Here is a 140992-nt window from a genome sequence, read left to right on the forward strand (position 1 = left end):
ATATTATTGGTTGTTTTGTACGTACAACGAAATTCTTCTATCCAATAATTCATGGACGCCTGCTATCACCCCACATTCTTCTTCAAACTGATTTTATTCTTATCCTAATATCTTATCTCTCCATCCGCTTTTTAATGAAAATTTTAATTCCAAGGTTACCTATTTTTAAAATGACCGATAAAGACCTTAAAAGATAATAATAATTTCACGGCCACACCTGTACCACTAGCAACACGTAAAGGACTTTTGCTTCTTGCTCAACTCAAAGATTTTTGTAAGTTTATTCATAATATCAAATTTTGGTTTGTTCGAATGGTTTCAAGTTTATTATCTTCCAAACTCGCGCGTCACTCAGTGACTACACTATTACGGCTGGGATGGCAATCGTGAAACTCGTCCTGCGGAGGAAGAGAGAAAGTTTTAGTGTAGGAATAATTAAGCTTCCTGAACATCATCTTTGGTTAGTTTTATAACCATTCCCTAGATGTCCCAGGCTTTGGGACAGTCAATAGAAGAAAGGAGTACTGTATGCCTAATTCTATGATGGAAGAAAGCAAGCAGATAATTATAGCCAATAACCAGTCTTCTTGCCCCGATTATCTTACTGCATTTACAACTGTTCCCTATGCTTATGCAAGCATGTTAGATGATGGCCATCCAGTTAGAATTGAGAAAGCCTACTGCTTGAATGCCAATGATGTGATTAAAATTTATTAAGTGCGGTGACGGAATCTAACTGTGGCGGGACTTTTGTGTTTGTTAGTGACATAATCTTCATGGCACGCTCAGTTCAGTTAACTGCACATCGACCTCGCTGGGCATTTCCTTTGAGTACATATCTTCCAAATGTACTAGAGAGGATTTTGATATGCACATTCCAAGTCTCACTAACACTTGCTTGATGAATAGTGAGTGAGGGGGCATCAAACCATCGGCTATCCCTGGTATTCGACTTCTAGAGCTGATAGTTGGACTTGCTGTTCCATAAAATCCATAACTTATGAGTTTAGAAGATAGATCAACGTTACTCAGATGATTTAATTAAGGGAACTTTAACGAAAAACTCATGTTACTGTTCACTTTAACGAAAAACCACATTTTTACACTAAAAAGTCAATATCGATACTATTCACTTTACCCTTTATTTTGTCTTTATCGTTAAAACTCAAAGTTTTCAAACCTTTTTCATCAGTTTTCCTTTTAATTAACTTAATTTTGTATGATCAGTTACTTTTAAACTTATTTTATAAGTTAATAACTCGATGGTTTACGCAACAATACTAAACCAATTAACCCTATCATGTTTGTGTAATGTACTTGCAGGCTACTAAATAAATCATGTTTTTCCATATTTTCTTGAATTTTCCCTTAAGTATTCGAGTACAAGTTCTCACATAGAAAGCAAACATCATGACTTTGGTGATATTTTGGAAGAAGTATACTGTCAGTGTCGGCAATTTGTTTTCAAAAAAAATTAATATTGGAACAAAGCCTTTGAACCGTCAACACTTAGTGCGGAGAATTGGAGGTTGAAATAAGTGGAAAACATCCCAATCAAAGACTCTGGTGACCAAAACTTAGAGCACTCATGAAATTTGGAATTTAGGAGGCATGAGCTGAATTATAAATTAGACTATTGTGCTCAGAACTTCAGAAGCTATCTCCACCAAAGCAAAGAGAAGTTTGTACAACGATGGTTAGCTTTGCAACTTACTTACTCAACACTTCTTATCACCTCAAAATAGCTCACTATTTGCTCCTCTTGTTTTTGGCCTCTTCATATCTACACACTTGTGTGAATTCATGCGTCAATGAAGAGAGACGTGCGCTTCTCGCCTTCAAAGAAGGTGTTACTGATCCTTCCAGGAGGCTTTCTTCGTGGGTTGGACTTGATTGCTGTCAGTGGAAGGGAATTTCATGCAACAACGGCACAGGTCGTGTTGAAATGATGAATCTCCGGAATGCGTACACGTATACACTTTCTGCTTTTGATGGAGAGTGGGACGAGATGGAGTACTCTTCTTTGGGTGGTAAGATAAATCCTTCTTTGCTTAGCTTGAAACATTTGAATCACCTAGACCTAAGCCAGAATGATTTTCGGGGGATTTCCATTCCCGAATTCTTTGGTCAGATTAAAAGTTTGAGGTATCTCAATCTCTCATCTGCTTCATTTGGAGGAGAGATTCCACCTCATCTTGGTAATTTGTCAAACTTGAACTATCTTGACCTCAGCCAAGAATCTGACGACTCTTTGCTTGAACTCCCTTCCGAAAACTTGAATTGGCTTTCTCGTCTCTCTTCATTAAAGCACCTCAATCTCAAAGGACTGGACCTCAGTGACATCAGGGTAAGTTGGCTAAATGTTGTCAACATGCTACCTTTCCTAGTAGAGTTGCACTTGTCATCATGCCAAATTCAAAGCCTTCCACCACTTTCACCAGCAAATTTTAGCCTTGCATCACTTTTGATCCTTGATGTGTCATACAACGATTTGAAGTTTCCGTTTCCTGAATGGTTTTTCAATCTAACTAACCTCAGAAAACTTGATTTAAGTGGAAATTCTTTGAGTGGTCCCTTGCCAAGTGAATTTGAAAGCTTCAAATCACTTGAACACCTTGACTTATCTTTCAATAGCCTCGAGAGTCAAATTCCGAAACTTGTTGGGAGTTTTTGCAATCTAAAGATCTTAAATCTTGCACAGAACCAATTTGATGGGGGGATTCAAGAGCTTTTGGGTGGTTTATCAAGTTGTCCCAATAGTGTTTTAGAGTTACTAGATTTGTCTTCGAATATGTTGCAAAGCAAATTGCCTGCCTCTTTAGGGATGCTACACAATTTGAAGTTTCTTACCCTCTACGATAATAATATGAATGGGTCTATTCCTGAAAGTTTAGGTCAACTCTCTCAGCTAGTTCACCTCGATCTATCATTCAACCCGTGGGAAGGCTTTTTAACTGAATCCCATTTCATAAATCTCACAAGATTAAAATACCTTGCATTAGGCAGAGTAGACCCAAAGCCAATTCTACCTATTCCCCTCACTTTTAAAGTGTCTTATGATTGGGTTCCTCCTTTCATGCTTCACAAAATTAACATTGGCTACTGTAAAGTAGGTCCTGCCTTTGGGGTATGGCTTCAGTCTCAAACTGAACTCCTTTTTGTCAAACTTCATGGTACTGAAATCTCGGATTCCATACCCGAGGACTGGTTCTTGAAGATATCTTCCCGTGTTCAGTACTTGGATTTATCTCACAATCAAATCCATGGAAAACTTCCACTCCAATTGAAATTCCCGAATGCGGTGATTTTCGACTTGAGTCACAACCAATTTCATGGGCCATTACCACTTTGGTCAGGCGACAATGTGGTTAAATTTAAGCTGGAAACCAATTCATTTTCAGGGCCAATCCCATTGAATTTGGACCAAAAGTTTCCCAAATTGGAATCACTCTATCTTGCAGAAAATCATTTGAACGGTACCATTCCGCCCTCCATTGGCAACTTGAAAAACTTGTTACTCCTTTCTCTGAGAAGCAATCAGTTATCTGGAGAATTCCCACAAGAATGGAGTTTATTGACTGACATAATGATTTTAGATGCTGCATACAACAATCTGTCAGGCAAGCTTCCTAGTTCAATGGGTGCCCTGGGTTCTCTTTACATGTTGAAGATGAACAACAATAATCTCGAAGGTGAAATTCCTCATTCCTTGGAAAATTGCACTTGTTTGAGGAATATTGATCTTGGGGACAATAAATTTACTGGGAAAATACCTTCATGGATAGGATTGAACGTGCCGTTCGTGTCAATCCTAAGAATGAGGTCAAATTTTCTAAGTGGACATATCCCTCAACAGTTGTGCAATCTCGAGAACCTCCACATCTTAGACCTTGCTCTCAACAGCTTTACAGGGACTATTCCCAAGTGCTTGAATAATATCACTGCTCTGAAAGTTGCTCATTACAGTGCTTATAATATATATCTGGAGTACGCTCAACAAACAGGAGTGATGAAAGGAAGAGAACTCCAGTATAACACATCTCTGATGTATGTAAAAAGCATTGATCTTTCAGCGAACAGCCTTGAAGGTGAAATCCCTGAAGAAATATGCAGCCTCGTTCTGCTGCACAACTTGAACTTATCGATGAATCAATTAAGCGGAGACATCCCCTTGGAGATTGGAAATTTGGTGCAGCTCGAAAATCTTGATCTCTCACTCAACCAACTTTCGGGACAGATTCCTCAAAGTCTTTCATCCTTGACCTTCTTGTCTTACATGAATGTATCGTATAACAAATTGAGTGGCAGAATTCCTTTGGGCAACCAGCTCCAAACACTGATCGATTCATCCATTTACGAGGGCAACCCGTTACTTTGCGGGTTTCCTCTTTCTACTGCGTGCTCAGAAGATGGCAATCCTACTGCCAAGGATCCAAAAGACAATGACAATGAAGATGGACATGATGAGTTGTGGTTCTTTGTTAGCTTGGTACTTGGCTTTATCGTAGGTTTTTGGAGCGTTTGTGGCACATTGGTTTTGAAGAAGTCATGGAGGTATGCTTATTTTCGGTGGTTTGATACCATCAAGGATAAGACAAAGTTAGCAATTGCAGGGAAAGTACTCCGTCGTTTTTAAAGGAACTTTTGATTATAGCAGTAAATAGTACTTTTTGAAATCAAAGTACTTGAGTAATATGTATGTAATAAGTTACCATGCATTTTAACCGTATTGTGTGTAATAAGTTACCAATAAATTATGAATGGAGTATATATACTATTGTTTGTTTTGCAAGGGTTTCGACCTAATACAACAACCAAAAGAGATTCATGTTCATTGGTTTTTTATTTTGACAAAAAAAAAAAAAAAAAAAAAAAAAAAACCTCAGCAAGAGGCTTTTAAATTAAAAAGAAAGTTACACCTGGCAACATGTTTAATTGGTACTGAATAAATAGAATCCTAATATTATTTCTTTGTTGGCAATCAACGTCAAAACACTTTGAAAAATAAAAATAGTTATCAAACGAGCCATTAAAACACGAAGGTATATTATGCATTTATTTTAGGCTAAATTGGATTAATCATCTCCATGATCATTGATTACTTGCATAGTGACACATGTAGAAAAAAAGAAATTAGGAATTAAATCTTTGTGGTCAAAGACCGTTGGCAAACTTACCCCGTAAAGAAGATTTCCGTTAAAAGTCGGTTAAAAGCATAGATAAGATGTATTATAATCCAAATCTGGCCTTATTAACTCCTTTCTCTTTCATCTTTGAGAAACCCACCAACCCACTAAAGACTTTAATGCCAAAACATTACATGGTCTTATCTATTTCAATCCCTATTTGCTAATCAAATTCAGTAGACTTGCAAGTGGCAAACATGGAAAATGGATTGAACACTTGGAATCTGGCGGGTAATTAATTCAAATATTGATTTTAACTTGCCGACCTCCATAAAATTCGGTTATTATGCTCAGTACGCCAAACCCACTATGTTTTGCCCGTTGGCCATCCCAATTTCTACTTGTCAATCATGAAAAATTCGTAGAAAATGTCTTGTATTTCCCATTGAGGAATGACTATGCAACGACCGTGACAACCCCATCGCACAGCGGTCTTGCAATTTAAATTACAATCTTCACCATGTTCATTGGAATTTTGACAAACACCTAGGCGCTTAGAATTTTGACGAACACCTAGGCGCTTAGAATTTTGACGAACACCTAGGCATTTAGGCATGTCTAGACGTCTTTTTAGTTTTTAAATATCTAGTGATTAATCGTGACGGTGGTCAACCACTTAGCGTTTAAACAGGCCCTAACCAGCCTTAGGCGGCGCTTTTTAGAACAATGATAAAAGGACAAAAAAATAGATATATCAAAGTCAAGAAATACTTTGACTGTCACTTAGTACTACGGTCTAGTGGTATTCTTTTACACTGGTAAGTTCGAGGTCTTCAATTCAATTCTCGCCAAATGCAAATTTCAGTCATATTATTGTTAGCTCGTTGTGAGGTTTAGCCCACTCTCCCACCTCTTAGTGTAGATAATATCATTTGTTTAAGAGAAAAGAAAAAGACTTTGACTAGTTGAGAGTCGGCATTATTGCTTCTCTATTATCTACGAGCAATTCATTTGACGAATTCTTTCTTGGGGTCCGGTATGAGCATTTCCCGGACATTATCAAAAAGTGACATCCTGCATTGGCACACGGGAAATTTGTATAAATAACCAAAAGGAAATTTTATTTAAACCCATTTAACCTCTTTCTACACCCAACTTAAATTTTAAATGTTAATTGTCTATTTTACCCTATTGCATAATTACTATTCAGTACAAAATGAAATTAATAATAAAAATCAAATTTATCAATAGAACCACATACTATAATTAAACTCTAGCATCACCCTTTGTTTATCCTACGTTCATTCCGACTAAAACCACAATAGCTCTAATAGAGAAAAACAAGCTTTTCTATTGATAGATGGTGATTTTGAAGTTTTTAATTCTCCAACTAAGGTATGACTCAATTTATGGATATTTTGTTTGTTTGCTTCTTCTTTAGATTAAATTTCATACTTTTTATATTATATTGTATTTGTTTTTCTCTACCATCTATATGCCCCCCAAAACACCAATGCAAGGACTTTTGATTAGTATTGCAAAGACATAAAACTTAAGTCTTGGTGCAAATAAAGATTGTTCAACCTTAACCACGAACTAGTGGGTGGCATGTCTTGCACCTTTTTATTCGAAATAGCACCAATGTGTTTATTTGTTTATTAACATAGCAGCAAAACACTCAACCCTATGTCACTTCAAAGTTTCTTAAAAAGTACATGACAATGCTCGATTTAAAAAGGACTTAACTGGAGACTGCATAACATTCTCTTGGCAAATTCAAGTCTATGGAATGATCTCTTGGATCCCAAGTCCATGGATGGGTTGTAGTAGCAGAAAGAAAAAAAAACAGCCATTGAAATGCTAGTCCTATACCGCATATGCAATTATAAAGGGGCAAAGGATACCTCTTTGAAAGAAAAAAAAATCAATTAGAGATGTTATTTTATAAAAAAAAAAAAAAAAAATGGGTGTAAAGATACTTTTACATTTTGAATTGGGTTTGAGAGGGTAGTTTAGGTAATAAATTTAGGTTTAAAGAGATATTAATTCTTTAATAAAAAAAACAATATGGGTGAATAGAGCAAGTTGTGTGTAGAAAAATGTTAGATGGGTTCAAATAAAATTTTCCTAACCAAAATTTGAACCCTATATAGAATTATAGCCACAATTTCAAAATTATGATAATTATAACCAAAAATTAATGTGAAGGTACTAATATACCCTATTTAATCATATGGGTTTGCGATGTCTCGAGCTTTTCTTTTCATGCCAAGTGTTGTCGTTGCGTTGCTCTGCACTCGCACTGCAATGGAGACACAAGCTTCTTTCTTTTTAAGGAAAAATAATGAAAATGGCTTGAAAACTTTGAGTTTTAATCAAAATGACAAAAAGATGTTGCAAGTGAATAATATCATGAGTGACTTTTTAGAGTAAAAATATCTTTAACGTTAAAAGTGAATAGTATCATGTGTGTTTCGTTAAAACTTCCTTCTTTTTATTCATCAAACACAAGGACAAGTTGCAGTAGCAACAGTAGCACCTTCTTGCCTATAATTTCCTCTTCAACCAACAATGATGCCATTTCATCCCCAAACCACCGCAGGTACCCTCTCTCTTGAATTTTCCCCAAAATCTGACTGCATTTTGTTTAATTAATGGTTTTCTGGGATTGAAATGGTAGTTGGGTTATGATCCTTCCAAAGACTCATTCGTGCTCGAGGCCAATTAAAAGCCAAGGTTTGTAAATTTGTAAAATTTCCAACTCTTAAGCTTTCATTTGTTTATAGTATCTCACTGGCTGTTATGGCGCTTCAGGCGCTCGTACGATGGCGATACAGAGTAGGAGGAGTTGGTCAGGGCTTCTTGTAGAAGCCTCTTGTTCCTAAAATCAGAGCCCACGATTTGCTCCACAGCTGCCACGGATTGCTGCGTTTTTTGCAATGGTTGGACCTTACGATCCATGATAGAAATCATCATTTGCGGATTTTTTTTGTAGTACTTTTTATGTCACATCCCGATGACGTACGTCCAGGATCGACACGTGACGTCACCAAATATTCGTACATCTAACATACCCTGCCTCTAGAATATGGACATACACCACTCAAGATCCGAATCGCGAAGTAATTTTTGTATACTTTATGGCTACATCTAACCTCCTTGTTAGACTAGACTGCCTATGTACCCTAAATAGGGATCAAGTCATTCGTAGTTCACCTTTCGTCAAACTCTAAGCTTTCCCTAAAATACTTCTAGCAGAAATCATAGAGTACCACACTACACGTCAACCTTACACCAAACAATAATTATCACCTTATCATGCACGCAGTTAAGCCATTCTCACACATATGCTTTCTAATTCATACATCATATAAATCACTATGTTTCACATAGTACCGCAATTCATAGTATGCAACATCTCAAAGAACAGTCAATGAAGCACAAAGTTATTCTCTAGCCACATCGGTTAACAAATCTAATCATAATGACAACAATCACAACCAACATCATTCCACAATCACATCAATCAATAACACATATCATAGAAATCAATCAATAACACATATCATAGACCGAAAATGCAGGGTTAGAGTGACATAGTTCAGCCAAAGCCTACATCTCTGAAGCTAAAATCAAATCCAAGGAACCAAGACGTCACATGATGCGATTTTGGACCACACAATGAAATCCAAACCAGGATATGATTCCAGACCATCACTTAATGAAATCGCGAAGTAAAAGGGATTCCGGACCATCAATCAACGAAATCCATGTGGATACGATTTCGGACCATCACTCAACGGAATCCATGTGGATACGATTCCGGACCATCACTCAACGGAATCGCGGAGTATAAGGGATTCTGAACCATCACTCAACGGAATCCATGTGGATACAATTCCAGACCATCACTCAACCGAATCACGGAGTACAATGCATAACAACCACTCAATGAAACAAGACATGGATCAAGTTACTCAAGTTACAAAGGCTCAATGAAACGAGAAATGAAATAATGAAACGAGGGGTGAAACAAAGGGTTAACGGTCCACTATTGGCCTTCACATTTCATCACATCAAGCCAATCAAACAAAACAAACCATATTTCCAATATGCACGTCAAATCCCACTTCATAAAACTACATTGATGGCTAAATATAAAAATTAACAATTTTATAGGAAACATAATTATAAAACCATCTCATATCCACACAGGATAATAGTTACGAAAACAGGGTAATCATGTATATCACATATATTAAAGTCACTCACATTTCACAAATAATTCAATATGCATTTCAAATCACATGTCACAAACATTTCCAATACATAAGTCAAATCACCCTTCGTAATAATAGATCGATGGCTAATTATTATAATCACATTTCACCACATCATACCAATCACTTTGCTCTCAACATGATAGCTCAATCGATAGCTTGTAACATATCAAGAATCACGAAGCACAAGATTAACATTTAACTATGTTAATCAATAAGTGACATAGCACGATTTTAATTAAAGAACTCTACATAATTCCCTACAAGGATTATGATTAATAACATGGCAAATCTAATTTATATTCACAAGATCTATTGTGGGTAATTCCCATTCACTCGAATCTAGGGTTCCAGACTAACCTTATGGAAATGAGCAAGAGTAAGGATTCTAGGATCACATTGTCATAACAGTTAACATACATATCATTCGTATTATTAAGAAGATAAATAAATACACACATAACGCAATATGACGTCCCATTCACGTAAACCGATATATATACCATCTGGGATAACTCACTAACCAATATAGGCGCACTAAACCCCACAGTCTCTAGTAATAGTGTTTTTAATATTTAAGATCAATTCGTAGCATATTGACCAAAAGTCAAGTCTCTGTCAACGGTGGAGTCCCCAACCCTATACAAGTCAATCTAGAACATACGTCAATGGATTTCCGATCCATAACTCCCCAAGGGTCTCATTTATCTTCTAGAACAATATTCTAAAATTTCGGAACAATCCAACGGTCGAATTTCCGCCAATTGCTAGAATTAGGTTACTACCAAAGTTTGGTATTAAAAACTTAGAAATCCAATTTGGGAAGATCTATACGTCGGATTCCCAATCCGTTAATTCCTATGGTCCTCAAATATTATGTACTATAATGCATTAAGGTTTGGTAATGATTTAACAGTCGGATCATCATTTGCTACACTATTCAAGTGGCGGACCTTAATGGAACTAGGTTCAAACGACCGAATTTCGTCAATTGGATGTCACAGATGGATTCCGCGTATCGAATTTAGCCTAGAAAGGGTAGGTGAGGTCTCCGCCCACGCGCCGCCGCATGTGGCGGCCAGTCGCCCCGACTCTCCGGATAATTTAACTATTTTCAAAAATTACCAAATCTCACATAAATGTATATCTTGATGAGTGGAGCAAGTTTCATAACTGTGACTAAGCCCAATTTGGCCGGGAAAAGCTCCAATTTCCCTCGAACGCGCTAGAAAACCTAGAAATGGGTGTTCCTTGATTCATCGCCAAAACGAACTCCAACGCCTCATCCAATGCTTGGGTCTTGCTCCAGGGGTTGAGGGGAGGCTATTGGTGGTGGTGATCGATAGTAATCGTTGTCGAAATCACCATAACATGAGAAAACTCTCCGGAAAACCCTCGGCACTTTGTGGCTTTGACCTAGAAAAATGGAAAAGAAAAATTGGAAATATAACACTACAAGGATGTAGGACTCGTCAAGAGCTTTTCATGGACACCAAGATCACCTAAAACGGAAGTCGGATGAAGGAGACAAGGCCGGGTCAAAAATGGTGGTTCGCGGGTCAAAATGACCCATTCCTGGTCTCTCCTTTCCCCTCCTTTCCTTCTTTCTGATTGGCCTCACACTTCCTCCTTCTTTCTGATTGGTTCTCTCTATCCTTTATATGATTGGTCCCTTGCCTTCCACTATCTTCTCTTGATTGGGCCCCCTTCCCACAAAGTGGGAGTTTGATTAATTTCAAATCTACAGTTTAGTAAAACAACTTCAAATATTTGTAATTATACCGTTATAATCCGGATTCACAAACGGTTTGCTTATGCGCTCGTGGTTTCGAGATTTATTCAAAAACATTAATTGTGACCTCGAAAGGTCAACGAATTTTAAAGATTAATTACGAAAATTCAAACCCGATAACTATTCAATTTAATTCCTAAAATTAACGGAATTAAAATTAACTGATAAAGATAACGTAAACGTGAAATACGAATTTAAATAACGAGATACATAATCAATAGTAAAATTCCGGGAACAGGATTTCACATTTTAAATTTTTAATATCTATGGGTTTTTGTTGGGTTTGATGACTGGAACTTTGAGACTAGTATGAACTTGGTTTTGAGTTTGAAGCACCCGTTGTCTTTTTGGACCTTTTGGAAACCTTATTTTCAGGGTATATTAGTACTTTCATCTCAATTTTTTATTATAATTATCATAAACTATGTGCTTTTAAAGTGATTTTTTGGTTATAAACTATGTACTTTCATCTCAACTTTTGGTTATATTAGTACTTTCATCTCAACTTTTGGTTCTAATTATCATAAACTATGTGCTTTTAAAGTGATTTCATCTCAACTTTTGGTTATAAAAAATTGGCATAGGCAATTGAAGTGATTTTTTGTTTTTTTGTCAAACTATAAGTGATTGGGGCTGGGGATTTGGTGAGTAACTCGTTTGGATGTGCTTTTAAAATGACTCAAAGCGCTTTTAGAAAAAATGTTTCAAAAGCACTTAAAGTGTTTTTTTTGCAAGAAGCACCAATTATGTGCTTCTTCTAAGAAGCACCTTATGTGCTTTTTCAAGATTTACTTGTATTTTTACTAATGATTGGTTTTAAAATATTTTCACTAAAAGCGCTTTCAATAATTTTAAAAGCACATCTAAACGAGTTATTGGGGTGATGAGAAGTGGGGATGAACGAGTTTGGGAAAGAGGGGGGGTGTGAAGGTGGGGGAGGTGGCTTGGGGTTTCCATATTGTATTTCTTTTAATTTTACAGTTAAAATGATTTTAAATTCCGACATCAGTTGGAACCATGGCGCCACCGGTAGCGATTCGGTGGTCCGCCGTTGTTTGGTACAGTGCGAAAGAATGTGGGAAGATGGAGAAGAGAGAGCAGCACGGATCAGTCTCTTTTTCTTTTCTTTTTTCTTTTTTTCTATTTTCTTTTTCTTTTTCTTTTTCAATTATCATTCTTACTCATAATAAGTTGCAGTAAAATAAAAAAGAAATTTAATTGCACACGTAAAGCGTGTTACTGATTGCTAGTGGTAATAAAACCATCACATTTTTTTTTGTCGAAAACAAAGCAAGAAATTTCATTGAAAGAAGAATGCTCAGTACAAGTACATCAAATTAGCCCAAGAAGTGGGGATAGCCGAAGGCAAACTAGCAAAAATGCAGAAAATAAAAAAACCCTAATCCACAACCCGCACGGCCCGACCTCCACCGCGCCACCACCTCGCCAGACACTGGTAGTCAACAGAAGAAAACCAACTCCGCGTTGAACTCGACGAAGGGATCATAGTGCAAAACAAATCAACCTGCAACAATGAAAAAGTCCCAACCAATTTTTGCCACCAAAATTGCAACACCGGAGAAGAGCCAATAAATCTGAACCCTGAACAGAAGCACCTTCAAGTAGAACCTAAAACCAAGACAAAAAGAAGGGGATGGGGCTAAGGGGCATCTTAAAACCATCACACTAAGGTAGCATTATTTAATAGACCATCACATTCTCTTCCCGAAGAAAAAGTTCATATTTCCAGTTTAAGATCATATACTTATCAAACCTGCAAGAAGTTGCAAGAACAATGTCTATAGAGTCCTTGAATCTCATAGGGAACACTACCGTCACTTTGTCTGCCTGCAAAAAACATCGTTTTGTCGGACTAAGTTTCTACCGCGGTCCCCCTAAGTAGCTAAAGGTTTTACACCAATGGACCTAGCAGTCCAAGAAGGATTCTATACCAATGAACCAAGCAGTCCAAGAAGCTAAACTTGATCTTTAAGTTAATAACTTGACAGGTTTACTCAACAAAACTAAGTCAAATAAACCTAACAGTGATGAGTGACATGTAATCTTAGTTAATGTTACTCATATAATCTCGCCTATAAAGAGCAGTAAATAAGATGATAAGTTGTGATTCATATAATGGACGCTGAAGACCCTTAATTCAAAGTCCCTCCTGCATGTTTCTACAACCCGACACATAAATACTAGCCTCACATTCATCAACCACGGCGATTGAATTAAAATAACAATATGCATTGTTCTTCCAACAACCTTGGCGATGACCAAATAAATCGATGATAGGTCGCGCACACCAGAGCAACTGCCCCCGTATCATGTCGCGAAGAGTCCCCGATTTTTGACATTTACAAATAGAAATAAACTCAATGTGCTAACTGCAATCCCACCAGCTTGCTCGTCTTTAGTTGGTTCAGTACTAATTAAAACTTGTGCAGACGGTTCAGAAGTTCCATTGTTCAACAAATTGATTTTAGTCACCTTGTTATCTGCAACCAGATATACCTGCCAAGACAACCGCACAAATAAACAACTTTTTCAAAAAGTGCTTTCAAAACTTGGACCACACTTCAGATGTCAAATTCAGGGCTGGTTTGGTATTGCTGTGCTTTGAAAAAAAACTGCTTCTGCTGTGCTGTGAGAATAAGCAGCTGTGAAATAAAGCAGCAGAGTGTTTGGTAAACTTTTTTGTAAAAGTGCTTTTGAAAAAAAAAAGTAGTATTAGAGTGTTTGGTAAACTTTTATGTAAAACAGATGTGAAAAAAAGCCAGTTTTTCAAAGCTGGGTTTTGTAGCTTCTTGTTTTTGGCTTTTTTTCATCCAAAACTGTGAAAAAAAGCTGAAGCTGAGTGTTTACCAAACACAAAAACAGCTCCCAGCTTTTTTTGATAGCAGCTTTTTTCAGAATCACCTCAGTACCAAACCAAGTCTCAATCAGATTTACTCCGTAGCTCTACAATCTACATATTACACATGACCAAACGCGCTTTTGAATAACCAAAAGCATTTCCATAAAATAATATAATTGAGTAATGTCAAATTTAAAATATCGATGATATTTGATGGCTTATATGACAATTTTATTTTTTTTATGTTTTATGCTCCGTTTCATATGTTAAATAATAATGTTATTTAATTTTTTTCATCTATTTGCGAGCTCCAATTATTAAAACAACCAATCAAATACTTAAAACACACAACCACATTTATTATATATTGCATCACATCTATTAAAAAATTATTAAATAAAGCCTTCAATTTGCTCAACGCCACGTAAAAAATTAAAGGTTCTATTGAATAAAGTTTGTTGTCATTTATTATTATTGTATGTCTATATGACAATTTTGATATCTTATTTAAAGATGCTTTCACGAAGTCAGGTGTTCCAATGTCAGTTTATTTGGCTTTTACCTTTTTTTTTTCTTTTTTTTCTTTTTTTAATAACTTTTGCCTCTTTTTTTCGCTATCTGCTCATTTTGGAATTTGGATCCCGGATGGTTCCAATTTGGAATTTTATTATTATTAACTTGGGTACCCTAGCTCTTTCCTATATTCCAAATTTGCACCCTCTCTTCTTCTCGTTATGCCACTTTGTGTAGTTGCTCTTGGCTTCTGAGGTCTTTGAGACATCAAACATATTGTTTCCATGGCAGCCTCATTAAGGAGAATGTCAAAGAAAACATTAGGTAGATTCATGGTTATCATAACTAGGGAATGAGTAAATGAGAGAATTTCATTTACAAATCCAATTATGAATTCACTATAATTTCTACTAAATTTGAATGTTTGATAGATCAAATAATCAGATATTTATAATTCAAACATTTACGAGAACAAAATAGTTTTACATTATATTATAAATAAACTTGTAACATTTCAACATGTATTTATCAATGAAGTTGTTGCTTCAATAATAGATCTTAAAATGAAGTAAACAGCGAATTTTTCCGCAACTAGTTAATCGTCTAGTGATATTACTCTTCTCAATGTTGAAAAAATTTCAATTTCAAAACCTCTACCCTATTAATTTAAGTTATATAGTCTAGAAGATATATAGATCAAGGTTGCTCAGAGGATTTAACTTGTTTAATCTTCTGTGGGATCCTCAATAGAACGAAGAAATGCTTGTGCTTTTGTCATTTTATCTGGGAACAAACCCAGCTCAATTTTGGCGGCTTACGTTCAATTTTGTGCAAGCTGTGATTGTAAAACGATTCAAGTTGTGAACTTTTTTTTTTATATTCTGGAACAGTATAGAGGGAAGAACCTTGACTGTACAAATGTGTCAACCAAATGGTTTTGCTTCTGGTTTCAGCTCCCCCCACAGAAAGCCTAGGTTTTATTTGATACATTTGGAGGCAAAGCCCATATTTTTATGTGCGCTTTGCTTTTATGGATGCAGATGTGCATTCAGAATTTATCAAGGGCCTTGAAAGTAGGGTTAGATCCATTTCTAAATTGATTTGGGTTTTTGGTGTCAACAATCACAGCTCTTTTCTTTTTCCTCTGTTTTCTCTCTTTTTACTAATGAGGGACATAGGATTAAAACTGAGAATCCTTCAAACATCGAGAACAGAATTAGCACTAGACTAAGAGCTACTTGATACATTCACAGTTTGTCCAAAAATTCTTGAATGAGAAGAGAATTACCGATAGACTAAGAGCTAGTTTTTGTGTATGGTGTTATTTTGCCAAAAGGGAAGTAAAATTAAGAATATAAAGAAAGGCCCAAAAGAACATGCCTTTCTTATCATAACTATGATAACAGGTATTGGGTTTCAGCCCACCAATGGATCCAGCCAGGCAAAAGCAGATGGTAGGAGAAGTAGTAGTGGTTGCAAAATGTGGGAATCAAATGAACCTCTTGAAATATATAAAAAGGTTGTCAAATTTTTCGAATCATATAAATGTTTAATTATTCCTGAAAAGAAGTAAAGATTGTTGTGCTTTCTTGTTCTTAAACCTCAATCTTGGAAACAATCAAAAGTTGCAGTGGTCAAGAATCCCATTAGGTCATCAAGCATGAAAGCAGCAAGCCTGGGTTGGAGGATGCAGCATGCCACCACCTACCTTGGATTTCAACTGTAAACGATGCTGATAGAATAAAACAAAAAATCATTACTAAAAAGGAGATTAAAAAAAAAGTGATAATTTTTAATTAAAACGATATTTTAATCTAATTTAAACCATTAGAATGAAGATTCGAAATGATTACCACAATCTTTAACCAACACCAATATGTAAGAACAATTGATTAATGATCAAAATAAACCATATACAAAAAGAAATAATTTCTACAGACCCATATTGTTCATCTTATGCACATCTTTTTTCTTTCTAGCTATTGTGTTGAATAATTAAAAGAGAACCAAGGGTCAAAATTAAGACAGGATGCAGAAAATGAAAAACATCAGCAGTAATCATTCCCTAATACAAAAACAGCATGTGGATTCATTGTAAGGATGCTGCGAGCGTGTTTTCACCCCCATTGGACCTAAGACTACTTGTTCACTAAGCATCCTAAGAGCAAGTCTACCAGGAGTGGATAGCCCCGCACTGAGCCAATTCTCTCCAGCCCAATCCAATTGGCCAACTGACAGCCCAAGCAGTCCCATAGGCTGACCCAGAATGTGCTAAATCAAGGCTCGATCTATGTGACTTCATGCTGACGCCAACGTGATGTCACAGCCCGTTTTAAATTTTTTTGTGCCAAGTTCGTGGAAAACACATACGCATGGTTGCAAGTGGCCGACAGCGTCGCAGAGGCGAGGCCCACTGTGCAGGCGCATTATGGGGTTTTGGCATGGAGACACATGGCTCCTCTCTGTCCCTTGGATTTCCAACGGTTAGTTTTCTGGGCCATTGGATTTCCAATGGTAAAAAAAAATGAAATTTAAAATTAATGGCTACTGACGTGGCACAATGAGGACCGTTCGATTTTCAGATTAATGATCCAGATTTTTTAGCAAAAAAAATTTTAAAAATAAATAAAACGTCAGAAATTAATAATATTTTTTTTATAAAGTCAGAAATAAAAAATAATAATATTTTAATAAAATTGACTAGGCTATTTATTTTTAGGAGTGGAGATACATTTGACCTAAGTGCTGATGCCTTTTTTTAGAGGTAGACTTGCTCTAAGGATCTCCCCCAAGTTGATTAATATAGGTATGCATTCCGGATAAGGTTTTTTTCATTTGCTGCACTCATGTGTCCCTCTTTACATGTGAAGGGGTTTCGATTCAATAGGCGCAAAGGGGATTTCCATTCTTCCCCCTTCTATTTCTATTCGACCCCAATAATTATATAAACATTGAAAAAATCACCTAACCTTACTGCCAACTTTATAGTTTTTTTGCAACTACAATATTTCGTTCAGTTCACATATGCGTATTTCATGCACCCAACACAGAGCCAGATGGAAGCAAGGAGGATCTATCTGGTAAGAACTTTTAATGGTATTGTGGTCCAGTACTTAATCATGCTGAATGATATTCAGCTACTTATTAGACATCCCCTAAGATCAAAGGACAATTGATTCAAATCTTTTGTATGATCAGTTAGCTTTTAACTTATTTTATAAGTTAGTAACTTGACGGTTTATGCAACAATACTAAATCAATTAGACAATCAAACATGTTGTGTAACATCTCACATCGACCAATGAAGAGGGGATGATGTACCTTATATGTACATGCTCCCCTCCCTATAGCACGAGGCATTTTGGTATCGTTTGGTATGCAGACGGGACAGGACGGAACGGAATGGGACAGGACGGAACGGAATGGGACGGGACGGGACGGGACAGGACAGAACGGAACGGAGCTGAAGCAAAGATGCCCTCGGATGGAAAAAAGGAGGAAGAAGAAAGAGACGGAGAGGTTATAATTTTGTGTTCCACGGATGTGGAACGAGTCGTTCCAGGGGGGTGAGGTGGAAGGAAAATTCACCCAAAACTCGTCCCGTGGAACAGCTCGTTCCACCCGTTTTAGGCGCACCAAACGTGGGACGGAATGCCTTGTCCCACTCTGTTCCGTCCCGTCCCACGTACCAAACGATACCTTTGGGAACTCACTGGCTTCGGATTCCATCGGAACTCCGAAGTTAAGCGAGTTTGGGCTAGAGCAATCCCAGGATGGGTGACCCATTGAGAAGTTGCTCGTGAGTTCCCAGAAACAAAACCGTGAGGGCGTGGTCGGGGCCCAGAGCGGAGAATATCGTGCTACAGCGGAGTCGAGACTGGAATGTAACAATTTGGTATCAGAGCCACTCAGTCATTCGGTATAGATGTGCCGGCAAGGACGCCAGGTTCCCTTTAAGTGGAGTGGATTGTGAGATCCCACATCGATCGATGGAGAGGGGATGATGTGCCTTATATGTACATACTCCCTTCCCTATAGCACGAGGCCTTTTGAGAACTCACTGGCTTCGAATTCAATTGAAACTCAAAAGTTAAGCAAGTTTGGGCGAAAGCAACTTCAGGATGGGTGACCTACTGAAAAATTGCTCGTGAGTTCCTAAAAACAAAATTATGAGGGAATGGTAAGCCCAAAACGAATAATATCGTATTACGACGGAGCAGATCTAGGATGTGACACGTTGTGTTGTTAAACGATTGAATTGATAGTGTCACTTAGTTTGACAAACTAACAAAGACGTATAGAACGAGTCGATAATCTCGGAAAATTTAAGCTAACAGATAATGAGTTGAGCAGTGTGTATGTCAGACTTGCGGAAAAATGACAATTAGCCATCAATCACGCGTAAGATGGACAAAGTTTCAAAGTTTCGTGCTTACGTCAAGCATCCTAGAAAATACATGTCCGGATTCAGTTGGCGGGAAGGCATTGCGTTTGCCTTTAACATGACATGTTTTGGCGCTTTATTCCATAACTACCGTAGCTTCCCCATCAACCATCACATGCAACTGCCATCCTTTATCTGTTGGCGTCTTTGAGATTTGACTCCTCTCTCTCAAATGTCTCTCACACCCCCTACGCACACGGTATTTCACTGAATCAACCATGTTGGAGAGAGGAGAGGCCCCATATATCATCCACCAGATCTGTTTTTATTATTTTGTAAAAGATCATTGTCGGTTAGGTGCTTACTTCTGTTTTACCTAATCACATTTCTTTTATGTGTGTGTATAAAGCTCATGTATATAATCACAATTCCTTGAAAAAAAATCACAATTCAGTAAATTTTCAGTTATGTTATTACGCCAATAGGCACTTAGACGCTCGAAATAGACGCCGTTGAGCATATAGTATTTAGTTAAAGATCATGTAAACATTGTTGTAGTTAGGTGAAATTTAACGACTGCTAAATAATAGGCAATTGGTAATGCTTATTTAAGCGTTCAAGTGATGAATTCTTTTAATAGGTCATTTAATTACAATAATCTTAAACCCACTTTAAATATGCATTGAATTTGTTTATAGATATACCGATAATATTATATATAACTCCTCTCATTTGTAGGTTATGATATCAATATCGATGAAACGACCAGCTAGTATTATTGAATCCGAGGGCTTCGGTGAATCAATGACACATACATTGTCGGCATTTTACCCATTCGACGAGGCAGCAGATATGACACTCACATGGCCCTTCATATGGAGCTAAATATACATAGTTATGTAAGCAGTAGTACTCCATCACCATCATTCATACCTGCCTTTTGGAATTTCTGTAAGATGATCTCTCTCTCTCTCTCTCATGTGTTCCTCTATGTTATTACAAGAATCCTATCACTTTTGTTTTGGTTTCACAATCACAATTAAAATTAGGGTTTCATGATTCCCCAACTATTCGATCGATTTGAAAATGTGAAGGCATATATCATTCTTGGCCTGCATCATCATTTTTTCGCTTCCACGTACTTTTGATTCTTAAATTTCCTATTATGCATCATATCATGAACCAAACAAGTTAGTACTCACTACAACAATTTATAACATATATTTATATATATATATATAAATATATATATATATATAATATCTTTGTGTATTGAACATTTTACTAAACTTTATTCTGAAACAAGTTGTCTGCCATCATGTGAAATTTTTCTACTTATATTACAAAGAAAAAAACGAAATCATGTGAGCTTTTTCTTCAAAGAACAATGCTTCTTGCATAACATGATAACAAGCAAACAAACAAAAAGGGTATGTAATTCACATGTTGATGTAGGTCAAGAAGGAGGTCCTTTTTTACGAAGAAAATTTAGGAAATGAATTCGACTCAAGATTAAAATTGTAGTTGTTAACTACATTGCAAAATATAAAGTTGGTACAGAGGAAAAGGAAGATGATAGAGAGAAAACCAGAGAGATTGTATTAATTGAATGAATAAAATGTATACAAATGAACTTAAGGAAATGATAGCTGTACAATCCCTTATATAGCCATATAACCTACTTACAATAATACCTCTCTAACTATATTTCTGTTATATCAGTTATTATTCCCCCCTCAAACTAAACTTGGAGGATCCAAGTGAAGTTTGAGCTAGCTAGGTATTTGAGACTGATCTGGAACTACGAAACGAAGATGTCTGCACTGCTTCAACCCCTGTCTCTTGCAGTTTGGAGCAGTGTATGATAGTCTAGAGTTGTTGACATTAAGGCACTGTGTGACTGGACCCTTTTTTGGAACCTCTGATTTGCTGCAAACTGGTGACGTGCTTCTTGAATTTCCCACAGATAACTAGCGGAAGCAGTAAAGATCACACCACCAATAGTCATAATCTCAATCCGAAAAAAAATGAAGAAGAAAGAAAGAAAAAGAAACTAATGAAAAGCAAAAGGGAAAAGGAATCGACCATCAGGATCCATGGCATGAGCCTGGTGGCTCTGATACCATGTTAACTACATTGCAAAATATAAAGTTGGTACAGAGGAAAAGGAAGATGATAGAGAGAAAACCAGAGAGATTGTATTGATTGAATGGATAAAATGTATACAAATGAACTTAAGGAAATGATAGTTGTATAATCCCTTATATAGCCATATAACCTACTTACAATAATACCCCTCTAACTATATTTCTGTTATATCAGTTATTAGTAGTCAAGGTTCATCGTTTTTGTTAGAGATTCTACATCGAGAGTTTGACAAAATAAATTACGATGTATTAACAAATGACTTCATTATTGCACCGAGCATTTTAAGATAAAATCATATATATTCATGTTGGACGAGCAGATGGTTAAGTTGGAGACAATATTTGTGATGGACCATTTGGCCCGTCTCTTTGAATCTTAACATGGTGTCAAAGCAACTACTAGGTTTATCTTAAACTTAAATGACCAATGTAGAATTGGTAGCATGTGTAGAATTGGTTGTATGTGTGGCCCACTAAATAGTGATCTCACGTGAGAGGGCGTGGTTAATGCATCTATATTATTTGTAGTCAAAGTTCATCATTTTTGTTAGAAATTCTACATCGAGTGTTTGACAAAATAAATTACTATGTTTAACACAAATGATTTCATTATTACACCGAGGCATTTTAAGAGAAAATCATATATATTCATGTTGGACGAGCATATGGTTAAGTTGGAGATAGTATTTGTGTTGGACCATTTGGCCCGTCTCTTTGAATCTTAACATGGTGTCAAAGCAACTAATAGGCTTACCTTAAACTTAAATGACCAATGCAGAATTGGTTGCATGTGTAGAATTAATTGTATGTGTGGCCCACTAAATAGTAATCTCACGTGAGGAGGCGTGGTTAATGCATCTATATTATTTGTAGTCCAGGTTCATTGTTTTTGTTAGAAATTCTACCTCGAGAGTTTGACAAAATAAATTACGATGTATTAACAAATGATTTCATTATTACATCGGTGCATTTTAAGATAAAATCATATATATTCATGTTGGATGAGCAGATGGTTAAGTTATTTGGCCCGTCTCTTTGAATCTTAACATGGTGTCAAAGCAACTACTAGGTTTACCTTTAAACTTAAATGACCAATATAAAATTGGTTGCATGTGTAGAATTGGTTGTATATGTGGCCCACTAAATAATGATCTCACGTGAGGAGGCGTGATGAGTAAACCATTACAACTTAAGTTAAATGATTCGATTTTTAATTGCACCTAGAGGTGTTTAAATTGTGTGTAATATGATATGATTAATGATGGACCCATGGCCAATCTATAAAATCTTAGAGTTTCAGCTTAGGTTCATCATTCGTGTTAAATAAAGTACATGCATTGTAGGAGGCAGATTCTCTGCACTTCCACTTTTCGTGCTTTTCTGTTTTGTGTGGTTATGGTTAAGTCACGTCAATATTTTATATTGTTTTTTTATAAAGATAATAAGACAAAAAAAAAAGTAATATAAAATATTAACGTGACTTAATCATGACCACACAAATAAAAGGGTACGGAAGAGTACGGAAAGTAGGAGGACAAAGAATCTGCTTTCTGCATGGTATCTCAGTACATGTATGCATTTATATATCTAGGATCGATGTATGTAGCATACGCATGTATCATCTAGCTTTATTAGGGTAGCTTGTACTCTTAGTTTCTCATTTCTCATCTATCAATCAACAATATATCTAATTTGTCTTATTTGTTCTTTCCCATGTGGATTCAAGGATCTCCTAGTTGAATACGTATAGTTATTCTTCTAGTTTGGCTTTTATCTTGCGTAACATATGTAATCTGATTTTTTGTTTTTGTTTTCTTTTTTTAAAACATCTACGATACAAGGAGAATTTATTGATATCGAAAAAAAAATACACTCAGACATAACGGATATAAATCTAACCTCTCATAATACAAGAAAAAAAGGATTAAAAAAATACATGAAAAAAATTGGAATTGAATCATTAATTTGATGGACAATAATAAACCGCAAATATGAATTTCTGTGCATAGTTTACCTAAATAGGTTGCAACATATTTCCAATGGTCCTTTTCAAAACCTAGCAGTTAATTTGGTCTCAACATAAACTACAACAAACATTCGGTGTTCAGGCTATCTTTTTCTCTGTTTCTTTTCCAACTTATTGTGTGGTGTTTGATGAGAAGTGAAAGAGGATAGCAGCAGATATTGATCATTCACATACACTTGTGAGTTCTGAGACAGTACTGACTACTGAGACGGGAAAATAACCAGAAACAAGGTACACATGGGGTATCAAATATCACTACCCACATGGCTTTGCCTACAGAAGGCATCTTCAACCCAGAGATAGTGTTAGGTACGCGGTTGTTGCAAAGTCCAATTCCCTCTATCACTTGGTCTTGGATATAATATATGTACTAGTATAATATAATTGTTTTCCCTATAGTTTCAAAATTGATTGCTTTTAAAATGCAGATATGTCATTTTTGATAGTTGTTAATGAATTTAATCTGCATATTTTTTTCTCTATCTGATTGATTCATTTTACATTGACGTTAGGTTAGATTCCTTAAACGTGATGAGACTGATGAAACTCACTTGATCAGGAGGAGTCAAAGCTCGGCATTGATTAATTATATATGTCGATAGTTTTGTTGATTAAAGCACGCGCATGCAATTAAGCAGCGTAGAATGATCCTTAATCTGCGTTGTCTCTGACAAAGCACATCTCGAAGAAACAAAGAAGGAAAAAAAAAAGACTAGCTAGAAGATATGACTAATTTTTATTTTGATATATCTCTTTAAAATTATTCAAGGTTGTATTCAGAAAAGAAGCACGATGATATGTGTGTGTGTGTGTGTGTGTGTGTGTGTTTACATTTTCAATCTCGTTGCATGTTCAACTTTTTTACTTGATTGAGAATTGTTTTGCTTTTGGAGACGTATCTAAGTAGAGCCAGTATGTTCTAGTGCTTCCAATGTTTTATTTTGTCTATATTATATTAAAGACTTGCTATGCATGGTATTTGGTGTCAATAAAATAAATGTATTTGTATATGCTTTTGTCCACATATCTATTTTATTGACACGAGACATAATTCGTAATATGTAAGTTGTTTTTATATTATATCTACAGGACCATGGTTATGCACAGGAGATGTTTAGATCTTCTTGGTAAGATTATGGATCAAGAAGAAAATTAAATCATTTTATTATCCATCTTTTGCTTATGTGTACACTTGGTTTGTGCTCCTGCAGGCAGCAGGATCCAATTTTTTTGCTAATGCCCTCATGTAACAGTTAATGTATATGTTAATTCTTTTATACATGGATCCTTTTATCTTGTTATCTTGTTTTTCATGATCTAAACCAAAACAAGAGACAAGAAAACAGCTACGTACGTAAATGCAAGAAATCTGGATCCATCAATATTAATTAATTTTTTAAATCCTTGACCCCCAAAAGAATATTCTGTAAGATACAAATTATATAATGACTGGTGAAATTGCTCATTCAGATCGTTTATAGAATTGACATGCATCAACGAGGTGGCTTGCCCGATCGCAATCTGAGTTCAAAATATTGCTCTATAGTCAAAAGCTAACTGCTCTCCTCCAAAAGGCTTAATTAGCTTAATCTTCGTCTCCCTACTCATTGACTTATTTCTAGGGCCACTAGTTGACTTGGTCAGCTACTTCTCTGAAAAGATTCATGTCATATTGTAAAACTATTCATTAGCGTTTGTTTAATGATTTTGATTGACGATTGAACAAAGTAATATATGTGAGAGTACGTGTTGTATATATGAATAAGATCATATTCTAATTATGTTTTATCTCTCGCTTCACTCGTTGATTCTTTTTTATGGGATAAATAATTGACCCGACATCTTCTTTTTTTCCTACAATATTCGATGTTGTGAGCCTGGAAAATCAAACATTGTAAGAGACTAAAGACATAGGTTAAAATCAGTCACGCCCAAAGGCCAATGGTCGCAACTTATTCATGTGATTAAAATTCTATATCATTTCATTCTAAGCTGTAAAGTAGAAACTTCACTACTTGAATCAGGGTACAAAATGTTTGCCTTGGATAGCATATATAAACGAACACTTCCAAAATATTTCTCGACCGTGACAATAACTAAACGAAATGTTCAAATTCAGTTAGATGGCAATCAAAGAACGAATTGTCCTTTTTGTTTAATTTCAGCCTATATATATGCATTGACAAACTTGCAGGTGCATTCCTAACGTAAGTCATTAATCATGCCGGACAAATTGGGATTCTTCGATCCTTGGATTAAGGGCAGACTCCATCTGTGCACTGTGTCTCAGTGCACAACGACATGAATGGTCGCCAAATAGGACAAGTCAAAAGAAGCAGCTGATCATGTGGTGAAGTTGATCGGAATCAGTTTTCTGGCGTTTTCTGGGACATATATACCAAGTTTTTTTTTTTTTTTTTTGACTAGAGGTTTGCATATTAATTGTTCTTAGGAATTATTTGAAATCATATAATATCTTTCTACACCCAATTTAAATTTTAAATATGAGACATCCTTTTAAACCTATTACATAATTACTATAAAGTACAAGATGTTATTAACAATAAAACTAAATTTTATCGATAACCCACACCTAATAGTCAAACTCTTACTATCACCAATCTTTCTTCTACGAAACTTAGAAAGAGACAAATAAATTAGATTTGTGACTGAATGCCTCACATAAAAATCACAAGTCCATGAAGGCATATACCACTTCCCAGTCCATCCTATAGAAAACTGAGTCAATCACTCCAACGTCAAGGCAAACAAGACAGAAGATGGAGATTATGTACTAGTTTTCTTTTTTTTTTTTTTTTTTTTGGGTGTGAAAGGAAGCGATAGTAGATTCATTGATTGAGGAACTTCATTACATATGAGATACCATAAGCCATATCAAGGCAACGCACATTCTTCCAAGAGTAAATCAGAAATAAATAAAGGAGGAGAAACATCCCATTCACACTCCTGACTCAAGGTGAGACCAAAACGTGCTAGCCTATGGGCAATAGAGTTGGCTTGGCGGCAGGTATGGGTAAAAATAGCTTTAGTGATTGATGGAATTAACGCCTTGATATCTTCTATAATCTGTCCAGTTGGGGATAATTAATAGACTACACCTTAGACGCTTCCACAATCTAAAGCGAATCACTTTCACAATTGTTAAGTTTTGAAAACCCCTATTCGCCGTCCATCTCAAGCCTTCTCTAACCGCTATTGCTTCCGCTTGAAGTAGAGAAAACACGTCCACAAAGCACCTACTTCTTGCTGCCACAAAATTGCCAGTGTCCCCACGAATAATAATACCAAAACCGGCCAACTTCTTTTCTACATTCCAAGAACCGTCAATGTTCATCTTGGGCCTCCCCGTTGGTGGTGCAGTCCACTTTGCTTGAAGTGGAGACTATGTACTAGTGAAAATTGGTAAGCACAAAACCAGGTTGATGATATTTATGTAAATATTCATAAAATTAAATTCAAATGGCAAAGAGCATAGGCACCTACAGAAAAATTATGGGTTATTGCTATAAAGTGGTAACAAGTTAAAGGAAAAAAACATAAACTTTTGGATAGCGACTTTGACACTCATCTTTAAGTGTTTTGCACTCAAAAGGAGGAGTGCAAGAGATTCGATCGACTATAAAAATCACCGGCCAAGTTTTTTCCGAACATTGTAACAAAGATTTAAAGCCGAATGTCAATAGAAAAGCTGTAATCACCATAAAGGATACAATGAAGAGAGTAAAATTGCTGATGGAATTGGCAACAATATGACCGCAAAGGGTGGTGAGGCAGACATCAAACTCAGTAAAAACCAAAATTAGGGATACATAAATCAAATCTAAATTATATTGATTTGGTTATTCTACGAGAGAAGTAGTTATCCACAAATTCAACAAGAAAGAAGACAAATTCAACAAGTTAGTAGTATGGGTGTAAAGATAAGTTTACATATTGAATTAAGTTTGTGAGGGTATTTTAGGTAGTAAATTTGGATTTCAAAAAATATTGGTAGTTTAATTAAAAATATTATGGACATAGAAAATAAATTAGGTGTAAAGAAAGATTATATGGGTTCAAATAAAATTTTCCATTACTTTATTTTTTTCTCAGCCATAACAATTGTGTGTATGAAAAAAAATCACATAATTGTAAATAATCAGTAACTTAAAGTAAGATGATGAACGTAGGACGAGTTTAATTACCTTTTAGCTTTTCATCTTCAATTCTACTTCCGATGACCAAATTGTATATACTTTAGCATTACCCTGTTACTAATATACTTTAAAAATCATATATATTAATTATATTGTCAACTCATATTATAGCATATAAAATAAAATGTTATATACTAAGTGTTTTTGGTACACGTAGAATTTTCTTCGTTATAGAATCGACCTCGGTAAAGTGTCAGTCCGCTGCTTGTGCTTGACCAAAATCCACGTCCTTTTTTATATATGAATATGATGTATGATATCTTCTAGATTAAACAACACATTTAGCTAAAAATTAATGTTTATCCATTTTTGTAAAAAAATAAAAAATTAAAGTATCGAACCATACTCATTTTATCCTTATATTATTAACTAGATGATCATGCATATGTCATGAGATGCGTATGCAATGACGATAATATAAAGATTGTGCTATTTTTTATTTTTATTTTTTATACATTCATCCGTTAATTTATGTCATTTAATTCTCTTCAATTTATTAAATAGATGGTCAAAATTAAGAGATGTGTAGAAAATAAAAAGCAATGTTTGGATAATACCACCTTAATATAATCGGAGGATTGAGAGAACAAAAATTCAGCACTTATTTCATAATTGTTGTAATTGAAGTCTCATGTTGAACAACTACGCATGAATTTATAAGACTGAAAACAGAAACGAGTAAGACTAATGACAGCCTGCCTTTTTCGCGATACTTCACTTCTTTCAACCCTACAAACAGACCCCTTTCCCTGCTTCAGCGGCAGCCCACCCCATTTCTCATAGATTTCATCAACTGATCCCGTTATTTCACACCAATTGCATGGATTGCCTATATTATATTTATTATACATATTTTTATTATAATAAGACAAGGCATGGAAAGGTTTATGCCTCTCAACGCTACGCCTCGTATTTTGAGACAAAAATACCTCGACTTACATTTTCACCTCCGAAAATATTCGTATCAACTCATATAACTTCAAAATAAAATTGACGATAGGGATCAACTTTTCTGATTTAACTAGGTTTAGCTACATGTAAACAAGAGATACACCATATCCAAATTTACAACTATTTATCTTAACAAACTCCGACCTTGAACGTCTAACAAATATGTTGACTAATTCAATGTTTGTGATTGATTAAATATTCTTCGGGCTCACAACCCTCATCGTCAATTAGTTTTTGAATGAAGTCTCAATTTTTTTTTACGATATCATAGTAGGTTTGTCCACATGTGATGAAGCCTTCGCCAAGCTTAAATTGTCCACAAGATTCACGTAAAAAAATGTTATCATGAAAAAAAGGGAATCCAATTTTATAGTAGTATCAAATGAGATTTAAACGATTAGCTCACTGTAAAATTTAGCCCACTCCGTTACTTTTCAAAGTGGATAATATTGAAGACCTTAAAAAAATGAGAATCAAATCAGATATCTTTTACATTAAAAAATAAACAAACAACAAACTTTCTATGGGCTAATAAGGAGTTAGATTACTCAACCTAGATTTAATTAGTTTTAAAAGTGAACTCTTAACTTACTTTAATTGTGAACTAAAATAAATTAAGTGAACCGAAAAAACAAAAATATCTGGTTGGCCCCAAGTAAAGAAAAATTTGACATATCATTCGTCTGCTAATATCTTTTTTATGTAGTAGGTTAAGGTACTAAATAAAATACTTACCTTTTTGTATTTATAAACGGTATTAGGGACATGAATTCAAACACAAAGCTTTTGTGTCTAGTAATGCTCTTAATTACTTGGGTAATAAATATATTTTGCCTGATGAAATACCTTAAAACGTTGAGAAAGATAGCTGGTTGTGTTTTTCTGCTCACCAAGAAAAATTGATCATTTTAGCATATCAACATGTTGCTAGATTAATGTTACGCAAATTTATACGAGAATCAAGTGGGATACTAGTTGGAGAGATGATCAAAATACAACTATTTCTGTTAAGTTTGGAGAGATATGGTTAAAGATATGTTGTCCAACCAAAAAAAAAAAAAAGCAAACGTTGTCGGCAGCGGTTGGGATTGGTAGGGCCAAGCTGCCGTACAGAGGAACGGTCAACCGTCGATCACTGGCGGGTCCAGCTAACTAACACCAGAATATACCACCACGTCTCCCTAACGTGGCAACTGCCATACCCGACAGTTACCGTGACTTCGTCGTCTCTATCTCGGTTCACGTGTAGGTCTGCAAACCACATTCAACAAGCTTTCTTTTCAGTCAAAAAGCTTTCATTTTCAGCGCCAAAAAAGCTAGAAAACAGAAATTAAAAAGAAATTCATTATATCAGTTTTTCAAATTAAAAAAATGATACTTTTATTGCGTTTATATCATCATTCTAATAAAGATGAAATTCATCTATATTGGTGAATTTTATCTTTGTTAATAAGATACTATAAATATGGTATGAAAAATGTAATAAGTGTAATTACTCTTTTTCAACGCTTGGCCGACTCATAGAAAGAAGGAAGAAAAAGATAAATTTGATGGGTGAGAGATTGGTTTGAAAAGGTTTTGAATACATCGTTTTTGTATCACGTATCTTTAATTGTGATAAGTTATGCATACATGTTGATTAGTAACTCTATCTCATTTGATATGAGTCATATGTTTTACTTATCACTAGCATCTTGCCATACGTATACGCGTGACAATTGACTTTTTTATATATTTTTATTTAAATAATTAATTTACATATTTTTAAAAAATTATTAAAAAAGAAGAAATGAATTAAAGATGTGAAACCATCCACTAACATGGGAGTTTTTGTTTTTATTTTTTTTTTCTATAATTTTAAATATTAAATTCATTCAAAATAAAAATATGGTTAAATACTTTAGTTTCTTTTGGTTCAATTGTAATTTATGAAATTCCTGAAGGGCAATTTATAATATTTTGAATGTTTCACCAATTTAGAGTGCTCACATTATATATATAGATATCACATTGCACACCAATGTAATTTAAATAAGTTACCTCTCCTAGCATTACTTGTTGGTTTATAATATTCTTTTGTTTTGAGAATTGTTATCGACACTCCAAAAATCTCATTTTCCATTTCAAACTTTTTATAATTAGAAAGAAAAATACACTTGTAAGGAGTGTAGAATGATATTTTTGAAGTGCTAATAACAGTTTCTGTCACATCCTCGCCCAGGCCCCCACCACATCCTAGGCTCAACTTCACCGTAGCACAATATTGTCTGCTATGAGCCTCTACCACACCCTCACGATTTTGTTTTTGGGAACTCAGATGAGAACTTCCTAGTGGGTCACCCATCCTGGAATTACTCTCACGTGAACTTGCTTAACTTCAGAGTTCCTATGGAACTCGAAGAAATGAATTAAAAACGCAAAACCATCCACTAACATGGGAGTTTTTGTTTTTATTTTTTTCCTATAATTTTAAATATTAAATTCATTCAAAATAAAAATATGGTTAAACACTTTAGTTTCTTTTGGTTCAATTGTAATTTATGAAATTCCTAAAGGGCAATTTATAATATTTTGAATGTTTCACCATTTTAGAGTGCTCACTTTATATATATATATATATATATATATATATATATATATATATATATATATATATCACATAGCACACCAATGTAATTTAAAGAAGTTACCTCTCCTAGCATTACTTGTTGGTTTATAATATTCTTTTGTTTTGAGAATTGTTATTGACACTCCAAAATCTCATTTTCCATTCCAAACTTTTTATAATTAGAAAGAAAAATACACTTGTAAGGAGTGTAGAATGATATTTTTGAAGTGCTAATAACAGTTTCTTTCACATCCCCGCCCAGGCCCCCACCATATCTCGGACTCGACTTCATCGTAGCACGATATTGTCCGCTATGGGCCCCTACCACACCCTCACAGTTTTGTTTCTGGGAATTTAGATGAGAACTTCCTAGTGGGTCACCTATCCTGGGATTACTCTCGCGTGAACTTGCTTAACTTCGGAGTTCTTACGGAACTCAAAGCCAGTGAGCTCCCAAAATGTCTCGTGCTAGGTAAAGATGAGAATATACATATAAAGGTTACAGGATCCTCACCCCTGGGCGATGTGGAATGTTACAATCCACCCCTCTTAGGGGCCCGACATCCTCGTCGGCACACATACGGCCAGGGATTGGCTCTAATACCAAATTGTCACATCACGGCCCAGGCCCCCGCAACATCCTGGGCTCAACTCTACCGTAACACGATATTGTCCGCTTTGGGCCCCGACCACGCACTCACGATTTTGTTTCTGGAAACTCACACGAGAACTTCCCAGTGGGTCACCCATCATGGGATTGCTCTCGCGCGCTACTCGCATAACTTCGAAGTTCCGATGAACTCCGAAGCCAGTGAGTTCCCAAAAGTTCTCGTGCTAGGTAGAGATTGGAATATACATATAAGGCTTACAGGATCCATTCCCCTGTGCGATGTGGGATGTTACAATTTCCTTTGTTTTTTGTTTTAATATTGTGGGGTTATAAAGACAAAACTACAGAAAAGTGAAGTAATTTTTGTACCATTTATGTTGGTGGGCCCTATTTTTAATAAAGATATGATGCAAATATAGTCTAAAAGGGTAATGTTTGGAAAAAATAAATTTAAAGATAAAATTTACAAATTAAATAATATATCATCAATAGGAATTAGCACATTTATTAACGGTTAAGTAATAAACCAATCATCAACTTCCATGTCATTTAATTTACAAAATTTTGTCACTAAATTTAGTTTCTTTAGCATTACCACTGTAAAAATGTGATAAAAGTAAAAAGACATTAAAAAAACAAGACCAAGAAGAAATTTATCCCCACCTTTCTTCTTCCCAACTAAAATCCATCCCTAATTAATCGTTCATCTGTTAACCCTCATAACAAAAAATATTGATGAGATTATGACAAGTCATAGAGTTAGTTAAGCAAGGCTGTTAGATTGTTTAAGTTTTGAGTACTGTAGCACTATCAACGACTCCATGATTTTCAGAAAACTTGGTCAATGAAATTCAATCTTCTCTCTCTCATTTCTTCAATCTTAACATGGTACCATTTCCGTAATTAAATTGCTTTTGTAGGATAGGTATTTGTTACCGAAAATCTGATAGTTTGCTGGTGTTCGATGAACATTTTCCGGTTTAGTGATGATGCTGATAGCTTAAAGTTTTTGGGATTTTGTCCAAGATGGTATCAAACAGCTCCGACTATAATTACATGAGATTATCAGTTCCAAACCTCCAAAGTCCAGACTCTATCCGTCACTTATCACTTATCACATTTGTCTCTCTACGTACATTGTAGACCGTATGATTAGCTGGTTCAAGGCGCAGTAGTTTATCAACAAACATGACAAGAAGCTGTATGTAATAGACTACGTCTCCTTGTTTCGTGGAGCAGTTCTCCAATAATTAAGGTCCGTAATGACTTTAGGGTAAGACCATTGTACGTACGTAGTTTCAAGTTGGTTGCTTTAAGTTTCTAACCACCTTTCACTGTCAGCAGCACCTGATGGAGCCACTTCAGACACATATATTAATTTATACAGAAAACCCTAGGGTTTCTTTTACTCCTTTGGGCCACAATGTACCATTCGCCAATTGGTGGGTTTGACTTCGCATCCCTAAGGTCACGGAATTGTGACTACCATGCCTCTACGTCTCCTACCAAAAAACCCCGTGCCTCAAATGGTAAGCTCTGATTAATTTCACATTTTTTTTACGTGGACAAGAATACTAATATATATAGTCCGGTGGATAGAAATTCTAATAGCCCTCAAGAAAAAACAAATAATAGGCAAATAGTCCTCACTGGCTCCAACCATTTGTCCGCCACTGCTAACGAGAACAAGGCAAATGCTCAAATGGTTGGTGCCAGTGAAAGTGATTCTCCTTGATGCCTTTCTACAAACAAATTATCGCAATTTTCACTACTAGAATTTTGGCCCTTTTCATTGGTGTCTATTATAAAGAATGGGCACTGATATTGGTGGCAAACCCCAATTACTACCAAACAGCCACTAAATAGAAGTCCATGTCCTATATAGAAGTCTCTATTGCTACAATCACCACCAATTAGATAATGGTGGCACAATGAATAATTACACCTTTGAAATATTATATAATTTTTATACATCGGTGTTCATATTGTAATATTTTTTTTTTTTAAAGGGCCCATTAATCTGGGCACCCATACAGTTAATAGACTACACAAAATTGCATGTTTGCTGTAGTCTTCCATAACTAATCACATATTAAAAAAAATCAGGTCTAAAACCAATGAACTATACTAAAAAATATGAAACTATCCGTCAAAGTATGAAACAGACACCAAATTTGAAGGAAATTGCCACGTAAAAGACTTCACATTTTCTTGAACACCTCCAAACATGTTTTTTAAGAGTGACATGCTCTTGGTAATGCTTGAGCCTTAGTAATTGCTATCTCTACCTGCAAACACATAAGCACATGGATCAAATGACTAAAATATACACAAAAGTATGCCTTTACAGTTTTATTGTTTCCTACAACTTGCATAAAAAGCATATACTTGCACGTACAACTCTCTAACTTTCCACACGAAAAATTGAAGTGGCAAGTAGATCAATTTTTCAGCAGATAAATTTAAGAGTCTCAACATTTCACAAGCGATATACTTGCGAGTAGATAAATTTTCGATCAAAGGATATGGTTATCAATTATGACATCACAAAAACATTCTAAAGGTAAGACCCACTGTTTTGAACTAGTGGCTTGATGTTATCAATTTACATCAAAGTGAACCATTTATCTAATTTTTGGGTCTTAATATATATATATATATATATATATATATATATATATATTACAAATTCAACATCAACACAAGCACCATCAAATTTCAATTTGTTTTCATTTCTTTTTATTCCTTTTTGTTCAACCCAATCAACTTCCTTGAGAAATAAAACAAAAGGTAAAGAGAGAAAGAGAGAGTTCCCAACTTGGCTCAACTTTGCCTTTGGAAACCAGGCACTAAAAATAGAGATGGACTTGGTAAATATAGATAGACTTGGTGGCTCTGAAAACAAGTAATAAGATAAATTTGTTAAGTAATTTTATCATGGTCAGGTTTTTTTTTTGCTTCACAAGCTATACAATAAGGACAAAACAATCGTCCCACCAACTGGTCCTCATATTGCCCACCTAATCTCTACTAATTTCTTCTAATTAATAAAACACTCATTGTAATCTTATAAAATTACCACTTTAATCCTTTAATTAAAACATAATATGAATAAGAAATATAGGGTAGAAAAGTAATTTCACACAACCAAATTTTGCTTTTTTTTTTTTTTCAAAACCTCATCTACATGTGATGTTAAAATACATCATTCATTAAAAAAAAAAAAAAAAAAAAAAGAAAGAAAGAAGAAAACCTCTCACTCCCCCCACGTTCTCTCTCTCCCTCTCTCTACCTCATTTTCTAAAAAAATATGCTCATACACACAAAATGTGTAGCCAAATGCTAGTATCATATATAATATCCTTACCCAACAAAAAAGAGTAAGGAAAAAAATATACAGCAACTAAAATTACAGATAAGAGTTAAACACTAGGGTCACTTAAGCAAAAAGTATGTGCAATAAAAAAATTGAAAATTAAAAAGGAATTTTACCTTCAGCCACAAACCTGTGCAATTCTCTTATCCCTCAAATGCACAACAATGAAAGAAGAGAAACTAAGAACGCTAAATAAATTTAAAGAGGAAATTACTTAAAGAGGTAATGTATAAATCAACAAAAACAAAACCCAGCGGGAAATAATAAGATAACCGTTCTTGAATTTTAACCTGACAAATTCATGGCATTATTAGGCAGCCACAAATTTTCTGTTTTGACAGCCATTGTTTTCAATGGTCTTTATCACCTGGATTCAAGACGACACACAATCTAATAAAGCTGACACCTTCATATAAGTTAAATTTATCAAACTCAAATACCAAATTGTAGAAAAATTAATCGAAATCCAATTGAACAGAGACAAAACCCAACTCAATAACCAAGAGAACAAAACCCAATTAGCAAAATCTCATATTCAAACCTAGAAATCACCAAATCAGACAAAACCGAGAAAACACAATTGAACACAGGCAAACCCCATGAGGAAAATCACCTGAGTTGCAGACTCCGAGAGCCAGAAGTGGCGGAGAGATTACAAGTTTAGGCAAGTCGGCAGGGTCGAGGTATGAAGATCGACAATACGTACGAGTTTGGGCTCGATGGGCGAGGTCATTGACGTGTGCGGAGCAGAGGGCAATAAAGGGACCTATAACCGGAGATTTTGAATTGAAACCGATTGAAATTTCTTAGATTGAAAGGGAAAAAAAATCTAAAAAATCGAGAAAAAAATTCATAAAATTGAAAGGGACCTGAAATTGAAAACATGTTGTCCTCGGCAAACGAGCTGACGAGTGAACCGTCCACGTTTGAGACGTCAATGAGGAGAGGTCGTGGATCTCCAGGTCGACCTGAGGATAAAGAAATCCAATAAGGACGTTGAGAATGTAGATCCCTAAGCCATACGACACGTAGTGTTAGAATTCCTCTATCCCACATCGGTCAGAAGACTTGAGAACAAACCCTTTAAATAGAATTATCTTACTCTAATTAACATCGAGACCTTTTGTATTAAAACTTCATACCTAACAGATTGAGCAGGTGGCTAAGTGGGGACAATATCGGTGTTGTTTGAGTGAACTCATGGCCCGCCTACCTGAAATTTAAGATGGTATCAGAACTTGGAAAAGCCTTAGCTCGGTAGGCTCTCTATCTCAATCCGAGGAACTGAACTAGAACTCAGGAAGAAGCTAGCCTTAAATCCGCTTTTGATAGTCTACTTCTCTTTTTGGCTCCATGTGGTTGCAGATGTGTGGAACTTCACATGTGACCGATAAAATGGTGTGGAACTTCACATGTGACCGATAAAATGGGGTCTCACGTACGAGGAAGTGTTAGAATTGGCCCATAGCCTGTCTACCTGAAATTTAAGACATAAAAGCGAGGACCCAAGAAAGCTTTACCACACATCACATGTGACCGATAAAATGGGGTCTCACGTACGAGGAAGTGTTAGAATTGGCCCATAGCCTGTCTACCTGAAATTTAAGACATAAAAGCGAGGACCCAAGAAAGCTTTACCATAAAAAAGGTAAGGAAGCTAGGGGGAGGAGGAGAGGGGTTGAGTGCAAGAAGGAGAGAGAGATAGAGAGAACGGCTGGTTAAAAATTAGGGTTGAAGTAAATTTTGTTGTTGTCGCGTTCTAGAGAGAGCAAAGAGTGGGAGATAAGATCGGCAAATGCCATGGTTATTTTGGGTTGTCGGCGGTGAGAGAGGAGATAAATCTGGAAGAAGCAGAGAAAGAATAAGTGGGAGTGAATTGAGATCAAATAGAAAGGAATTTTTAAAGTTGTGGAGTTGGGGTTGCTGTGATGAGTTGACATTGTAAAAATAAGGGGTTCATCCAAAAGCCTTCGCTCCTGTTCAATAAAATCTCTTTTGAGCTTCTCGTAATCTCGATCTCGACGACCATCGATGTCGAGTTCAAACTCTGTAACAATTAATGTACGCGGTCTTCCTTTTGGTCATGTGGTTGCCGATGTGTGGAACTTCACATGTGACCGATAAAATGGGGTCTCACGTACGAGGAAGTGTTAGAATTGGCCCATAGCCTGTCTACCTGAAATTTAAGACGTAAAAGCGAGGACCCAAGAAAGCTTTACCATCGAAAAGGTAGGGAAGCTAGGGGAAGGAGGAGAGGGGTTGAGTGCAAGAAGGAGAGAGAGAGATAGAGAGAACGGCTGGTTAAAAATTAGGGTTGAGGTAAATTTTGTTGTTGTCGCGTTCTAGAGAGAGCGAAGAGTGGGAGATAAGATCAACAAATGCCATGGTTGTTTTGGGTTGTCGGCGGTGAGAGAGGAGATAAATCTGGAAGAAGCAGAGAAAGAATAAGTGGGAGTGAATTGAGTGAAATATGAATATCAGCGGATGTTGAAAATATCTTTTAGGGTTTGATAACTTTGTGTTTTATATGGATGCGAAAATATATGTGGAATAATACTATTAAATAAATATAAAACTATTTTTGACAAAAAAAAAATGGAAAGCAAAACTGAATCCTAAGTTAAAAAACAAAACAATATGACTTTGGTGTCAAAATTTTTACAGTTGACACTAATGAATAGTGTTGAAAAGGTTTAAGGCACCAAATTTAAACGATAGTGACACATACATTTACAAAGCTACTAATAGAGAAGAGTAAACTGTCGATTTACCCTATGAACTTTCATCTAACTTTCGATTTCCCCCCTGAACTTTTCTATTGGAAAATTAAGGACTCAAACTAATTTCTTTTAGCCGATTTGCCCCCTACCTTTAGTTTTTCATATGGTTCATCCATATTTCTGTTAAGTGAGGTTATGTGCACAACATATGAGTGTAGTTAAGTCATTTCACTCTTAAAAATGATTAAAAAACTGAAAATAAATAATAAAAAAACAAAACTTTCCCTCTATTTTTTCACATTAATTCCTATCCTCAAATTTATTTTTCCCTCTCATTCCTATGCATGAGAAATGACATATGGTGTTATTGTCTTCATAAGTAGCTAAGTTAGTCTTTTTCTTGAAGCATCTACTACCATTTTTATTTTCTCTAACAAATTAATAATTTGATAAATGCTCATGGTGTTACTGTCTCCAAAACAGTGCATTAATATAAGAAACATGTTCATAATACTCATAAAAAATGCTCAAGATAATTACATAATTTTCATAATGTCATAATAATCTCAATACAATTCCACAAAATGATCCTTAAGAAGTTGGAAAACGTAAGAGATTTTACCATCCATAAGGTATATAACTTAGCTACATTTGTAGTACATGCTTCAAGAAAAATATTAACTTAGCTACTTATGAAGATAATAACACCATATGTCATTTCTCATGCATAAGAATGAGAGGGAAAAATAAAATTGAGGATGGGAATTAGTAGGAAAAAATAGAGGGAATTTTTTTTTTTTATATTTATTTTCAGTTTTTTAATCATTTTTAAGAGTGAAGTGACTTAACTATACTCACATGTTATGCACATGGTTTCACTTAATAGAAATATGATGGAATATATGAAAAACTAACGGTAGGGGGCAAATCTGCTAAAAAAATTAGTTTGAGTCCTTAATTTTCCAATAGAAAAGTTTAGGGAGGAAATCAAAAGTTAGGTGAAAGTTTAGAGGGTAAATCAATAGTTTACTCAATAGAGAATAGTATCCTCAAATCGGTGTCCTATAGCACATTTTCTAGTAGTGTTTGGCCGGCAAGACAGGTGATGGTTTTTATGTTGTGCATATGGAGGCCAATGGAGGCCTCCCAAGGAGGAGATGAAGTTGGTCACGTATTAATTTCAACGCTGACGTGGTCACATGTAAATCTGAGGTGTTCAGTTTTTCATGGGTCCAACCATAAAGTATCATATACACGTACCTACCCAAAAGGATATATAACTTTCACAATTCAACCCACGTTGAGTATAAATGGTTTATAATGAAGGATAAGCTTCGTCAGCACCACGTGTCCCTATTTATTATGCCATATAAAGAAAATATTTACATAAAACCGTTACACTAGCACATACCGTCTTGTGTTCGTCAAACAAGTTTACACATGTTTTAATTTATTAACACAAAACATTATATTAGTATACTCATGTCATGTCATGCAAGTATGTTACCAACCTTTAAGGATGTTAGTTATGGTTAAGAAATATAAAACCCTAAACTGGTGTAGCATTATTTCATTTATTTGTTCCGACATTTATTGGGCTATATATAAAGTTTATTCCTTTCTGGAATAAACCCTGATTGATATGAAGTTTCATTATAAAATTAATTGACAATATAGAAAGTAGTTCAGTTTACTTATATGTCTATTCAAGGTCCATTCCATATCATTGTGAGATTCATTCGTAACACACCCCTCACATGTGACGAATTTTCAAGGTAACACGTGGACAACATATTGGGATGACGTGGAGCTAGCAGTGTGGCTGTCAGGTTTCATGTGACACAACTTACTATGATACTATGAAGGAATTAAGTTGAGGTTCTACCACAAAACCAATTGGCAATATAGAGAGTAGTCCAACTTACTTATAAACCTATGCAAGATCACTTCTTCTATTAATGTATGTAGGATTCATTCTCAACGAATTCTGATAAGTCTTGAAAAATACGGTCGAACATCCGGCTTCCCTAAAAAAATAAACAACTCGGAACAAACATCTGCATGCATAAGTCCGAAGTAATAAAGATATCTTTCAGTACGTGGCCCCGAGTCTCTTGTTGTTTGGCCTGCATGCATTCCAGTTGGGGGTTTTGGAGCAAGTGAGGAAACAATAACCGTTTGTATTTCTTCTTATATTTTTTTTATTATTGTTTGATACGGTTCCTCTTTGATTTGATTTTATTTTATTTTTTATTGGATTTTAGTAAACCGTTGAGAAAAAAAAAAGAAAAAAAAGGGAAAGACATTCCTCTAGCATTACATGTCGTTCATTGTGTATTTCATTGTGTATTGTATATAAGTTAGAATTTTTCTCAATCTCAACCATTGTTTAAACAAGATGGTTAAGATTGAATCCAAAACTACCATAATTTCAATCAATTAATATTTGTACATATGAATGATGGCATTGATTAATGAACTAAAAAACTATAACTCGCATACACGTAGCTCGCTGTGATTAAAAAAAGACATTTCACATACGCAGAAGTGCGGGCAAAGAGGTTATTTAATATATCTGCATGCATGCAAACATACGCCAGCTTCAACCCCACTGGCTCTGCCTCCTTGTACACCGCCGGCCTTGGCTCCCACAGCCTTTTCTCTATGGCCCTCCCCTTCTGCTCAGGTCAGGTCAGGTCACCCCCTCAATCCTAATTCCCCATTTACTCTCTTTTCTTATTAATTATTTAATTTGCGTATCAATGTTGTGGATATATATGCAACTTAGTCACTTTAATGGTCGTATTCCCTAGTGTGTATATTCCGAAACTTATTGGACAAGTAGCGTCCACAAGTTTAACGCGTGATAAATAAGTTCTAAGATGATTGACATAAGATGAATGATGCAGGTGAATCTATAAAATTATGACTAAAATCTTCCATTAACATTAAGCACTCTAAGTTGCGTGAGTAATGATTAGCTTTGATATATGAAAGTTGTTTTCATCTGGTTGTCAATGGTTGCAAGTTGGAGTCACATGGACGTGAAGACGATATAAATTTGTGAAGAGTAATGGATACCAATCGTGAACGCATGGTCTCTCATTATGGTGGTATACAGCTTTGTTGTCTAACTTGTCTTATCTCGTTATAAAAATATCGTTTAAGTATCTTATTTTGTGTAAATAAATAAATAAGAGTAATGCTTACATCTCAATGAATGCTAATTCGAAAAAGAAGAATTTGAACTATGAGGTGAGTATGGTAAATACTTGATACCAGTAAGCTTACAAAACCTGACCATAGACGATTTATTTTAAATTCTGATTTGTACATATATTTGAGTAGTTTACTGACGTTCTTTCAAACAAACTAACAAGGGAAAAAAAGAAAAACAACAAAATAAACCATGAACAAAAGGTGCTTAGGCATACTTTTATGAACAGTGCATATGATTTGGAGGTATTGATGTAGTTATGTATGAGGAAAAATAATTAAAATTATAGCTTAATTCATTTGTATTAGAGAGCGTGGACTTCTTGTTCAATAGTTGGGTGCACTAACTAGGCGTGGGTTGTTTGCTTCAATAGTTTCATGTGATCATTTCTAATCTCCTTTTATGGCATGCTAATTATCTTATACAAGTGAGTTTATTAGTACAACAATCATAAGTTTAGTGCCTTAAGGAACAATTATTTTGACTTTTTGCTGCAATCACGACATGTATTTAGAAGTGCGACAAGAAGTTATCCTAAAATCTGAATATATATACCTTAAAAAAATGAGAGCGGTACATTGGTTCATTGGCCGTTGGACGTTGGTTAGTAATTGGCAGGTAGTTTTCTTGGGATACAAGGATGCTTGTTTGATCTTCTCTTTCCTTTTTGGACTGCTATTTTATCCTTTTGAGTTTTCCACAAAGTTCTTTTTATCCTTTAAGAATTTTGATCCCATTTCTTGTTCTTTGTTTTTCTCTATTTTATTCATCTTTTTAGCACTTTCGGAAAGTGGCTGTGGATCAAAACCATTAACTCGATCAATGTGAATGCATGCGAATATCCTTTTCTTCCATGCTCAACTCACATATATTTTTCTTTTAATTACCCATCTAAATAAACAAGCATTTTCTTAACTTTTTTTCCCTTGTGAAGGGAGATCAATTAAATTTCGTCACAAGATTATCAAAATAAAGAAAATAAGGTGGATCCCTCGTTGTCATATGATAGATCTATTACATTGGAGATAGCTTAGGGCTTACGTGATGGGGTTACATTCTAAAGGAATTAGCAAGTGGGTGGTCGGGACATTTATTCATACTTACTGTACTTGAAAAAAAAATATAAAAAGGAAAAGGAATAGCTCTCCTTTTAACAAATTATATTTCGATATAAATTGATTTGGGGTCAGTTTGCAGTGGGTTAATTATATTTTGTTTCTTAATCTTGTTATCAAATTGCGGAAGATACATGATTAAGGGAAATATTCTTTCTCCTCAAAGATTGACTTTGATGTTGCAAAAATGAAGCCTTATTGGAACTAAAAAGCAAAAAAATATGGAAGTAACACCTCTCGTGGCTAAAGGCTAAAAGCAATATCACCGCCATCCAATTTTCTGCCACCTCTTTATATCTTATTTGCATCCTTTTTGTAACATCAGAGTCAAGCATGGCAAACTGGTCAACTTCAGATCATAATAGATAGAAAGATACCATATTTAAACACTAGTGTTGCGTAGCATATATCTGACATTTTATATTATCATACATGATTGGTTATGAAATTTTAGATGACATTTTATATTATCATACATGATTGGTTATGAAATTTTAGAAATCATGTACAAAATTAAGTCGAGAGCCTTTAAAAGGCAGCGTTAGCTATAAGATTTTAAGAGTCGTGTGCAAAACTGTGAAAGGTTTTGAAATTTTGTGCATTAGGCAAGATTTGAACCCATAGTTCATGCAACAATCCGGAAGCGCTAGACCATTTGCGTCGGGCGCTCAATATGTGAAGAATGTGCAGATATGGATATAAATATCATACATACATGTGAAACAGAAAATTAGAGGCCATGTGCGATGCCACTGCCCACACACCTTCATAGATGGCCCAGTTATCACTTTATGCAAAGGGATTTCTATTTTTTCAAAAGAAAAGGGATTAGATGTGGAACTCATTTCACATCGAACTTCAACGATCTGAATTATTTTGTAAGTCTCAATTCATATATCATCTTTGCAAAAATTTAATTCAATCCAAAATTATTTGCTTATTTAAATATCAAGATAAAATTTTATTGTTTCTTATACAACAAAATATTCGTTAGTTTCTTTGAACCTAATTAGATGTCTTAAACATTTCCGATTTGGCTAATATTTTGCAAAAATGATCCATGAAGTGCAACTTGAAAAATAGACGATACAGTTCGTTAAAGTTTGATTTAATATGGACCCCATAACTAATCCTTATTTTTATAAAAAAAATAAAAATCCATTCTCTTAAAAGATTTCCTTACTTTTGAGATTGCCCTCACCACTCGATAACTTCTGAATAACTAACCATCCATGATCCTAACACAACCAAAACAAAAATCCATTTCCGCCGGAACCTTTTTGTCTTGTTCAACTGTTAGTACATAGCATCGGCATATTTGTGTCTGACAAAAGAAAATAAGTTGAGGCCTCTCCCAAGAAAAGGGCAGAAGCCAAATTACCAAAGACAAACGAAAAAGGGAAACCTAATACAGGTGATAACAATTATCTATTATCTATAAAATATATATACACGCAATCTATGTCATAAGGATAAGGTAGCTTCACAGGTAGTAAAACTATATTATCCTTTTGTAACTAAGATTACGTCTTCTCTTGTACCTAAATATTTGTTATATGTCAACGGTATTGTACTATATGTTAGACATTTTGAGTAGAAATTTCATTGTTCTATATTGATCACTATTAAAAAGTTTTCTCACTTTATAAGGCTTTATCCCGTATAAAAAGTGATTGGAGTGATGGACCATGAAGAATAAAATTAGGCTCAACCTTAATATTGGACTTTTGAGTGCACAAATTAATTGATAATTAATAGATCATTAATATTAATATATAATTAATTATCAAAAGATGGGCCTTGGAGCTCTTGGGCTCGGGTTCTAATAATTAAATTATTTAATTAATTAATTATTTTTTATATCAACAGACTCATCTTTTCAGATGAAGTGATGAAAGAACGCCAGATAGAGCAAAGCACCCCTTTGAGAAGATGTCTCCCAACAAACGCATCACATTCTCATATCTGTTACGAATAGGCATAAACCTATTATATATACATCCATATGCATGACATTTAGAACAGAAAAAAATAAAATTCTTCTTCTACAATCCCAAAATTCTTACTGAGAGAACCACAAATAAATTCGCCATAAGTCAAGTTTTCCGGTGCTGGAATTCTGACCTAAATCGTTGAATCATGGTGAAGTAGACGTCTGTAGAACTACAAGCACTGAGTAGGGACGAAATTTCTGTTTCAAGGACATTGTGGTACGCAAGCCTCAATCTTCAATTTGTATGTTTAATATTATTTCGTTTTGTTCATACTTTGTTAAATTATTTATTCACATTTATTATTTATTAGCATATATAAATTTATCATTGATTGTTGATATTTATCCAACACTATACACATAATAGACCTTTGATATGGTGAAGTGGGAATTAGTTAGGTTTAATTTGTAAGAACATCGGATATAGGTATTAGGTTTTGGTTTTTCTATTTAGGGAAGAGAATTAGGCCTCGTTTGATAAAGCAATTAAAAATGTTTAGTAAAAATAAAATATCTTGTTTATTTTAAAAATAATGGTCTCTAAACAGCAATTTTTAAAAGCATCATGCAAGTTGTTTCGAAAAGTTGCTTTAATAGAAAGCAGAGTTGAACATTTAATGAATATTTTCAATTCTTGTAATAACCTCATTAGTTTTAAAAGTGACATTATTTAACCTTCTACACTCATTTTATCCCTTGAAGAACAAAGTGACCGCCACCACTTGCCACTACAAACACTAACCTTACACCACCACTGTCATTACCACCATAACCATGACCGCCGCCACCGCCATTACAACCGCCACAACCACCATTGTCACAACTATTGTTGCAACCATCATTGCCACCATTGTCACCATCACCACCATAACTAGTCGCCACCACAACCGCCACTACCATCACTGTTGTTGCATCTACCTCCATTGTTAACTCTACACCTCAACCATCACACCCCACTATTGGTGTAACATCCCGGCCCGGGGGGGACCACTTCCCGGGCCCACTCCACCACCGTAGCACGATATTGTCCGCTTTGGGCTTACCATTCCCTCACGGTTTTGTTTTTGGGAACTCACGAGCAACTTCCCAGTGGGTCACCCATCATGGGATTGCTCTCGCGCACTACTCGCTTAACTTCGGAGTTCCTACGGAACCCGAAGCCAGTGAGCTCCCAAAAGGCCTCGTGTTAGGTAGGGATGAGAATATACATATAAGGATCACTCCCCTGGGCGATGTGGGATGTCACAATCCACCCCCCTTAGGGGCCCAACGTACTCGTCGGCACACCACGGCCAGGGTTAGGCTATAATACCAAATTGTCACATCCCAGCCCGGGGGGGGGACCACTTCGCGGGCCCACTCCACCACCGTAGCACGATATTGTTCGCTTTGGGCTTACCATTCCCTCACGGTTTTGTTTTTGGGAACTCACGAGCAACTTCCCAGTGGGTCACCCATCATGGGATTGCTCTCGCGCGCTACTCGCTTAACTTCGGAGTTCTTATGGAACCCGAAACCAGTGAGCTCCCAAAAGGCCTCGTGCTAGGTAGGGATGAGAATATACATATAATGATCACTCCCCTGGGCGATGTGGGATGTCACAATTGGCACCACCAAAATACTGCCACTTTTGTCGTTGCTATCACAACTGCCACCACCACCACCTAACTACCATGTCCACTTTTGTCGTTATGTACAATTATATCACTTTTACATTGAAATTTACCAAACGGTTTTACATTACTTTTCATACTCACAACATTTAAAAATACAGTTTATCAAAGCTCAACTGCTTTCTTTGACAACTGATTATTCTTAAAGCACAACATAACATTTTTTTTTTTGTATAAAAACACAGCAATCCCAAACTGGATCTTAGTTAGGTCTAATTTGTACGTATATCGAATATGGTTAAGAGGTTGTTGTTTTTCTTTATTTGGGGGAGATAGAAGAAGAATAAAATGCATATATTACGATCATAGAGAATTTTAATCACAATTTTATATTAAATATAATTATATCACTTGCACATGAGATGATAAATAAATATGGAACAAAAATGTGTTCTCCCTATCATTCTTCTTTAAAGAAAATAAACGCCTCATCTAGTACTTGTGGTGGGTGTGCGACTGTGCGTTTATACATATGTATATGTATATATAACATTATTTGAAGGTAGATGGGGGAGAATACCATTGAGATTATTTGGTCATGTAAATATGCATATATTTGGTAACAATCTGCGGAGGTTGCAAGTTGGAAGGTTGAGTGCGACATATACAAGTGGAAAGTAGTGGTTATAAAAAGAGGATATGTTTATTAATTATAGGGATTGTATTGCCCTCAAATTTGTTCTAGTTGGCAGAAAAGTTATACATTTTTGTCGGGCCGGATGAAAGTGTATACCCAAAAATTGTTTGAAGACCTTCTATATATGTTAAATTTGTTAAAGTTAACAAAAAATCATGCAGCATAAAATGCAAAATTGGTCAACTTTTACTAAATTATCCATTACCGACCAGTTTTCTAATTTATCTTAATCTCTTATAAAATACAATTAATTTGGAGTAATAGTATTCATATCATATTTTTGTACCATATTTTTATATTATATTAAATGACATTTGATGTGGATAGTCACATCATTTGAATTAATCAGATTTTTAAATTGGGAATTTTAACAAAAAAAACTTATGGTACTGTTCATTTTAACGAAAAACCACATTTTTACACTAAAAAGTCAATCACTTAAAGTTTTCAAACCCTTTTCATTAGTTTTCCTTTTTAAATTTAGTTCATTATTTAATAAATTAATAATTAAAAAAAACTAGTTAATTAAATGATAATTGTGGTATACAAGAAGAAGTCTTTCTTCTTCATTTCCTTGGGTTTTACAAATTTTTCAAATGATATGGCTGTCTACATCTGATGACACCTAAGACGGAATAAAAATATGGTACAAAAATATAGTATGAATAACATTATTCATTAATTTGACAAGAATAAGGAGATTAGTGGTCGTGATTTTATATTATAGTTCACGTACAAGTTATTGGTGGGATGGGGTATACCTCGGCTGCTCAGCTGCAGCAGCTGTAACGTGAAAAAAAAATTGATAAAATGGAAGAGCATAAACTTAGCCCTTTTTTTAGAGGGGAAAATGAAAAATGGTTTTCTTTGTCTATAAAAGGCAGTCATATGCCTAACCAATTCCTCACTGCATTAACTACCACATTATTCTCTTCTCTCTCATTTTCTCTGTCTATTGCTGTTAAGAAGCTGATGGTTTTTCCTTGCTTGGGATTTTGTATGATATAACACATCCTCTTTACACTTCTGTGTTGGATTAAGGAGAGAGAGAGAGAGAAATCAGATAACGTTTCAAAGTCACCAAGAAACAACTGTAGAAGTCAAGAAAGTAAAGATTTAGTAAACGCTACTGTGCTGGTGGCTGGTGGGTTTCTGTTACAAAGTAAAAAATTCATAGCAAAATAAATAAATCCAGCCTTTTCTTTTTCTTCTTCTTCTTCTTCATTTTGTTTACAGAATCAATGCTGGAGACTAAAATGCTTATTGGGGCTGATGGGATTTGTTTGATTTGCGTAGGAATAATTACACAGAAAAAGTTGGTGGTTTGAAAGACGGAGAAGAAGAAATGAAGTATATTTTGGTGACAGGGGGAGTAGTAAGTGGACTTGGGAAAGGAGTGACTGCTAGCAGTATTGGCCTTCTTCTCAAAGCTTGTGGACTTCGAGTCACTTCCATTAAAATTGGTCTCTTTCTCTTCTTCTCTTCTTCTCTTCTTCTTCTTGTTTTTGTTCTTTTCGTTTTTGTTTCCTTTTATTTATTATTGTTATGTTGCTAATCTCTGCCGTTTTAAACCTTTTGAGGCAACCCATTATGCCGGTTTTGTTGGAAAGCTCATCCACTTTTTCCATTTTTTTTTTAAGGAAATAAAAAAAAAAATAGATGCATCAGATTTAGCTTTTTCTGCTAAACATTCTTCTTCTTTTTTTTTTAATAGCTGTATGAAAGATTTTAAATTTCAATTAGTGTAACTTTAGGAAAAGAAACCTGAATGCCTGCAATTCTCTTATCAATTTTCATATGGATTTGCATCTCTTTTGTGGGAATTTATTTCTCTATTTTCTGATCATGATTTCTCTGTTCTTTTGTAATTCAGATCCTTACCTAAACACCGATGCTGGAACTGTGTCCCCAATTGAGCATGGTGAAGTGTTTGTGTTGGATGATGGTGGTGAGGTACAGAAACTCACTCTCCTGCCCCCTTCTAGATACTTATTTCCCCTTCTTTTTAGGGACAGTTTGTGAGAGGAACTGTGATTTGTTAGAAGCTTTGGATCTTCCGAAGAAAAGTTGATGAATGTATTTTTGGATGGCAAAAGGCAGAAACCTTATTGTTTTTTAACTAAGGGATATATTGTATCTACTCTAATCCACAGAGAAGGGATTAATTCACACTCTGGTACAAAGGGGTAGGCACACCAGTCCAACTGGCTTAACCCACGTTTGCATAAGCCGAAAACTTTATTAATGTGAAATATTTGTTGTTTATCAGTCTAATCTGAAATTTTGACTCGAAACTAATAAATTATAAATATGAAATTTGGACTCAACTGTCAAAATCTGAAACAATATTTGCTAATTTGTCGTTTTTTTTTTTTTTTTTTTTTCAATGTTCACAGGTGGACTTGGACCTTGGAAACTATGAAAGATTTCTAGATATCAAGCTGACCCGCGATAATAATATTACTACTGGAAAGATTTACCAGGCAAGTGAATATGTATAGATATATATGTGTGGCTGTGTGTGTATATTATATTTATAATCTACATAATACCTACTAGTGCATATTCCAAAAATCTTTCTTGTGTCGCAGGAGGTTATTGACAAAGAGAGAAAGGGAGATTATCTGGGAAAAACTGTCCAGGTTTTTGCCTACCTCTAACTTTTGACTCCATAGTACTATATTTATTTAGTCCTTATGTTTCTCATATTTTTCCCCTTCTTTTTCTGCAGGTTGTTCCTCACATCACAGATGCAATCCAAGAGTGGATCGAGCGTGTAGCCAAAATTCCAGTCGATGGAGAGTCAGGTGCAGCAGATGTTTGTGTCATAGAATTGGGTGGAACTATAGGTATACATACATACGTACGTATATATATATATATATATATATATATATATTTCACAACAATGTTCTTGATTTCTTTTAAATTACTAAAAACATTTATGGTTGCAGGTGATATTGAATCCATGCCTTTCATTGAGGCATTAGGACAGTTCTCATATCGCGTCGGTAAGCAAATTGTATAACATACTTCAGATGACACATTATGTAAATTCTTTCTGAAAACTTGGTTGAATTTTTTTTCCATTTCAGGTAGTAACAACTTTTGCTTGATTCATGTGAGCCTTGTGCCTGTTTTGAGTGTTGTTGGTGAGCAGGTAAAGCTTCTTATAACTCGGTAAATTTTTCTGTTATTGAGAACAAAAAAACTACTTTGCTCTAATGGATGTATCGAATCATGTTCAGAAAACAAAACCAACGCAGCACAGCGTTCGTGGACTGAGATGTCTGGGTTTGACACCACATATCATAGCTTGTCGCAGCACAATGGTCTCTCTCTCTCTCTATACACACACACACACACACACACACACACACAAACGCGCACATATGCTGCCCAATGTTTTCTTTGTCATGTTGCCTATAAGGTTCTAAATTTACAGGCATTAAAAGAGAACGTGAAGACTAAAGTCAGTCAATTCTGCCATGTACAGGTAAATGTTTGAAAAAATTTAGTTCAAGCATTTTACTTGAAATCTTGTCTGTCTGCTTTGTAAGATGCTTACTTTACTAAAACTCCAATGCTAAATATTTTGTAGAAAGAGAACATCATCACTCTCTACGACGTTCCCAACATCTGGCACATTCCATTACTTTTAAGAGTAAGTTGTTCTCCACAAATTCTGAAATGTATCGACTTTCTTAAATCATTTTGAATCTCTAATTATCACACGCTTCTGGTCAAATAGGATCAGAAAGCTCATGAAGCAATCTTCAAAGTGCTCAACCTTCAAGGGTTTGTCCAATGAACTCTTCTCTCTTTTTTCTTTTGCCATGTAATTTTGGGATGGAATCCTATTCATCAGTTGCCGTGGCGTTTTAGTTTTCAAACATTCATCCATAATGTGCAGATTAACAAAGGAACCTGAATTGGAAGAGTGGACTTCTAGGGCTGAAATTTGTGACAAGTTGCATGAGCCGGTAGGTTCCAAGACCCAAGCAATTCCTAATGTCATGCGTCTAGGTCTGTCTGTTGGTGGAAACTTGAAGTGCCAATGTCATTTGTGTAACAGGTTCGCATTTCCATGGTCGGAAAGTATACAAGCCTTGCAGATGCCTACCTCTCTGTACAAAAGGTGCACCTAGCTACCACTTAATTCTGTTAGCAAGTGTTAATTGTTTTGCTTTCATTTTGACACTCAAATTCTGAAATATTATGTATGATTGAGTTTATTAGATGGTTTGCAAATTGGTGATGGTGCTGGATGTAAAATCTGTACTACTTTCTGCAGGCTCTTTTGCACGCTTCTGTTGCTTGCGGCAAGAAACTTTTCGTGGATTGGGTTTCGGCTGAAGACCTTGAAGAAGCAACTTCAAAAGAGGTTATTATTATATATTATATTTATTCGTAAAATTTATGTACATTTTACCTTAGATAAAAACTTGACAGAAAATGTGCATATTGCAGAATCCTGATGCCTACAAAGCTGCATGGAAGTTATTGAAGGTTTGTACTGATGCTTAATAGCCTTCTTACGTTGTAGTTTCTTTCTTTGTTACCCTTCTGACTGGCGTTTTTCTTCAGGGTGCAGATGGTATTCTTGTTCCCGGAGGGTTCGGTGACAGAGGAGTGCAAGGCAAAATTCTTGCTGCAAAATACGCTCGGGAAAAGAGAATTCCTTTCCTTGGCATTTGTCTAGGAATGCAGGTTGCTGTGATTGAGTTTGCACGATCTGTTCTTGGTCTGAAAGATGCTCATAGTGCAGAATTTGATCCTGACACTAAAAATCCCTGTGTTATATTCATGCCTGAGGTCTGTATTTCTTGAATTTTTCAGCGAATGGACTTTTATCTTGTTTTTCCCATTATCTGATATCTGTGCCATGTAAGCAGGGCTCGAAAACACATATGGGAGGCACGATGCGTGTTGGATCCAGGAGAACATATTTTCAGTCTACAGACTGCAAATCAGCTAAACTGTGAGTACTAATTTGGAACGGAATACACGCATTTGATTTTCATAGATCACATCTGTTTGAATCTTCACTCGTACTTTTTCATGAGAATCAAAGTTTCTGAGGAAATTATTGATCTGCAAGGATCAATCAGTAACTTGATTTAATACACATAAAAATCAGAGGGTACCAGCATGCTGAATGAGATGCCTATATTGGCTAATCTGTGCAATTTCCGTTTTGTTAGATATGGAAACAAACGCTTCATTGATGAGAGACATCGGCACAGATATGAGGTACGTAACATCCCAATGCAAACAGTTGTATATTCTATGACACTAATTTTGTCAGGAGGACTGATTCTGTTGGATATTCAGGTTAATCCTGAAATGGTAGCACGCCTTGAAAATTCCGGCCTCTCTTTTACTGGCAAGGATGAAACTGGCCAACGCATGGAGGTATAAACTTTCATTCTGTCTTTTCAACTTTAGAATCAAATGGATTTGTATACTGCAGTGATTCTGAGGTAACAATTGGTATATCAAAATCACAGATTGTTGAGCTGCGTAATCATCCATATTTCATCGGTGTCCAGTTCCATCCTGAATTTAAATCGAGGCCTGGAAAACCTTCTGCTCTATTCTTAGGTACATGCCTCATTTATCCTTAAACTTGTAAACTCAGCTTTTTGTTTCAGTCATACGACGTTACATAAACTTGAGACTTACACCACACATACTGCTAGTTTTTGGTTGAAAGTTTTGATCATCACTAACCTTCCAACCATTGGATCCAATCTCTACACTTGAGATTCTAAAAATAGCTAGAGACAAACAAAAACTGATTATTCATAGCAGTTGGTAACTTGGTACTCAACTTGAAATTAAGAGTGCTCAATATTGTTCCTCTAAAAATTAGGCCAAGCTTAATTATTATGCAATATAGTTCAATTGTTCCATTAAGACTCTATAGTTAGAGAGGCGCAAGATCATTTAAACCGCTATGAGACTTTAATTCCCCAATGTGGAATTCACACTCTCAACATAATAAGGTGAAAATTTCTGAAGTTGACCAGCCTGATCCAATTTACAGCTAAAAGTGTTGTAACATATTTGAGCTAGACGATGGTTCTTCAGGTTGTGTACCTCATTGCCGCAGTTTGATCATTCAAATCTTACTTTATGCCAATTTTGAGAACCCGAATTCAAAACTCTTCTCTACTCATGACGTGCATCAGATTGCAGAAGTAAAACAAAACCTTGTAAATAACCGTCAATTTTGTAATATTGTGCAGGGCTTATAGCAGCAGCATGTGGGCAGTTGGACAATCTCTTGCAGGGCTCCGAGAGCAAAAGAAACGTCCCAAATCTAGCTGCCAATGACATGTTATCCCAAAGGAATATTGTCCCAAATGGAGCAAGCAACGACATGTTGTCCCAAAGGACTTGTGTTCCAAATGGAGCAGGCAATCATATGTTCCAAGCAGCATGTGGGAGGAATGTCCCAAATGGAGCAGCAAAAGCATACCAAAACGGAGCTGTAACAAAGTTCACCAATCGAGCACAAGACGGTGCATACAGCATTTTCAATGGGATGCACTTGTGAAGGCAGTTGATGCCTCTATACAATATTAACTAGTAGGAAATAATCTTTTGTTTGTGGTGTGGTTTAGGGGACGATTATTATTATTATTGCTAATTAGCAGGGGTTTTAGGTGATACAATATGATAGGATTGGTTTGTACAGTCTTTTGATATATGGTTAGATATACAGCCATCCAAAGACACAAACGTTAGAAAGAATGGAGGAGAGAGCCGAGTCCTGTGGTGTTTTTTGAAAAGCAGGTTTCAGCTTGTCAAAGTCTATGTGCTGCACTCAGAATTGTGCAGGGGATTTGTTGTCCCTTCTTCACCCCCCATGCAGATCCCTACCCTTTGTTTTTGTCTTGATTTTAATGCAGTAATAACTATATATTATATATGTTTTGTCTCTATATGGTTAGATGTATTGCCCAAAGTAGCATTCCCATTGGCCACTACTTTCTCTGGATCATTGCATTTTGTAATCAAGCATGTTCATCTTTTGATAAATGACGGGTTTCATATCAGTGTTGAAGATAATATATCGATAACATGTTAGTGCGTTTTGTTATTAACATGTTATCAACAATCCGTGATTTAATAAAGAAGAAACATTATGTCCAAAAAAATGATTACTCATGGTCCGAACTCCAAAAAACAAAGTTCAGTGCAGATATTCAAATTACAATGGTGTTAAGTTTCTAAACTAAATGTTTTAAGTGCTCAAATCCAACTGCTCACCAACTTTGAGTAGTTCTGGGTTCGCTGAAATGTTCAGCAGACCAGCACCCGAACTAGAATCTAGTAATTCGGTAACACTCTGCCGAGCATCGAAAAATAAACTGAATTGAACGATGTTCGGTGGCACCCGGCCGAACAATTTCAAAACAAAAGTTCCGCAGGTGGCCCTGCAGTTTTCTGAGAGACCACATCCCTTAAAAATACCGAAAACCGACAAACGGATAAGAAACAGTGAAGTGACGCTGCTGGGGATGGAAGATTGAAAACAGCGATGGTTCTGCTAACTAATAGCCTGCTAGTCCTACGCGCCCAACAGCTCGGTCCGAGTCGAACTCACGCCCCTGCTACGAGTTATCTATACCATTCACATCCCTGTGGAGCAACATCCTCCGTTTCGCTTCGGTTGTGTCATGGGAACCGAAAAGTCAAGACACAAGCCTCCAATGCAGATAACCAAGCAGTGAAAGTGGAAGAGAAAAAGAAGGAGGAAGAAGAAGAATTTCAAGTTCTGACGGCCATGAAAAGCGGTTTCAACGACATTGTAATCGTCGACACTCCGAAATCGAGAATGCTGCTCCTCGATTCTTCTTGTATGTGTTTCTTTACATATTTTTCCTCAGTCCGATTGTTACCCATTATTTTGTTCTGCATTTAAATGTTGTTTTTGTTTTGGGTTCGTCCAGATGATGTGCATAGCATTGTTTACAAGGACCAGAAGTGGACTGCTTTCTACTGGGTATGTGTATTTCAATGTGTTTACGCACCCAAGTTCGGATCTTCCTTATGTAGTTTAGATTAGATTAGAGTATCGCTCCAATATGTGAAAGAAAGTCTTTGTGTTTGTATTGTATTGTGCAGGATGAGTTTGCTAGCTTGCCTGCTATTGTTCCGAAAGGTCCTATTGCCATCCTTGGCTTGGTAATTCATTTCATTTTGGACAAATGTTGAGCATCTTGTGAAAATCCTTTCGTATTGTAACTAGTGTTTTCCCAAGTACAAATGTTGCTGAATTGTTCACAGCAGGGTGGTGGAACAGCTGCTCATCTGATGCTCGACTTGTGGCCGTCATTGCAGCTTGAAGGTTGGGAGATTGATCAAATTGTGAGTGTTTGAAAAGCATTTGACTTGACTTCATAGGTTTGAACAATCTTTCGTAATTGCACTACTTGAACTCTACATATATAAGCGAAAGCTTTTTCATGACATTGAATTACTATCATGTGGTAACTTAAAGAGCACATTCAGACTATTGACCAAAGGATTCAAAATCGCTTTGTTTCAGTTTGAAGCATTATCTACGTAGACATCTCTAGTACTAAGCAGTTCTATGCGCTTCATCTTATTTCAATTCTGATGTAATTTGTTGGTGGCTGCAATTCTATTGCAGCAATGCCAAGATGCTCTACTTTTGGTCTAATATTCTCTTGTCTAGCATTACTAGTGCATTTATTGGTCATGGGAATTGTAACACGTGAATATGTCATGGGAATTTTCAAATCATTTGCCACCGGATTGAAATCATGCTGATGGTGTGGGCCTGCTAGCACAGTGTTTCTCTCCATTGTCTAGGAGAGAACATGTAAAGCATCTCAATGTTTCCCTAACTGGGCTTGAAAATCTTATATTCGTGGAATACAGTGGCATCACTATCTAAGGTCATTGCCCTTAGCAGCACCTTTAAGAATAGTAATCCTAACAAGTTCTTTCTGGAAGAAATAGAAAAACCAAGTTTATGTGCTGAAAATTATTTAGCTGTGAGAAAATTTCTTTTGAAATTTATTAAGTTATGAACATGACTCTTATCTCAAATAGCTGAAAAATATGCTGAACTACTGAAAAAGTCAAACGCACAAGGTTAACAACATTTAGATTAACAGTGTAAACATCACGGACAAGAAAAATATCACTAAACAGGCTACTTGGTCTGCAGTCCATTTCTTAAAAATGTTACCTTGAGAAGTTGTACTATCTCATCTGTTTGGCTCTCACGACTAAAGTCACTACGCTGCATTGTTTGCTGAATATGTACTTGGACATATGATTAAACTAATATACGGGATCCATCGTGGTTGTAATTTTCAGTTTTTTCATATGTTTAATCTTGGTAAATCATATTTGCTGATATATGCTATGATCTGTTAGTACGGTGAATGCTTCCTTACTCAAAATTTCAAATGTTTTTAGTTGATTGATAAAGCAAGAGAATATCTTGGACTGTCTGATCTTGAGAAGCATACTCAAGCTGGTGGTGTACTTAATGTTCATATTGGTGATGCCCTTTCTCCTTCAGTTAATATTCCTGGAGGATATGCTGGTGAGATCCTTGTCTACATGGCTCGTTGTATTACCTGGCTCACATTTTAAATTTCTTTGGATGTTGTGGACAGATTCGAGGGTTTGTTTTGTAATTTATGTACTCTTGTGCATACTTCCCGAGTACATATATTGTATATGCCTCATTTTTTGCAATTCCCTACAGTTCTGTCCCTACTGTATTGCTAACTTGTTCTTGCAGCAAATATCAGGCATTGTCATTGACTTGTTTTCTGATGGAAAGGTTTTGCCACAGTTGCAAGAGGTATGAAGAATGCTATCTGACTTATTACTTTTCCAACATTTGATACACTTCATCTCCAGAAGATCATCTTGTCATTAATCCCACTTTTTACACATCGATATCTGGAAACATATAGAGAATGCTATCCCCTTGAACAACCTTATTCTGAGTTCCATTAGAAAGACCTAGAAGAAGTATTTTGAAGGGGTGTAGTGAAATTTCCATGAGAATTTATGCTTTATGCAGAGAATGCAGTTATTTAATCAAGGAATAACAGGAGGAGCAAGGAAATAAGGAGAGAGAAACATGTATGGTATAGACTTAAAAAAGTCAACTTGATTGTGCAGAAGAAATCATCGAATGTCATTCAGAATACTGCTTTGACTTGGCCAGAGAAAACAGCCCTTGTAAACATGGATGTGAGAATAAAAAAGGAAGTCATAAAGGAAGGACCCATAGGGAAGTGATGTTAAATGTTGTTAAATGCAGGATCAATATTAGTTGAAAGCTCAGTTATAAGCAATCTAAGTTTTGAGATCAATTAATTGTAAGTTGTACAACAATCAACAGGCTCACGCACTTAAGGACGTTTTGCAAAGTCTGACTTTAGGGTTTAATACAGCTAATGAAGATTGAAACCAACAAAATGTCCAATTATTATGTATGCTCAAGTTACGTGTTAAGGTAGGAGCCTGGTAAGAAACAATCTTGATCTAAGAATTTGTACAACCTAGTAATTTCGCTAGGACTAGCTACTATGTACTTTCATACTTGCTAATTGTATTTTGGCTATCGCACAGCTGTCCTTTCTTCCAAAATAAGCTATGATGTATCCAACTGCCTATATGTCTTGATAATTTCGTTGTCCTCCATTATGACCACATCACACGTTACCTTGTGTTTTAAACTTTTAAGTTATGATTATATTGGATTTTATATGACAGGTTACAACTTGGTTGGAATTAAAGATTCAGCTGATGCCCTATGGCCGCCTAATGGTGAATTGTGGCGGCATAGATGAACCATCTGATGTCAGGGATGGAACAGCTCATCCAAAAAATATATCCACCGATGACAGTTGGCTGCCAAATTCTACTATCCAGGCATTATCTAAAGCATTCCCCGGACAAGTAGGGCTTTTTGGCTTGAAAATCTTTTGATTAAGTATTTCCAGCTTGCAACATCTAATTACTTATCAGGATTGCACTAATTTGTTTATTCTAATCATATTTACAAACCGAAGTTTAGATACTATTATAACAGATGAGAAAGATGAGCTATTTTTCTTGTTTATTGAAAAGTCCAAAAATATAATAGGCATGTTTTTTCTGTTCTGTGAAATTAGAATGGCTCAAATCCGAATGTATTAGTCTTGAATCACTTATCTTTCATAGTTTCCAAGGGTTATCTTCAATCATGGCTAGAGCTAACAAGTTAGGTGGTGCTCGTGCACCTGTATCCGTATTTGAGTTTGTGCATAAGCACAAAACACAATGAACTTGTTGGTGTGTCGTGTTGATATGAATTATATGAATTATTGGGCTTGTGTTTTTCAGCTTAAATTTTGGGATCAAATTTCTTTGATTTTAGTCAACGGTTACTTAGCTTGGTAATGAAGCTTTGATTGTTTGTCTGATTAGTAATTATGTGCTTGAATCTCATGGTGGTTGGTCATTTCCTAAGTTTAAGGATTTAAGTTTTGAGTAACACTGAACTGAAACAATTACTTTCCACTGAACACCCCAAGTGTCCTCTGCTTTTACGATACCAAACTTGATACAGAGAAAACATGCAGTATATACACAATCTATACAAAGAAAATTCAACTTAATCTGCTCGTTGCTTTGAAATATGTTTTGAGTTTTTTTTGGGGTACCATCGCTTCTCCCTTGTACTGAATTCTGTAGTTAAAATGCTATGATAATTTTGGGCGCCAATTTGTTAGTCTTTAATTTGAGCTTCTTAGCTTTTCTGTGCATGCATTCTCCAAGTCTTACATGGATCTCATTGTCTTTGTTCATGCTCTGAGTAAATCAGATTTTTGTTTCATTTACTAGGTTAATGCCTCTTATATTGAACAAAGCTCACAGTTTGATATATGAATAACACAGGTAAGCTGGAAGAAAATGCCGCAAACTTTTGGTGAAAATTATCTCGCACTGACGGGACCTTTGCCAGAACTGAATTCATGGTCTGCTGCAGTAACAGGTCCTTTGACAGACAGTGTGAAGCAATGGAGACCATGCGAACCTTTTTCTTGACGGAGTACTCTAGCTTTTGTTGTGAATGCGATCCATTAAACACCCACCCATCATGTTCTTGGAGATAACTACGGAGCATCCCCAAACATCGCATGATCACAAAGAATGCTGCATCAGCTGAGGTTTAATCCAACGAGTGAAGGTTGAAACAGCCTATACTAAGATGTATACATTACTTGTATCTTAAGCTTACAACCAACAACTTGGTCAGCTTTGCTCTAATGTATCAGTTTTTGCTACATGCATCCCAAATATATAAGATCAGATCAAGCGTTACCACCCTTTTTATGTTTCTGAATTTTGCACGGTATTTTTAGATTCTTGCAACATCATGGGAAACCCAAGGTACAGTAGATTCGTATGACCAAGAGAAAATCACGTTGCTCCTTTCTGTTTACTCATGCCCCTTTCCAATTTTTCATATGCAACCATACTTTGACTGCTTGTAGTTGCGGTACAGCTTTTTGTTTGACATTCAGATGTACCACATGACATGTAACCCTAATCCTTTTCTGAAGCAACAATATTCTAATTTAAGGGGCTTTGGCTAAGACAGATAAAATAGTAAGCGATAATAATTAGGTACCGAACTTATTATTCATGTAAGTTAAACCTAAAATTTCTGAATTACAAGTGAGAAAGAATTACCATATCAATAGACTGTAGTTTAGTGACAAGTATATTTTATTATGTTAAATCTCAGGACTTGTATCCAAATAGAAAAGTCAAATAGTAGACGTTTGATTTTGTGGTTTAATGGGACGAACACAAAACGCGCTATAAGAGTGTTCACTTTGCATGCATCTAGGTCGCCATGCAAATTAATAATTTAGAGCTGACCAGAGAGAGTGGAGTGGGTTAATGATTGTTGGAGTTGGAGCTACAATAAGAATCATGGAAATGAGCGTACGATACATAATATATATATATATATATATATGTATGTATGTATATGTATTATATCTATGTATATATTATATATAGAACATGATGCGAGGAAGAATAGAAGCTCCCATACTCCATGGGATTCCCATATTATTACATGTTTAATGATGAAATTAATGCAGTGTATACTTATAATCTAGTAGTGTTCGTAAAGGCAACGGCACCAATAAGTGTTGTTGCATGTAAACAATAACCATACAATATTTCTCTAATACGTATGCTACTGCATTGCAAAGTTGCATAAAATACACTGTTACACGCTTAAATGGAAACAAGGCTAATTATTGTATTACTAGAACCCTTAAATGTATTTATAGGCTCCCCAAAACCCTAGTTTACTAGAACAAATTATCATTTGATGAAATAAGGAATCCAAAACATGAAAAGGCTGCACACACTTTCTTTAAGTTTTGAACCGCTATTCCGACCAAAACAAATCAAACTAGAAAAGCCAATGGTAATACTAACTTGATCGGATAATATGATTGGAATAACTTTTTATAGGTGTCGCAATTAGAGTAGTTTAAGTAATACCACGGTTTGCTAAACACATGATCAACCTAGAACCCTCTAGTCAGCTTTACATCTTTGTTTCTTATCTCTCTAACGGTTATAGAAACTGTGACGGTTTAGGATCTTTCCTTGTTGATAGTCAACATAATAATAGGTTTCGACCAAAAAATTTGGTTGAATTTAATCTTGCTCACCACTAATTAACCCTATCAACTTTTTGTAACTAACAATATTGTTGTCCACAATAGAAACACTTCGAAGAATTTAAGGGATCAACTTGGAACCAAAATTTGTTTTTAAGGACCAAATTTGTACAACTCCAAAGTTAAGCAGGCAAATTTGTAATTACCCAATAACCAAAGACAGTATCCACATGTACATTGTGCTAGTGAAGAAAGATTTTGTGGTTTAATGGACCAATACGAGACTTCTCAAAAATATAAATACTTGCATGCATCTAGGTGCAAATTAATTGGGTGCTGACCAGACTCCAGAGTCATGAATAAATGATTGTTGGAAGTCCAACAAGCATCATGGAAAAGAGCGTTTAGGGTTCATGATGCGAGGAGAATAGAAGCTCCCATACTCCATAGAATTCCATTCTATATTTGATGAATTAATGCTGTGAATGAAGGAATGAAGTATATAGCAGTGTTCGTAAAGGCAACGGCACCAGCTGTGTTGTCGCATGTAAATAATATACAAATAAATATGTATATATATACATACATAACCAATATGTATCAGAAACCAGTACTACTCTTACTGCTTGAAGTAAAGTAGTATGTGTACTTATATAAGAGAAATGATAAGGAGACTCTCTTAAAGTGAGACTTTCTATTGACTCTTTACGCTAAAGAGACTCTCTTAAAGAGGAATTTTTATGAACTCTCTGACACACCACAGTTTAACGTTAATTTTTGTATCAACATTATAAGATATTATATTAAAAACATGAAGTAACAGAAAATCTATGAAGAGCCTCACTTTTGAGAAAGTTTTTTTTAACATTTCTCTTTATATAACACAGGTGCACTCATTCAGCGAGTTTGACCAGGAAATATATGCATACAGATATATAAATAAGAATGATAATATTTATATATGGAAGATCGCGTGGGAATCCCTTTGGGTCTGAATAGAACTGAAACAAAGCCATCCCAATCCCGGCTACTTGCATTGCATTTGGTATTAAATTAAGCTAATCGAGGCCTTGAATTGTGTATTCTGTGTTGAACCAGCACGTGTAAATGCCACGGACTTTAAGCATTCTGCTTTCTTATCATCCATATTCATATATATAATATGATTTTTCTTCATCTCTTTTGTGATGTTTTAGTTTTTAAAACTTAAATTACCTCCTCACCCCACAAGGCTCCCAGGTTCAGTATCGGGGAGCTTTTTCCATTCTTATTGAATATATATGTAGTAGAGAAATATTCTCTTGTCAATATGCTTGTGTTGTTAGATTAAGAATTTGTGATTCATTAAACTATCAATAAACTTCGTCTCTTATTTATTAAATGTGTAATTTAGATTCATAATTTAACAATATAAGTATCGTTCGGTAAAATAATTAAGTCTGTTAAGAGAACATTTATTTATTCATTCAATTATGCAAGGACTTTTAATTAAACTAATGTTCAAAGATAAACTCAAGTGTTACATAAAAATAACAGTTAACTTAATAGTTAGACAAACATAAGAATCAATGCTCTAATAAGTTCTTAATAGAAAACACGATGTTAAACAGAATTAGAAATCGACATGGTTAAACACTCATTACAGTGTGATATATGGAAGATATAATTAGGCCAATGTATACATAAATAGTTCATATCCTTTTAGGATGAGTTGCATTCTCCTGGAGAAGTTGTAGCATAATCGGAAACTGACGTGGTACCATTATCATTATCAGGTCAAGTGGACTAGCGGAGATATATAGCCAGCTTTGGCATTGGTTGCAATCCTATTGAATGGTATGGTAGGACACGCCATACATATCTTCATCAATTTGGGTGGTTTTTATGGTTTCTTTTACTGATCATATACTTAACATTTTAAAATCTGCCTAGGATCCGGAATCATGATATGCATCAAAGTCCTCGATCATGGTCGTCGATTGCATGCAGCACAGCGCCCCATTACCCTAAAACACTGCCAATGGCAATGGGGATGGGTAAATAAGTAATATGGCATGCATGCATGTTTTGAACAACTAAATGAGGAACCTCTCAAGTTTCTCGTTTGCACTGAATTTGATGCAAATTTTGTCATTTGATGAACGCGTTTCAGGGCACTCAGTCGATGATCAAACGTACATCCTTTGGGTTTGACCGCAGCTTTTAAGAAAATTTCTAGCTTCTATGAAAATTAAATTATTAAATAATTTAGCATGAAAAGAACAAGTAGTGCAAATGTAGCTATATATATATATAGTAATTTCCAAGAATAATATTTGAGCAAAAGGGCTACATGGTTTATGGAAAGAGCATATACGAACTAGATTTGGAATATAAAGGACTCTGACCAAATACTATGAGCATGCGTAACTGAAGACAAAAAGATAAAACTGGATAGAAAAAAACGAAAAATATAATTTAAAAATGGGGAAAGAAGAAAATTGACTGTACTAAATGGGAATAAATTGACATTTTTGCAGATTTTCTTCATTTTATTGAGGATTAAGGTCTCCCGTTCAACGACATTTACCAAAGCCCCTACGCAGCATACCCTCATGAGACAACAAGACACCGCCCGCCTCATACGTTATTAACTCACCAAAAATTACATCCTTTTTTCTTTCCATACATTAACTTAAAGAAAACAATATGGAGACTATGTTTTTATACCAGATGAATATATCATTTGATGAGATAAGTGATGTGTACAAATCATGTTAATTGATATATTTATCTCATTGAAAAATGCTAGAGAGATCATATATTTGTACCACATTAGCTTACCATTGATGTGGCAAATTATGTATGCATGTCACTTCATTTAATGAATTAATATCATTGGAGGTTGATTGTAGCATCACTTGCCGCATAAGATAGTGCACAAGTGTTGTATGAATATATGGTCTACCTAGGATTACTCTTTATCTCATTAGATGTTGGATACGTACATCATTTGTCACACCATGTGGTATACCATGGAGTACAAAAAAGTGATCTCCCTAATATTATTCATTCACTTAATTATTTTCTAGATTTCTTCTTTCCCATATTTCATGACAATAATACTAGCTGTAATATATAAGTAACATATATGGACACACAAAATTAACAGGCTTACTAACATGTCTTCTAATACTGGTGAAAGACTCACATGCATTAGCTAGTGTGTTAACAAGTATGTTAATTTTACGTATGCAATTAGCTTATATTATTTTTATATTGTTTATTGTTTGTTTCTTTATTTCTTTGCCCATCTTCTTCTGTCAGAAGTTAGGCTTTAAACTCATCCATAACTCTCTCTCTTTCTCTCACTGTCTCCTCCATATCTTTCTCTCTCTCTCCATCTCTCTCCCCCTCTTTAAACCTAGGTACGACGTCGTGCCCTTGAAGCGAAGAAATCAGCAGTATTGCTTGTTCTCTCAGTTGTCTGCCTTTTTTCCTGCGTTACCGGTTGTCTTCATTTCCTTGTCTCAGAGGAAAAGTGGGAAGCCTTCTAGCTACCGCAAAAAGGTATGCTACTTGCTTTTGTTCTTTCTCTTCATGTATCTTTGCACTTTATAATTTTCTCTTCTTCTTTTCTTTTTTTTTCCCCAACTTTATTTCGACCTAGCTATATCTCTTATTAATCACTTTTGAAGCTTATTTTGTAAATATGTGAAGTTTTTCTCCAAATAAACCCTAATATTAGTGATAAATAAATAAGTATTTACTTGGATTTCTAGGTCTTGCATATCTCATGGGATTTCTAGTCTTACATATCTCATGGGAATTCTAGGTTACGTTATCATTAATTTCCTCTGCTTACATACAACTACAAGCAAACATCTTTACTTTGGGGGATGAAACTCCATAGAATATGATGTAAGGGTTAATTATAAAGGGTTTTAGGGATTATGTAACTTTGGGGGATAAAACTCCATGGAATCGGAACGAATTTGTTTGAACGAGAGAAATTAATTGGTTCCTTTGTTTTTCATATTACTTTGTATTCTAAAAGTAATGGCATGCATGCCTTTCTTTTTTAGGGTGAAAAGTTTATATATATATAAATAAAGAAGGAGGAGGATGATGGCTGCAGGAAATGGACAACTGACGGTTCCTCCAGGGTTCCGTTTCCATCCGACAGATGAGGAGCTTCTCTACTATTACCTTCGGAAGAAGGTGTCTTATGAAGCCATCGATCTTGATGTTATTAGGGAGGTGGATCTCAACAAACTCGAACCCTGGGACCTCAAAGGTGTGTGTGTGTGTGTAGGGTTTTGACAAGAGACCTGTTCTTGACACTCCAAAAAAGTCATTATATATGCACTCTTTCATGCGTCCCTATGGATTAGATATCTACATGTTCTGAGCTCATATTATACACAGACATATGTGACCTAAATTAAATTTTGGTAATAATTGTTAACATTGTGTATACAGAGAAATGCAGAATAGGGTCAGGGCCTCAGAATGAGTGGTACTTCTTCAGCCACAAGGATAAGAAATATCCAACAGGAACTCGTACAAACCGCGCAACCACAGCTGGGTTTTGGAAGGCAACTGGGAGAGACAAAGCCATCCACCTCCCCAACTCCAAGAGGATTGGCATGAGGAAAACCTTAGTCTTTTACACTGGGCGCGCTCCCCATGGCCAAAAGACCGACTGGATCATGCACGAGTATCGCCTCGAAGATGACAACACTAATGCTGATCAAGTTCAGGTAAAATATTGAAGTATAATTAATGTTAAAACATCACATTTTTATTACACTGCTTGACTGAATCACATGGAAAACAATTTTTGCGCACTTTTTTCAGTACAAATGTCAAAAAGCTAGGAAGAAGGTGTGCGTCTAAAAAAAGTGTGAAATCATTTCCCTTATGTGATACATGATGTGTCAATTTATCGAATGTCCTTATAATTGATGCAACAAGTGTATGTCACATCATATAATACGGTTCACTCATGTCGATATTCAAAATAACTGATAGGGTATACGTAATTTGGTTAAGCAGGAAGATGGGTGGGTGGTATGTAGGGTTTTCAAGAAGAATCACAACAGAGGTTATCTACCAGAATTTGCTCATCAAGATCATCGAGAGCATGATCACTTCACGAACATGAAGGCAAATGGTTCTCATGTTCCGATACTACTAGATCATTACGATCATCATCAGCAAAAACAAAATCACCATCATCTGGAAGGACTATATAATTATCCTAGTAGCTTTGATCACGCTGGATCCATGCACCTCCCACAGTTGTTCAGTCCAGAGTCGGCTGTCGCTGCTTCATCTTTTGTGTCACCTCACAATATCAACTTGAACACCATGGACATTGAGTGTTCCCAAAACCTGTTGCGGCTAACATCCACTGCCGCGGCCGCAGCTGCAGCAGCATCTGGTAGTTGTGGTCTCATGCAACAGCAGGAGAGGTCCTTCATTAGTGGTGGTGATTGGTCATTCTTGGACAAGCTCCTTGCATCTCATCAGAACCTCGATGTTAATCACTCAGCGTCGCAAACGGCCAAGTGCAACCCTTCTTCATCGACTCAACAACTTAGTAACTCTCATGATCATGATCATGTGGGTACTTCATCATCAACGCAGCAGAGATTCCCATTTCAATACCTTGGGTGCGCAACTGACATCTTAAAGTTTTCCAAGTAGCTAGCTAGCTAGGGCAGCTAGGGCTCTGCAAGCCCGCAAAGTCGCGGATCTAAGGATACAGCCACTTCATGCATGGATGGATGTCCATCCTATAATTAACCTGTGTGCGGCAGTCCTTTTCAGTCTTAATTGTTTTGGTACTTTTATCAGAAATTTGGTTTCTATATCCTTTTGCTAATTAATGTAATAGTTTTCCTTTGGTATGAAAATGTATATAACTAAGTTCAAACAAGAACGAGATTTTCTTTCGAAAATACCTGGTAGCTTCCATTCCATGTTTAATATAAAACAATATTGTTTTTAAATTTAATTATTCTAGCTAGTTTGAAATAAATTTCCATTACTACAAGAAAAACAGATTAGAACCACTGAAGTTCACAAAATGAGGATGGTAAAAGACATATCAGTACCTAATCGAGTAATTAAAAGATATTAATGGCTACTTTTAGTCTTTTAACTTATCTTATTCTGTACAACTAATATTAGTGACTATTGTTAATTTTTTTTAGTGCAAATAAATTTATAACATTCTTTTCTTTTAGGCAGCTAGTTTTCGGTTCTACATTTTCTTGCCAAAATTGGTCATAACTTGCAGGTTGAAGGTCGGACCATATGTCCATTTGCATGTTTGTATATGCGCACAAATATACATTGAGAAGGCTTAAACTATGGTCACCAATTAACTATAGGCTCAAAGGTTCCACCAAAATTGATGGATAGGGCCTGGAAACCCTCCCCCCACATAAAGCTATATATGGAAGGGCACATATCTCTTTCTCCTTACTCTCAAGATTAAATTATATATGTATGAGGAAATATGGAAGTGTCCCAACTCCCGCACTTTGCCTTATATGTGTCAAACTTTTCCACACAGAAATTTTTTTTTTGGGGTCACTTTTACAGACACAATTGAACACGGCCTCCTACTGTTTTTCCTTTGGACTGAATTAATTGTCTGGTCTTAATTGTTACACCTTACAGGCCTAAGCCTAACAAGGTAGCATACACACACATATATACGTACACAGGGTTATATTAGTTGTTGCTATACCTAGCAAATGGGGAAGATATATTAGCTAAACCTAACTTGGTATGGTAGACTATATGTATTAAAGGAGATGGCAACATATTGAAGCCTTCATCGACCAGCTAGAGCTAGCTAAGGTTCCTCATTTGCTCAATTGTGGTATGCTTTTGCTCCACGGATAGCTTTAGAAAATTTATTTTGTGTTGTTGGTTTTTGTTAGATTGTTTTGTTACTTTGCGTGTCATTTCCTGAATGCACTACATTATCTATCTTGCCTGCTTGTGACAAGGTGTACAATATAAATGACAACTTGGCCATATCATGTGAAATCTCTCTTCATTTATATGATGAGTTGCAATTTCATTTTTTTTATGTTGGCTAACCATCTCACTTGAACTTTTTTGTTCTATCTCTTTAGCTATCCTTTTTATCATGCAATGTTGTTGATGATTGGAACCGTTTACTTTCTGTATCATCCTTTAAAGTTGAAGATTGTAAAAATTCTGCCAAATCAAAAATCGTTTAACCACTTGATTAACGTTGTTCAAATTTCAGTAATCTATTTATAATAACCATTAGATGACTAAATAATTCCATATTTAGTTAATTTTTTTACAAAGATGATCTTTAAATAGTAACAAAAAAAATACACAATTCTAATAATTGTTAAAAGATGATAAGAAAAGCCGAAAAAGTCCCAATTAAAAGGTTTTCAGCATTCGTCTTTTTATTTTAGGACGGACGAGAATTGAATTCTTACCAAACCCGAAACTATGACCCTTGCATACATACGCTAGATCTTGCTTGACTTTGTAAGGCTCTTAAATCCTATGAAAAATTATTGTTTTCGATATAGAGGAACTTTAACGAAAAACTCTCAGTAATGTTCACTTTAACGAAAAATCATATTTTACACTAAAAAGTCAATCATGATACTATTTACTTTATCTTTTATTTTGTCTTTATCGTTAAAACTCAAAATTTTCAAATCATTTTCATTAATTTTTCTTTCAATATATCTCCAAGTTCCCTGCAGACGTTAAGTTCTTTTTTAACTTTTTCAACAGCTAGGAATTGTCTCAGACATACGCATGCCAGTGGGACATGATGTGCCTCGGACTATATACTCGTGTCTTTGCATCGTTGCAATTGCCTATATTATGTGTTGAATACTGAGTATTTTGCCGGCGGTGTTGACACGAACCACAGGTTACCATGTGTCGAAATTTCCCAGTGACAATAATTGAACCTCCTAGTGTTCCTTCCTTTTGAACAGAAGGGAACTCTCATATGTTTGAACTAAATATATAAGTTGCTGAACTATAGCTAAGGCTAACTAGATAGGCTAAGAGCACTTCCAGCGTGTTCTTTTGCCTGTGGACAGGCTCCATTTGCAATCCAATCTCCTTCCAAAGTCACGCCAGCTTATTCGAGCAATTGGGCTGAGGGGGAGCCCGTGGGAGAGCTCAGGCCATCTCCAACCGATGTCTGGTCAGAGGACTCGTTTTAGCCCTCTGGCCCTCCAAGATTCTCCAAGATATTGATATTTTAATAAACAGTACAAGATCATATTTGCTTCCGTCTCCAACCGAGGGCCAAAGGGCCAGAGGGCTCGTTTCAGCCCTATCACAAAAAGCCGTCTCCAACTGAAGGCCATAGGGCCAAACATAACTTATTATTTAAAAACTACAACTTAAATGTTGTTTAAGTTTCATGTTGTTAAATGTTTTTTTTTAAACAAATATGAAAAACTAGAAATGTTTTTAATAATTTGTTAAATGTTGTTAAAAACTACAAATTTTGTAAAATAAAAGTTATAGGAAAAAAATGAAAAATAGAAGTTATAGGAAAAATTTAGTAAATAAAAAATAATAATAAAACTGTAAAAAAAAAAAAATTCAAATCAATCCTGTCGGTTTTAACCGACATGATTGATTTGAATTATGGCCAGCCCTCTAGCCTTCTCCGATTCCGTGGGGCCCTCTCAGATTCCACAACCATCTGGCCCTCTGGACCCTTCGGTTGGAGATGGCCTCAAACACAAGTCCAGGGACCGAGTGCCTGAAGGAGAGTGATGCAAGGCTGACGTTAGCCACATTCTTAAAAATTTTGCGTCAGGCGCAAGCATAACACGTGCGCGTGGTGGGCCCATTACCGACAAGATTTCAGGCAGTAGGGCCCGCACTTTACAGGCTGTCTTAGCTGTTACTGGGTGCAATGTGGCACCCTCTTGGCTGTTGGATTTCAATGGCTCTTTTTTTTGGACTGTTTGATTTCCAATGGTAAAAAAAATTTCAAAACTCCCCCAACGGCTAGATGACGTGCCACAATCTAAGTCGTTCAATTCCAAATCAACGGTCCATATTTTTTCGCTTTAAAAATTAAAAATAAAATGAAAAAAAAAGTCTGATATGTTACCGTTATGCCACATGTCACAATCTGGAGGGTTGGATTTCAAATTTTCTGTAATCCAACGGTAGAAATTAACTAAGTTAATAAAAATTTAAAAAATGTTAAAAATTAATAAAAAAATTTGAAAAAAAATTTAAATAATTTAATTTAATTTTTCTATAAATACCTTATCATTATCTTCCACCTTACACCACACTTTCATATTTTCTCAAATACTTTCAACCACATTCCAATCTTTCTCTCAAAGTTTCTATATACTTTTGTTTCCAAAAAAATGGCTAATGATGCATGTACGAATTGGACGCTTATTGAAGTTGTACTTTTGGATAATGACACATGATGTAACGAGACTGGTTAAAAATGCTATCTGAAATTACAAATAAAATTAGTATTTTGTATTTTATAAAATAAAAAATACTAATATTTATTGTCTATTGCCATAACTATTCAGTTTAGGGGTAAAGATGCAAAAAACAATTACTGTTCATTAAAAATAATTACTATTCAATGAAAGGGATTCAATTACCAATTGCTATGGGGAGCCCTTACACACAGCAAGTGCTCTAAGTATCAATTTGGTTGATGGGCCTTGCTGACGAGGAGAGAGGATATAACACATGCATGTTTTGTTCAACCAAGCATGTGTTTGCTTTCTATATATAGATTTATTTTCTCGACAAGACATCCATTATCTCATGTATTAATACATGCTATTTGGGACTGCAAAGCCAAATACTTTTATTAATTGCAGATTTTTTTATTAAAATTACAACTGGAAATGCAAAAGCCAAAATTACTTTCTCTCAAATGCAGTCATAAATGATTTTGATTGTCATAAAACGCTTTTAAGTTATTCCAAAAGCAATCTCAAATATAGTTTTAATTTGTATCGTTAGCTTTTGTTGTTTTGATATTTAATTTGTATATGTATTGACTGAATCAATCTTATATATATGGAACAGGAATTACACGTATTACATATGTACGTCCCTTATTATTGCCTAGCTGTGAACAAGGTAAGAAAATCTTTTCGTTTCTATATATGATGAGTTGCATATTCATGTTTTGCTTAATTAAGCTATATATTGGTCTCCTCTTGCATTATCTTCTTTCTTAATTTCTTCTTAATTAAATTTGTTTCGGTTCTATTGAATCCAAATAAGCATGCCCTCCCCACCCCCCCCCTCAATTGACTTGGATATATAGGGCTTGTTTGTAAGTATTTTTAAAATGACCAAAAGTTAGCGTTTTTGGGGAAAATATTTTTGAAATATTCCGTTATGTCTAACGGAATATTCCTTGGTTCCGTTAGTCACTACCAGGCGCGTGGCCTACACATGGGTGTGCGCGTGGCCGTGGGCTAGGCTACGTGTGAGAGCGAATCCGGCCTTCGGCCGACGAGTGCTTGACACGTACGGGTGATCTATGACTTCATGTAGATCATTTTCGTATATTCAAACCTTCCGTTTGAGCAAAGTATGGGAGATTTACCTAGCTTTTTTGAATATGTCCTATTTAATTTAGGAAAGTGTTATTGAAACTCCAAAAATCTCATTCTACACTCCTTACAAGTGTATTTTTCTTTCCAAATATAGAAAGTTTGGAGTGTAGAATGAGATTTTTGGAGTGCCAATAACAATTCCCTTAATTTATTAGTTTAGTTATTTCACATATAGGTGAAAATGATCCCGAGGACGTATGAGGTCAAGCAAGGCTAGGAGGCTATGATCCGACCACGTATCAGTGACTGGGCATTTGTTTTCGTGTGTGTGTGTGTGTATATATATATTTATTTATTTATAAAATTTATAGTTTCCACAAATGCTTTTGAATCGAATTATGCATATCATGCCATTATTGTTTTTAGATTGATATTACGTTTATTATGCCATGACTAAATATGTTATAAGAAATGTTATATTGCTGTGAAATGCCAAAATAATCCTACGGGATGCATAAGTACGTTTATTATGTTGACTAGAATTATTGAATGGTTATGACATGTTTATATTTATGCATGTAGTCTGCTCATCATTGCTGCACCCTGGCGTTAGTGCTCGCCCGGGGCCAGGGCTAATCTTTCACTTGTATGTTCACCTCTGCACCGCATGCTCGCCTTGGATCCAAGTAGGTGCCAGTCTTGTTGTACAAGTTGCATTAGGCAACTCCGACTCGTAGGTGACCGCGATTATCGCTAGTCTTCACGTGATTGTAGCACTAGAACGTACTTATATAGTACACCCCCAATCCTGTTCATGTCAGAAACTATCTGCATGAACTCGTGTGCTAGTGTAGATTGATGAGCAACCTGTTTTCATTATTCTATCGTTGAAATATTGTAGTTTGGCATAGTTTGGCATTATTGTTTAATTACAGTTGTTTTCATACTTGTAAGTAGTATGATTTTATGGAAACTATACATGTTTTACAGCGAGAGGTTAGTATGTTCTGAAAAATAAATGTGTTTTATAAACCTTTGTTTTTGTGCCCACTCACCCTTCTGTTTTTTGCCCCTCCAAGTCCTAGATAGCAGAATTATTCTTTGGCGTACGAGGATTAGCCGGCGATTCTGACATATCCCTATTTAAGTGTAGGGACTTATCCCGTTGTGTACTAAGTACTTAACTAGTTTCGACTGCACACTCTTTGTCATTTATGCTCTGAATATTTGTATTCTATGGGTTATATCCACTAATGCGCACTCACTTTATTAGTTTAAATAAGTTCTAGTTTCGGTTTTAATTTATTCACATTTTTACATCACCTACACCTTTGGTTACGTCACCTTCGGGTGATAGCCAGCATAACTCGACTCCGGTTGGGGTGTAACAACATAAACTTGCAGAAGTTTAAAATTATTATCCCATGCATGCATCATACATCTCTATCTATGTAAAGTCTTCGGAAGGATTTTGAATCTAAAACCAAAATTAGTTAACCTCAAAAAATATTATTAAAAAAAAAGTTCAGTGAAAAATAAAACTTGAGGCTACAACCGTTGTTCGACAATTAGGAGCGTAAATTTTACACGGAGAGAAAAATACCGCTTTGGGTCTAAATCCAAAATTTTAAGATTTAGACCCATAAAAAATGTCGAAGGGAATAAAGTCTAAACGTTTGAGCTAATTAATAACTTTCAAAGTCATTGAGTTGGATAAGAGTGAAGAATTTGATATATTAATTCAAAGACAGAGACAAAAGGGTTCTCACTTAAGGAAAGAAACTCAGGTAATAAACCATTTTCATACCCTTCGATCTCTTACGAATCTGATATTCTTGGTCGTTATCTTGCCATTTCTGGAACGGTTTTACTTTTTCAAATTGTAATTTGTTTGGTTCATTAACTAAACCACCAAATTCCATAGTTTCTCCAGTTGGATTTTGTGACATCCCACATCGCCCAGGGGAGTGATCCTTATATGTATATTCCCATCCCTACCTAGCACGAGGCCTTTTGGGAGCTCACTGGCTTCGGGTTCCATGGGAACTCCGAAGTTAAGCGAGTAGCGCGCGAGAGCATTCCTAAGATGGGTGACCCATCGGGAAGTTCTCGTGTGAGTTCCCAGAAACAAAACCGTGAGGGTGTGGTTGGGGCCCAAAGCGGACAATATCGTGCTACTGTGGTGGAGCGGGCCCGGGATGTGACAATTTGGTATCAGAGCCTAACCCTGGCCGTGGTGTGCCGACAAGGACGTCGGGCCCCTAAGGGGGGTGGATTGTGACATCCCACATCGCCCAGGGGAGTGATCCTTATATGTATATTCCCATCCCTACCTAGCACGAGGCCTTTTGAGAGCTCACTGGCTTCGGGTTCCATGGGAACTCCGAAGTTAAGCGAGTAGCGCGCGAGAGCATTCCCAGGATGGGTGACCCATCGAGAAGTTCTCGTGTGAGTTCCCAGAAACAAAACCGTGAGGGCGTGGTTGGGGCCCAAAGCGGACAATATCGTGCTACGGTGGTAGAGCGGGCCTGGGAAGTGGTCCGCCCCGGGCTGGGATGTGACAGATTTACAAACTTTGCAAAGAAAATTTGCACACACAAAACTACTTGCCACAATTTCTTTAAAAATCAACTAAGAGCTTATTGATTTTTCTACGCAAATCATAATATATATATATATATATCTCGATTTCCGTCACAATGAGTGCTCGAACATTTGACAAAATACCTTAAAGAATGACTCAGATAAAATTTAACTAGACAACGCTTGAGCATCGTTTGTCCCAACCTCCACCCTAACATGACTACTAAGGGTCTAAATCTTTCTAACGAAAAAGTTAAAAGTTAAGAACATCATGAAAGCATGGTTTGGATTAATAGGAAAAGCCAAACCTCAAAGCTATATTTAAAAAAGTGATTAGGGAGGATTAAGAGAAAGTCCTAAGATGTAACCTAAGTAAGGGATAATGTAGATTAATTAAGAAAATGAACATATTAAACAAAGAGGAAGGGACTCGTTCTGCACACGGGATAGGTGGATATTGCTATTGGGCAGATGCATCCACAGAGGCATGGAAGCATATCAGTGAACCCTAGATACATGGTCACTGCCACGTGTCTGGTTTTGTGTAAATTATTATTAAAATCCCTAGTTTGTCTGGTGTGAATGAATGGCTAAAATGGAAAAAAGAAACAAACAAAATTGAAAGATAAGATACTCTTCGGCTCTTTTTATCTTTTAATCCTTTGATTCGATTCCCTCAAGCCCATAAACTTTTTAGTAAGCCATCAATTGAAGGGTCCCCCTCTTGGAAACCCTAAAAAGTTTTAACCGCTAGATATTTGCAATTTCATTTAAAAATGGTAAAATGAAAAATGAAAACCTTTAACCTCAGCTTTCTAATCACTAAACAATATAAAATAAAAGTGGAGACCACACGATATTTATTTTGTAGGTGTTCAACTACCTCATTTTGATAAGAATTACTTACACCGCTTATACTGTTATGACATACATTATTATGTGTGTTAGTTTCTTTATCATATAACAATACATTATTAACTTTCTTTATCATATAACAATGCATTATTAACTTAAAATGTTGTCACAATGATATACTAATTCATGAATGAATAACCTATCAGAAATTCATTTGGTCTACTCATTCCGCTTTCACATTATTTTTGAAATTATCAACCTTTCTCATAAACTATTACTTTCAACAAATTATTTTTGAAAAAAAATAATATAGATTTTAGACATCAAACTAGTTGGATAGAAAACACATAAAACATAAAACTAAAAATAATTTTGATTCAGGTGAAATTTTAAACATCTTATATGAATTATTATTATTTTATTTTCATATAATTTAGTAAGTAACTTTAACGAAATTCAAATTCAGACTTCTAATCTTCACTTACTATGACAATAGGGAAGTGAAGAATCAAAGAACTTATAAACATGAGAAGTAAGCAAGGGAAATCGATCAATCACTCTCCTAGTTGATCCAGTTTATGGTCTTCAAGGTACTTGATCGCAGGTTTACAGTGAGACTTACGTCGTTTTCTTTATGTGTTTGTAAACATAAAGAAATTATGAATGAGAGTAATTTTCCTCACCATACACATGACCTGCATCCAAAACTAACAAGAAAAATATCATAAAACCATAGCGCTGGATGGCATCATCGGTTACAAATTAATAAACTTATCATGTAAATTAACCAATTAAAGGGTCCTACGTTAAACAACCAATTAAAGGGTCCTCTAGAAAAATCCTAAAAAAACTGTAACTGCTCCTAGATTTTTTATATTTCATTTATTTTAAGGAAAGAAAGATAAAATGGAAATCTTAGTAATGTCTTGGGTTGGGTTTTTTACAAGTCAAAAAGCGAAGGTCTTTTTGGCTTCTTAAGCGCTTGGGTTCCGCCACCCGCCGCCTGGGGACACAAGAACAAAGGAGAGGCCTTTGGTCCTCTATCTTGTATTCCAAGTCCTTCTTTTCGTGTTTAACGAGAGCCATACCAATCTCTCCCCCGTTTCCATTATTTCCACAGAAAAAAAGTGCAAAAAAGAAGAAGCAAAAGAGAAAAAGTTGCATTGATTTTGCGGTTTTCTATGGTTTTGGCTTTGGTTTCATACTCTGTGTAGATTTTTGGCGATACCCAGTTGAGTATTTATCTGATAGTTTGTGAACCCACATCAAATTCCAGAGAGCAAAGCTTAGGAGGGGACCAAGCCCTTTGTAAACACCGCCATTGTTAACAAGGTTTGATTTCTCTCTCTCTTTTTTCATTCCTCTTTATCTATCTAGCCTGCACCCATAATATCTATGCAGATTAGCCTCTCATTGGTAGGAAAATTTAATTATTATTCTTTGGTTTTATCAGACAAAAACACCAACTGGGTCTCACTGGCTATAACTGATTAGCCTATAAGTAGTGCTAGTCTTACTTGTTCTTGCTATTACATTTATTCTGCATTTTTTGGGTCTTAGACATGTTGGGTTTTCTCAGATTTTGATAGCATCAGTAAGCAGAGGGAGGTTCCTTTTTTGTTTGTGGAAAAGATACAATTTTTGTGACAGAAATAGACAAAATGAAGTACGTGTTGGTGACGGGTGGTGTTGTTAGTGGACTCGGCAAAGGGGTCACAGCCAGTAGTATCGGATTGCTCCTCCAAGCCTGCGGCCTTCGTGTTACATCCATCAAAATTGGTACCTTTCTCTTTTATAGAGTGTTTTCCCAGTTGGTTTTGTTTTAAATGTGCAACTTTTCGTGTTGTTTTATCCTTTGGATGTGTGTACAAAACAAATTTGCAAAGCTTCTTTTTGTTGTATTAGGACTGGTGTCTTTTTTTATCAATTCCGACATTGTAACAGTACAATTTTCTTCCACTAGCTTGAGGGCCTGTTTGGGATTGTTTGTGGAAGGGATACAAGTTCTTTCTGACAGCCAATAGTGTTTCTGACTCGGTTGGCATAAATTTTTTTAAGGTTCTTATGACTCATAGAAGTGCTTTCTGCAAAAGCACCTGCCAAATGCATTTTAGGAAGCACTTCCAAGTAATTTTTCAGGCAGCACTTCTGATTTAAATAAAATTTTCAAAGTGTTTATATGCTACAAGTGTTTCTGGAGAAGCGATCCCGAACGGACCCAACTCTTGAATATAGTTCTGTTATACTATTTTTGGATGCCAATTTCTCTGATGGAGAAATTATATTGAAATGTGTGTTTTTGATGCATCGAACTTATTGGGTATTTTACCACATATTCTTATACAATTTACTTTTATTTTTATTAAACAAGGGAATTTTGGTGCTTCTTCATACTTTCGTACCTGCTAATGTGAAGTTTTATCTATGTATGCAGATCCTTACTTAAACACGGATGCAGGGACAATGTCTCCTTTTGAGCATGGGGAGGTGTTTGTCTTAGATGATGGCGGCGAGGTAGTGTGCCTGATAAATGGATTTAATCTTGCATGCTGTTCTTTTAACTTTTGTGGGTTTTGGTGGTTTCTGTTGTTAAGGTAGAATGCTCTGGGCATGACCTGTTTGTTTTGATTTTGAAGGTGGACCTTGACCTAGGAAACTATGAGCGGTTTCTAGATCTGACTTTGACCCGAGACAACAATATCACGACTGGAAAAATTTATCAGGTTATTTTACTTGCTCCTTTTGGTTTGTGGAGATATGTTTGAAGTTTTGATATAACTGAAGAATCATTTAAGCCATGCCAAACTACTTTCATCATTTCAATTATTATCTTGGTTGTTTTCAGTCTGTTATTGACAAGGAGCGAAAGGGAGATTATCTTGGAAAGACTGTCCAGGTCTAAATCAACATTCTTTTTTTTTTCACCTTCCAATATTTGAATAATTTTCCCCCTTTGTACCTGACTTTTATTTCTCCCTTCACACCAGGTTGTTCCACACATTACAGATGCCATCCAAGAGTGGATTGAGCGTGTGGCAATGGTACCTGTGGATGGGAAAGAAGGTCCAGCTGATGTTTGTGTCATTGAATTGGGTGGAACTATAGGTACATTAAAATCTGTTAGTTGTTTAGGATGAGGTATTTTCCTATTGCTAAATAGTTTAAATACAATCTTATCGAAATAGATTAAAATAAAAATTTGCTTCCCATATTGCAGGGGATATCGAATCAATGCCTTTTATTGAGGCCCTTGGCCAGTTTTCATATCGTGTAGGTAAGGCAACGAACGTGATCAACATAGCTTCTTGTATTACATATATGTATATAAATTAAATGTGTTATCTCTTTGATTTAACTGGTTTTCCTTCGGAAAATGTTTTTTGTTGTAGGACGTGAAAATTTCTGCTTGATTCATGTCAGTCTTGTGCCAGTTCTCAATGTTGTTGGTGAGCAGGTAATCGAAACAGTGTCTATTATGCTATATTATAAACATTGTGCAGGTTATTAGTAGTTATCAGTTCCACTGATCTGGAACCTGCCAAAGTATAGTGTATGCATCTTTTTGACTAATTTGCAGTCATATACCTGCTCTATTTAACTTTTTGTTTAAATATTGAATTTGTAGAAAACAAAGCCTACACAGCACAGTGTTCGGGTACTCCGAGGACAGGGTTTGACACCTAATATTCTAGCTTGTAGGAGTACAAAGGTCTTGTCTTCTGCCTTCCTCTCCAGATCTCTTTTTTCAGTAGTTTGTGGCTGCAGAATCTCAAGTTTTCTTTTTGTCTTTGACAGCCACTTGAGGAGAACGTTAAAGCAAAACTCGCTCAATTTTGCCATGTGCCGGTACCATAACGATATAATATGAATGCTAAAGTTTCTCCTTTGACTTTAACTGTTATTTACTAATTAGGTGACGGCCTTATGCAGGCTGAAAATATTGTAACTCTTTATGATGTTCCAAACATTTGGCACATCCCTTTGCTTTTAAGAGTAAGTACGGTGCTTTTGAAATAAATTTGGCAATATACTTAATTACAACAAGAAAATTTTCACTCTGTCTTTTTCTGTTTTCTTATCTTTTGGTCTTCTGTTGTCACAAATAGGACCAGAAGGCACACGAAGCAATCTTGAAAGGATTCAACCTTCTTGGGTTTGTCTTGCAAACTCATTATTTGTTTTCCTTATAATATCTTGCTCTCTTACTTGCTGCATGGATGCTCCCACATTCTACGAGTAACAATTATATGCTGCTTCAAACTACCTTTTAACCTTCCCTTAATTAACAGTGTTGCTAGAGAGCCAAATTTGAAGGAATGGACAACCAGGACAGAAATTTCTGCTAATTTACATGATCCTGTGGGTTTTCAAGAGTTCCTCAATTTTGGATTTGATTTCTTTTATTTATGTAATACCATTATCTTGATCTTAACCGTTCGTATGCTTTACAGGTCAGAATTGCAATGGTTGGAAAATACACAGGTCTTTCAGATGCTTACCTCTCTGTTTTAAAGGTAAATCGTTTTGTAATCTCATTTTTATTTTATTTCAGACCTCTTATACCATGAATTGCATAGTATAAAAATTGTGAGATCAGATTCTAATATTTAGCTTCTTGTTCCAGGCTCTTTTGCACGCTTCTGTTTCTTGCCGCCGCAAACTTGTTGTAGATTGGGTTGCAGCAGGTGACCTTGAAGATGTTACTGCTGAAGAGGTTGGCGCTAATTTAACTTTCCATATTGCCATAAATTTAGTTTAGCGAAACAAAATCTTCCCCAATGAAAAGCATTTTTGTCCGCTCTCTTAATATTTTTAATTTACTAATTTAATGCTTGCAGGCCCCTGAGGCTTACAAGGCTGCATGGGATCTTTTGAAGGTGATCCTTTTATAATAATCGTTTCCGTTGATGGTCATTTTTCATGATGTTAAATTGGCTGTATATTCAGGCAGTAGTTCCTTCATTGATCCTCTAAATGGTCTTCATTACAGGGTGCTGATGGTGTTCTAGTTCCAGGAGGGTTTGGAGATAGAGGAGTGCAAGGGAAAATTCTTGCGGCCAAGTATGCTCGCGAAAACAAAGTTCCATACCTTGGCATATGCCTGGGAATGCAAATTGCTGTCATTGAGTATGCACGATCTGTTCTTGGTATGGCTGATGCTAACAGCACAGAATTTGATTCCGAAACTACAAGTCCTTGTGTCATATTTATGCCAGAGGTATGCAATTCTATACTAGTTCATAAGGTGATATAACTTTTATACTTGAATGGCTCTAGTTTTTCTAAAGCTGTCTTCCTTTCAACTGGAAGGGTTCAAAAACTCATATGGGAGGAACTATGCGTCTGGGGTCTAGGAGGACTTACTTCAAGGTTAATGACTGCAAATCTGCAAAACTGTGAGGACTTCGAATTGATTTAAGCTAACATCTTATATATACAGTACATATATGTATGATGTATGTGTCTTCATAAACTTCATGGACCCTGTTCGTCAATCATGCTAATATAGCAATTTGTTTTGGGTTTATGTTTAGGTACGGTAATGTGGCATCTGTTGATGAACGACACCGACATAGATATGAGGTAAGTTTTGTTCATGGTCAGCACATGTAATTTACATGCATTCTACATAGCTGACATACGATGATAAAGAAGAGGAATTGTCTTGAGTTGTCTTCTCTTTCATGAAGCAGACTTTGTGTTATGTGTAGGTCAATCCTGATATGATATCGCAACTTGAAAATGCTGGTTTATCATTTGTTGGAAGAGATGAAACTGGTCGGCGCATGGAGGTAACCATACGTTGATGGCTGTATATGGATCCAAGTTGCTGAACAATTCTTTTACTTACGAAATATAAATATTTAAATAAATGCAGATTGTTGAGCTCCCTACACATCCATACTTTGTTGGCGTTCAGTTCCATCCTGAATTTAAGTCAAGGCCTGGGAAACCTTCTGCTCTGTTCTTAGGTACTTTTTTGTTCTTTTTCCTCTTTTTTGGTCTGAACTATATTTCGGTCAGGCCATGTTACATTCATGAAACAATGATGCTATCGATAAAGGTTGCAGCTATGAGAAAATTCTTCTGTCAAGTGTTAGTTACTCTGTTATGTTAATAACTTATCTGGATGATTTAGTAAGACATCCAGAGGTCTGGATGAAATTTTGGTTGCATCTTTGTGAAAGTCTCCGAATGCTTAACTTAGGGTACATTGCACCAAATAAGACAATTGTGCTTTACACCAGCTCTTCAGCACATGGGGATGCACTGCGGAATAAGTGTAGAGATCACTTTAGTTTTTTTTATGTGAGTGGTTCATTGTCAGAGAACGACAATGGTTGTAGCATAGCATTGGCCGTTCTATCTGTTTTCTGTGATCAGGAAGCTTGATTTTAAGTTGCGTCTAGTTTGGCTAACGGGATTAATTTCTTGTTCTGTCACACTCACAGGACTAATATCAGCAGCATGCAGGCAACCGAATACAATCCCACAAAACAATGGCCATCTACCAAAGCCAGTTGCAAATGGGACGAGTAATGGACATGTGACAGTGAAACCCCACCAAAACGGACACGCTTTCAAGCCATCCAATGGCTCCCTAAATGGTGTGTATAGCAACTGTAATGGCGTCCACTTTTGAGAGAAAAGTTGGTGATGGCATCGTGGTATTGTTTTCTCCGGAACTGCTTTTGGTAGGTGTCGGTTATGTGTACAGACGGTGAGTATGGGTAGATGGTGTAGCGCTAGAGGGCTTGTCTTCGGGATGAAGCTGGATTTTGAGTTTTTGAACGACACAGCTGGTAACTCCAAAGAAGATTTGGCTTGGAAGTTTGATGTTGCTCCCTTGAACTGTCTTGGTTTTTTTGCTTCTTTTAATATATGTGAGGACTTTTGACAGTGTTGGCCTTTGGCAAAAGAGATTAGAGGCAACGTTTTCAGTTTTCAGTACATGTTTTTAAAGAACATGTTTTGTTTAATCTGAATAATTACCAAGGACTGAAGATCTGTGTTCCCCTGTGATGGCTTCTTTTGTTCCCTTTTGTTTTACATCTTTTGGATATTTGGACATTGGAAATGAAGGGGTTTGTGGTTTGAAAATTATCTTTGGAGGAGTGTTACCGACCACTAATTTGTATTTTTACTCTATTTACAATCTTACACTTTTCGGTGTCGCAAGCCCTTTTTTTTTTTGGGATTGAACTCGAATGCAAGAAGACAGATACACTGCCCTACCAATTGCTTGAACCACGCACAACCCATCTGTAATTTTATAAAAATGTGACAAGTCTGCCAAACTGCCAATTCATCACTCTATTCAAACTCGTTCTAAGATTTGTTGTCTGCTAATGCTTTTAAAATGATGAAGTGTTTTTCACTTTTACAATGAATTCGTTGCAAAAATATTTTTACCAAAAGCACTTTCAACAATTTTAAAAGCACTTTCAAATGAGCCCGATTTAAAGACGGACAAGAAGCACATTTGCCGAACTACTTTCATTGCATAAATATCTGTTGACTCATAGCATCGGATATGGAAATTGGCGTTTTACAATTTTTCACCTTCTGCAGTTTATGAAAAGCACGAAACTTCCTCATTTAAGAGAAAACGAGGGACGTAAATGTAAGACAGGCAGCAAATCATGCCATGTGAAGGCAACTACAATTACGGATTTGATAAGTTGTACAAGGGTTCTTGAATGATGGATTCAACGTTCCAATTCCGTTCGGCGCTGCTGGGTTCCGCGGTGGATATCCGTAAGTTCTTCTTGTGGAAGTCGTATAGAGTTCGCCGGTGGCCAACGCTTATATATGTTATGCCTGCCTTTTCAATCTGCTGATATAAATGAGCCTGCCAAACCGGGAGATCATCATTATAACTTGGAATTATATCATGTTATCTTCATAGTGATTCAACAACTATGCTTCTAGGCCTCATGGGAAAAAACTGAAGCAGGTGGACATCGTATGCATATGATATCGAATGAGTGGTACAAAACTGAAACTTCGAACAGACTTGGAACAAGTTCAGTACCCTACACTTCAACTTTTTATAGACCAGATTATTCGTTTCAGGTGTTCGTGTGCATAGCGTGAAATTTAACTAACTGTTGCATGTATGGCATCCATTCCATGCCAGTAAACGGTTAATGAGGTTTAACTATAAAGGCGTCCAATACGTTAGAGATAGTTCCTGAAGATGCTTTGGACTGAAAAGTCCAATACATGTGGGAAGGACTAGGAAGATGAACAAAAGAATCTTGAAAGTCTTAGGAAAGAGCATGGTAGTACCTCATTGGCTTCATCTAAAGCACTGGTAGATTCATCCAGTAGAACCAACTGTGGTTTCGAAAGCAGTAAACGTGCAAAAGCAAGGCGTTGCTGCTCTCCAAGGGAGAGAACACTAGACCATTCATATGAAGTATCCAAACTACTGAATCGGGATAATATGTAGCCAAGTCGGACATCCTCCAAAACCTGTATCAGGTCCTCCGTTGTGGGCTTACTAGGATTTTCACTCATATGTTCCGAATTTGGTGCCTGCATCAAGAAAGGAAGTGACCCTGCAAGAATTACAAAACAATTGTCACAGCTGAATAACAGCTTCCTCAGAACACATACCATGATATATGATATACTGAGATTAATACGAAATAACAAATCTACACGTTTAAAAACTTCTATACATGTGGCAAAAGGAATTGAAGTACATACCAGTTGGTTTAGTACTGCCCGCTGTGGAAATCGCATCCTCAGCCCATGTAGGATAAAGTAACTGTTGGCGAAGTGTTCCCAATACCATATATGGTCTTTGAGGAAGGAAAAATATGCCTTTATAATTCCTATTTGAGGGCCTTCCAAGTTCCCCATATTTATCATTACCAGTATCTACCTCAAGATGTGCCACACCAGAAGAAATGGACGGTTGATTATCTTCTCCGTCCTTCACATAGAATATGATTTTTCCTTTTCCAGTACTCCAAAGACCAGACATAGCTCTCAACAAAGATGTTTTACCGCTCCCACTTGGTCCTGTTACCTGTTCAAATGATCATGTACCGGAAAAGCTGTTCAGCACGCAGTCAAGATATGTTTAGAAACTAAAGATAAATTCAATAGAATAATGGAGTTACTAACCAATAAATGCTCATTCTTGTTGATTACCAATGACAAATCCCTAACCAATGTAGTACCACTTGGAGTCTGCACAGTCAAGTTCTCTATATCCACTAACATTTGTTGCTTTTCTATGGGAATGGATCCATTTGACTCCAGTTCAGATAAACTTTTGACGTTACCATATATAAGACGTATCCCTTCTGAGGGGTCTGAATGGCGTTCCAAGTTGCTGCTATCCAACACATCGTCAAATTCACCTGTACATGTCAAATATCACTAGGTAAATAAGTTTATAAAGTTAAAACACATCTCCGACAGTATAGATCTCCTTGCGTGGAACCAGAAGAGAAGGCATTGCCATATTGGACATCATAAGTAAATTTATTAACGAGGTCAGACAGAATGATAAGATATATATTATTACGAATCTGTAAACGATAGAATAATCTAATTAACCTGAAGAGTAAACTTCAGAACTTCCAAGTATGAAAGATTTTGTTTTAAAAAAGTGGTAAGTACAACATAAAAGCTATGGTGAAGAGTAGAAAAGTTGAGATGAAATTTTGGTCACATTCTAGTAGTTTTTGCATCCCTAGTCATAACAAATATTATTGAAGATGGCTTCAAATGCCCTGAACAAATACAAAAAGTTATAACTATGTGGTCAAATGATGTCTGTAACTATCTGACTGAATCAAAGAAGACATTAACCCTGTATAGAGATTAGAACATCAATAAGAAAACGTGCCATTATTCTGTCAATTTCTTTCTAGGGAGACTCTAATCCACATTCGTTCAATTTTAAGACCCCGTTATATCATGCAAATTAGACAGCTTCCTTATAAAGTTCTATCTGGTCATATCAAAGTAACATAACAGATACTCGTTATAGCAGATATATAAATAAAGATACAGAGACAATACCAAGTCGATCAATTACAGCTGAAAATGCACTGATAGACTGAAATTGGTAGACAATAAGGGAGAAGTCTCCAAGAATATGACTGAAAGCAGATACTGACTGATTAATGACACCAAACTCAATTTTGCCTGAAAAATACATAGGGGCAACAACAGCAGCGGGAAGAATCTGAATAATATAGCGGTATCCATTGGTGAAAAACTCGAGATTTCTTGAAGATATCAACAATTTCTGCAAGGTCGGAATATGAGTTAAACACAACCAACTGGATGTGCATGGCATAACAATCTACATGCACAGTAATTATAAAGCAGTAAAACTACTAAATGCAAACAGAACATCATGCTCTAGATCAAACCTCACAGGCATTTGTGTACCAAAATTAACTTTAACAGGAAGTCCTAAGCATAACTGTATAATTCTTAGGCCTAATGATACAGCTCAGCCTCGGGAATGAGGCACAGATATCACTGGAAAAAAATTGTTTTTGTTGATTACCAAAGGGATAGAGGTGACATCAACAGAGAGTAATATAAGTTGAAGTTGTGTAGGATGCTTTGTTGTGATTAAGTACACACACAAAAACAATAATGCATTGCATCAACTTAAATTTGTGAGAGAAAAAGGAGTCCTCAGCGTAAAGGCTAATGACTGCATGCAGAGAAGTGAAAACAGAAGAAGATAAAAGTTATTCATACGCTCAGATTATCGAAAGCACTTGTGAAGCGTTGTAGCAAAAGTTGCATTTCATTTGCTTCACCACTATAGAAAGCAATGGATTCAGCATTTTCTCTGACGCGCACGAGCCCATAACGAAAATCAGCTTCCTTTTTCTCTTGCATGAAGTTTAAAGAAACCAAATCCTGAAAACACAGATACAGCATTCTCAATAAACCGAGTTTCAATTGCATGCATGGGAAATATTTTTTCTGTTAAACAGGGAAAAAAATTACCTTTCCAAGAAAGACACTTATAGCTGTTCCACCAATTGAATATACAAGTAGAACAACAAACAGCGGAGGATAGATACCAAATAAGATGTTACTGAATGAGATGAGATCTATCACAGCATTGAAAAGTGTTAAGGCGAAGGATAGGGCAGTCCCTGTGAACGAACTCAGATCGTCAACAATGCGCTGATCTGGATTATCGATGATTGATTGGGATTGAATTTTGTAAAAGGTTTGGTTGCTTAAGTAACGATCCATGTAATATTTTGTCATCCAAGATCTCCACCTCAAAGAAAGAGTTTCTCTTGCATAATCTCGCAACACAAAAATCTGCACAAAAAGTTGTCAACACAAGAAACAAATATATCAGAAGACCAGGTCATTGTTCCAACTTCCATGTAACTGCACAGGCAAACGAATCAACAGCATTCATACGAATACAAACCCAATGGCAACGATCAAAATGCAAAGAAGTGGAAACTTGTGAGCAGAAACACCGGAAAAACTATATGCATCTAACAGCTTTAAATTTTTTTCCAGTGTGGGTTGCAATTTACTGACACAAACCTATGGTAATAGTTTCACCATTCATTATTCTCATGTTGTCTTTTTTTGAAAATATCTTAATTATAAATTGCAAGAAGCTGCCTTTTGTATTCTCCTTTCTGGTGATTACAGAAGGATGGAGGCGAAGACGAAGACCCGAAAAATTGGGAAACAAACAAAGCAGAGGGAGGGATACCTAAGTGAAAGTGCAGCAAGCAATTGGTGCTCACCGGAATTCCACCAGCAAAGGCACCCAAGTAGTAAAACAGCTGCTTCGTGAATTGTTCTTGATCCTTGTCTTCAAATCATCATCAAAATCCAATTGTTCAAGCAAAAAGGAACAAAATTCAGTACAAATTTTAACTTAATTAATCACCAATAAGATTTTAACAGATTAGAGAGAGAGAGAGAGAGAGAGAGAGAGAGAGAGAGAGAGAGAGAGAGACTGGCAAGGGCGTTATAGAAGTCACGGCCGAGGAAATTGAAGCCGACGCTGATGCCGGTAGTGGCGAGAGTGAGAGCGAAGACTGCGCCGAGCTGCATCCTCGCTTGCGCCTTGTCGTCGGAGGACCAATAGGGAGCCGCCACCTTCCAGAATCTTCGGAGGAGCGTCTGCAGTTCAGGCACCTCCCTTTGCTGCAGTAATGCGACCAACTCATGAGGAAGAAGTCGAAGGAGAATCAAATCAAAGAGAAAAAATAGAGAGAGAAAGAACGGACCTTTTCTGCAGCTGGCGGAACTGGCGTAACGGGCGGCGGCGGTGCAGAGCCCGAGGCGGATGCGCGGCCAGAAGATCTCGAAGAAGAAGGTGATGATACGACGTCGTGGCTCCTCTTTCTCCTCCTCATCATCCAATTGCTGCTTCTACCAGTGCTGGACATGGTGGACAATGATGGAGATCTGGAGAAGAGGATCCAATTAGCATACGACGGCGTTGGTCCTCTTTCGACTCCGACGCTAACTCTCACTCCAAATTGGCGGTGGTTGGCGGAGTTATAGGCGGAAGATGAGCAGAGTGAGAAAGAGTGTGTTGGTTGTGCCTGTATGATCATTTTTTCCATTTTTTTTTCTTTTCCCTCTTTTAACTAACTTTCCTTTTATTCTCCAGTGATTGATTTTCCTTCCATCCAAACAGGTTTTTTTGTGATAATTTGATTACTTGCAAATATCAAATGAGTGTATAGTTACAGTGCAGATTCTCAGAAAAATATGGATTATCCATTTCAGCAAGTTTTCATCATACGAATGATCCCAGTTATGCCACGCCATCATGCCACCCCTCCCTCGCATTTCCATTTTTATTTTATCCAGGGTACTTGTGTTTTACAATATAGGGTCTAATTTTGATAGAAATATCCGATTTTGACCCATTTTGATTTAAAAGAACGGATTCAAAATCATTATTCTAAAAATTGGCGCTAGTCAAAATCACTGTTTTTAAAAATTTCCGTCTAGCATCGCTTAAGCTCCATCCAGACGTTAGGCGGTTGGTTACCGTCTCGATTAATGCTTAGACGTTTAAAAATTAAGAAATGACATATAGACCTACTGAGGCGCCGGTCTAGACCTACTGAGGCGCCGGTCTAGACCACCTAAACCCACTTAGACATTAGCCTAAGTTCCGACTTACTTAGATAAAAAATAGATAACTTTCATTTTGCATTTAATTTTTTCAATAAATTGTAAGAGACTTGTTGAATACTTAAAGGAGCACACATTATATATTTGTTCCCCATGTTTTCATTATGTTCCAATAGTTCATAATATATATGTCATTCTATTTTGTAGTTTATGATGAAATTATCCATATTTTAAGTATAAACAGACACTTATTTACACGAAATACAATATATTTAATTAAATCCGCTTAGTCCGCCTAGGCGCCCGCTAGACCCAGCCTAACCGCCTAGGCGCCAGGTCCCAACCCGCCGCCTGACTAGTGCCTAACATCTTGTAGAACCTTGTTCAAAACTGAAGTTGAAATTTTGAAATCCGAAAAAACAAAACAGGAATTGAATGTATTTAATAGTTCGAACGATTTATCGAATTCTAGGTTGGGACTGACAGGGCTCGAGCCAATAGCTTTTGTCTTGACAAGGGTTTCTCTCTGATCCAAAATTTCGAAACTTGCATTACTCTATTATGTACACTTAGTTATGTACTTACTGATTTTGAATTTATAATACAAAGTTCTCAAACATGTAATATTTTTTCAATTACAACTCCCTTGAATCCATACATACAAAAATGAGAATTTGAAATACTCTAAAATTTGTATTATGTAAGGGATCCATGACGATGAGATACTTTTTATCTTGGTATAGATGAATCATACAACTCCCATAATTTTGAACATCGGTGGCGGCTAAAACCATGGATTATGACAAGCAAATCATATTCCGATCGCACATCAGAGGTTTAATTTCCTGATGTTCAATTTTTTCCCTCCATCAATGGCGTAGCCAGAAATCATTCGGTTGGTGGGCTAAGCTAAAATTATTACTACAAAATCAAGATTTTAATCCTATGTTGCCTACATAAAGTTATATAATAGTAAAAACTTGAATGTAGTAATTTGAAGCAAGAATTTTATGCTATGTTTTCTAGGTTTCTAGCCTTCAAAGCTTTCAAGTGAATAAAATAAGGAACCATTTGTGATATGGAAGTTTTAATTTATTACTATTAAATATAATATTGGTTAAAGTGATGAGTTTATTTAACATCTATTAGCTCTTATTATTCTTAAAAATAGGCTTACTAATAAAAAATTTCATTTCTTATGTGAAATATGACAATTAAAAATCATAAACTAACCTAAAAATTAATATTTTTAAGCTTGAAGAACCAAACTCTCTCTATGCTATAGCCTAGGGGAGCCTTGTAATTGACTCCGCCCTTGCCCTCCATGTAGTCCCCTTTCGTATAGAGTTGTTATCGCTTGCTTAGAAATGTTCTAAACCCTAACTTCAATACCTTAATCCTAGAGTTGTTTACGCGTATTGATCCTTGGGTGCAAGCATTTATCGAAAATCCTTTTATAAGGAAAAATAATTTCCGCACACATCTTTTATTCAAACGACAAAAATAAACGTGTAGCGAAGAAAAGGGATGCGCGGAAGAGCTATAGGAGCTCGAACTGCTGCACAAACTAGAGGCAAACGGAACACAAAGAATAGCTAATTGAACGATTCATACAAGTATACTGTGTCAACAATGGCTCGAAAAGCATAATTCAAAGAGCATGGCAACAGAGATCGATAAATAACTCCCTAAGTTCTTCGTGCAAGGGACCTCACTGCTGTTCCTGTGTGAACTCATCTGTTATGACGTACTTGGTAGTTTGAAAATTGGAAAGTTTACTACTTGACAATTTTACATTTCAATACATTATACAATCAATGCTTGTGGAGTGGGACTGAAAGTCTCTAGATTTTGAAAGTTAAATGAAGGTTCCAAATTTTATGAGTGGCGTTGGAACCAAATTTGCTCATCATCATATGTGGAGGAGATGCACAAATTCTGAGTACCTGTAAAAGAACAAACGATCTTGAACATTGGGAATCGGTGGGGTACCGGCTAAAGGCTCTCCGACGGTTAAGTTAATAACAATATTAAGAGTCTAAAGTAGTGGGCAATAGAATAAGCAAAGAGCAGAGTTGCGTTATGAGTATTAAGTGTTACCAGAGTTATGCCCTAAATGTAAGTGTTACCAGGGTTATGCCCTAAATGAGGGTATTTAGACTAGCCAGGAGAGAGATCTTTTGAGATTTGGAATATGTACTAAACCGGGAGAATCTTAAATGATATCTAGAGACAGATGTTTCCTTTTAGAAGTGTGATTATTTGCGGCACACACCAATTCTGCTGGCGCGTGTGTTGACCCTAAAAGCTACCAAGCCTACGTGATGCGTATGCCGAATAACTAATGAAGCTTACTTGGCGTGCAGGCCGAATAACTAATGAACTAACTACGTCCTTCTGGTGAATGGCGGCTTTCCAACCCATGATTGAGCTCCATTAGAAAGTCAAATGAATGTGGTGGTGGTGTCAAACACTTTGCTAACTTTTGTATCTAAGCAATCATGACCAAAGAAAGAACACATCTCAGTCTCTGGGTTCTAGAGCCTGAAGACAAGGTTGATAGTCATTGTGAAGTTCAAATAAGATTCGGCTTTTCAATGTGTCAAAAATTGAGTAACATGCTAACACCTCATTTCGCAAGAAGACTAATGAGATGACCTCTTCCAATAAGAAGACCGAAGACTCCTCACTGACAAAGACTTGAATAGATAGTCAGTTGAACTCGAAGCAGTCCTATTACTCCAAATTGAAGTTGCTTATTGGTCACCTAACTCTACAACTTTGATGTCTACAGTTGCCAACACAGTGTACTTAATCCAAACTGAAGGTATGTTGATGAAGTTAGAGAAGTTAGTGTTTTCTCAAAGCTTTGAGAGGGTGTCGCGTAGAGCGAGAATTTGGGCATGACATTTTGTATTTTAAGTTGAAGGTTCTTTGAATGTTGTAGAACTGTTTCTATTTATAAAGGTGAATTTCGTGCTGATCATTCACTGTAGAGTCCACCTACTTCTTCGACGTCTCTTGATCCAATTTCTTATCAGATAATTGTGAACCATGCACAACCTTTGGTTGCTCTTACTAGAAATACGGCTCTAAACCCAGTCTTTTTTCTGCATTCGATTCATTCCCAATTTGATCAACATAAGCCTTGATTCTTGGAATATTGCAAATCTGTTTTACTGTACTTTTACTACTGTTTTGCTTGTTAAAGATTCATTTGTATTTATAGTAAGAATTAGTTCCAAAAGTACTGTTATAAAAAACGCTCTCAGTTATTTTTAATTCCAAACACAAAGTAAAAATTTGCTCAATTAATACTTACCTCAGAAAAAAAAACCTCGATTAGTCTTTTTCCTTTTTCGTCTAAAAAACTAAAAATTTACTCGTATCAACTCAATTAATACTTCCTTTTTTTCTCAAAAGAGGAAAAAATATAAATTATTTAGCAAACAATGCTCTATGTAACAATACACAGTACAAAAATGTGAGAAACCGAGGCATCACATTATCTCATACACCGCCAATCCTACCAAGAAACCCAACAAAGCGCCGGCCGCGACTTCTACTTCAGTGTGGCCGATCGATTCTTTTAGCCGAGTTGAAGTATTGGCAGCTCTTTCTAAACCTTCCTCGGCATTACTTCCTAAGCCCGAAGAAACCTGCGTCTGAGTAGCTTGCATTGTTATCTCCTTGGACTGAGACGCTAAAGGGCCATTTGTTGCTTTTGGTGAGAAAATGTTTGCTTCCTCAGACAACAGAGACTCAACGCTTTCCGACATCACCAATGGTTTTTTACGTTGAGAGTTAATTCTACCTCCGTCCTGGGTGGGGACTGAGTTCACCGTTGTGTTCAGGGGCAGCGTTTTGTTCAGTACTTTTGCATGATTGCCAACTTCTCTTCTCACCCCCTGCAAAAGTAAGGATTTGCCTTTAGTTTTGATCATGATGTTGAAAAAATGCACATTGACCAACTCATGAAGCGGGAAGAGTTCAATGCAGAAAAAAAAAAAATTACTGTCATTTGTGATTTTCCAATTCACCATAGACAAAGAAATGCAATATATTCACTAATCTCACAAAGAGAGGCATCCATCTATGTTTTTCCCCTTCATGTAACGACTAAGATGGAGATTAAACGGATCATGCAGTCTCTGTAAGTTGAATGTACAAATCTATACAAGCCAATCTCACACTGATATTTCCAAACTAGTTATTTGCATTACGTTACACCGCCTTGCAATCTGATTCATAAGTAAACTATCAGAATGCTTCTCAATGCAGCAGCGAGATAGTTTTACGCAATGTATCAACCAGAAAAATCAGACTAGTCACCAAGGTCAACCAGTAACCCGTTGCACCTCATTCTTCTTTAATAAGACCTTACAAAGCAAAAGTTAATGGGGGCTTTAAACCACAAATCATGACAGGCGAATGATCCCAATTTAAATTTTCGTTATTCAAAGTATACCAACTTTCAAAATTAATAGGATTAAGGAACAATGAGAGAAGAAAGGGATCAGTGGTGTAAAACTGTAAAGAACTTTTATACCTGAGCATCATACATCACAATGCCTGCATAAACAACGGTAAGGCCAAATATTGAATCCGAAAGGCCCCTGGAACGAAACAATACAGTTATGAGTAAGATACCCGACAAAGATGTTTATATCCAGAAATGTTTGTTTATACACATGAAATTGAGGAGAAAGTATACGAGCGGTGCATACTTTTCAAGGCCAAGGGTTGTAGCAGTAGCCACCATTGCCTATCCAAAAATGGAAACAAAAATCGAGTTCATCAGCGTCAGCTAATCAGTATCCAAAACTCAACTGAGTAAAATGAATCAAGGGCCTGTTTGAAAGTGCTTTTTGTGCCAATAGCGCTTCTAACAACATTTGACAGTTAAAAATTAAAATCACTTGAATTCTTAGTAAACATTTATGTGTTCTTCCAGCAAAAGCTGCTCATGCGCGGAAGTGCTTTCTAGATAAGCATTTCGAAACCGACCCTAACTTAACTATATCGTTTACTGATTGAACATTGAGCAAAACAGTAGTAAAAGTACAGTAAAAGGGAGCTTACAGAGGAATGTGAAGAAGGGAATCCCCCAGCCTGAACGACCGCCTTGAAATCAAACTCTTTCCCATACAAAATCACAGAAGTCACCGGCTTCGTGAGCTGCCCAACTGCCATTGAAATTCCAGCCGCAATCAAAACCTTCCCAATCCAAAACAAACACAAAGCCCAAAACTTTATCTCAGTAACTAACTCCACCACCAAAAAAATCCCAAAAAAAATGCAGAAATTCAGTAATTCCAAGCAGAAGATGGTAAAAAGCAAGAAAATTTAGAGGTACCCGGAATCGAATTCCACCTTGTTATGCGCGAGCTGATCGATTCCGTCCAGCAACTGAGCTCTGAGGCAAAAGGGTGCTGCTGAACGGCGTCGTTTATAAATGGCTTTGTGCTGGGTTTCCGAGTGGGAAAAAGCCAGAGAATTGTGAAGCGCTGTGGAGCTCGAAACGCTCCAAGGCTGCAGCAGCAACATTGTCTCCGACTTTCTCGGCGTCTCTCGACCTCGCCGTCTTCCTGTCCACGTGAATAACTTAACCAAAAAAATGGAAAACCTCGAACGACGTCGTTGATGTCTTGCATCTTTGTATATATTTTTTTTAGAAATTTTTACGAAACACTTCTGGTATTGTTTAATTTTAACAAAAAATTATATTTTTTTTCTTTCTCTGGTACTATTCACTACACCTTTATTTGTCATTTCCTATTAAAACTAAAGATTTTTTAGATTTTTCGTTAATTTTCTTTTGATTTTTTTTTATGAAGAGCAATTCATTGAAGAAAAAAATCTACAAATACAACCGTATTTAGAACTGTCAAATAAAAGGGGTACAAAGTAGTATTAAGTAACTTTTTCATCCCTACTTACTAAGTCTTTGTACGTATTAAGTAATTTTTTTTTATCTTAGCTTGCGAAGTTTTTTCATTTTTTTTTTGAACAATACATACTAAGTTTTTCTACATGTATTTTTATCATACTTTATATTCTATTTATATTGTCTTCGGCAACCATAAATATTTGTAATGTTCATCTAAATTTTTCACTATTAAATGAAATAAATTAAAAAAAATCAATAACAAAAAAATAATTAAAATATGTAAAATGTAAATAAATGTGTGAATAGCAATATATATATTTTATCTCAAATAAATGAATATTGACCTGAAAAAAAATAAATCTTTTATTTTTCTCAAATAAAACCCTAAATACTCTTTTTTTTCTTTCTTTTCCTGGAAGTAAAACCCTAAATCCTTGTTTTTTTTTTTTTTTTTTTTTTAAATTTTAATTCTTCTGAATTTTCCCTTTGGTCTAAATGATTAAATCCTTAAAACCCTAACAAATCTCCTGATACAGCAAAATACTCCCAATTGGTGCAACAGATTTCAAAAACCCATCTCTTCTAATCCTCTAATCCCAATCAGCCTCCGCATTTTTCAAAGCCTCCAACCCCGTCTCCTCCATTTCGGAAAGCTCCATGCATAAGCTGCAATTAGCTCCCTTGCAGAATCAAAAAGTTGAACTGAAACTCCTCCCTGATTGGTTTTCAAAGTTCAAATTTTCTCATCGATCCGAAACGGATTGAGGATTTTACAGCGAATAATCCCGAGTAGATTGCAAAGCGCAAAACCCAGAAACGAAAAGCTTGAGAATTTACTTGCAGAGATTAAAACAATGAGAGAATGAATCTCTTACCTCCTATACTTCGACCCATCTGCTACTTCACTCTCAAACCCCCGTGGCGGCGCCATTTCAGCACCTGCTCGGAGGCCTCCGTCACTGCCAATGAGCTCCTCACTATCCTCGAAACAGTCAACGGTATGGAGGACGCCCTGGAGCCCTTGGCCCCCAAGCTCTCCAGTGACGTAGTGAGATCAGTGATTCGAGAACGGGTGAACCCACAACTGGCTTTTCGTTTCTTCATCTGGGCAACCAATAGAATGAAGCTTTGCAGCCGAATGTCTCAGAATTCGGTGATTGACATGCTTGTCAGGGACGATGCCTTTGAACTTTATTGGAGAACGCTGGAGCAGATAAGTGAATACGGGTTTCCGATTGGTTCTGATGCCTTTGCTGTGCTGATCAATGGCTATGACAAACTGGACAGGGTTGAAAAGGCTGTGGAGACGTTCGCCCGGATGAAAGATTTCAATTGTAAGCCTAATGTCTCTACTTACAATTCGATACTGCATGTTTTGGTGCGAAAAGAAGTGTTTTTGTTAGCTTTAGCTGTATATAACCAGATGTTGAAGTCGAATAATAGGCCTACTAGAAATACATATGGAATTTTGATTGATGGGTTTTGCAAGACAATGCAAACCCAGGACGCGCTCCAAATGTTTGACGAAATGACCCAGAGAGGCATGGCACCCAATACCGTAACTTATACTATTGTTGTTTCTGGCTTGTGCCAGGCAAAGAGGACCGATGAGGCGCATAGGTTGGTTAATATGATGAAGGGAAGTGGGTGCTCTCCAGATTTGATTACTTACCATGCTTTACTTGATGGTTATTGTAAGACAGGTAGAATTGGTGATGCTTATGCGCTCCTCAGGTCATTTGAGAGGGATGGTTATGTTCTTGGACTCAATGGATATACTTGTTTGATTCAAGGTTTATTTAAAGCTAGGAGATTTGATGAAGCACATGGGTGGTATAGAAAAATGATCAAGGAGGGCATTGAGCCTGATAACGTCTTGTGTACTATAATAATTCAGGGATTATCAGATGCTGGCAGAGTTCACGATGCTTTGAGTTTCTTGAGTGAGATGAGCGAGAAAGGTTTGGTTCCAGATGCCTACTGTTATAATGCTGTCATTAAAGGGTTCTGTGATTTGGGTCTTTTGGATGAAGCTCGGTCTCTTCATCTTGAGGTCTCAAAGCAAGATTGCTTCCCTAATGCCTGCACATACACCATTCTCATTTGTGGTATGTGCAAGAACGGGCTGGTAGGGGAGGCTCAACAAATATTCAATGAGATGGAGAAGCTTGGATGTGTTCCTACTGTTGCAACCTTCAATGCTCTTATTGATGGACTTTGTAAGGCTTCTCTGCTTGACGAAGCACACTTACTATTCTACAAGATGGAGATAGGACGAAACCCTTCATTATTTCTTCGTCTTTCTCAAGGAGTTGATCGGGTTACCGACAGTACCAGTCTTCAAACAAAAGTTGAGCAATTGTGTGAGTCAGGATTGATTCTTCAGGCTTACAAACTTCTAATGAAGCTAGCTAATAGTGGGGTTACGCCTGACATCATCACTTACAACATTCTAATCAATGGGTTTTGCAAGGATGGTAACATAAATGGTGCTTTTAAGCTCTTCAAGGATATGCAACTGAAAGGGCTCTCCCCAGATTCTGTTACATATGGAACACTTATAGATGGACTTCAAAGGGTTGACAGAGAAGAGGATGCCTTTGTGGTCTTTGACCAAATGGTGAAGAATGGGTGCACGCCTAGCTCTGCAGTTTACAAAGCACTGATGACTTGGTCTTGCAGAAAACAGAAGGTTTCTTTGGCTTTTAGTCTTTGGTTGAAGTATCTGAGAAACCTTCCTAGCAGAGAAGAGGAAGAAATCAAAGCAATAGAGGAGAACTTTAAGGAAGGAAAAATTGAGAAGGCAATCAGAGGCTTGCTTGAAATGGATATAAAGTTCAAAGAGTTTAATTTAGCACCATGCACCATTTTGCTTATTGGTATGTGTCAGGTGAGAAGAGTACATGAAGCTTTGAGAATATTTTCTGTTCTTGATGAGTACAAAGTCACTGTCACTCCACCAAGTTGTGTGCACTTGATCAGTGGTCTCTGCAAAGAAGGGAATTTGGACCTGGCAATAGGTGTTTTCATTTATACTCTGGAGAAGGGTTTTATGTTAATGCCAGAAATATGCAACACGCTGCTCAAATGTCTTCTTCGTTCCCAAGACAAAAAGGATCATGCCCTTGACCTCATTAGCAGGATGAGATCTTTAGGATATGATCTCGATTCTTATCTTCAGCAAACTACAAAGTTTCTTCTACAATGTCACGGGAACTAAAGAGAAATGGAAACTGTCTCTTGGATAATTTTTGCTCATGTCTGGCACTGAGGAGCTACTTTGGTCCTGAGCCTGCAATTGCTTGTGGGTTTGATTTTTACTGACAAGGTAACATCTCTTTTCTCCTTTTCACTCAATTTTAATTTGTCTGTCCGGTCTTTGTTGTACATGTTGTGGTGTTGTTTCTTTATTATGACAATGATTAGCATTGGTTTTGCAAGCTCGCAATGTAGTATTTGTTCTATATGTATAAGAACTTCTAGCCTTGACAGTTTTCTTCTTGTCATGAAATTCTAGCATTTATGTTTCTACATTCTGCTAGAAGAGCTGAATTTTTAACTACATTGGACTACTTATCCTTGTTTTTGTATTTGTTACTGGGTATGTGTGAATTATTGTTGCTTATAAGGAAAACATTGGAACTGTGGCCTTTTAATTTTTGGTTTCAATTAGCTTGTGGATTTGTTTCATTGTAGTTCTTATCTTCAAAGAACAGGATAAACTACAAAATACAAATATGTAACCAGCAATTATCATGTTATTGATATTTCTTCCTTTCCCTTATGTCTGCAGATGTACCACATGTATCTTTTCAAGCTTCTGGAGTTGTTCAATTGTAGCTCCCGTCTGTGGAGAAAAGGGTAAACTACAAATATAAAAACAAATAAACAAGCAGCATTTTTCATGTTATTGATATATTCCTTTCGCTTATGTCTACATATGTAACACCTTATGTATCGTTTCAAGTGCTATATTGAATTTATTGATCATTATTTGATGTGGCAAATAGATAATTACTTGAGAGACCGGCACATTTGTTTAATGCGTATACTTTTTTAATACTTAAGCTTTCACCAAGCGCCCTATTCATGAATAAAGGCTTTTTTTTTTTTTTTTTTTTTATCTTTCTTCATGCTGTTTCAGTCTATTTAATTAACCTAAGCATACTTGTATGTATGTGTGTGCTGTGTAGTTATGTGTTTGCAGATATGTCTGTGTTATGTGAGGACCGTGTGTTCCACTTGTTTAACCTGAGTTGTCACAATCCTGTGGACTTGGTGTGAAAGGTAGCAGGCTGAGAAGGCCTGTGCTAGGTTATATAATAGATGGGTCTGTGATACGTTTCTCTATCTTGGTCGACCTTTAATTTTTCTACCCTTGCATAACTGCACAAAGATTTCTGTTTAATTAATATATGTTGCGCTGTTTTATTTTTATTCTTTTTGCAACATGGTGAGCATGATATTGTGTTGATCCCATCTATATGTTTACATAGGCATACGTGTTCTGCTTAACAAGGAAGTCAACAGAAATTTGATCGTTTTGGTTTTCCTTTCTTTCTTTCTGCTTAGACATAGTTTCTCTTTTGCATTTTTCAAGTTTCTTCCCTGATATGATTGGTGATTTTTGTTTCAGCAGTCCAAAAAAGCCAAGGAAACATTTCACCTGATCATTCTATGATTTCTCAGGAACTTGTGTTATTTTTTGTTTTCCGGATAAACCAAGGAGCAAGTTTATTTGCTGATAGTCATGCCATCAACAAGAGTATTGCCGGGTTTTCAGTTTCTCATTTTTAGACTAGAATTATGCATGGTAACTTGACTTGTTCTCAGTGGTTCTCTAAGATTGACTTGCCAAGTGACTTGATATATCTTGATACGTAGTACGGAGTTTATTTAGTTCAAGTTTGACTTTTCTGGAACCTATGAATTTCCAGCAATTACATCCCTCTTATTCTGGGCTTATGGAAGCATAATTTTTTTGCAAATCATTGCTTTCTATATTGCATTGATTGTCAGCTTATGGATATGCACTGCATCTGGTATGGAATTTCTCATTTTTCAGTTATGTTCTCGGGCTGGACAGAATGCATTGCCTTGCTACCCTAATTGTCCTAAGTGGTGCAGCAGCAGTATGTTTAGTGTGTTAAAGAGACTTGTTAAAGCATCTTTGAGTTTCTGTAACCATTGTAGGTGCAATTTAATTGCAATTAAGTGGACGTATGGATGTGTAAAATTAAATATTCTGTTCTCATTTATTTCCATGGACAGTTTTCTACTAATTTTCTTTATATCTATTGCTTATCTCAGGTTTGCTCCTCTGGCATGCTTCTCTTTCGAATCTCTCTTTTCACACCCAAGTTTCTACTTGGGGTTCTTTTATTGCCCAGGTTGGAAGGTTGATTATAAGCTGCAACTTCCAAGAGTTCAAATCGAGTTTTCTTTTGTCATGCCTTGAAAAGCATCTTTTCTCCTTAAAGTATTTTGCCTGCTACCAATTTTGACAGCATCACACAGGAGCAGCCGTTGCTGTATTGGATAAATGAATGGTGAAGAACAACAAAGCAGCAGTCACTGAAGTCTTATTTCAACGGCAGTGTCATGCTAAGGAAGATGTCTTCACCCAGGAGAGTTTCCGGATAGGGATTGATTTTTTGCCACTGGGAAAATGTTGGCAAACGAGAGCTATTCCAGCAATTCTAGCAAGTTATCATGGATATGCAGGACACCAAGAAACTTGGCGGGAAGTCTGTTAGCAGTGAACTTTTGTAGTTAGGAGGGTGTTAGTTTTGGCAGAAGAAGCCTAGCTGCAAACCAAGCTACAAGGGCGAGTAAGTTTTGCACTTTTTTTCAACATGCTTTGTGTGGTCAAGACGTGAGAATCATTTGTTTCGGTATCTTGGTAGAAGGTTCTGTTATTATCGTCTGATTAGAGGTTGAGCAGTGGATTAATGATTTGTTGAAGGTTAATCTTAACTTTGATCTTCTATTTCTGTTGTAGGTTCCATGTTTTCATAACAATCCTTGTAAGATTCGGTTTCATAATTCGTGAAGACTGAAGCTCATCAAGTAAAGAAAACAGAGGAATACTGAAGCATGCTCAGGACAATTGCTTGCTGAATCGGCATGTATGTGATAAATGTATACCTAGGACAAACTATCTTATGAACTACTGAGCAAATGCATCGTCAGAGCAAGATTATAGTTTTCTCAATTGAATTGTAGGTAGGTCGAAGAGAGCAACTTACATGTCACATGTCACACGGCTTTTGCCTATCTCTCCTCGTTACATGCCACCACGTGGAGAAATTTAGCAACTTTATACTACTTTTTGTATGCACATTGGATTATTGAATTGAATCTCATGACCCAAAACAAGCTGAGGGAATGAGTCCTGAAAGCTGACGCACCTTTTGTACTACTTTTTGTCTGTGCCCTTTGCTACTCGACTCTTGAGGGTGCGGTTTCCTTACATGGAGACATTTTGTGGTCCGGAACCCGGTGTTTCCTAGTGATGAAGAGACAAACAACACCCCATAGCCTGCCCCCTCTCACATATCCCTGTGCCGGGTTCTGCACACAAAACTCTCCACATGAGAGCTTAAGGAGTGCTTAATTTGAGTTCAATAGGTGATTATGAATCTTTTAACCGTGATGTTTTTTGTCGATCTTTTACCTAGTACATCATTGTTATAGCGTCTTGTGCTAATCATAAAATTACTTATAATTTTTTTTTACATTATATGTTTAACACGAGATGCCATAATAATTATATATCCACATCATAGGAATTGATCTCAGAAACAAGGTTCCACAAAACCAAATTTGTAAAAATCCGAATTGGAAAAAGCATGTTAACGGGCCCCTTTGAACCGACCCGTATTATGTGGGCGGGGTTTAACCGAAAGCAGAACTGGAAGTTGGTAACTTGGTCCGTTGGCGTAGTAGGGTTTTAGGTTTTAGTAATCGTCCAAACCTCCGAGTCAGTGACTCAGTCTCCATTTTTTATTGGTGAATCGGTGACTCAGCCTCAATGAGCAAAAACAAACTTGGAGAAGCTTCAATGGTGAATCCCAAGTAAGTTCTCTCCCTCTCTCTTCCCCTTTTGGTTCTTCTGCAATTGGAAATCTATGAAGGCGTCGTTGCTGCAATGAGTCTGAAAATCCTCCATGTATATGTGGCTTTCGTCCATTAGACTGGGTTTTCCCAGAAAACGCATTCACCCCACCCAAAACAATCACAACCGTTTGATCTTCGCCCATGGCGGCAGTGGCGGCGGTGCTTTCAAGTGGGCATCTTCCCAGGCGGCACTTGCCCTCTGGAACTCCAGTTCCTCCCACTCTGAAGAATCATCTGATGATAATTCTGTCGCTGTTTGTAGCACAAACGTCGCCACCAATGCCGCCAATAGAACCCATTTCTTCTCCGAATTAGATACTTCTGGGGTTGTTAGCAAGCTCAACTTTCTAAGAAACGAACCCAGTTTGGCGATTTCGTTCTTTCACCGGGTGAAAGGAGATGGCTTTCGACACAATGTCTACACGTATTCCGCGCTTATTAGAATATTGTGCTGTTGGGGTCTGGATAGGAAGTTGGATTCTCTCTTTGTGAACCTTATTAATTGCTGTGAAGACCTTGAATTCGAGATTTCGGATTTGATGGAAGCGATTGAGGAGGGAATTGAGGTTTCCCCATCAATGATCCGAGCTTATGATGCATTGCTCAAGTCTTTTGTCAGTTTGAACATGTTCGATGAGGCTATTGATGTTTTATTCCAGACAAAAAGGCGTGGGTTTGTGCCCCATATCTTTACGAGTAATTTTCTAATGAACCGCTTGGTTGAGCATAGTAAAGTGGATATGGCTGTGGCTGTATACAAGCAGTTGAAGCGGATTGGTATGAACCCTAATGATTACACTTACGCAATTGTCATCAAGGGACTCTGCAAGAAAGGAAGCTTGGAAGAGGCCGTGGAAGTATTTCAGGAGATGCAGGAAGCCAGGGTAACCCCTAGCGCCTTTGCTTGCACAGCATATATTGAAGGGCTTTGCACCAATCACAGGCCGGATTTAGGGTACCAAGTGCTCCAAGCATGCCATGGGGAAAATGTCCTTATTGATGTGTATGCTTATAACGCTGTCATTCGTGAGTTCTGCAACGAGATGCAGTTTGATGAAGCTGAAAGCATCTTTCTTGACATGGAAAAGCGAGGGCTGGTCCCTGATTCATATACCTACAGTGCGATGATCAGTGGCTACTGCAAGAGTTCCAAGTTGTTAAAAGCTTTGGCTCTTCATAATGACATGGAGTCAAAGGGTATAAAAACAAATTGTGTGATTGTTAGTTTGATTCTTCAATGCATGTGTAACATGGGCATGCCCTCTGAAGCGGTGGATCAGTTTAGAGAATATAAGAGCTTGGGAATCTATCTTGATGAGGTTTCCTACAATATCGCGGTAGATGCCTTTTGCAAGCTGGGGAAAATGGAACAAGCCTTAGAATTGCTTGAAGAGATGAAGTGTAAGCATATGGTTTTAGATATTATGCATTACACGACATTGATCAAGGGCTACTTTCTCCAAGGGCATGTTGTTGAGGCCGTAAGTTTTTTAAAGGAAATGAAGGAAAAGGGTCTGAAGCCAGACATCACTACGTACAATGTACTTGCTTCTGGGTTTTGTAGAAATGGCCTCGGAGCCGAGGCGCTTGACCTTTTGGATTATATGGGGGCACATGGTTTTAAACCAGACTCTGTTACACACAACATGATAATTGAAAATTTATGTGTAGGAGGAAAAGTCAAGGAAGCTGAAGCGTTTCTATACAGTTTGGAATATAAGAATGCGGCTACCTATTCTGCCATGGTCAGCGGGTACTGTGAAGCCAACCATACAAAAGAGGCCTATGAACTTCTTATTAGGTTAGCAAAGCAAGGAACTTTAGTTAAACAAGGCGCTTGCTTTAAAGTACTCAGTAAACTTTGTATAGAAGGTGATAATGACAGAGCTATTTTGTTGCTTGAGGCAATGTTGGCGTTAAATGTGGATCCTAAAAGAATTATGTACAACAAAGTCATAGCTTCTCTCTGCCAGGCTGGAGAGGTGAAAAAGGCCCGTTGGGTTTTTAATTCTTTGGTTGAGAGAGGGTTACCTCCTGATGTCATTACATACACAATGATGATGAATAGCTACTGCAAGGTGAATTGTCTGCAAGAAGCCCATGATCTCTTCCATGATATGAAAAAGAGAGGGATTCAACCTGATATCATCACTTACACAGTTTTGCTCGATAGTTTTCCCAAAAGAAATGTAAGAAGGGTTAATTCCTCTCGAGATGCAAGTAGAGATAAGGAAGAAACTTTTGATGCATGTACTGTTTGGACTGAGATGAAGGAAATGGAAATAAGACCCGATGTAATTTGTTATACTGTTTTGATAGACAGGCAGTGTAAAACAGACAACTTTCAGGATGCTATTGCACTTTTTGATGAAATGATGAACAGAGGATTAGAGCCTGATACAGTGACATACACGGCTCTTCTGGCTGGCTGTTGTAGGAGGGGAGATGTGGATAGGGCCGTAACACTCGCTAATGAGATGTCCTCTAAGGGAATGCTGCCAAATGCCCGTATACTCTCAATTCTACAACGTGGAATCCTAAAAGCCACGAAAGTGCAGTATCAGAAGTAAGAACTTTCTTTGATCTGTCCTGGATAGACCCATGATCTGTGAATCAATGAAGCCCCAGCGGCATAGCATGGTAAGTTTTCTATTAAATAATGTGGATAATTTGTATTGATTTGCACAATGCACAGCTTTTCGTTGTTCTATTTTGATGGATGGCAATTATTCTGCAGCTGGAGTGGTGTCCTGAAAAAAAGGATACGGCTTGCCCAAAATGACTTGGCGGTCATGGCGACAGGGATATGTATACATTTAGCCCTCCCCAGATCCCACAGCGGCAACCAAGAAGAAAACTTTGTTTGTAGGCGACCTGGAAGTCGATTATGCCTAGGTAACAGTATAGCTTTGCATATGATTAATTTACAGCATATAAGATACTCGTACTTAACCGTCATATTTGTTTCTATTATTCGTGTCACCCTTCTAACTTTTGATATTGCATACTGAACAGCTTTGTTGTTTCATTATGATGGACGATATGCAGTGCTCAAAGTGACTTACGTCGTGGAAATAGGGATATGCATACATCTAGCCATCCCAGGCCCCATTGGTAGGAGCCCTGTGCACTCGAAGTCAGCTGGAGGAGAAGAAAGCTTTGCTGGTCAGTCAGCTGGAGGTCAACCGTGTGTATAGGTATAATACATATTTGCATATGATCAAACTACATCATTTGAGAGTTGCAAAGTAGTCGTATATACATTTCTAGTTTCATACATGAATATTGCATATATTTGTTTCTATAATGTCTTCGCTAACAACACGAGAATCGCGTGTCTTCTGCTTTCATCTAATCCATCAAAGGCACTTGATTGCATGACTAAAATTCTGCTTTTCCCCTTTTTCATTTTAAATATTTTGAAGGGGAACGCGAGAGTTGAACACTAGCCATGAGTTTGGCAGTAAGTGCTCTACCGCCACAACCATTTTAACAAAGTTCAGTAAACCTCTTTCTGGGCTTGAAATTATTTCCGTCCTGTTCCCTCAGCGTATACTCGTTATATAATGAATCAGATATTTTCTTTGATCCTTACCGGGATTTGCCTTTTATATTCCGTCCAATGCAGTGCCTCACTCACCGTTTCCGGTCTGTATATATACTTTTGTAAATGTCAAGAAAGAATAGTCGAAAAAATCTGAGCTTTGGGGTGTACTTGTTTGCAGGTCAGTTTCTGCATAAGCTATACGCAGCAAGTCATGGGATAAATGAAGTGCCGAAACAGTGGAGAGAGTTGCTACCGTGTCTATGAAAAACCATGACCTGAAAGAAGTCGAGGAACCCTGACATGGTTTTTTGACTATTGCGACTCGATGATGCCAATGCCGAGCCAGCCTTCACCTTCAAATTTTGCCTTTTTAATTTTTCATATACAAGCGAGAGTAAGAGACAGGTGAATGCAACTATAAATTCACCCATTCACTTAGCCTACAAACCAGAGTCTCTATCAATGAATTTATGAAATTCAAACCATCAACTCGTCCCAACAAAATTGATGCATGTTTCTTTTTATCTTTTCCTTATATTATTATGTGATTCAATTGTGGATGAGATTCGAACCTCACTCTACTAAATCGGAGGATTAGTACCATTAATCTAAATGGTATTTGGTGAATGATGTGCTTTCAAGGTTTAATTAAACATAAGAGGCTTGTAACTCAGTTCTTTGGAAACACTACCGATCATGTTCGAGGTATCTAATAAAAATTTTAATTGAAATTGTTCAATTCCTTAATCTTAATTTGAAAATCATTCCTAAAAAAAATTAAAAAAAATAAAAAAATAAAAAAAATTAATCATCTGAATTTCAAATTGTTTATGCATTCAAGTGTGTTCCTCTCATAGGGCGATGCAAATATTATCTGTTGAAATTATTACATCATTATTTGGTGTGAGATACCATGAAGCACATACTTGCGCAAGTGTCGATTTGTAAAGAGAGATTTCGAAGCTTCACCAACGAGTATACTCCACCTTTTTATTTTGAAGCAAATACCGAGATTACAACTTCGCTCTGCTAGACAATCTAACTCTCAACTCATCAGCCACGGCGTCCATAAATTCTTCGGTATTCAGATACTGAGACCTAGTGACCCTGCACAAAACATCAAACTTTTTATCATACAGGAACAGAAAACGCAATTGAAAGTTACCAACAAAATACAACTCTTGACAGCACGCACTTAGGCCCATGGATGAGGAGTGCAAGATCCTTGGTCATCTTCCCAGATTCGACGGTTCCTACGCAAGATGCTTCAAGTTTCTCTGTAAAATCCAATAGTCTGGCATTGCCATCTAACTTTGCCCTGATACGATAACACAGGTTTATTCAAACTCTTATCTGATGTTTCAAACAATTTCTAAACATAGACACAAAATCGAAATACTAACTTTCAACCACCAGACTGCATACTGAGCTAATACCTGTGTGCAAGACCTCGTGACCATGCAAAGATCGAAGCTATGCTGTTTGTGCTTGTTTCGCCTCCTTTCTGGTGGACCCGGTAATGGCGGGTTACTGTACCATGGGCCGCTTCAGCTTCAATGGTCTTTCCATCTGGGCACACCTGGAACCAAAACCAAGTTTTCATACATCCAAAGTCATAAACGTACCCCCACAAGCAGAACGGATATATAAGACAGAAACGAATACCAGTATAGACGTCATCAGCCCCAGAGATCCAAAACCTGTATCAAAGTTTATTGAAAGGTAACAAAACGTTAACAAACACATTGGCTAGAACCATCAACGAAATAGTACATTTCCATTTGCTTCCAACAAAAGCAGCACCAAACGTTAAAATGGACAAATAGTTGAATACTAACTCTCAGGCTTTAACAAAAGTAAATACAGACCTTGGGCCAAGAAGTCACTTTGTACATCCCCATCATAATTTTTGCATGCCCAAACATAACCTCCTTCACTTTTGAGAGCATAGGCAACCATATCATCAATAAGACGGTGTTCATACCTTCAAATCAGAGTATTAATTAGTTGAAAATCACCAAATCTACGCAAACTAATCTGCGTGCTTTACAAGGTATCTCACCAAATCCCCGCAGCCTCATATCTTGATCTCCAATGAGCTTCATAAACTTCCTGGAAGATGTCCTTGAATCTTCATCAAATTCAAGAGTAAGAAAATGGTAATAAATATCCAGTAGTGAAACGTTACATCTAGTCATACCAACCGATAATGTAACATGGGTAATTATGAGCACAGAGCGTCCCATACCTTTCTCTATCTCTCACTCTTTTGCATGAGCACGCACAGATACACTTATGCTCTAAGGTTTATGAGGGAATTTAATGGTTTAATTTTTTCCCCAATAACGAATACTTAGAAAAGAAGAGATTAAACGGACAACGATGAAAGGCAAAAGAATAACAGCATACCTTCCATCATATTTCTTCAGAATAGTATTTTTAGTGCTAAGATAAAGTGGCCACTTTTTCTGGTAGGCAGTGTTCATGGAAGCCTCAGCAAAAGCACGGATTGACTGCTCTCACAATTTAAACATATAGCTGTTAGCAGCTCATTTACATTGGTAACAAGGTTACAGAATTTTTAATTTTTTGCTCAAACGAAAATTTGAACCTCATCTGTGTTATACATGGACAAAGCTATGCCTCCTGCGCCAGTAAATTTGTAAACCTCCCACTCTGTCTTCTCATTGGACCCATCAGGTACTGCAAAGCAATTGATAAGGTAAAAATGTACCTATATGATGTGTGTGTGCAGATAAGCAATTTACACAAGCGCACTAGATTTCAACTTCTCTACAAGCAATTTATCAAGTAGCAATTTACCAAAAACCATTTTAAGTTTTCCAGGTCCTTCTATGATTGCATCAGTTGCTCGGTACTGATCACCAAAAGCATGTCTCCCGATACATATTGGCATTGTCCAACCTGAAATGAACACTAACTTATAGCTCTTTTGACGTTGATACGAGGACAAATTTAGATGACATAATTATAGCCAACCTGGAACAAGACGGGGAACATTTCTGCAGATAATAGGTTCTCTAAAAACAGTACCTGCAGAGCACGGAAATGCATTGGCTACTTACAATCGATCAAGCACAGAATATACAATGGTAAATACTAAATATTGAGGGATTATTCAACCGACCATTTAAAATGTTCCGTATTGTCCCGTTTGGACTCCTCCACATCTGTTTCAAGTTGAACTCCTTCACACGAGTTTCATCTATTATATCCAAATAAATGATTCAGATCATCGCAATAGTACATTAGCCAAATTATGTCCATCAAAAAAGCCAAGTAGTCCATCTATATACCAGGAGTTATGGTTGCACACTTTATTGCAACATTGTACCTACAATGACAAGAACAGAAACGGTAAATTACAAAAAGAAAGTAAAGAAGCATCAATATGTGATAAAGTTGTCTTCATGATAAAGAAATAGGTTTAACCAATATGATAATGGTACCAATAGAATACGGAAAATCTTGCCTAGTACGAACCATTTGAATCGTCATTCCATTCAATTGCGACAAAAACTAGATTGTGTGAGCCCATTTAAACATGTCAAACTCGTTCCAGTAATATTTAAAAATAGTAATAAAGATAAAATGAAGATAAAAGTAGTAATGTTCTTCAAGGGTACTCCAGTTAGCAAAAGAGCAGTGAAGGAAGAATAATAGGACATACTTAAGAGTAGCTTCAGCACTTTCAATTGTGACTCTGTCATTGGTGGCATCACGATTAAGGATCCCGAGATCAAAGTACTTGATATCCAACTCCAGAAAGGGAAAGATAAGCTGTGGAACACAAAAAACAAGTTACAGTTTCATCAAGAACATGAAATCAACGGGAATGCCATGATAACAAAATTTACCTTGTCTTTAATCCATTTCCAGAACACCCGAGTCATTTCATCTCCTGTATCACGGAAATAATACATCATAACTAAACACAACTAACAAGATGCTGAATAAATCTTTCTCGTACAGCTCCGAGCCTCCGGAAAATATGTATACGCCTCAATTCAGATGTTGCATTGCATCTATGTCCTATGATTCTAAAAAGGTAGTTTGCACGCAATTCGGCTTAAATCAACAAAAAAAGAACATTGATCATTTAAGTCTATATGAAAAAATCTAAGCTCAGAAACATCATAGTAATGGTTGGTAAGGCAAGAAAGCCCTCAAAAATTGATCAAATCCTGTAATTCTATGATCATCATCTACTTTTATGGAACATAATTACTGGGTTGTCCTTAAAACATGGATTGAAGGGCATGCTCTGATCAATGGGATCAATCCACAAACACAACTTTACTCTGATAATTTGTATTATGCCAATCAAATCCATATTTTCCAGATTAATTCAGGCATTCAAAAAAGCAGAGAAACATGCCATTTTTGAGCAGCTTAAACAAGAGTTCACAACAAAACAATGGCGGAAAGTAGAAATCAGAGAATCTCATACCGTCCATTTCGACAATTGGGTTGGTCACCTTGATCTTATCGAACGCCTCCATTTCTCCCCTGACACCAAAAGGTGAAAGTTTCGTGCTTTTTGCCTCGCAAGCTTTGGTCTTTGGCGAGAGAGAAATTAGAAGCAGTCAAACTGAAAAGTGTAAATTTGCTGTTAGTTATGGAAATTGAAATGTCGGTGGATGAATTGGGAATTGAGAAATGAGAGTGAGTGACGACAAAAACGATGTAGTTCTCGATCAGACTGAGAGTGCAAGTCCGTGCCGTGTTAATAATTGGTCTCAATTCCCAATACATCCACCAACATTTCAATTTCCATAACTAACAGCAAATTTACACTTTTCAGTTTGACTGCTTCTAATTTCTCTCTCGCCAAAGACCAAAGCTTACGAGGCAAAAAGCACGAAACTTTCACCTCTTTTGGTGTCACGGGAGAAATGTAACCGTTAGATAAAATTTCAACGATTCAATAGGGTTGATCATCTTTACCTTTCGTCGAGGAGAAACTCTGCCATCTTTCTTTCCTGTTTGACTCCAACTAATTTCCCATTTATTACACGTGCATTCCTTTTCAAATATTTGTATTTCTTGTCCAACTATTTTTATTATTTCATCAAAATGCACCCAAATTCATGGATTGCATTGTTTTTGTACAAGGTAATGTGAGAATTTGAACTCGAGATGTTTTTTAATATTTAGAAGAGAAATAGCTAGTTGATATTTGTTTACATTTGAGTTGTGCTACAAGTAAGATCATTTCCAATGGTTGGGTTAAAAGTCAAATTTTTTAGCCCGAAAAATTTAGCTTTTAGCCCTGAAACAACTTTTCTGCTCCAATCGTTTTAGTCTAAAATGTTAGCCCGGGATTATTAAAGAATGAACTTATACTATTTTTTTTGTTAAATTAATTAAAATAAATAAATAAATATGTAGACTATCGTAAATTAATTTTATGAACATTTTAATCTAAAAAAAAATTAAATTCCGATAAATATTGAGTGGAGTCCACTCCAATTTCTAGGCTAAATTTTGGGGAGAATTTGGCATTGGTTTAGCATTTAGCATTTAACCCAAAATTTCCCCTCGGGTTGGAGTGGGTTTGGGGGGAAATTTTGGGAGGTAATTTGGCTTTTAGCCCACCATTGAAGTTGGTCTAATCATACATAGTTGATCTCTTCAGCATTTATTTTTGTATTCACGATGGTCGGACATTTGTCTTAGCATTTTTCTTTGTACCTTATCAATGTAAAGTGTGTTTAGGATGAGACCCCAATTTCTTTTGTTGTATTGGAGTCTGCACATGTTTTTTTCATTCATGTGACATAGGAAAGGAAAAATCAAGCTCGAAACCTCATGCAATGGGACGAATGCTAGAAATTTCGCCAATTAGCTTTTTTATTGAACTTCAACTTCATGGTTAGCTTTTTAGTTATAAGAGTTTGGTATTTACTATTCACACCTTGAAGGCTTGAACAGGACCAAACAGCCGCCTTATAGTTTTCATCCGAACCCCTTTCCTCAAACATTCCTTGTATTCGGTCTTTTGAATATGCACTTTGGTTTTCAGAATATACCCATTTTTTGCAGTCCCAAAGGCCTGCTTGAGTAGGCATCTTTACCAAGTGCAAGGAGGAGACGCCTAAACAAGTCAAGGGTTAGAGACACAATATCCAGGAGTTGTATAATCAAACACGAAACTCGGAATCAACGGAACAAATATTAGTCCTATTGAATCATTTGACAGTGTGTTACACCAGACCAGATACAAATCATACAATGTAGTACATATCGACAAATCCTTAACACACAAATCTACGTATATACACACGAAAGATTAGAATGACATGCAAAACTTCGGATGCAATTTCCGTCCCTATATATGAGTTTTTATTTCCCCTTGCCTAGAAAGAAATCAATAATATTCTGTCAACAAAAGTTTTCCTTGTGAAACCCTCAACATGTAATGCTATAAGTATTTATCTCATTGGGTTGCAACGTTTTGCTCTTTGTACAGTGTAGTTTTCCTCCCCGAGAATGTAAAATATCATCCGAAAGGAGTGCTAGAAATACTCAAACTCTACATAAGATGAATCATTGCTACCGTTCTTCTTATCAACTCCCACATCTGTCATCTTTTTGTCTGCAGAGTTCGCCTCCTTGCAGGTGTATTGTGAAAAGTCTACCGGTTCAGGAATGTGGGGAGGCATGGCACATCTCACCAGAGCCCAGTTCACTCCCTCGAAAAATGGGTGTTGCTTTATTTCTGTGGCACCCCTTTTGTATGCAATTCGCTTATGTGGTTCTTTCACCAAGAGTCCTCGTATGAGATTACGTGCCACAATGCTCACTTGTGGTGTTTCTGGGAATTTCAAAGACTGGCCTACAACGTTGAAGAGTGTGGCACGATTTCCATGACCCTTGAAGGGGGTTGTCCCATGTAAGAGCTCGTATATGAAGATACCAAATGTCCACCAGTCCACTGCACTACCATGGCCCTCTCCACGAATAATCTCTGGGGCGAGATATTCATGTGTTCCTACAAATGACATGGAACGCACATTTGTCGGCTCTGCCATCAGTTCAGGGAGGGAACCATTAGCAGAAAGGCCAAAATCTGATTTGGATTTCCGGTTTTTCTTGGTAGGTAAAATGCGTGGAAAGAAATGGGATGGCTGCATACAACCCTGCACAGCAAGGTCATCGTCTACAATGCCCCCACCACCACCACCGGCAGCACCACCATTGCTTACATGGGCAGATGAAGACTTGACTAGCGTAGGATTGACAGAACAACGGAGTGAGAGATCAAAATCTGAGAGCATGATATGACCCTCGTCTCTTACTAGAACATTTTCTGGTTTTAAATCCCTGTACACAATTCCTAGCATGTGCAGATACTCAAGTGCTAACAAAATCTGTGATGCATAAAACCTGCCAAAGGATACAAAGTAAGAACAGCAATCTAAACATCTAAACTTTCATCAAGCTTTAATAAAAGAATTCTATCAGTCAAACACGGCAAGGATAGAGACCTATAATCTACATTATGTATCCAACTTTCAATGAAGTAACTCTTGCATCTATAAACGTAATTTCATGACATCTACATCCCTTACAATGCAAGAAAGGTACTTTAGCTGTGCAACTTCAAGCAGTGAATTGAAGCGTCAAACTAGTATTTCCAAGACAAACCTCATTGATCATGCTTGTAAGGAAATTTAATAGTACGGATCAAAGATCAAATATATTAAAAACGAATCGCAATCAACAATTAACTAAAAATTATGCAATCAGAAGAACTGGAAGGGTACTAACCGTGAAGCTTCCTCTGTAAAATGCTTGTTTGGTTGCTTCTGCCGAAGAGAATGTAGATTACCTCCACTACAGTACTCCATGACCAAGCAATAGAACTTATCAGTTTCAAAGTAAGAATAGAGAGTGGGCAAGAATGGGTGGTCAAGAAGTCCAAGTATCTCCCTTTCTGTCTGTGCTCGCAACAGCTTGTTTCTACTAGCAAGAGACGCCTTGTCCATGACTTTCATGGCAAAAAATGTGTTTGTTCCTCTCAGTTCAACAAGATAGACGCTGCCAATATCTCCATATCCTAGGCGCTTGAGAAGCCGAAAATGGCTAAGATTAAGTGGGGAACCTTTAGAGACCATGTTAATGGCATCCCACCGCACGTCGCCACCAGTATGAGGCCTGAGGGGTGCACTGGAGGAGCTCTCTAAGCTGTCAGAGCGGGAGCTAGTGCCGCTCATTTGGGTAAGTTTGGTGACAGAATTGTTACTTTTCATACCTCCTGTAGCCATTCCTGTTGAAGTGGTTAGAAGTTCAGAATTTGCAGGTGCCATTGGGCTTGGAGATGGACGATTGTTGGTGGTTGTCTCAGCTGTAGTCTTAGTACTGAGTTCTGTTCCTTTGGAAACTTGATCCACTTGCTGAGGTCCACGTGATGAATTATTGGTTGACCTGGCATTAGATTTTCCTGTTCTATCCATGTTTTTTGGGTCGTAAACCTTATCATTCAATGAATTGGCACCACTCTTGACCTGAGATTTGATCTTGGTTCCGCATTTTGTTTCTTCTGACGAGCTATAGCTCATCTGCATTAAAGCAAGAAAATATTCTAAGACATAAAAATTGCTAGATTAACACCTTTACAGAACAAAAATGCATCACCAAGAATTGATATCGAGCGCTTACCTCAGAAGAGTGAGAAAAATTGGCTGGATTTGAAGACATGAATTGGGGTAACAATGACACAACACCCCTCAAAGGTAATTCCTGATCATATCATCACAAAAATCCATTACTTCTAGCACAAGATAATGTCGATTTAACCTGTACTCACACAAGAAGATGATCGGAGGTCTTTAGCACGTAAAAGTATACTATACTCATCAAAACATCCTCTACCAAACAAAAGCTAAGCCTCTATCCATCCAATTACAAAACCCCTTAAACTGATATCATCAGGAGAAGAAAGGAGCCCAAACTTCTCATTTTTTTATCATGTTTTATATGCATATATTTGTAACAATCACCATTAAAAGAATAACATTCCTCTGCTACAAGCAACAATATAACACCCTTTGTATGCATATACAAATAAAAACAGTATGCGGCGGGCACGTACGAGACAGAGACACATAAACCAAAGTCAACTTACAGAAAATAAAACTGAATTAAATAAATCAAATTAGAACCAGTCATATCTACAATAAACTAAGCAAAAAATCAAAGAACCCAACTAAAATAAAAGAAACCCAGCTGAAACAAAAGATTGCAGGGAATGCAGAACCCACCAGAAATTCAATGCGGCAATGAAAACCAACAAAGCTGCAATCTTTTCCCCTTTGAAGCAGTGATTGTTTGTTTCCCAAGCAATTGTCAAAGGAAGACGAAATCTTTCTTGAAAAGTGGGGAGAAAACGAAAGAAGGAATCATGGGTTGGAAAGGGAATGGGAATTGGTGGGAATCGAGAAAGGGAATGCGCTGGTTCTTGAGAGGACCACCACACAAGCCCGGAATCAGGAGGAGGAGGAGGTGTGAGGAGAAATGGGAGAGAAAATTGTGGAGCAAAATGAAACTAGAATTAGGAAAACCCAATTTTCCATTTTCCATTTTATAAATGTGAGAGAAATCAAAGATTTTGGGAATTTTGGGATTGTGTTTTGGTTAACTTCAGCAAAGAGAGGGAGGGAGGGAAACGGTCATAGCCATGGGGATGGATGGTTGGGCGTTTAATCCTCTGTCAAATAGTGGCCGGGCTGCCTTCTGCGAGCTGGCCTCTCATAGTCCAATGGCTGGTGGACACGTCGGATACAAGTTTTTCCAAGTAAAATTGTGATCATGAGCTCTTTGTTATATATGGAGCGCCAAAATAACCATTTTGCTTTTATTGTGTGTTTACTAATGTGTAATCGGTGAAATCAGAGAAAGGAAAGATAAAAAATGAGAATGAGGACAATTACTTTCGTAATCAATCTAATTCTTAACTTTCTATGGCATCGGATTACATATTTTATTGTTGGAGTCGCATCTTGTCAATGAGTCTTAAGATATTATTTATTCTAACAAGAGGGGTAGACTTGGTTTCATAATGAATTAGTAATAATGTGATTTAAATTTGTTTTTGGCGAAAATCGAACATAAGACCTCTTACTTACTAGTAAAGTGGAATATCACTAGACCGTAGTATTAAGTAGCAAAAAAAAATCATTTATTTTTGTCTCTTAATTCATGTTTGTTTGGAAGATGAGCTCATAAGAATGATACTCAAAATCAAAAGGGTAGATGAAGACATTGTAAGATTTTGAAAGAGATTATAAAAAGATATAAAATACTGAAAACTTTGCGCAAAACCAAACCTAATAACGTTTTAAACTTGACGCAGAATCTAAATATTTCTCTCATTGTTTTTCGGTAAATTAAAAAATAAGTTAATAAAGGGCTTAGCTGATGATGAAGTCTTGAAGATTAAAACTTGGGTAATTTGGACGAGCACGAGGCACGCGCGGCAGAGCAGAGACAAAAGAAGGCGAGAAGAGCAAAGCCATATTTTACTGTTAGCCTCAGCCTGCTGCCGGAGATAAGAAGATGGAGGGTGTCACTACTACAGCATCACCGGACATGCCCATGCACCCAGCATTAGGACCAATCTCGTATCTGCTGGGTACATGGAAAGGACAAGGAGAAGGTGGGTTTCCCACCATCAACTCCTTCTCTTACGTCGAGCAACTCAATTTCTCTCATTCCGGCAAGGTACGTTCGCCTGGCCCTCCCACTTTCTCTTTTCAGCAACTGAGTCAGCGAGTCGACTCAGTCGGTGAGTAAACAGTAAACTCGCTCTCTGATTGTCTTCTTCGCTTGCCTCTGACGATTTGGTTACAATTTGCTTACAGCCCTTCATAGCTTACACTCAGAAGACATGGAAATTGAATTCTGGGGAGCCAATGCATGCTGAAAGTGGGTTTTGGAGGCCCAAACCAGATGGTTCCATTGAAGTTGTCATTTCTCAAAGCACCGGCCTTGTCGAAGTTCAGGTGACTGCTTCCTCTAACTCTATTGAATTGCCCTTCTCAAACTTTCTTATGTTAATTTTGACCAATATGTCGCTGCCCCTTTGTTTTTTCTTCGCATTTCTTTGGTTATTTTTGAAAGGAATTGAAAATTTATGTGCTTTAGCATTTACAAACAACTCCATTCAAATAAAGATCGAGTCTTTTGATGACCCAGATTCACTAATGTACATACCCATTTGGACCATTTCCGTTGCAACTTTCGGTTTCGTAGGATTGGATTGGAATGGATAACTTACTATATTCAAGGTATATTGAAAAGAGAAGTGCTATTCACACACCCATTTTTACCTCTCACACACACCGTAATTAATTTTTTACTATTAATCATCTCCAATTCATTTACTTCGACGGCCAAAAATTGAGAGGGGTGTGTGAGAAGTAAAAATGGGTGTGTGGTTAGCACTACCCTATTGAAAATAGTGGGGTTATTCATTTTTTTCTTCTGAGCTTCTAATTTTTGTTGTCTCTTCTGGAAATAAGGTATATTTGAGATTTCTCTAGGTATTTGCTACCAAGGAGTTGATTTGATTTGATTTCCCCATTTGGAAAATAGATTTACTTGATATGGAATTTACAGTTCCTAATTTTGGAATGCTTACTTTTGTAAAAAGTGAATGCAAGTTTAGCTGATAATTATGGCTTCTATCTGCATGACTCTGAAAACAATTGTATGAAATTTTTTCAACAAGTTTTCATGTCTCCTACTTGGTGCTTTATTTGATCTGCTGAAATCTTTGTTTATATAATTCCTTTAGAAAGGGACGTATGATGCAGAAGAGAAAGTAATAAAGCTTCAGAGTGAGCTTGTGGGCAATGCTTCTAAGGTAATTTAAGCTGAACATTGGATACAATAATTACCATTATTCATGTCGAAGTTCCATAGAACTGGCTCAAAAAATGCATGCTGTTTATTTTCCTGTTACAAGTAATCTTCTGTAGAAGAAATAAATTGATATACATATATTGAGAACTGCAGTTGGCAGTAAGATTGTGCTGGCAGGATATGGCTGCTGTAGAGTTTAAAGGTATAACATATAAGCTATATTGGCACAGTTGAGAGCTTCTTTGACAAGTATGATGATTTTGCTGCTAGAATCATGGCCGATGAGGTGCCACAAGGATCTTGAGATATTACAAAAAGAGATGAACTTTTTACAACTTTTTTTCTTTTGAACCTTTCAAGATCTGTTCGATATGAATTTGCCAGGAGCAATGTTTCGAAAATTTGCAAAATGGGTGGGGGTTTAGTATGAACAAAAACAAAATAGAAAGTATAAGAATCGGATGAGGTCAGGGCCTTAAAATAGGGAAAGACAAAACCGAAGTATATCTACAGAATAGGTGACAGGATATCATATCTAGATTCACTTGGAGTCCCTTCCCTTGATGTTTTTTTAGTATACTAGTTATTCTTTTGGTTTAGAGATTTATGAAATCTGGTATCTTATTCGTGGAGGTGACCACAAGTTGAAAAGAAATATGAGTTATTTTCTAAGATGTCTGATTTTAGATATTTTGTTCTATGAATTATAAGCCCATCTTGATGGTTTCAGTAACAAAAATGTTTTCTCTGTCCTTAAAAATGAAATTTGAATAATTTATGATGCTTTTCTGTTTTGGGCGTAGGTGACAGAGATAACCCGAGTTTTTAAGTTGGTAGATGAAGAATTATCTTATGAGGTTCAGATGGCCACAAATCTCACCAGTCTTCAACCACATCTGAAAGCTTCACTCAAAAGAATCTGATGCATTTACGTCGAAGGAAAAGTGAAGTTTAGAAATTAGCATCAGCTTAAGTGGAAAGGGCATATCAGAGTTTGAAAGAGAAAAAGCACTACAGGATACGATCTTCTGATATTTTATGGTTATGTGATTTATCCCTGTACTGTGACTCAAATAACCCCTTGCACAAGCTTTGGGTGTATTTATCTCAATATGACAGATATTATTGAAGGCTGTAAGTTTTCGGCAAGTTACTAACTTGAGGATTACAATGACATGTATTTGCTTTCTCAGTTCTAACCTCAGGATGAATTTATTCTTCCAATTCAAATATGGTAGATGAAAGGTTTAACTTCAGTTTGTTGATCAGCCGATAAAGCTCAGTCTGCCGGTCTCTTCCACTTGCCTATCAACATTGAACTAGTGCAGAAGGAATCATGCAGCAGCTGACATGAAACCCCTCTGGTAAGACTCCAATCTTTGTAGGGATGATCCCTTCCATAGTGTGGTGACGGAAAACATGACTCGGGTGTTTTCTCTGACATCCTATGTGCAAGTTAATCTGTGGTGGTTAATAAATCCTTAATTACCAAGCAAATAATGAAAGCATGCTTGGGAATGGCTCTACCATGCCAGTGCCACCATTCCTAAGGGCCAGGGCTGCCACAACTCTGGAGCTTTGGGCTTCAAATTGGGCCAAAACCATTGCTGGAATATATCTCATAAGGGAGGTTCTGTGTACGCCGATGTGTCATCTCTGGACACTTTTATTTCTCTGGACAATAGTATACTCTCACACTTTTTTTTTTCTTTTGTTTGGGATTTTTTTTAGGAAAACTAATGAAAAGAGATTGAAAATTTTGAGTTTTAACCAAAATGACAAAAAGGTGCTGTAAGTGAATAGTATCAAGAGTGACATTTTAGAGTAAAAATATCTTTAACGTTAAAAGTGAACAATATCATGAGTGTTTCGTTAAAAGTCCTTTCTGTTTTTTAGAGAAGATGATTGGTTACGATGGAAAAAATAAAATCAGAGTTTAAGGGTTGATGATTTGTCGAGAGAGAGAGAGGAGAGTGTTGCTGCTGGAGAAAGAAGGTTGATGTCCATGGGAGTTGTCGGCGATGCCAATGGCGGCACAAGTGGTGTTGATGGTGGTTGCTTTGGGGTGATGAGTTGATTTGCCAAAGTTGACAGTTTCTAAAATCAAGTGTGACATCACATGAAAACGAGCACCATCATCCAAAGTTATTTTTCTTTTAAATAAAATTGACGGGTGTCTAACGACGAAACGTGAGTGTACAAAGAACCACTCATCTTGTAATTATTTGTCCCCAAACCCACTTAAATTTATAGAACGTTGTTTGTCTTGTTCTCTGGAATGATTCTTTCCTCTTTATCTACTTATCGTATATTGATACATATATATATAACTGGCGACAAGTCCTTTCCTTCGTATTTGTATCGTGTTGGCCATGAACTGCACCTCTTAACGAATCACTCGTTGACGAACCATTGTTAACGGTTCCTTAACGAGTGATTTGAGAACCGCTTGTTAACGGTTCCTTAATGAGTGATTTGAGAACTCTTTTGAATCCATGACCAAAGTTGCAGATAAATGTTCTCTTACTCTTTAAAGTTTAACTAGTTACCTGCAATTTGACACGAACCAAACCATTTCTTAACCGATTCAGTTCTATCAATTTGAACCGATACACCCAAGCTCAAAACTGTAATTTTTCATGTGAATTCACGTTGTGTGCAATTCTATCAAATATATTTATACAATAATATCTCATTAAAACACACTCGTTAGACTATGATTTAAAACAATGAACTAGCGAATGCTCCCCAAAAGTCGATATCCCATGTGGAGGGTTACAATAATATTTCCAAAGATATCAATTCAGGTAAGGGCAGAAGGAAGAGGTCAAAATCTCCATCTAATAAGGCAGATTTGGTGCTACTGACTCTCAAATTCTCCCAACATCAACAAACATGCCTATGAGTCCGCTGGTAGTACTAGTCAATTCTGCCTTTGAAATACGAACCTCTTTTGCTCTTGCAAGTTGCAAATTGCAAATTATATATCAAAACGGTGACTAATTAAATTTACAAGTCACAACAACTACTCTTTTGATATTGCTTGTTTGGATAATTTAAACAAAAAATAAAGTAAAAATAAACCCCAAATCTTTGTTGTTTTATATGTTGGGACATATAAGAATGTCGAATCTTTGATAATAAACAGCTAATTTTTCTCCATTGGCGGGATTCGCTTACGTATATTTGTACTGTATACACATGTTTGGTAATTGGTGTCGGTATAGGCTTTGAATTCCAACAATGTATAATTTCGTTTGATTCACAAACAAAGATATTTAAACTATTTTACCAAAAAAAAAAAAAGATATTTAAACTCGGGTGCTAAAAAGCGGAAAAACTTGTATGTTCAATTAGACCAACCCACGTAAGGGGGAAGTTTTAGTTTCTTGTAAAGAAAGAATGACCTTTTCCCTTTGGCTTTGGATATTGATTGCACACCAAGTTATATAATTAAATCAAAACACTAAATTTCCACAATAATCTTATTGGAAATATGAGCTGGAGAGTGAAAAATAGATTAAGCTAATTAGACGCATAGTACTGCAATTATGCTCTGACAGTCTGACTGAAAAAGTTTTAGATCAGGCGGTCTGATCACGTATCTTGTTCGACCTCTCAATAAGTTATTACATTGTTATTTACTTTTGATCCAATTAACTAATAGTTTAGTGGTTTTTATTTGTTAGTTCAGATGATCTGACAATCATATTGACACAACAACTATGTAATTGAAGTATCCATGGTATCAACAATACCAATGGTATGTCAGTGGTCATGCATGTCACGTGATTAAAGTCACCTGACCTAAAATTCTCTAAAGGGCATGTTCATATGCTTGTCAAGTGGAAATGATACGTTTTTTCATGACAATTCATCTTCTACCTTCATCTCAAACAACATTTCGAGTTGACGTCTATTTCTTACTTTAACATAATTTAAATCTAGTACGTCATCTAATTCAATCTAATTCTAGTGATGATCATGAGGCTTAAGTTGGTGCACAATCTAGTGAGTCATCCAATTCAATCCAACTCTAAGAGTCAAAATTATACCATCGTCATCTGCTATATTGCTACTTCGGCAACCTTGTAAAAATAATCATTTTTACAAGTGATATAATCATTTTTTGTATAAGAGATGTTGGACGGAGGAATTGAAAACGGGATCTCAGCTACATACTATGAACCAGTTGTTTACAAGCCCTTTGCCTGAAACTCGGTTGAAAAAATGCATGGATTCAACCACCTTCAAAGTCCATGTCCGTTGGAAGATGAGTTGTAAGACAACTGGATATAAGTTATGTTGCGAGACCGTGAATTAGTTATTGAACGGTGAAATTCGACGAATTTATAAAAGAGAATGTTGACATTTGGCAAACTTTCACTTTCAGCCAACTGGCCACGTTGAGCAAGTGAAAATATCACTCGTCTTACTCCTATATTAGTTAAGGAGGCAGTTCTTACTCTATGAACCTTCCATGTATTTGTTTCTACTTTTGTCACGTTACAGAACATCTTCAAACTAAAACCGTGTCCATCCACCAAGTTTTCTCATAGCCATGCATCTAAAATTAGATCTTTAATCATATTTATCTTAGTCTCTGCTATATATATTTTTAAATCTTTTCTGGAAAGCACAAGTTCTATGCATGAGTTGGCAGATGCTTGTCTTTCGTCCATTTCAAACAAATAAATAGTTTTCAATGACTAAAATATTGCATCAAATTTTGTACAAATGGCATCATTATATTATTAAACAAAAACATATGATAAAAATCTCATATATTAAAAGAATATTTGTTCATTTCAACCCCTGAAGTTATTGATCATGGATGACGGACACATACATTATTGTGGGAAAATGTACGTGAAGTTTTTTAGCTTTGTGCAATTACCATTTAAAAAGTTTAAATTTTGGACCCTAAATGGTATATGTTTATGTCACGTACCATGTGGATTTAGGTGCCAAACACAATTTAAAGTCAAACACAAAAATGAAAAAGTCCAGGTTCCATTTGTGGAATTTTTTTCCAAGATATAGTAAGGCTAGACATTTACATATAAAGGGAATTAAAAAACAATGATGTGGTAGAAACAGAAGCAATCCAAAAAATAAAGGGCCCTCCCTTTATGGTTTCCAACATTTCACACTTTAGCTCCCAAACAAAAAAAGAAACCCTCCAACTCTTCCTTTTGGGCCTCTTGTTACTCCTCTTTACTTGTTAATTAACATCCAAAATTGACTAATTAGGCCTCAACTGCAAAACCAGAAATCCCAGACTGGCATTTGCTCCTCCTCCCAAAATATAAAACCTAATTTTAGCTTTCTTCCGTTTCTCCTTTCCTGTTTTTATACATTCCCATTTCTACACTTTTTTCATTTGTGGGTTTTGTTTCATTTTTCCGACGATGAAGATGGAGCAAAATTCAACCCTCTTCATCATTTTCCTCCTCTCCGTAATCCACGGCTTCGTGTTCGTTCATGCACTCCGCGGCGCGAGCCCGGAGAAAGCCTTGCAGCTCAAGCTAATCCACAGGTACTCTCCACATTATAATGGCCTGCATGGGGATGAGAAGCCTAAAAACCAGCAGGAGCTCCTCAGGTTGCTCCACCGCCACGACGTTGTCCGCCATCAAATGATATCGTACAGAAGGCAACAACAAGAAGAAGAAAGCCTTCTTGATGCTGAAGAGGTAATATTAAACAGCAGCCGGATCGCGGCGAGGCGGATGGCTTGGGAAAAAAGAGGCTCCATGGCAATGCCGATAAGTTCGGGTTCGGATTACGGTTGGGGGCAGTACCTGGTTAAAATTAAAATCGGAACGCCGGCACAAAAGTTCTTGTTGGTCGCGGATACCGGCAGTGACTTGACGTGGATAAACTGCAGATACCGTTGCAGAAATCGGTGCGAGAAGCACCAAGGAAGGTTGCAACAGAAGAGGGTTTTCCATGCAGAACTTTCTTCTTCCTTTAAAACTGTGCCGTGTTCTTCGAAATTGTGCAAGGTTGGTCTGTGGACTATGTTTTCTCTCCAACAGTGCTCCACCCCAACGAGCCCTTGCAGATATGATTACTCGTACGTACGCTTGCTTCTCAATTTCCATTTTCCTGCTTATTGATTCTTTGTTTTTGTTTTAATTTGCTTGTGAAAATGTCAAATAGGAGAACCCAGCTGTTTCCAGTTTAGGATCAGGTCCAAAAATTTGGTTCCAAACCGGGATAAGGGAATCTTAATAGTTATGATTTTACGCTAATTATTGTGTGGTATTAGAACATAACTAATATGTTCATGCTATAATTGCAGACTAATTATACTACGTGATTACGTACCATGCACTTTATTTTTGTTAAAATTATTTTAAATTAGAAATGGAAATGGAAGAGAAAATCCAAACCAGAAGTAGTTGGAAGTGTCTTTTCTGAGGTACATACGTCCATTTCATTTTTAAAGCCGACCTAAAATTGTTCTACAACTTGTCTTTAAGGAACTTGGTTTTAGTTGTGTTAACAATATACATACTAAATATTAAAGTCGGTATAAACAGAAATTACATGGTCATGTGTTTGTCCAGGAGTTTTATAGGGTCTTTTGTTTAGCATCATCCTCTTCGTCACCACTGTTGTTCATGGACCATTTTTTCTAAGGCTAAAGGATAATTAGGGTTTTTCCAAAATTCAGAATCAACACAGAGTTAGCTAAATTTTTTAACAAGTCTCTAATGCAATCAGATACAATTGTGGGGTACCCCAAATTCATCTGTTGCAGAAGATGTAGGCGCTGCATTTTACCTACATTCAGCACAGAGATTTAAATGGCACTTATTGTAAGTAGTTGAGAGTCACATGATGCACATTTTTTGTACCAAACACAAAGATTTAATATGACTCGCAGGTGGTAGCTTGATTTGTATTTTGTAACGGTGTAATCTTTTAAAGGATATCTAGAGTTTTGGTTGTTGGACATCCTAAATTCAAAACTTAAGATCCAAAACCCTAAATGTAAATCTTATCACGGAATTTATGTATATGCCTCTCCACGTGCTGAATGAGATTGAAAGTGTGGAAAAGTGTTAACCTAGTATACATTGTTGGTTCATACCCTAATAACAACTCAATCTACACCTATTTATGAATGACCAACAGCTTAATTTGTTTTTCACAATGCTATTGTGTTAGGTACATAGAGGGGTCTCATGCATTTGGGCTGTTTGCCAATGAGACTGTAAGAGCAACCCTGGCAAGTGGCAGGAGAACCAAACTGGAAAATGTGATAGTTGGTTGCACAGACCACATCAAGGGCAGTGGAGGCATTAGACATGGTGATGGTATATTGGGGTTGGGCTTTGGCAGGAACTCATTCACTACCAAGGCTTCCCTAAACTTTGGTGGCAAGTTTTCTTATTGCCTGGTTGATCTGCAAAGCCCCAAAAATGTCTCAAATTTTCTCACATTTGGTGGCCACAAATCAGCTAGATTGCAGAAACCAATGACCTACACAAAGCTGGTTATAGGTGACTCCGAGGATAAGGGGTCGTTCTACGGTGTAAATGTGCAGGGAATCTCAGTTGGGGGAAAAATGTTAGATATACCACCTCGTGTGTGGGACGAAAATCTTAAAGGTGGAACCATTGTTGATTCAGGCACAAGCCTCACATTTCTGAAGGTGCCGGCATATAAAGCTGTCATGAAAGTAATGACAATGGCTTTGTCGAAAGTGAAAAAATTGTCACCAGATAACGACCCTTTTGACTTTTGCTTCAGTTCCAAGGGATTCAACAAGTCTTTAGTGCCAAAATTCGCAATTCACTTTGCAGATGGAGCTATATTTGAGCCACCAGTGAAGAGCTATGCTCTTGACGTTGCTGACGGGAAGATGTGCCTAGGGTTTGTGCCAACTAATGTTGGTCCCTCTGTTATTGGCAACATAATGCAGCAAAACCATTTGTGGGAATTTGACTTGGGGAGGAGAACACTGGGTTTTGCTCCCTCCACCTGCACCTAGGACTTGTTCAAATACTGGAATTGGATTGATTATGTTCTTGTAATAACTTTTTCTATTTCTTCCCATATATAATTGTGTATGAAATTCATTGCATTCTTATGGTGACGTCTTGTGCTTGATCATAAATCATAATTGGGTTTTCACTCTTGTATCCATCCAAGTGTTTCACATACGTATATACCTTAACAATTCCATAAATTAAACGTTTGTACATCCAAGTTAGTGACCAACTAATTCTTGGTGTAGTGCGTTATCTCTCTTTGTAATACTAAAAGAAATTTCAAAGTCGAATTCTTGTTCTGTTACGAATAACTAAGGGCTGGGTGAAATAAAGTTGAAACTAATGGGCGTGGGATAACAGAATTTGATTTCGTGGACATATTCAATACATGTTGGAAAAATATAACTTCTAAGAGAAAAATTTCATGAACTGGCAGATGCATAGGATCAATAATGTATGCAGTTGCTCTTATCCGCATTCTACATCATTGCTATCCACTAAATAACGCAATGTTCTTTTTGAGAATGACTCTCATGGGCGCAAGATGTCCACTCTAAAAGGCTGAAGGGGGTAAGAAGCCAAATGCAACTAAGTTTTGGTCCTATCTAATTTTACGTCTCTTGAGAAGAAAAGTTCTTGAATCCGCTAGTGCTTCTATGTTATGCTCCTATCTAATTTTACGTCTCTTTCATTTAATAAGTTTAACGATCACGAGCAAGTATGAATGATTCTATTTCCAAATCAAGTGTGAATGACTGAATTAAGAGCACAGAATTATTAAGCATGAATGATTGTCTACATGGGAAAGTGAACACAGAGTTAGTGTGCCTGAATAATTGAACACATATTAAGAATATCGAGTCCATTTGAAGAGCACAAAATATTATATGGTAGCTTCCAAAATGTTAGTCCACAGGAACAGATGCTTCATGTAAATAGCTTGCATGATTAGTTTAGCAGTAGAGTGAGCCTTTTCTTCTTCTTCCTGCAAAACGTGAGAGATACCACTCCTGACGTGCACGCTTGTAATACTTGGATAAATGCCATTATTAATCACCAATCAGACTTTGTCGTTGTAGAAGATTGATTGGTTGGTCGGTTGGTTAAGATTCTTCTTTGTTTGTCGTTAATAAACATGAAAAGAATGAGTCATTGTAGGCGCCGATTAATCTATTAGTACAACATATCAATGATCATCCATAACAGTTTAAGACAAATCTATTGCGTTAAGCAACTTATCCCATCTTTTAGAAAGGATAATTGTCTAGATTATGCATTTCATGTTTAGAGTTTAGATCAGCTATTGCGTTAAATTGAGAAATTATTGTCGTATTATAACGTGTATTTGTTTATTAATATTGTATTCTATGTCTTCTTTCATGATGTATCAAGTTTGTCGCTAACTCATTATAATATATGGATATACAGTGACAACACATGAGTCTACCACACATTAGTATATATGTAACATCTTATATCTGAAGAACATAAAATTATGACCCATATTATTATGTCAATCTCTTTTTGGGAAAGAATATTTATGTTAAACTTTAGAATTGTTATATCGTAATATTAGTTTCTTGTCAATCTAGGATTTTATTGTTAGACAATATATTTAGACCGTTGAGTGTGATTCAAATAATAGTGTGCACATAAAACATATCAGATTGTTTCACATACAATTAAGGGATATATATACTGATAGGCAGTTTAGAAGACATCATGTAATTTACATGAATCAATTAAGGTGCTTCTCCCGTTACCCTAACAACTCTCATCGCTCACTATTTTTATCATGTTGTGAATAATTTGGCCATCACTCTAATAAGAACAAGCACCAATCTATCTATCTAGCTAAGATGTAAACGACTATCTAACGGCCATGTGCATTAAGTGAGTGAGGTCAAACTTCATTATTTAATTCCCCTTATATATTTTTTCACATTAGTACATAAAATTTGCAGGAACTTTGTTGTCTTCTTGTCTGTCTCATGCATATACATACTTGGCCTTTTGAGCAAAGTCTTGAGTTGTAGATAGGAGCAGGTAATTAAGATGCTCATACAATGAAGACATATTAAGAATATCGAGTCCATTTGAAGAGCACAAAATATTATATGGTAGCTTCCAAAATGTTAGTCCACAGGAACAGATGCTTCATGTAAATAGCTTGCATGATTAGTTTAGCAGTAGAGTGAGCCTTTTCTTCTTCTTCCTGCAAAACTTGAGAGATACCACTCCTGACGTGCACGCTTGTAATACTTGGATAAATGCCATTATTAATCACCAATCAGACTTTGTCGTTGTAGAAGATTGATTGGTTGGTTGGTTGGTTAAGATTCTTCTTTGTTTGTCGTTAATAAACATGAAAAGAATGAGCCATTGTAGGCCCCGATTAATCTATTAGTACAACATATCAATGATCATCCATAACAGTTTAAGACAAATCTATTGCGTTAAGCAACTTATCCCATCTTTCAGAAAGGATAATTGTCTAGATTATGCATTTCATGTTTAGAGTTTAGATCAGCTATTGCGTTAAATTGAGAAATTATTGTCGTTATAATACGTGTATTTGTTTATTAATATTGTATTCTATGTCTTCTTTCATGATGTATCAATTTTGTCGCTAACTCATTATAATATATGGATATACAGTGATAAACAAGTGACAACACGTGATCTACCACACATTAGTATATATGTAACATCTTATATCTGAAGAACATAAAATTATGACCCATATTATGTTACACTCTTTTTGGGAAAGAATATTTATGTTTAACTTTAGAATTGTTATATCGTAATATTAATTCTTGTCAATCTAGTATGTTGTTGTTAGACAACATATTTATACCGTTGTGTGTGATTCAAATTAACAGTGTGTACATAAAACATATCAGATTGTTTCACATACAATTAAAGGATATATATACTGATATGCAGTTTAGAAGAGTAGACTAGTGATCAATGAGAGGGTTGGAAAGGGCATCAAGTAAATTTACATGAATCAAGGTGCTTCTCCCGTTACCCTAACATGACACACCCCGACCGAGATCGGGGCGTGCTGGCCGTCACACAAAGGTGACGAAGCCATGTGCACGTGCGGAAGCTAATAAAGTAGTAATATAAAAGTACGAGTAATTAAAAACTAGCATACAAGGTACTAAAACAAGTGCTAGTAAGTGAGATACAATTTCAGAGCAGGTCTATAGCAGCCCAAACGAAAAAGACAACAGTAGTACGCCCGAAGGCGACCCTACAATGGGGAGTGTCTGTCAGAAACGCCGGAAAGCCCTCAGGGGAAACCACCGCAACGGCTAAGCAACTAGAACCTGGAGGGGCGCAAAACAAAAGCGTGAGTGGGCAAAAACAAAGCTCTTTGAAAACCATTTAACAAAATACATTCTAACCCCTCGCCGTAAAACCTGTATACTTCCCAGAAAAATAAACATATATACGTATGTATAAACATGCCAAACATGCTCCAGGGTATGCCAATCATGCTCAAGATATGCCATGCCAAAGCCTCATAATAAATGTAAGTGCCCAGGTATAAATCATATCAACATCATAACATCTGGCAGCCGGAGTCACCTAACGTGACCTGTACGGCTGCATCTAGAGCTCAAATCTCAACTCTATAACTGAACCTGCCCACGAGTCGGAACCACACAAGGTGGTCTGTACGACAGGCCTGGGTGTAACATATATATACGCTCTAGTGCTACGATCACGTGAAGGCTGTGCGAATAATCGCGAGTCACCTACGAGTCGGAACCACCTAATGTGGTCTGTACGACAGGCCTATGCACCTAACTTGGATCCAAGCTGAGCGTGTGGTGCGGGAGGTGAACATCACGTGAAGGACTGTGCCCTACTCTGGGCGGGAGCACTAACACCGAGGGTGCAGGTTATGAGCTCTCTAGGCATCTCAAACCACTACTGAAACATAAACGTGAATAACCCTCACCTGGCACTTACCTGTGCGTCCACAGCACCCAATATGCATATAAATATGTATGCCACTACTAATGTGTGTAATGATGCATAAACGATAATAATAACATGCATGGCATAAGGCAAATAACCCTTTTTAAATCAATTTCTGGGAATATAAATGTATATAGGTATATACGGAAAACAAAAGCCCACTCACTGGTATGTAGAAGGGTCGTAGCCCCCCTGTCTCGCGTGTGCACGCTCGTCCTCGGGGTACGTGTCACCTAAATGCGAAACAACTATAAAAACGTTAACTTTAAAGCACATAACCCATTTCTTGTAATAACTTCTCATACATTGCTCAAAATGGACAAATGAATATACCAACGTGCTCTACACAACCTCAGGATCACAACCATATTTTTAAAATAATTTTTGGACTTCTCACGCGCCCCCACGCGCCAGAATAGGCACGGACCCACGCGCCCCCACGCGCGGCCACGTGCCAAGCACACTGACGGTGTCAACAGACGCCGTCAGGAATATTCCGTTAAACTGACGGAATATTCCGTTAAACTTAACCCCTGCCGTTAGGAATATTCCGTTAAACTTAATGGAATATTCCTGCTTCTTCTCCGATCAGTCCCCGACGTCGGCGCCGTCGCCGGAAAACCTGCAAATCACGATTTCTCGCTCGTTTTTCCACCTTTTTCCACGTTTCTTGCACCAAAATCAACCCTAGAGCTAGTAGAACATGTCCCAACAAGTTTTAAGGCCTAAAATTAAGAGATTATACCTGTCCAAATCTCCAAAACTCGGCCAACTCCACATCCAACGATCCTGACGTCCAAATTCACCCAACGAGCTACTCCCAAGCTCCTGGGAACCTCACAAAGACAACTACAAGCTCAGAAATCCCAAAAACTCAATGTATAACTTTTGCATGAACAGTACTCGAATCGGCCATCGTCGAAACGACGTGAAAACGAAGGATTTCTCACCTGAAAAGGGTATGGCTGAGCTTGCCTCGACCTCACGAGCTCAAATGTGTCCTTGGTTTCCTCGATCTGCTACGGGATAATGGTCCTTGGTGTGTGTCCGTACGTTTACAGTGGAAATGGGAGCTCGGGGGAGAGAGAGACAGGGAGAAGACAGAGGCAGAGGGAGATAGGGACAGTGTATGTGTGTGTGTGTGTGTGTGTGTGGCCCAACACATGCCAACACCACACCACCCACCAACAAAATAACGAAACGAACTAGGGGCTAAAATGTCATTTCACTAGTACGTTTTGATAATCCCGGGACGGGATGTCACATAACAACTCTCATCGCTCACTATTTTTATCATGTTGTGAATAATTTGGCCATCACTCTAATAAGAACAAGTACCAATCTAACTATCTAGCTAAGATGTAAACGTCAATCTAACGCCCATGTGCATTGAGTGAGTCAGGTCAAGCTTTTCATTGTTTAATTCCTTTATATATTTTTTCACATTAATATATAAAATCTGCAGGAACTCTGTTGTCTTCTTCTCTGTCTCATGCATACATATACTTGGCCTTCTGAGCAAAGTCGTGAGTTGTAGATGGGAGCAGGTAATTAAGATGCTCATACAATCAGCTTGAATTCTTGATCGAACTCCCTCCAGCAGGAGAGCGACTAACACATTGTTAGGAGTATTTAGAAACTCCATTTGTTGAATTAGGGTTGGAATTTAGATCCTTTTTGTGGAAGTCAAAAGGTGGGCCTCTTTATTCTGAAGATAAGTTTGGAATTTTTAGGTTTTAGTAGTGATTAGAAGTTGGTTGGAATATGTAGAATGCCCTCTTTTTATGGTTCTGAGTTTAAACTTTGTAGTTTAAATTAGTTTAAAGTAAAATATTGCTTATAAATAAAACATTATTTAGCACGGTATGTAAAATCATCTTGCAACAAACTGAGAATAGATCCATGAAAGCATCCAACCTTTTCCAAAATCTTCACTAATTTAGAATTTGGGAAATTGACATAAACAGCTCCAACCATAGTCTCCCAAATTTAGGGTTTCCCTAAAAATTTACGGGAACTCTTTCCAATTTTGACTATATGCATACAACAAACATACAATGAGATAAGTTCATTTACTGGCGTGCTATAAATAAAAATATGATCTCTCTAACATTTCATTTCCTAAAAATTAATATGAGGCAACATCATGAAAAGTTGGAGTTGCTCTAATGTTGTCTGAGTTTCATGTTTTGTAACTGCACATTTCAAGCTTTGTCTGGTGTTGTTACACAAACAAAAGAATGATGAAAGATCAAGTATGTTGCGTTACCATGAAAGCATCAAACAAAGTTATGAACCATGAACTAAAATAAAGCCTAATGAAAGAATGTCTAAATGGGCTGAGGATTGGGCCCATGTTTAATAGTTTGGTGTAAAAGTGGACTATCTGCCCATAAAACTCTTGGGCTCTTAATTTTCAATTATTTAGCTTAAAAACTATTATTAGAGAAAAATTATGTAATTAGAGAGGTGTATTCAACTGAGAATTTGAGAGATTTTAATAAATTTATAAATTCATGGATTTTTATATAGTTTAATTGATATGTAGAGATTTCATATAAAATTTTGATTCAATTCCCTCGAAATCTCATGGAGAGATGTGAGATTTGTGGATGCTTTAAATACACTACAAAATCTCTCCAATTCTCTCTAATTCCTCAACTTTCTCAAATTCTTTAAAATCAATTTCTAATTGAATACACTTAGAATATTATAAACTTCTTTAAAATCTTAATTGAATACATCCAGATTTTTAAGGATTTTAATAAACTATCTTAAAATTCTAATTGAATACATCTTGAATTTCAAAGGAGTACTTAAAATTCTAATTGAATACCCCTAGATTCATTAAAAGAATCAAAATCACAATTGAATACACCCCTCTAAATACCACTTCTAAATCATTTAGTACTACGGCCTAATAGTATCCTCTTCACTCATAAGTGAGAGATCTTAGATTTAATTCTCGCTAATGGCGAAGTTGAAACACATTATTACTAGTTCATTGTGAGGCTAAGCCCACCTCCTTTCCATTAGTATAGATAATATTATTTGTTAAAAAAAATACTGGTTCTAAATGGCTTATAACATTTCTTTTTTTACTGGGCATGACAAAGATCTTTTGAAAAGTCAATAAATCATTTTTTCACAAAAATGTTACTCATGATTTTTAGTACATTTTGCAAAGTTGTACAAAAACAAGAATAAAACAAATTTACTAGCATTTACCCTGCACCATAAGCTTCATTACAATTTTTTTTTCTTTTAATGCATCGATATATTTATACTAAGTGGTGAACAATTGGTTATTAAGCCGCACAATGAGTCATCACATGATTTGGAATCGAATTTGTTGTACACAAGACTTGAATCTAAGATTTCCCACTTACAAATAAAAAAAAACCTCCAACTTATAAATAGAGAAAAATATCTTTAAACCGGAAAGTTAAGTGGTAAGGATTCATAAAGTTAATGCAAAACATTTTAGAGACAAATGTAAAACCAATTAAAACCGTGAGTTGTGCTTCTTTATAATAGCCCTCGCTGAGTGCAAACTAATAAGAAAAAAAAAGGTCTTATTAATGAGTAGTGACTCGATCTTTCCCTCCTTTGTTTTCAAGGCAGATTAAATGTACCTAACAATTTGATTAGGACAATAGACCCAAAATAAAATAAATATATCCCAACTTGGCCAGGTATGCTGATGAAAATTCAAAAGAAAAATCAACTCCTGGTTGTGTTGATTGGAGAGCAAGAATGCAAGTTCATTCGGTGCTTCTGTGCTGTGTATGGATCAAGTTGTTTGATCAGCCCTCAGCGTGCAATAAGAAGTACCTACATCATGAAACATACATAAGACAATTGTGAGGTCAAATTTCAAACTCATGACTCACAATAAAATGGAAGCTTCGGTGTCATCGATCGGGGATTGCTTAGTTTTGTTTACACTGGACAATTTTTTGGATGGGATGAAAGTATAAATATAATATGAGACGTAACAGCTATAGCAGCCCTAATGGGATTGCTTAATTTTGTTTGCGATGGACAATTTATATTCAAATCGAAATTAACACCATATTCAACGTACATTTTTCAATCTTTACGCAAACAAAAGTACTTAGCACTTGGAGGCAAAGTTTAGTCAACAATAGAAGGAGATCTTGGCAATGTATGGGGGTTCTTAATTAATTTGTATCACAATGCTTTTTTATAGACTTTTCTTTTCCTAATATTAAATTCACTAATTAGGGTAAATTGACCCGGTTTCGCTTTTTTTTTTTTTTTTTTTTTTTCCTGAACGATATTCGGGATGATAAAGTACAAAAATTTTGACACATGAATGAATGTTCTTAATAACCACTTGAATACAAACTTGTTACATAGCTACACCATCTAACCAAACAGGTTCCATGTTTTGCCTTGTGGTTTTTTTTTTTGGGTTAAACAAAGGGCTGGACTAAAAGCCAAACAAAAGGGAAATTACAAGATAATGGCGCGAGATCGAGAAAGATGGAGCTTGCTCAAAATAGACCGGATCCAAAGTATGAGAGACGCTCAGGTTGGCCAACTTATCAACAACAAAATTCATTTTACGATAGACATGTCGAATATTACATTCTCAATCACGTTGTAACATCACACAACAAACTTAAATCAATTCACCAATAGGATGATTATCAGTGGCACCATGTGAAAACTCAAATTTCAAAAGTCTTACAAAATTATGTAGAAAACCCTAATTCTAAATGGTGTAAATTGCGTACAATCCAGATTCAATATTTCAAGTGTGCAATACACGTAGATTGAATTTTATAAAGAAATTGGGGCTGGCCAATGTCAATGGTTTTAAATGGTTGGAGATGGATGGATGGCCAATGTCAATGGTTTTAAATGGTTGGAGATGGATGGATGGATGGCTAGGAAGGAACCCTTACCCACTAAGAAAACCTTTACAGGCCCTCTTCTTCTTGGTCCTTCTTCTAGTTCTAGATCTCTGGCTTTTCAGAAATTTCCAGGACACTACCTAAAATTATTCTACTTCTTTTCTATCATCTAATTTATTTTATTTTCAGGCTGACGCTTAACCTAAATTATTGAACTATTCAAGGTCATTTTGATTTTAAAATTTTGCCCGCCCACACTATTTTTTTATTTTTTTTTAAATTATAAAAAACCAGGCCAAAGCATTAAGCATGCTATCTTTAAAAGTTAGGGACTATGAAAAAATAATAATACAAATCTATGCAGTGATGTTGCACTTACACCTGCTTGATGCAATTTAAAATCTTAGATCGATGACTTAACTACTATATCTCTTTCTCATTTGCGATTATTGCTATTTTCTAGGTAAGATCGTTCTAGATATATAACTTATAAGTGTATATTTTAACCTAATTTCTGTGCAGTTTCCACAATGATCATTGTCTTTTTTTTGTCAACACACAATTATCATGAATTGTGTAAGATTATAATTTCCATATACTCATAAACCTATTGTTTTTAGAGCAAATAAAATTAAAATTTCACGTTATGTGATGCGAAAATTCTACAATGCACTGGTGTATGACATATTAAACAACTTGATTTGCATGACTAAATTATAATAATTATTCAACCTAAAATTGATGCATCTCATACATCTGTGTATTATAAAGAATTTTGACGTCGGTATACAACATGATGTGAAAAATAAACCACTAGCTTTTGATGAAGTATCATTGGTGGCATCAAATTAGTCTGGCTACCAGATAAAAAGGAGCATAAAGGCCAAAGATAATGCGCCTGTTGTAGGAAGGCATCTCAATCGGGATATGTGGATCGTTGCATTACGTTACCATGAGTGTTTTGGGGCGTCTTGCAAATATGTTTCAAATACCGGGTATATAATTGCAATTTTTTTTCTTTAAAGGAAAAGACGTATTGTGATTATATAATAGCATTTTAAGTGCTTATAGCATTCTTTTCAAGACGCGCTCATAGGATCATCATTAATTACAATATTCCTCTACTTAAAGTGATTTGTATCATTGATGCACAGTTCAACGTATCATGTTATTATTCAATTTTCTCCTTTTATATTTTAATAAAGAATGACATTATAAGTATACAGTAGTAAGTCAAGCATATCTTCGAGACATCCTAAAGTGTGACATTCCACATCGTCCAGGGAAATGATCCTTATATGTATATTCTCATCCCTACCTAGCACGAGGCATTTTGGGAGCTCACTGGTTTCGGGTTCCGCAGGAACTCCGAAGTTAAGCGAGTAGCGCGCGAGAGCATTCCCAGGATGGGTGATCCATTGGAAAGTTCTCGTGTGAGTTCTCAAAAACAAAACCTTGAGGGCGTGGTCGGGGCCCAAAGCGGACAATATCGTGCTACGGTGGTGGAGCGGACCCGTGAAGTGGTCCCCCCAGGGCGGGATGTGACATAAAGCGCTTTTAGTATCACCATTAATTCTATATTTGCTCAAAGGTTTTTATGCTTAATTCATTGTATCATGTTCATTTAAGGAGTTCATTTCCAAGTACGATTCTAAGGAATAATTAAAAGAGAATTTTAAGATATTAAAAATTGGATAAAATAAAAATGGAGGATGAGGAATGTAGAGACCATATAGAGGTTGTAGGTGGTGGGGGAGTGGATCATGCAAGCCTTATATGTATATTCTCATCTCTATCTAGCACGAGACTTTTTGGAAGCTCACTAGCTTCGGGTTTTATAGGAACTCTAAAGTTAAGCGAGTTCGCGCAAGAGCAATCCCAGGATCGGTGACCCACTGGGAAGTTCTCGTGTGAGTTCCTAGAAACAAAACTGTGAGGGCATGATCGGGGTCCAAAATGGATAATATTGTGCTACGGTGAAGTCGAGCCCGGGATGTGGTGGGGGCACAGGCCGGGATGTGACAATTTGGTATCAAAGCCAATCCCTGGCCAGAAGTGTGCCGACGAGGACGTTGGGTCCCTAAGGGGGGTGAATTGTAACATCTTACATTGCCCAGGGATGTGGATCCTGTAAGTCTTATATGAATAGTCTCATCTCTACCTAGCACGAGGCCTTTTGGGAGCTCATTGGCTTCGGGTTTTGTAAAAACTCCGAAGTTAAGCGAGTTCGCACGAGAGCAATTCCAAGATGGGTGATCCACTGGGAAGTTCTCTTGTGAGTTCCCAGAAACAAAATCGTGAAGGCGTAGTCGGGGCCCAAAGCGGACAATATTGTGCTACGGTGGAGTCGAGCCCGGGATGTGGTAGGGGCCCGGCTGGGATGTGACAATTTGGTATTAGAGCCAATCCCTGGTTGGAAGTGTGTCGACAAGGACGTTAGGCCTTTAAAGGGGGTGGATTGTGAGATCCCACATCGCCCAGGGGAGTGGATCTTGTAAGCCTTATATGTATATTGTCATCTATACATAACACGAGACCTTTTGGGAGTTCACTGGCTTTGAATTCCGTAGGAACTCCGAACTTAAGCAAGTTCGCTCGAGAGCAATCTCAGGATGGGTGATCCACTGGAAAATTCTCGTGTGAGTTCCCAAAAATAAAACCGTGATGGAGTGGTTGAGGCCTAAAGTGGACAATATAGTGCTACGGTGGAGTCGAGTCCGGGATGTGGTGGGGTCCCAGGCCGAGATGTGACAATTTGGTATCATAATCAATCCTTGGCTGGAAGTGTGCTGACGAGGACGTTGGGCCCCTAAGGGGGTGGATTGTAACATTCCACATCGCCCAGGTGTGGATCCTGTAAGCCTTATATGTATAGTCTCATCTCTACCTAGCAAGAGGCTTTTTGGGAGCTCACTGGTTTCAGGTTCCGTAGGAACTTCGAAGTTAAGCGAGTTCGCACGAGAGCAATCCCAATATGGATGATCCATTGGGAAGTTCTCGTGTGAGTTCCCATAAACAAAACCGTGAAAGCGTAGTCGGGGCCCCAAGTGGACAATATGGTGCTACGGTGTAGTCGAGCTAGAGATGTAGTGAAGGCCCGGGACGGGATGTGACAATATCTTCGAGACATCCTAAAACGCTTTTAGTATCACCATTAATTCTATATTTGCTCAAAGGTTTTTATGCTTAATTCAGTGTATCATGTTCATTTTAAGGAGTTCATTTCCATGTACGATTTTAAGGAACAATTAAAAGAGAATTTTAAGATATTAAAAATTGGATAAAATAAAATTGGAGGATGAGGAATGTAGAGACCATGCAGAGACCATGTAGAGGTTGTAGGTGGTGGTCCAGGTGGAAGAGACGTGAACTAGCATTGGTTTTACAGAGGCCTTAATATGTTGAATGGTATTCATTTCACCACCAAAAGAAAAAAGAAATGAATGGAGATTTGGAAATTGGGATTTATGAATATGAAAGCTACGTGTATATATTACTACAAATATATATATATATATATAAGGAAGTGTTATTCGCATTCTTAAAATCTTATTCTACACTCTCACAAATGTATTTTTTTTTTCAAATATAAAAAATTTAGAATGTATAATAAGATTTTTAGAATGCCAACAATAACGATTCTATATATATATATATATGTGTGTGTGTGTATTAAAAGACGGTAGCTTCAGGCTTGATGAATATTGATAATGATTATGGATCCATAAAAGTTAAAACCTTTAACGAATGGTGGTGATAAAAAATAGAAAGATCCCACAAATAGGCAAGAAAACAGTAACCTGAAGCAGAAAGTACAACCAGAATAATATGTCTGCATGGTTGAAGAAAAGCAATATCATTAAATATTTAAATGATTAATTTCCATAAATATTTAACAAGAATAAGGAGAGGACGTGGAGGCCTCAACACCGTCCATTTGCCACAAATTGTTGTTATTGCTGTTGTTGACTTTACCGTGTCTCTGTCTGCTGTTAGCTGTTTTAACTTGAAGCTCTTTCTTGTTCTTCTTGTTCTCATGTAAAACCATTTCTCTCTCTCTCTCCTTCCAATTCAAAAACTTTTTGTGTTTTCTGTGTGTGATTTGGTGATTGTTGTTGGGTTTGGATTAGAATTTTATTTTGTTTTGGAAAAACAGAAAAACTCCAAAAGAAAGAAAAAGTGGAAATTTAGTAGTAAAAGCAGCAGAAGAGGAGTGGGATTGTTGGAGTTTTGGGCAGCAGAGATTACAGAGCGCCAATTTTTTAGCCGGTTTTGTTGTGTTGTTACAACGTTAGATTGTTTTAGATAGATAGATAGACAGACAGAGAGACAGATACTAATATTGTTTGAGAAATTATAGGATTCTCTTTCAAAACAAACACACCCCAAAAATATCTTTGCTTTTTATTTTTAGTTTGATTTCATTTGATTGATTCAAAAGGATTTTCTTTTACCTTTGGAGAGAGGCCATGGCTGCTGCTGCTGCACCTCAATTTCATCACAACTGTATGCAGTCTCCTCTCCTTTTCTTTTCTTTTAATTTCTTTTTCTTCTGAATTTTGTGTTTTTATTTTTATTTTTTTTGTTTTGTTTTGTTTATGTGATTGATTGAGCTAACTACGTAATCTGATTTTATGTGATCAGCTCTTAAAAGAGAGCAGGAAGAAGAAAAAGATTCAAACCCACATGTTCAATCCTCAGAATTGTTCAGTTCCAATCTGGTAATTTTCAATTTATTTCATGTCTTTTTTGAATTTCAATTGTCATGCTGTATATCCAAATAGTACAACTCTTTTTCGCACTCCCTTTTTTCCTCCTGCACTGACTGCACTCCCTTGTTTGTTTCTGTCTCTTGATTCACCGTCGATTTATTCGAGTCCAAGGGACGAAGAGTGTGTGAAAATCATTTCCCTTATTTACTTGCAATGATTACTGGGTGTTTTTAGGCCTAACGCTTAAGCTTTCAAGCTCAGATTGAGTTTCCATGTTGAATATTTAGATTTCGATGCGCGATTCGCAGAGTTTTTATTTCTGCTTGCTTAATGATCCATGAATATCTGATTTATGAATTTTTGGGTTTGTTTGTGTGTGTCTTAAAGGCCCTCAGCAAGGATGGGAGCCCATCTGATACAGCATCATGTATATCAACCGTGGGAGATACAAATGCTAGTGTCAAAAAAAGTGATGCAGATGCAGATTATGAATCCTTGACTTCTTATCCACCCACCACATATTACGGATACACGTATCCAGGTTTGCTGCAGCTTCTCATGACTCCGGTCCATAATTCGTGTTCATAGAATACTTTTAACATCTGATTGTTACCATGTTCGCAGGTTATGAAATGGAAAACAAAGGATACTATGTTGGTGGAACCGGGATGGAGATGCAATACCCGGTAAGTTCCCTTACCATCTCACAATTGCGCACAAAAAACATTGATATGTATCTGGATTCTTACGGCCGTTGATTTCAACGTGCCTTTTGATTACTTCTCGTATTGTGCGATTTGTAACAAAATGATCTTATGGTCACTATTGCTTCATTTAGGTCATGCAAGCAGATAATGGATCTTTTGTCTACTTGATGCCAGGATTTCAGCCTGGTTATGATCCATACTCAACGTACATGCCCTTTTCTCCAATCGGTAGTGATGGGCAATACGTTGGTCAACAGATGTATCCCCCCATGAGCCCCGTGTACCAAGCTCCTATTTCCTCTGGATATAACCCTTCTCTTCCTCCTCATGGGGAGTTCGTCCAGTCACCCTACTTGTGGGATCCATCTCTTGTTAGAGATGGAACATTTGGAAATCCCTACAATGAAGTCCTAGAAACACCGCCCTATAAACCTAATTTCTCTTCCCCTAGTCACACTCGTGCTCCACTCTCTAAATCTTCCAAGCCGTTGGATGTTGAATCAGGTTATGGTGCGCGAAATCAGTCAAAACCAGTAAACAAGGTAAGAGTACTATTTCTTTCTGCTGGTGGCATTGTATTCTCTTATCTTGGGCATTTTGATGGATTTTTCAATGATGTTCAGGCCTCACTGCGTCCCCCAAGTCTTCAAACAGAAGCGCTAGCGAAAGGTTACTTTTCGGTAGCAAAGGGTCCGGTCTATAACCAAGGGACAGCCGGACTGCTCTATCCAAACAATTCTCCAACTTTAAAAACAAATGCAAAGGGCTGGGGTGCCTCTGACAAGTTGAAACCAAGAAGTAAGGCTAATGGTGTTAAGGATATTAATCTGTTTAATGAGAAGAACCATGGTCCCAGAACAACCAATCCTAAAGGTGCATTGGTGTCCGGAGCTGACAAAGAGAATGGAAAATCTGATGGCATAGCGTCTGTCATCAGGAAGGATCAATATAACCTCCCCGACTTTCCAACCAAATACGAGCAAGCACTTTTCTTTGTGATCAAATCTTACAGTGAAGATGATATTCATAAAAGCATTAAGTACAATGTGTGGGCTAGTACTCCTAACGGGAACAAGAGGCTAGACAATGCGTATCAAGATGCACAAGAGAAGGCGGCACAGAAGGGCTGCAAGTGTCCTGTCTTCCTCTTCTTTTCGGTATGCTGGAGATTTAGACCCTATTTTTGATGCAGGATTTTTCTACTGCAGACTTTTGGGCCTTTGGTCTCTGAAATGATTTACTAATCCAATCTTTGCTTCTCTGTTTTATGATGTGCTTCAGGTTAATGCAAGTGGTCAGTTTTGTGGAGTAGCTGAGATGATTGGTCGTGTCGACTTCAATAAGAACATGGACTTCTGGCAGCAGGATAAGTGGAATGGTTATTTTCCGGTCAAGTGGCATGTCATAAAAGACGTCCCAAACCCACAGTTACGACATATAATACTCGAGAATAATGAGAACAAGCCTGTGACCAATAGTAGAGACACGCAAGAGGTGTGCAAAACCAACTAATTGTTTGATTTCATTTCTCTGCATATTATCTCAAATTATCAATCTGAATCTGTGATTATATTTATATTTTACAGGTGAATTTTCTTCAGGGTATTGAACTGCTGAACATATTTAAAAATCATATGTCAAGGACATCGATACTGGATGATTTTGATTTCTACGAAAGCCGCCAGAAAATGATGCAGGAGAAGAGGATCAGACAATCTACACCTTACTACGAACTGCAGGTATGCCGCTGCTCTTCCTTTCTCTCGATTCTTTTCAGTCAAAGAAAAAGTTGATTAAGTAAAATTCTTGCACGTATAAAGGATCAAATGCAATATTGGTGTTAGAAAGATGATTCTCTTTAACTACAAAAGGATTAAGAATAAAGCAAGTAACAAAGTGGAGGGTGTGGTGCCATTCAAATTTTTGAAATGGGGATGACTTTATTCTATTCTTTCGGATAGGATAACATTTATTATATTTTGTGGGGAATTGATTTCCGCACTCTCGTTTTCTTTCCCTGCATTCCTCTCATTTCTTCGGGCATTGGATAAATCAAAGAAAAAAAAATATACAGGCATAAACAAGGAGAGGAGTGCAGAAGGACAAAGCGGGAGAGTTAAATTTTGTTCTTTCGGTTTGCTTGAAACTTGTTTTCATCTCGGAATGTTAACCAGAAATTGTGTTTTATGTTGCAGCAAAAAATAAGTGAGTTAAGTATCGGTGCTGAGTAGGGGCCTCAGGTTAAAGGCAAAGGAAAGGATGCAGAGATATGGGCATATGACAGACTAGATTATACACCAGAAAACCAGAATCAACGTTTCGAGCAGTTAAAAGATGTAAATTTGCAGATGAAATCCGAAGACGTAGAATCGCCATCGTCGTTTTCCCATAAAAAAAAATGAGAGATGAAATGGTGGCTTTGGAATCCAAGTCCTCTCTCTCCCTCCTCTGCCTACATACAGTAGCTTTTGTTCTCTCAGCATAAAGTGTATTCGGTTCTTTGTTTTGTGTTCGCATATGTAATTCGGAAAAAGAAAAAAATAAGAAAAAGAAAAATTGCTGATAGCTTTAATTTCTTTAAAATATCTTGGTGGGAGAATAATCCGTCGATTTTCTATTAGTGCAAAATATTGATGACTCAATCCTAATATTGTGACCTCCTAACGTTGATCTAAAAATTCCTACCTACTGCTACTTAGGTTATGTCTAGAGGCTATGTGATTGGTCATTACCCGATTAATGCTTAGGCGTATGAAAATTAAAAAAGGACGCCTAGAACTGTTGATGCGTCTATTTAGCACGTCTAGACTCGCCTATGTTGTGACTCACATAGACAGAAAATAAATAAATTTCATTTTGCATATATTTTTTTAATAAATTGTAATGGACTTATTGAATACTTAAATGAACACATATTATATGTTTTCCATATTTTCATTATTCTTCAATACTTCATAATATATATGTCAATCTATTTTGTAATTTATATATGAGATAATCTTAGTTTACTATCCTAAAGTTTCACGGTTTTTAATATTTGGTACATGAAGTTTTTTTTATTCCAGAATCATACCTCAAGTCTTAATTTTGGGACATGGGACAGTTTGGTACGTCTGTTAAGTTGGCTGTCAAGTCGGCTGTTAAATGATGATGTGGCGTTCATGTGGACAATAACT

The 140992-nt window shown here is 36.7% G+C and overlaps 14 protein-coding genes and 1 long non-coding RNA gene across 22 annotated transcripts; 10 read left to right on the forward strand and 5 right to left on the reverse strand.

Moving 5' to 3' along the window:
- Window positions 1-1693: 1693 nt before the first annotated feature.
- LOC137724671 (receptor-like protein EIX2) lies at window positions 1694-4636 on the forward strand. Its single transcript, XM_068463408.1, has one exon. It carries the CDS (start codon window positions 1694-1696, stop codon window positions 4634-4636), a length of 2943 nt encoding a protein of 980 aa, XP_068319509.1.
- A 28749-nt stretch (window positions 4637-33385) lies between these two features.
- On the reverse strand, window positions 33386-35910 carry LOC137723207 (uncharacterized). The gene is made up of 3 exons (XR_011066868.1): window positions 35760-35910; window positions 35504-35656; window positions 33386-33802 (listed from the first exon to the last, which is right to left on the reverse strand). It is a non-coding gene; the product is annotated as an uncharacterized lncRNA (long non-coding RNA).
- An 11234-nt stretch (window positions 35911-47144) lies between these two features.
- Window positions 47145-53182, forward strand: LOC137724491 (uncharacterized). Of its 2 annotated transcripts, none has more exons than XM_068463232.1 (22): window positions 47145-47407; window positions 47542-47708; window positions 48119-48198; window positions 48642-48728; window positions 48837-48887; window positions 48977-49094; window positions 49200-49256; window positions 49341-49405; window positions 49494-49577; window positions 49691-49741; window positions 49847-49909; window positions 49997-50043; window positions 50159-50228; window positions 50321-50383; window positions 50540-50629; window positions 50716-50754; window positions 50833-51060; window positions 51141-51226; window positions 51450-51498; window positions 51580-51660; window positions 51756-51849; window positions 52497-53182. In XM_068463232.1, the coding sequence occupies exons 2-22, from the start codon at window positions 47591-47593 to the stop codon at window positions 52805-52807; spliced, it is 1932 nt and encodes a 643-aa protein (XP_068319333.1). In that variant the 5' UTR covers window positions 47145-47407; window positions 47542-47590; the 3' UTR covers window positions 52808-53182. The 2 variants fall into 2 exon arrangements, with proteins under 2 accessions (XP_068319333.1, XP_068319332.1); XM_068463231.1 differs by having other exon boundaries at window positions 47145-47389.
- Window positions 53183-53630: 448 nt separating this feature from the next.
- On the forward strand, window positions 53631-58617 carry LOC137726556 (uncharacterized). The gene is made up of 8 exons (XM_068465489.1): window positions 53631-54113; window positions 54207-54259; window positions 54382-54441; window positions 54547-54624; window positions 55708-55837; window positions 56049-56101; window positions 57025-57210; window positions 58192-58617. The coding sequence occupies exons 1-8, from the start codon at window positions 53795-53797 to the stop codon at window positions 58339-58341; spliced, it is 1029 nt and encodes a 342-aa protein (XP_068321590.1). The 5' UTR covers window positions 53631-53794; the 3' UTR covers window positions 58342-58617.
- A 5412-nt stretch (window positions 58618-64029) lies between these two features.
- LOC137722514 (protein SOMBRERO-like) lies at window positions 64030-65736 on the forward strand. The gene is made up of 3 exons (XM_068461533.1): window positions 64030-64218; window positions 64404-64684; window positions 64977-65736. Exons 1-3 carry the CDS (start codon window positions 64047-64049, stop codon window positions 65631-65633), a joined length of 1110 nt encoding a protein of 369 aa, XP_068317634.1. The 5' UTR covers window positions 64030-64046; the 3' UTR covers window positions 65634-65736.
- Window positions 65737-74887: 9151 nt separating this feature from the next.
- LOC137725293 (uncharacterized) lies at window positions 74888-81055 on the forward strand. Its single transcript, XM_068463930.1, has 22 exons — window positions 74888-75283; window positions 75531-75730; window positions 76386-76465; window positions 76588-76674; window positions 76797-76847; window positions 76939-77056; window positions 77169-77225; window positions 77341-77405; window positions 77577-77660; window positions 77747-77797; window positions 77882-77944; window positions 78058-78104; window positions 78241-78310; window positions 78403-78465; window positions 78576-78665; window positions 78790-78828; window positions 78942-79169; window positions 79262-79347; window positions 79486-79534; window positions 79663-79743; window positions 79830-79923; window positions 80404-81055. The coding sequence occupies exons 2-22, from the start codon at window positions 75613-75615 to the stop codon at window positions 80592-80594; spliced, it is 1812 nt and encodes a 603-aa protein (XP_068320031.1). The 5' UTR covers window positions 74888-75283; window positions 75531-75612; the 3' UTR covers window positions 80595-81055.
- A 354-nt stretch (window positions 81056-81409) lies between these two features.
- LOC137726081 (ABC transporter D family member 2, chloroplastic-like) lies at window positions 81410-86782 on the reverse strand. The gene is made up of 10 exons (XM_068464945.1): window positions 86209-86782; window positions 85936-86125; window positions 85720-85787; window positions 84947-85273; window positions 84692-84856; window positions 83996-84224; window positions 83090-83328; window positions 82667-82991; window positions 82244-82515; window positions 81410-81803 (listed from the first exon to the last, which is right to left on the reverse strand). The coding sequence occupies exons 1-10, from the start codon at window positions 86548-86550 to the stop codon at window positions 81618-81620; spliced, it is 2343 nt and encodes a 780-aa protein (XP_068321046.1). The 5' UTR covers window positions 86551-86782; the 3' UTR covers window positions 81410-81617.
- A 3584-nt stretch (window positions 86783-90366) lies between these two features.
- On the reverse strand, window positions 90367-92690 carry LOC137726419 (uncharacterized). 2 transcript variants are annotated; one of them, XM_068465346.1, is made up of 5 exons: window positions 92444-92690; window positions 92153-92287; window positions 91798-91835; window positions 91620-91686; window positions 90367-90978 (listed from the first exon to the last, which is right to left on the reverse strand). In XM_068465346.1, exons 1-5 carry the CDS (start codon window positions 92615-92617, stop codon window positions 90571-90573), a joined length of 822 nt encoding a protein of 273 aa, XP_068321447.1. In that variant the 5' UTR covers window positions 92618-92690; the 3' UTR covers window positions 90367-90570. The 2 variants fall into 2 exon arrangements, with proteins under 2 accessions (XP_068321447.1, XP_068321448.1); XM_068465347.1 differs by having other exon boundaries at window positions 92427-92560.
- An 801-nt stretch (window positions 92691-93491) lies between these two features.
- LOC137726084 (pentatricopeptide repeat-containing protein At1g79540) lies at window positions 93492-99655 on the forward strand. 5 transcript variants are annotated; one of them, XM_068464949.1, is made up of 4 exons: window positions 93492-96288; window positions 96754-98791; window positions 98962-99088; window positions 99186-99655. In XM_068464949.1, the coding sequence occupies exon 1, from the start codon at window positions 93823-93825 to the stop codon at window positions 96178-96180; it is 2358 nt and encodes a 785-aa protein (XP_068321050.1). In that variant the 5' UTR covers window positions 93492-93822; the 3' UTR covers window positions 96181-96288; window positions 96754-98791; window positions 98962-99088; window positions 99186-99655. The 5 variants fall into 5 exon arrangements, with proteins under 5 accessions (XP_068321050.1, XP_068321051.1, XP_068321052.1 ...); XM_068464950.1 differs by having other exon boundaries at window positions 96754-96821; window positions 97597-98791; window positions 98962-99655; XM_068464951.1 differs by having other exon boundaries at window positions 96754-96821; window positions 97650-98791; window positions 98962-99655.
- A 263-nt stretch (window positions 99656-99918) lies between these two features.
- LOC137726536 (pentatricopeptide repeat-containing protein At2g26790, mitochondrial-like) lies at window positions 99919-104119 on the forward strand. 2 transcript variants are annotated; one of them, XM_068465469.1, is made up of 4 exons: window positions 99919-102719; window positions 102817-102974; window positions 103095-103276; window positions 103805-104119. In XM_068465469.1, exon 1 carries the CDS (start codon window positions 100130-100132, stop codon window positions 102647-102649), a length of 2520 nt encoding a protein of 839 aa, XP_068321570.1. In that variant the 5' UTR covers window positions 99919-100129; the 3' UTR covers window positions 102650-102719; window positions 102817-102974; window positions 103095-103276; window positions 103805-104119. The 2 variants fall into 2 exon arrangements, with proteins under 2 accessions (XP_068321570.1, XP_068321569.1); XM_068465468.1 differs by having other exon boundaries at window positions 103128-103276.
- A 305-nt stretch (window positions 104120-104424) lies between these two features.
- Window positions 104425-108267, reverse strand: LOC137725259 (isocitrate dehydrogenase [NADP]-like). The gene is made up of 15 exons (XM_068463887.1): window positions 108098-108267; window positions 107505-107548; window positions 107318-107427; window positions 106944-106981; window positions 106775-106852; window positions 106627-106680; window positions 106450-106551; window positions 106238-106329; window positions 106036-106139; window positions 105689-105757; window positions 105495-105610; window positions 105292-105326; window positions 105063-105205; window positions 104822-104944; window positions 104425-104733 (listed from the first exon to the last, which is right to left on the reverse strand). The coding sequence occupies exons 1-15, from the start codon at window positions 108147-108149 to the stop codon at window positions 104640-104642; spliced, it is 1254 nt and encodes a 417-aa protein (XP_068319988.1). The 5' UTR covers window positions 108150-108267; the 3' UTR covers window positions 104425-104639.
- Window positions 108268-109865: 1598 nt separating this feature from the next.
- Window positions 109866-113317, reverse strand: LOC137725184 (serine/threonine-protein kinase RHS3-like). Its single transcript, XM_068463782.1, has 4 exons — window positions 112914-113317; window positions 112312-112392; window positions 111421-112211; window positions 109866-111036 (listed from the first exon to the last, which is right to left on the reverse strand). The coding sequence occupies exons 2-4, from the start codon at window positions 112348-112350 to the stop codon at window positions 110166-110168; spliced, it is 1701 nt and encodes a 566-aa protein (XP_068319883.1). The 5' UTR covers window positions 112351-112392; window positions 112914-113317; the 3' UTR covers window positions 109866-110165.
- Window positions 113318-114104: 787 nt separating this feature from the next.
- On the forward strand, window positions 114105-116691 carry LOC137725186 (peroxynitrite isomerase Rv2717c). The gene is made up of 4 exons (XM_068463784.1): window positions 114105-114372; window positions 114513-114653; window positions 115448-115516; window positions 116319-116691. The coding sequence occupies exons 1-4, from the start codon at window positions 114208-114210 to the stop codon at window positions 116436-116438; spliced, it is 495 nt and encodes a 164-aa protein (XP_068319885.1). The 5' UTR covers window positions 114105-114207; the 3' UTR covers window positions 116439-116691.
- Window positions 116692-120686: 3995 nt separating this feature from the next.
- Window positions 120687-123675, forward strand: LOC137725185 (aspartic proteinase NANA, chloroplast). The gene is made up of 2 exons (XM_068463783.1): window positions 120687-121594; window positions 122695-123675. Exons 1-2 carry the CDS (start codon window positions 120927-120929, stop codon window positions 123518-123520), a joined length of 1494 nt encoding a protein of 497 aa, XP_068319884.1. The 5' UTR covers window positions 120687-120926; the 3' UTR covers window positions 123521-123675.
- Window positions 123676-136419: 12744 nt separating this feature from the next.
- LOC137725325 (YTH domain-containing protein ECT2) lies at window positions 136420-140494 on the forward strand. The gene is made up of 9 exons (XM_068463974.1): window positions 136420-136903; window positions 137042-137118; window positions 137497-137650; window positions 137734-137795; window positions 137948-138358; window positions 138440-138973; window positions 139098-139310; window positions 139403-139555; window positions 140012-140494. Exons 1-9 carry the CDS (start codon window positions 136867-136869, stop codon window positions 140045-140047), a joined length of 1677 nt encoding a protein of 558 aa, XP_068320075.1. The 5' UTR covers window positions 136420-136866; the 3' UTR covers window positions 140048-140494.
- The last annotated feature ends 498 nt before the right edge of the window (window positions 140495-140992 follow it).

Source organism: Pyrus communis, chromosome 2 (genome assembly GCF_963583255.1).
Source record: "Pyrus communis chromosome 2, drPyrComm1.1, whole genome shotgun sequence".
Taxonomy (NCBI): domain Eukaryota; kingdom Viridiplantae; phylum Streptophyta; class Magnoliopsida; order Rosales; family Rosaceae; genus Pyrus; species Pyrus communis.

Excerpts from the sequence above, each read along its gene's own strand:
- LOC137725184 (XM_068463782.1), bottom strand. The coding sequence starts at position 112,350 with ATGTCTTCAAATCCAGCCAATTTTTCTCACTCTTCTGAG. Across the intron at positions 112,212-112,311 it reads ATTTTTCTCACTCTTCTGAG|ATGAGCTATAGCTCGTCAGA; the intron begins GTAAGCGCTCGA and ends GCTTTAATGCAG. Across the intron at positions 111,037-111,420 it reads TTTACAGAGGAAGCTTCACG|GTTTTATGCATCACAGATTT; the intron begins GTTAGTACCCTT and ends ATCCTTTGGCAG.
- LOC137724491 (XM_068463232.1), top strand. The coding sequence starts at position 47,591 with ATGAAGTATATTTTGGTGACAGGGGGAGTAGTAAGTGGACTTGGGAAA. Across the intron at positions 48,729-48,836 it reads CTACTGGAAAGATTTACCAG|GAGGTTATTGACAAAGAGAG; the intron begins GCAAGTGAATAT and ends CTTGTGTCGCAG. Across the intron at positions 49,095-49,199 it reads AGAATTGGGTGGAACTATAG|GTGATATTGAATCCATGCCT; the intron begins GTATACATACAT and ends TTATGGTTGCAG.
- LOC137725185 (XM_068463783.1), top strand. The coding sequence starts at position 120,927 with ATGAAGATGGAGCAAAATTCAACCCTCTTCATCATTTTCCTCCTCTCC. Across the intron at positions 121,595-122,694 it reads CCTTGCAGATATGATTACTC|GTACATAGAGGGGTCTCATG; the intron begins GTACGTACGCTT and ends CTATTGTGTTAG.
- LOC137725259 (XM_068463887.1), bottom strand. The coding sequence starts at position 108,149 with ATGGAGGCGTTCGATAAGATCAAGGTGACCAACCCAATTGTCGAAATG. Across the intron at positions 106,681-106,774 it reads AATACGGAACATTTTAAATG|GTACTGTTTTTAGAGAACCT; the intron begins GTCGGTTGAATA and ends CGTGCTCTGCAG. Across the intron at positions 105,758-106,035 it reads CTGAAGAAATATGATGGAAG|ATTCAAGGACATCTTCCAGG; the intron begins GTATGCTGTTAT and ends AATTTGATGAAG.
- LOC137722514 (XM_068461533.1), top strand. The coding sequence starts at position 64,047 with ATGATGGCTGCAGGAAATGGACAACTGACGGTTCCTCCAGGGTTCCGT. Across the intron at positions 64,219-64,403 it reads CGAACCCTGGGACCTCAAAG|AGAAATGCAGAATAGGGTCA; the intron begins GTGTGTGTGTGT and ends TTGTGTATACAG. Across the intron at positions 64,685-64,976 it reads CTAATGCTGATCAAGTTCAG|CAGGAAGATGGGTGGGTGGT; the intron begins GTAAAATATTGA and ends AATTTGGTTAAG.
- LOC137725186 (XM_068463784.1), top strand. The coding sequence starts at position 114,208 with ATGGAGGGTGTCACTACTACAGCATCACCGGACATGCCCATGCACCCA. Across the intron at positions 114,654-115,447 it reads CCGGCCTTGTCGAAGTTCAG|AAAGGGACGTATGATGCAGA; the intron begins GTGACTGCTTCC and ends TAATTCCTTTAG. Across the intron at positions 115,517-116,318 it reads TTGTGGGCAATGCTTCTAAG|GTGACAGAGATAACCCGAGT; the intron begins GTAATTTAAGCT and ends TTTTGGGCGTAG.
- LOC137724671 (XM_068463408.1), top strand. The coding sequence starts at position 1,694 with ATGGTTAGCTTTGCAACTTACTTACTCAACACTTCTTATCACCTCAAA.
- LOC137726536 (XM_068465469.1), top strand. The coding sequence starts at position 100,130 with ATGTATATGTGGCTTTCGTCCATTAGACTGGGTTTTCCCAGAAAACGC.
- LOC137726419 (XM_068465346.1), bottom strand. The coding sequence starts at position 92,617 with ATGTTGCTGCTGCAGCCTTGGAGCGTTTCGAGCTCCACAGCGCTTCAC. Across the intron at positions 92,288-92,443 it reads ATCAGCTCGCGCATAACAAG|GTTTTGATTGCGGCTGGAAT; the intron begins GTGGAATTCGAT and ends TGGATTGGGAAG. Across the intron at positions 91,687-91,797 it reads ACAACCCTTGGCCTTGAAAA|GGGCCTTTCGGATTCAATAT; the intron begins GTATGCACCGCT and ends GTTTCGTTCCAG.
- LOC137726081 (XM_068464945.1), bottom strand. The coding sequence starts at position 86,550 with ATGGAAAAAATGATCATACAGGCACAACCAACACACTCTTTCTCACTC. Across the intron at positions 86,126-86,208 it reads TTCCGCCAGCTGCAGAAAAG|CAAAGGGAGGTGCCTGAACT; the intron begins GTCCGTTCTTTC and ends GCATTACTGCAG. Across the intron at positions 84,857-84,946 it reads TAAGTGTCTTTCTTGGAAAG|GATTTGGTTTCTTTAAACTT; the intron begins GTAATTTTTTTC and ends CTGTGTTTTCAG.
- LOC137725293 (XM_068463930.1), top strand. The coding sequence starts at position 75,613 with ATGAAGTACGTGTTGGTGACGGGTGGTGTTGTTAGTGGACTCGGCAAA. Across the intron at positions 75,731-76,385 it reads TGTTACATCCATCAAAATTG|ATCCTTACTTAAACACGGAT; the intron begins GTACCTTTCTCT and ends CTATGTATGCAG. Across the intron at positions 77,798-77,881 it reads CTCAATTTTGCCATGTGCCG|GCTGAAAATATTGTAACTCT; the intron begins GTACCATAACGA and ends GGCCTTATGCAG.
- LOC137725325 (XM_068463974.1), top strand. The coding sequence starts at position 136,867 with ATGGCTGCTGCTGCTGCACCTCAATTTCATCACAACT. Across the intron at positions 137,119-137,496 it reads AATTGTTCAGTTCCAATCTG|GCCCTCAGCAAGGATGGGAG; the intron begins GTAATTTTCAAT and ends TGTGTCTTAAAG. Across the intron at positions 138,974-139,097 it reads CTGTCTTCCTCTTCTTTTCG|GTTAATGCAAGTGGTCAGTT; the intron begins GTATGCTGGAGA and ends GATGTGCTTCAG.
- LOC137726556 (XM_068465489.1), top strand. The coding sequence starts at position 53,795 with ATGGTTCTGCTAACTAATAGCCTGCTAGTCCTACGCGCCCAACAGCTC. Across the intron at positions 54,260-54,381 it reads AGTGGACTGCTTTCTACTGG|GATGAGTTTGCTAGCTTGCC; the intron begins GTATGTGTATTT and ends TGTATTGTGCAG. Across the intron at positions 57,211-58,191 it reads CTAAAGCATTCCCCGGACAA|GTAAGCTGGAAGAAAATGCC; the intron begins GTAGGGCTTTTT and ends TGAATAACACAG.
- LOC137726084 (XM_068464948.1), top strand. The coding sequence starts at position 93,823 with ATGAATCTCTTACCTCCTATACTTCGACCCATCTGCTACTTCACTCTC.